Source organism: Anser brachyrhynchus (assembly GCF_964034855.1).
Source record: "Anser brachyrhynchus genome assembly, contig: SCAFFOLD_227, whole genome shotgun sequence".
NCBI classification, from domain to species: Eukaryota; Metazoa; Chordata; class Aves; order Anseriformes; family Anatidae; genus Anser; species Anser brachyrhynchus.
The window spans coordinates 101,462-217,663 of NW_027663574.1; the positions used below are offsets into that span (position 1 = coordinate 101,462).

General features: G+C 49.6%; 1 long non-coding RNA gene across 2 annotated transcripts; it reads right to left on the reverse strand.

Annotated features, from left to right (window-relative positions):
• Positions 1-6,392: 6,392 nt before the first annotated feature.
• Positions 6,393-73,916, reverse strand: LOC308187226. 2 transcript variants are annotated; one of them, XR_013944537.1, is made up of 5 exons: positions 72,022-73,916; positions 58,574-58,667; positions 46,997-47,090; positions 35,421-35,514; positions 6,393-7,025 (listed from the first exon to the last, which is right to left on the reverse strand). It is a non-coding gene; the product is annotated as an uncharacterized lncRNA (long non-coding RNA). The 2 variants fall into 2 exon arrangements; XR_013944538.1 differs by lacking the exon at positions 72,022-73,916 and having other exon boundaries at positions 6,395-7,025; positions 58,574-58,694.
• Between the last annotated feature and the right edge of the window lie 42,286 nt (positions 73,917-116,202).

A 116,202-nucleotide genomic window follows, 5' to 3' on the forward strand; every position in this document is an offset into this window, starting at 1 on the left:
CTGCAGTGAGTCCAGAGACTGCACTGGCACCACTGGGGATGCACTGCAGTGAGTCCAGAGAGTGCACTGGCACCACTGGGGATGCAGTGCAGTGAGTCCAGAGACTGCACTGGCACCACTGGGGATGCAGTGCAGTGAGTCCAGAGACTGCACTGGCACCACTGGGGATGCACTGCAGTGAGTCCAGAGACTGCACTGGCACCACTGGGGCTGCACTGCAGTGAGTCCAGAGAGTGCACTGGCACCACTGGGGATGCAGTGCAGTGAGTCCAGAGAGTGCACTGGCACCACTGGGGATGCAGTCCAGTGAGTCCAGAGAGTGCACTGGCACCACTGGGGATGCACTTCAGTGAGTTCAGAGAGTGCACTTGCACCACTGGGGATGGGTTTCAAGCCAACTGCATTAACCGCTCATGCTTCTTTCTTATGAGACGTTAGTAAACCAATTACATAGCCTTGTCAAGACTAAATCACAGGTAAAAATCCTGTACATCTCATGTGGCCAACCACTCCCAACTAGGATTCCAAGAACCAGGAGGTTCGGTGAAAATAGGGCTAGTTCTATTAGAGGGGTGATTATTAGGGTAAGCCCTAAGCTGTCTTTAATGGAGAAGTATGGGTGGAATGGGATTTTGTCGCAGTCTGATACGATTCCTAGTGGGTTATTTGAGCCTGATTCGTGTAGGAAGGTTAGGTGGACTAGGGTGATTCCTGCAATTAGGAAGGGCAGTAGGAAGTGGATGGCGAAGAATCGGGTTAAGGTTGGATTGTCTACTGAGAATCCTCCTCAGGCTCATTCTACTAGAGTTTGCCCAATGTACGGGATGGCTGAGAATAGGTTGGTGATTACGGTGGCCCCTCAGAATGACATTTGTCCTCATGGTAGGACATACCCTACGAAGGCAGTTGCTATTAGGGTGAGTAGGAGGATTACTCCTGTGTTTCAGGTTTCTTTGTATAGGTAGGAGCCGTAGTAGAGGCCTCGTCCGATGTGTAAGTAGATGCAGATAAAGAAGAGCGAAGCACCGTTGGCGTGGAGGTTGCGGATGAGCCATCCGTACTGGACGTCTCGGCATGTGTGAGCTACTGAGGAGAAGGCGAGTGAAGTGTCTGCGGTGTAGTGTATGGCTAGTAGCAGGCCTGTTAGGATTTGTGTGGCTAAGCAGATGGCTAGAAGGGAGCCGAAGTTTCATCAGGCAGAGATGTTGGAGGGGGCGGGTAGGTCGATTAGGGAGTTGTTGATTATTTTTAGTAGGGGATGGGATTTGCGGATGTTAGGGGCCATTAGTGAGTCTGTGTGTTATTAGGATTATTACCAGGATGGAGAGGGCGAAGGATCCTAGGTAGGCCTTAATTAGCCCTGTGTGTATTGAGGTTGCGGCTTTGCTTGCGGCTACTTGTAGTTCAGCAAGGCCCTCTGGCCCTATTTTTTTGAGTCAGGAGAGGTCGATCAAGTGTAGGGCAATGTTTTGTCCCTTTTCTAGTAGGTTTTTGGAGAAGAATCGGTGTACTAGGGGGTTGAAGTACCCTAATGCAGAGGAGAAGTTTATGAGGGGGTTTGGTTTGGGGTGAGTGAGGGTGTGTGTTATGTTCGATAGTTCTAGGGCTAGGATGATTCCTAGGATTGTTATGAGGATGGCAGCAGTTTTGGTGATAAGGGGTATGGTTATTGGGGGGGTTTTGGTTGGTGTGATGAAAGAGGTAATGATTATTCCTGCTGTAATGCTGCCTAGGGCGAGTCGGGTTAGGGGGGCGGTGATTAGTGGGTTGTTTTCGTTTATTGATACTATTGGGGGGATTCGGGTTTGTCCAGCTTGGACTAGGATGGTTATGCGGATGCTGTAGGTTGCGGTGAATGCTGTGGCTATAAGGGTTAGGAGTAGGGCTCAAGTATTTAGGTATGATGTGTTTAAGCTTTCGATGATGAGGTCTTTTGAGTAGAATCCGGCTAGGAATGGGGTTCCTATCAGCGCCAGGTTTCCGATGGTTAGGCAGGAAGTAGTGACTGGGAGTATTTTCTGTAGGCCTCCTATCTTTCGGATATCTTGTTCTCCGTTTAGGTTGTGGATGATAGACCCTGAGCATAGGAATAGTATGGCTTTAAAGAAGGCATGGGTTGAGATGTGTAGGAAGGCTAGTTGTGGGAGGTTTAGTCCGATAGTGACTATTATTAGTCCTAGTTGGCTGGATGTTGAGAAAGCAATGATTTTTTTGATGTCATTTTGGGTTAGGGCGCATGTGGCAGCGAATAGGGTTGATAGAGCACCTAGGCATAGGCAGGCAGTTAGGGCTGTCTGGTTGGTGGCTAGCAGGGGGTGCATGCGGATGAGCAGGAAGATTCCGGCTACTACTATGGTACTGGAGTGCAGTAGGGCTGATACTGGGGTGGGGCCTTCTATTGCTGCGGGCAGTCATGGGTGGAGTCCAAATTGGGCGGATTTTCCTGCGGCTGCGAGGATTAATCCTATGAGGGGGAGGATTGGGGTTTGGTGGGGGTGTACGGCTTGTTGGATCTCTCAGGTGTTGAATGTTGAAGCTAGTCATGCTATGCTCAGGATCAGTCCGACGTCTCCGATTCGGTTGTAGATTACGGCTCGTAGGGCGGCGGTGTTGGCATCTGCTCGGCCTTGTCATCAGCCGATGAGAAGGAAGGACATGATTCGTACTCCTTCCCAGCCTACGAATAGGAGGAATATGTTGTTTGCGGTTGTTAGGAGGAGTATGGCGACTAGGAATGTCAGTAGGTAGGTGAAAAATTTTGTTACGTATGGCTCTGAGGCCATGTATCATATGGCGAATTGTAGGATTGATCATGTTACAAATAGGGCGATTGGAAGAAATGTTATTGAGTATTGGTCTATTTTTAGGCTCAGGGGGATTTTAAAGTTTATAATGAATTTTCACTCCCAGTGGCAGGTGACAGATTCTACTCCCGAGTAGATGAATGCGGTTGTAGGGGCTAGGCTAATTAGGAATGCGGTTTTAACAGCGCGGGTGGTGGCTTGTGGGGTGTTTTTAAAGTTTTTAAATAGAAATGGCAGGATGATTGGGGTTAGGAGGATTGTCAGCGTGAGTAGTGTGAGGGAGTTGATTAGTAGTGTGGGGTTCACTCCTTTTACTTGGATTTGCACCAAGATGGGTGGTTCCTAAGACCAGTGGATTGCTGTTATCCTTTAAAAGTAAGGGGGCTGAGGTTTTAGGCTCAGATGTAAGAGTTAGCAGCTCTTGTTGGTTAAACCCTCCCCTCGGCAGGTAAGAAGGTTTGAACTTCTATTCTTAGAATCACAGTCTAATGTTTGGTTTAAACTATACTTGCATGAGGGGATTCCGGAGATCAGTTCGGGTTTGCGGATTAGGAGGAATATTGGGATAATGTGGAGTGTTATGAGCAGGTGTTCTCGCGTGGTTGAGTTTTGCATAGATGTGATGTGGGAGGGGATTGAGCCTCGTTGGGTCATTAGTAGTATGAATAAGGTGTAGGAGGCGGTTAGTAGGGTTGCGATTCCTGTTAGGATGATCGTGAAGGCAGATCAGTTGAATAAGGTGATTATAATGGTTAGCTCTGCTATGAGGTTTGTTGTTGGGGGTAAGGCTATGTTTGTTAGATTGGCCAGCAATCATCAGGTAGCTATGAGTGGTAGGAGAGGTTGTAGGCCTCGTGTGAGTAGTAGAATTCGGCTGTGCGTACGTTCATAGTTTGTGTTGGCTAGGCAGAATAGTATGGAGGAAGTTAGTCCATGGGAAATTATTAGGATCATTGCCCCTGAGAATGATCAGTGGGTTTGGATTATTCCTGCGGCGATAACTAGGCCTATGTGGCCCACCTATTACCCGAAGGTACCCCTACACCCCTAATCCCCGCACTAATCCTGATCGAAACAACCAGCCTACTAATCCGCCCCCTAGCCCTCGGAGTCCGCCTTACAGCCAACCTTACAGCAGGACACTTACTCATCCAACTCATCTCTACAGCCTCCATTGCATTAATACCCACCCTTCCTGCAGTATCCATCCTAACAATAATCATCCTACTACTCCTAACCATCCTAGAAGTAGCAGTAGCCATAATCCAGGCCTACGTCTTCGTGCTCCTTCTAAGCCTATACTTACAAGAAAACATCTAATGGCACACCAAGCACACTCATACCACATAGTTGACCCAAGCCCTTGACCAATCTTCGGGGCAGCCGCCGCCCTACTCACAACCTCAGGATTAATCATGTGATTCCACTACAACTCATCCATACTACTAACCCTAGGCCTCATCTCAATACTCCTAGTAATACTCCAATGATGACGAGACATTGTACGAGAAAGCACCTTCCAAGGCCATCACACTCCCACAGTCCAAAAAGGCCTACGATACGGCATAATCCTTTTCATCACATCCGAAGCATTCTTCTTCTTAGGGTTCTTCTGAGCGTTCTTCCACTCGAGCCTGGCCCCAACCCCAGAACTAGGAGGCCAATGACCCCCAACAGGAATTAAACCACTCAACCCGATAGAAGTCCCCCTACTAAACACAGCCATCCTACTAGCCTCAGGCGTTACCGTAACGTGAGCCCATCACAGCATCACAGAAGGAAACCGAAAACACGCCATCCACGCCCTAACCCTAACGATCCTCCTGGGATTCTACTTCACAGCCCTACAAGCAATAGAATACCACGAAGCCCCATTCTCAATCGCCGATAGCGTCTACGGATCTACCTTCTTCGTTGCCACTGGATTCCACGGACTCCACGTAATCATCGGATCCTCCTTCCTGACCGTCTGCCTCTTCCGACTGATCAAGTTCCACTTTACATCAGACCACCACTTCGGATTCGAGGCAGCAGCCTGATACTGACACTTCGTAGACGTCATCTGACTATTCCTCTACATAACCATCTACTGATGAGGATCTTGCTCTTCTAGTATATTAATTACAATTGACTTCCAATCTCTAGAATCTGGTATAAACCCAGAGGAGAGCAATGAACGCACTCATGTTCATATTCGCCCTATCATCAATCCTAAGCGCCGCCCTAACCGCATTAAACTTCTGACTCGCCCAAATAAACCCCGACTCAGAGAAACTCTCACCGTACGAATGTGGATTCGACCCACTTGGATCTGCTCGATTACCATTCTCAGTCCGATTCTTCCTCAGTAGCCATCCTGTTCGTCCTATTCGACCTAGAAATCGCCCTCCTACTCCCCCTGCCATGAGCCGTCCAACTCCAATCCCCCCTAATGACCCTCACCTGAACTGTAGTGATCCTCCTTCTCCTAACACTCGGACTGGCCTACGAGTGAATTCAAGGGGGCCTAGAATGAGCAGAATAACAGAAAGTTAGTCTAACCAAAAAGATAGCTGGTTTCGACCCAGCAGATTACAGCCAACCCTGTAACTTTCTTATGTCGCCCCTACATTTAAGCTTCTACTCAGCCTTCATTTTCAGCGGACTAGGACTAGCCTTCCACCGAACCCACCTAGTATCCGCCCTACTATGCCTTGAAAGCATAATATTATCGATATTCGTAGGCCTATCAATATGATCCATCGAAAACCAAGTCTCCTCATTCACCATGGTACCAATTCTCATGCTAACCTTCTCAGCGTGTGAGGCGGGCACAGGCCTGGCCATCCTAGTAGCCTCCACCCGCACACATGGCTCCGACCATCTACACAACCTAAACCTCCTGCAATGCTAAAAATCATCCTACCCACAATCATACTTCTTCCAACAGCCCTGCTGTCTCCACCAAAATTTCTATGGACTAACACCACCTTATACAGCCTCCTAATCGCTGCCCTAAGCCTACAGTGATTAATCCCAACCTACTACCCCTACAAATTTTTATCCAACTGAACAGGAATTGACCAAATCTCATCCCCCCTCCTAGTACTATCCTGCTGACTACTCCCACTCATAATCATAGCAAGCCAAAACCACCTGCAACAAGAACCCCTACAACGCAAACGAATCTTTATCTCAACCTTAGTCGCAGTCCAGCCATTCATCCTACTAGCCTTTTCCACCACAGAACTAGCACTATTTTACATCTCATTTGAAGCAACCCTCATTCCCACCCTAATCTTAATCACCCGATGGGGGAACCAACCAGAACGCCTAAGCGCTGGCATCTACCTGCTATTCTACACGCCAGTAAGCTCTCTACCCCTGCTAATCACAATCATACACCTATACGTGAAAATTGGCACCCTGCACCTGCCAACCCTACAACTAACCCACCCAACCCTATCCACCTCATGGACAGGAATACTATCAGGTCTAGCACTGCTCATAGCATTCATAGTAAAAGCCCCACTATATGGCCTACACCTCTGACTGCCAAAAGCCCACGTAGAAGCACCCATCGCAGGCTCAATACTCCTCGCCGCCCTACTACTAAAGCTAGGAGGATACGGAATTATACGAGTCACTCTATTTATGGGCCCACTGTCCAACCTCCTGCACTACCCCTTCCTAACCCTGGCCCTATGAGGCGCCCTAATGACTAGCTCAATCTGCCTACGACAGACAGACCTAAAATCACTAATCGCTTATTCATCCGTTAGCCACATAGGCCTAGTTATCGCCGCAGGAATAATCCAAACCCACTGATCATTCTCAGGGGCAATGATCCTAATAATTTCCCATGGACTAACTTCCTCCATACTATTCTGCCTAGCCAACACAAACTATGAACGTACGCACAGCCGAATTCTACTACTCACACGAGGCCTACAACCTCTCCTACCACTCATAGCTACCTGATGATTGCTGGCCAATCTAACAAACATAGCCTTACCCCCAACAACAAACCTCATAGCAGAGCTAACCATTATAATCACCTTATTCAACTGATCTGCCTTCACGATCATCCTAACAGGAATCGCAACCCTACTAACCGCCTCCTACACCTTATTCATACTACTAATGACCCAACGAGGCTCAATCCCCTCCCACATCACATCTATGCAAAACTCAACCACGCGAGAACACCTGCTCATAACACTCCACATTATCCCAATATTCCTCCTAATCCTCAAACCCGAACTGATCTCCGGAATCCCCTCATGCAAGTATAGTTTAAACCAAACATTAGACTGTGATTCTAAGAATAGAAGTTCAAACCTTCTTACCTGCCGAGGGGAGGGTTTAACCAACAAGAGCTGCTAACTCTTACATCTGAGCCTAAAACCTCAGCCCCCTTACTTTTAAAGGATAACAGCAATCCACTGGTCTTAGGAACCACCCATCTTGGTGCAAATCCAAGTAAAAGGAGTGAACCCCACACTACTAATCAACTCCCTCACACTACTCACGCTGACAATCCTCCTAACCCCAATCATCCTGCCATTTCTATTTAAAAACTTTAAAAACACCCCACAAGCCACCACCCGCGCTGTTAAAACCGCATTCCTAATTAGCCTAGCCCCTACAACCGCATTCATCTACTCGGGAGTAGAATCTGTCACCTGCCACTGGGAGTGAAAATTCATTATAAACTTTAAAATCCCCCTGAGCCTAAAAATAGACCAATACTCAATAACATTTCTTCCAATCGCCCTATTTGTAACATGATCAATCCTACAATTCGCCATATGATACATGGCCTCAGAGCCATACGTAACAAAATTTTTCACCTACCTACTGACATTCCTAGTCGCCATACTCCTCCTAACAACCGCAAACAACATATTCCTCCTATTCGTAGGCTGGGAAGGAGTACGAATCATGTCCTTCCTTCTCATCGGCTGATGACAAGGCCGAGCAGATGCCAACACCGCCGCCCTACGAGCCGTAATCTACAACCGAATCGGAGACGTCGGACTGATCCTGAGCATAGCATGACTAGCTTCAACATTCAACACCTGAGAGATCCAACAAGCCGTACACCCCCACCAAACCCCAATCCTCCCCCTCATAGGATTAATCCTCGCAGCCGCAGGAAAATCCGCCCAATTTGGACTCCACCCATGACTGCCCGCAGCAATAGAAGGCCCCACCCCAGTATCAGCCCTACTGCACTCCAGTACCATAGTAGTAGCCGGAATCTTCCTGCTCATCCGCATGCACCCCCTGCTAGCCACCAACCAGACAGCCCTAACTGCCTGCCTATGCCTAGGTGCTCTATCAACCCTATTCGCTGCCACATGCGCCCTAACCCAAAATGACATCAAAAAAATCATTGCTTTCTCAACATCCAGCCAACTAGGACTAATAATAGTCACTATCGGACTAAACCTCCCACAACTAGCCTTCCTACACATCTCAACCCATGCCTTCTTTAAAGCCATACTATTCCTATGCTCAGGGTCTATCATCCACAACCTAAACGGAGAACAAGATATCCGAAAGATAGGAGGCCTACAGAAAATACTCCCAGTCACTACTTCCTGCCTAACCATCGGAAACCTGGCGCTGATAGGAACCCCATTCCTAGCCGGATTCTACTCAAAAGACCTCATCATCGAAAGCTTAAACACATCATACCTAAATACTTGAGCCCTACTCCTAACCCTTATAGCCACAGCATTCACCGCAACCTACAGCATCCGCATAACCATCCTAGTCCAAGCTGGACAAACCCGAATCCCCCCAATAGTATCAATAAACGAAAACAACCCACTAATCACCGCCCCCCTAACCCGACTCGCCCTAGGCAGCATTACAGCAGGAATAATCATTACCTCTTTCATCACACCAACCAAAACCCCCCCAATAACCATACCCCTTATCACCAAAACCGCTGCCATCCTCATAACAATCCTAGGAATCATCCTAGGCCCCTCATGTACAGGGCCACACCCCTCTAACGGCGCAAGCTTACATAGAAACATTATTAACAGACCTAGACAGATACAAAAACCCCTACAAGACCACGTATTAACTAACCCTGTTAACCCGACTCAGGAGCGCCTATAAGAGCGATTAAAATCTGTGAAAGGAACTCGGCAAATTAATAAGGCCCGACTGTTTACCAAAAACATAGCCTTCAGCAAATTAAACAAGTATTGAAGGTGATGCCTGCCCGGTGACTTAGGTTTAACGGCCGCGGTATCCTAACCGTGCAAAGATAGCGCAATCAATTGTCCCATAAATCGAGACTTGTATGAATGGCTAAACGAGGTCTTAACTGTCTCTCACAGATAATCAGTGAAATTGATCTCCCCGTGCAAAAGCGGGGATGTGAACATAAGACGAGAAGACCCTGTGGAACTTAAAAATCAACGACCACCGCGAATCCTCAATCAACCCCACTGGGGCCACTACCATCGCAGAGCCTGGTCGATATTTTTCGGTTGGGGCGACCTTGGAGGAGAACAAATCCTCCAAAAACAAGACCATACCTCTTTACCTAGAGCTACCCCTCAAAGTGCTAACAGTGACCAGACCCAATATAATTGATTAATGGACCAAGCTACCCCAGGGATAACAGCGCAATCCCCCTCAAGAGCCCATATCGACAGGGGGGTTTACGACCTCGATGTTGGATCAGGACATCCTAATGGTGCAGCCGCTATTAAGGGTTCGTTTGTTCAACGATTAACAGTCCTACGTGATCTGAGTTCAGACCGGAGCAATCCAGGTCGGTTTCTATCTATGACACACTCTCCCCAGTACGAAAGGACCGGGAAAGTGGGGCCAATACCACAAGCACGCCCCCCCCCCTCTAAGCAGTGAAACCAACTAAACCGTGAAGAGGGCCTTCCCCCACCACTTTCAATCCTAGAAAAGGACCAGCTAGAGTGGCAGAGCCCGGCAAGTGCAGAAGGCTTAAGCCCTTTCCCCAGAGGTTCAAATCCTCTCCCTAGCTTCACCCATGATTCAAATAACAACACTAAGCTGCCTCGTTATATCCCTCCTATACATCATCCCAATCCTGATTGCCGTAGCCTTCCTAACCCTAGTAGAACGGAAAATCCTAAGCTACATACAATCCCGCAAAGGCCCTAACGTTGTCGGGCCTTTTGGCCTACTTCAACCATTTGCGGACGGACTGAAACTATTTACCAAAGAGCCCATCCGACCCTCTACCTCTTCCCCACTTCTATTCATTCTGATACCAATACTAGCCCTTGTCCTAGCCCTCACCACTTGAGCACCACTACCACTCCCATTTCCCCTAGCAGATCTAAACCTCGGAGTTCTCTTCCTAATAGCCATGTCAAGCCTAGCCGTCTACTCAGTCCTATGATCAGGCTGAGCCTCGAACTCAAAATACGCACTAATCGGAGCCCTACGGGCAGTAGCACAGACCATTTCATACGAAGTGACACTGGCCATAATCCTGCTATCAATAATCATACTAAGCGGAAGCTACACACTCAGCTCCTTTGCCGTCGCACAGGAGCCTCTATACTTCATTTTCTCCTCATGACCCCTAGCATTAATATGATACGTATCCACCCTAGCAGAGACAAACCGAGCTCCTTTTGACCTCACAGAGGGTGAATCTGAGCTAGTCTCAGGGTTTAACGTTGAATACGCCGCAGGACCCTTCGCCTTATTCTTCCTAGCTGAATATGCGAACATTATGCTAATAAATACACTTACAGCCATCATATTCCTAAACCCAAGCGCCCTAGGGCCACCCACAGAACTATTCCCCGTCATCCTAGCCACAAAAGTCCTCCTACTATCTTCTGGTTTCTTATGGGTCCGAGCTTCATACCCACGATTCCGATATGACCAACTAATGCACCTACTATGAAAAAACTTCCTACCCCTCACACTAGCTCTGTGCCTCTGACACATCAGCATACCTATCTGCTATGCAGGCCTACCTCCTTACATAAGGAAATGTGCCTGAACTACAAAGGGTCACTATGATAAAGTGAACATAGAGGTATAACAGCCCTCTCATTTCCTGTTGACCTTAGAAAAGTAGGAATTGAACCCACACAAGAGAAATCAAAATTCTCCATACTTCCCTTATATTATTTTCTAGTAGAGTCAGCTAATCAAGCTATCGGGCCCATACCCCGAAAATGATGGTTTAACCCCCTCCTCTACTAATGAACCCTTACGCGACCCCAATCATAACCTTCAGCCTCATCTTGGGCACCACAATCACAATTTCCAGCAACCACTGAGTTCTGGCCTGGACAGGACTGGAGATCAACACACTAGCCATCATTCCCCTAATTGCCAAATCCCACCACCCACGAGCAGTAGAAGCCGCAACGAAATACTTCCTAACCCAAGCAGCTGCTTCCGCCCTGGTCCTATTCTCTAGCATAACCAATGCCTGAGTCACTGGCCAATGAGACATCACACAAATAAACCACCCAACCTCCTGTCTACTACTGACAGCAGCAATCGCTATTAAACTGGGCCTAGTGCCATTTCACTTCTGATTCCCAGAAGTACTACAAGGATCGCCACTAATAACAGCCCTGCTACTCTCGACCCTCATAAAATTCCCCCCACTAACCCTGCTCCTACTAACATCCAAATCCCTCGACCCAGCTCTACTCACCGCCATGGCCCTAGCCTCAACAGCACTAGGAGGCTGAATAGGACTGAACCAAACACAAACACGCAAAATCCTAGCCTTCTCGTCCATCTCCCACTTAGGCTGAATCGCCATCATCCTAGTTTACAGCCCCAAATTGGCCTTACTTACCTTCTACCTATACACAATCATAACATCAGCCGTATTCCTAGCCCTTAACAAAATCAAAGCCCTTAACCTATCCATGATCACAACCTCATGAACAAAAACCCCAGTGCTAAACGCCACCCTAATACTAGTACTTTTATCCCTAGCAGGCCTCCCCCCATTAACAGGCTTTATACCAAAGTGACTTATCATCCAAGAACTAACTAAACAGGAAATAACACCAGCAGCCATGGCAATTGCCATGCTATCACTGCTCAGCCTCTTCTTCTACCTACGCCTCGCATACCACTCAACAATTACCCTTCCCCCCAACTCCTCTAACCACATAAAACAATGATACACTAGCAAAGCCCCAAGCACACCTACTGCGGTCCTTGCCTCACTATCAATCCTCTTACTTCCCCTGTCCCCAATAATACATGCCATTGTCTAGAAACTTAGGATAACACCCCAAACCGAAGGCCTTCAAAGCCTTAAATAAGAGTTAAACCCTCTTAGTTTCTGCACATTAAGACTTACAGAATATTAACCTGTATCTTCTGAATGCAAGTCAGACGCTTTAATTAAGCTAAAGCCTCCCTAGACAGATGGGCTTCGATCCCACAAAACTCTAGTTAACAGCTAAATGCCTAAACCAATTGGCTTCTGCCTACAAAGACCCTGACGCACCCTAGTGCGCATCGATGAGCTTGCAACTCAACATGAATTTCACTACAGAGCCGATAAGAAGAGGAATTAAACCTCTGTAAAAAGGACTACAGCCTAACGCTTCAACACTCAGCCATCTTACCCGTCACCTTCATCAACCGATGACTATTTTCCACTAACCATAAGGATATTGGCACCCTGTACCTCATCTTCGGGGCATGAGCAGGAATAGTCGGCACCGCACTCAGCCTATTAATCCGCGCAGAACTAGGACAACCAGGAACTCTCCTAGGCGACGACCAAATTTACAATGTAATCGTTACCGCTCACGCCTTTGTAATAAGCTTCTTTATAGTCATACCCATCATGATCGGAGGATTCGGCAACTGATTAGTCCCCCTCATAATCGGTGCCCCCGACATAGCATTCCCGCGAATAAACAACATAAGCTTTTGACTCCTCCCCCCATCATTCCTCCTCCTACTAGCCTCATCCACTGTAGAAGCTGGCGCCGGCACAGGCTGAACTGTCTACCCTCCCCTAGCAGGTGACCTTGCCCACGCCGGAGCTTCAGTAGACCTGGCTATCTTCTCACTCCACTTAGCCGGTATCTCCTCCATCCTTGGGGCCATCAACTTTATCACCACAGCCATCAACATAAAACCCCCCGCACTCTCACAATACCAAACCCCACTATTTGTCTGATCCGTACTAATTACCGCCATCCTACTCCTTCTATCACTCCCCGTACTCGCCGCCGGTATTACAATATTACTAACTGATCGAAACCTAAACACCACATTCTTCAACCCCGCTGGAGGAGGAGACCCAATCCTGTACCAACACCTATTCTGATTCTTCGGACACCCAGAAGTCTATATTCTGATCCTACCGGGGTTCGGAATCATCTCACACGTAGTCACGTACTACTCAGGCAAAAAGGAGCCCTTCGGCTACATGGGAATAGTCTGAGCCATACTATCCATCGGCTTCCTAGGATTCATCGTCTGAGCTCACCACATGTTTACAGTAGGAATAGACGTTGATACCCGAGCCTACTTTACATCAGCCACTATAATCATTGCCATCCCTACCGGAATCAAAGTATTTAGCTGACTAGCCACCCTGCACGGAGGAACAATCAAATGAGACCCCCCCCAATACTATGAGCTCTAGGATTTATCTTCCTATTTACCATCGGAGGATTAACAGGAATCGTTCTTGCAAACTCTTCCCTAGACATCGCCCTGCACGACACGTACTACGTAGTTGCCCACTTCCACTACGTCCTATCCATAGGCGCCGTCTTTGCCATTCTAGCAGGATTTACTCACTGATTCCCACTACTCACTGGGTTTACCCTACACCAAACATGAGCAAACGCCCACTTCGGGGTAATATTTACAGGAGTAAACCTAACGTTCTTCCCCCAGCACTTCCTAGGCCTAGCAGGAATACCCCGACGATACTCGGACTATCCCGACGCCTACACACTATGAAACACCATTTCCTCCATCGGCTCCCTAATCTCAATAGTAGCCGTAATCATACTAATATTCATCATCTGAGAAGCCTTTCCGGCCAAACGAAAAGTCCTACAACCAGAACTAACTACCACAAACGTTGAATGAATCCACGGCTGCCCTCCCCCATACCATACTTTCGAGGAACCGGCCTTCGTCCAAGTACAAGAAAGGAAGGAATCGAACCCTCACATGCTGGTTTCAAGCCAACTGCATTAACCGCTCATGCTTCTTTCTTATGAGATGTTAGTAAACCAATTACATAGCCTTGTCAAGACTAAATCACAGGTAAAAATCCTGTACATCTCATGTGGCCAACCACTCCCAACTAGGATTCCAAGACGCCTCATCACCCATCATAGAAGAACTCGTTGAATTCCACGACCACGCCCTAATCGTTGCCCTAGCTATCTGCAGCCTAGTTCTCTACCTTTTAGCCCACATACTAACAGAAAAACTCTCGTCCAATGCTGTAGACGCCCAAGAAGTAGAGCTGATCTGGACAATCCTACCTGCTATCGTCCTGGTACTCCTCGCCCTCCCATCCCTACAAATCCTCTACATAATGGACAAAATCGATGAACCAGACCTCACCCTAAAAGCCATCGGCCACCAATGATACTGAAGCTACGAATACACAGACTTCAAAGACCTATCCTTCGACTCCTACATAGTGCCCACCCCAGACTTACCCAACGGCCACTTCCGACTGCTAGAAGTTGACCACCGCGTAGTTATCCCAATAGAATCCCCCATCCGCGTAATCATTACTGCAGGAGACGTACTCCACTCCTGAGCAGTCCCAACGCTCGGAGTTAAAACAGACGCAATCCCAGGCCGACTAAACCAAACTTCATTCATTACCACCCGGCCTGGGATTTTTTACGGACAATGCTCAGAAATTTGCGGGGCTAATCACAGCTACATACCTACTGTAGTAGAATCAACCCCACTCCCACATTTCGAGGCCTGATCGTCCCTTCTATCATCATCCTAATCATTAAGAAGCTATGCAACAGCACTAGCCTTTTAAGCTAGCCAAAGAGGGACTTCCCCCTCCTTAATGATATGCCACAGCTTAACCCCGCACCATGATTTTCAATCATAATTATAACCTGATTAACCCTAGCACTCCTCATCCAACCAAAACTACTAGCCTTCACCACAACCAACCCCCCATCAAATAAGACCTCCCTCACTACCAAACCCACACCATGATCCTGACCATGAACCTAAGCTTCTTTGACCAATTTTCCAGCCCCAATCTATTTGGCATCCCCTTAATCCTACTATCCCTACTCTTCCCAGCCCTACTATTCCCGTCCCCAAACAACCGATGAATCAACAACCGCCTTTCTACTATCCAAACATGACTCCTTCACCTAATCACAAAACAACTAATAGTCCCACTCAACAAAAATGGCCACAAATGAGCCATAATATTTACATCCCTAATAATCATACTTCTTACAATCAACCTTCTAGGCCTCCTTCCATATACATTCACCCCAACCACCCAACTATCTATGAACATAGCCCTAGCCTTCCCACTATGGCTCGCCACACTACTAACAGGCATGTTTAACCATGTACGTGCCCCAGGGCCGGCTTAAAGTAGGCTCTATTGTCCCACTTTACTGCTAAATCCGCCTTCCAGAAGTGGTTTCACGCTTCTTTCCGTGTGCCCTATGAATAGGGAATGTAGCCCATTTCTTCCACTCCATAGGCTATACCTTGACCTGTCTTATTAGCGGGGTGCTATTGTGTCCACTGTTGTGCTCTCATTCGAGGTGGGCTGGCGACGGCGGTATGTAGGCTGTGTTGGCAAGGGGTGGTTGGGTTAATCGGGGATTATCGATTGTAGAACAGGCTCCTCTAGGTGGGTTTGGGGCACCGCCAAGTCCTTAGAGTTTTAAGCGTTTGTGCTCGTAGTTCTCTGGCGGATACTTCGGTAAAGTAAGTATCAAGATTTAGGGCCAGGCATAGTGGGGTATCTAATCCCAGTTTGGGCCCTGGCTTTCGTGGGTTTAAATCAGTCGTTAGTTCCTAAGATCATCTTAATGGTGTGTTTAGGTGCATCTTGGGCTTATGACAGCTTAGTTGCATTTTGATCTTAGTTAGCTAGGATAGGCATTTTACCACTCTTTACGCTGTGTCAATAGGACGGTTGATTTGGGTTTCTTGTATGACCGCGGTGGCTGGCACAAGATTTACCAACCCTTGAAGTTAGGCTGTTGTTATAACTAAGTCAAGTTTGCACTCATTGCTTAATGTTAATTACTGCTGAATACCCGTGGGGGCGTGGCTTAGCGAGGCGTCTTGGGCTACTACTTGGGTGTGCCTGATACCCGCTCCTCAAGGCCTGTATGGGGGTAGGTGGTCGAGGGCGTTTACACTGGGGCGCGGATACTTGCATGTATATATTTAGCAAAAACCAACCGTAAGGTTAGGACTAAGTCTTTTGTCCGCAGGCATGTTTTATGCCATCTTGGCAACTTCAGTGCCATGCTTTGTGTTAAGCTATGTGGACGGGGGTGTGGTTAGCTGATAGTTGAGTGGTGAGTGAGAGTGAAGTATATGAAATTATTGCTTGTGTTTACTATTTTTAGTACTGGAGTTTCTCTAAGTCCTAGGACTAGGAGGAAATGGTGTTTCATAGTGTGTAGGCGTCGGGATAGTCCGAGTATCGTCGGGGTATTCCTGCTAGGCCTAGGAAGTGCTGGGGGAAGAACGTTAGGTTTACTCCTGTAAATATTACCCCGAAGTGGGCTTTTGCTCATGTTTGGTGTAGGGTAAACCCAGTGAGTAGTGGGAATCAGTGAGTAAATCCTGCTAGAATGGCAAAGACGGCGCCTATGGATAGGACGTAGTGGAAGTGGGCAACTACGTAGTACGTGTCGTGCAGGGCGATGTCTAGGGAAGAGTTTGCAAGAACGATTCCTGTTAATCCTCCGATGGTAAATAGGAAGATAAATCCTAGAGCTCATAGTATTGGGGGGGTCTCATTTGATTGTTCCTCCGTGCAGGGTGGCTAGTCAGCTAAATACTTTGATTCCGGTAGGGATGGCAATGATTATAGTGGCTGATGTAAAGTAGGCTCGGGTATCAACGTCTATTCCTACTGTAAACATGTGGTGAGCTCAGACGATGAATCCTAGGAAGCCGATGGATAGTATGGCTCAGACTATTCCCATGTAGCCGAAGGGCTCCTTTTTGCCTGAGTAGTACGTGACTACGTGTGAGATGATTCCAAACCCCGGTAGGATCAGAATATAGACTTCTGGGTGTCCGAAGAATCAGAATAGGTGTTGGTACAGGATTGGGTCTCCTCCTCCAGCGGGGTCGAAGAATGTGGTGTTTAGGTTTCGATCAGTTAGTAATATTGTAATACCGGCGGCGAGTACGGGGAGTGATAGAAGGAGTAGGATGGCGGTAATTAGTACGGATCAGACAAATAGTGGGGTTTGGTATTGTGAGAGTGCGGGGGGTTTTATGTTGATGGCTGTGGTGATAAAGTTGATGGCCCCAAGGATGGAGGAGATACCGGCTAAGTGGAGTGAGAAGATAGCCAGGTCTACTGAAGCTCCGGCGTGGGCAAGGTCACCTGCTAGGGGAGGGTAGACAGTTCAGCCTGTGCCGGCGCCAGCTTCTACAGTGGATGAGGCTAGTAGTAGGAGGAATGATGGGGGGAGGAGTCAAAAGCTTATGTTGTTTATTCGCGGGAATGCTATGTCGGGGGCACCGATTATGAGGGGGACTAATCAGTTGCCGAATCCTCCGATCATGATGGGTATGACTATAAAGAAGCTTATTACAAAGGCGTGAGCGGTAACGATTACATTGTAAATTTGGTCGTCGCCTAGGAGAGTTCCTGGTTGTCCTAGTTCTGCGCGGATTAATAGGCTGAGTGCGGTGCCGACTATTCCTGCTCATGCCCCGAAGATGAGGTACAGGGTGCCAATATCCTTATGGTTAGTGGAAAATAGTCATCGGTTGATGAAGGTGACGGGTAAGATGGCTGAGTGTTGAAGCGTTAGGCTGTAGTCCTTTTTACAGAGGTTTAATTCCTCTTCTTATCGGCTCTGTAGTGAAATTCATGTTGAGTTGCAAGCTCATCGATGCGCACTAGGGTGCGTCAGGGTCTTTGTAGGCAGAAGCCAATTGGTTTAGGCATTTAGCTGTTAACTAGAGTTTTGTGGGATCGAAGCCCATCTGTCTAGGGAGGCTTTAGCTTAATTAAAGCGTCTGACTTGCATTCAGAAGATACAGGTTAATATTCTGTAAGTCTTAATGTGCAGAAACTAAGAGGGTTTAACTCTTATTTAAGGCTTTGAAGGCCTTCGGTTTGGGGTGTTATCCTAAGTTTCTAGACAATGGCATGTATTATTGGGGACAGGGGAAGTAAGAGGATTGATAGTGAGGCAAGGACCGCAGTAGGTGTGCTTGGGGCTTTGCTAGTGTATCATTGTTTTATGTGGTTAGAGGAGTTGGGGGGAAGGGTAATTGTTGAGTGGTATGCGAGGCGTAGGTAGAAGAAGAGGCTGAGCAGTGATAGCATGGCAATTGCCATGGCTGCTGGTGTTATTTCCTGTTTAGTTAGTTCTTGGATGATAAGTCACTTTGGTATAAAGCCTGTTAATGGGGGGAGGCCTGCTAGGGATAAAAGTACTAGTATTAGGGTGGCGTTTAGCACTGGGGTTTTTGTTCATGAGGTTGTGATCATGGATAGGTTAAGGGCTTTGATTTTGTTAAGGGCTAGGAATACGGCTGATGTTATGATTGTGTATAGGTAGAAGGTAAGTAAGGCCAATTTGGGGCTGTAAACTAGGATGATGGCGATTCAGCCTAAGTGGGAGATGGACGAGAAGGCTAGGATTTTGCGTGTTTGTGTTTGGTTCAGTCCTATTCAGCCTCCTAGTGCTGTTGAGGCTAGGGCCATGGCGGTGAGTAGAGCTGGGTCGAGGGATTTGGATGTTAGTAGGAGCAGGGTTAGTGGGGGGAATTTTATGAGGGTCGAGAGTAGCAGGGCTGTTATTAGTGGCGATCCTTGTAGAACTTCTGGGAATCAGAAGTGAAATGGCACTAGGCCCAGTTTAATAGCGATTGCTGCTGTCAGTAGTAGACAGGAGGTTGGGTGGTTTATTTGTGTGATGTCTCATTGGCCGGTGACTCAGGCATTGGTTATGCTAGAGAATAGGACCAGGGCGGAAGCAGCTGCTTGGGTTAGGAAGTATTTCGTTGCGGCTTCTACTGCTCGTGGGTGGTGGGATTTGGCAATTAGGGGAATGATGGCTAGTGCGTTGATCTCCAGTCCTGTCCAGGCCAGAACTCAGTGGTTGCTGGAAATTGTGATTGTGGTGCCCAAGATGAGGCTGAAGGTTATGATTGGGGTCGCGTAAGGGTTCATTAGTAGAGGAGGGGGTTAAGCCATCATTTTCGGGGTATGGGCCCGATAGCTTGATTAGCTGACTCTACTAGAAAATAATATAAGGGAAGTATGGAGAATTTTGATTTCTCTTGTGTGGGTTCAATTCCTACTTTTCTAAGGTCAACAGGAAATGAGAGGGCTGTTATACCTCTATGTTCACTTTATCATAGTGACCCTTTGTAGTTCAGGCACATTTCCTTATGTAAGGAGGTAGGCCTGCATAGCAGATAGGTATGCTGATGTGTCAGAGGCACAGAGCTAGTGTGAGGGGTAGGAAGTTTTTTCATAGTAGGTGCATTAGTTGGTCATATCGGAATCGTGGGTATGAAGCTCGGACCCATAAGAAACCAGAAGATAGTAGGAGGACTTTTGTGGCTAGGATGACGGGGAATAGTTCTGTGGGTGGCCCTAGGGCGCTTGGGTTTAGGAATATGATGGCTGTAAGTGTATTTATTAGCATAATGTTCGCATATTCAGCTAGGAAGAATAAGGCGAAGGGTCCTGCGGCGTATTCAACGTTAAACCCTGAGACTAGCTCAGATTCGCCCTCTGTGAGGTCAAAAGGAGCTCGGTTTGTCTCTGCTAGGGTGGATACGTATCATATTATTGCTAGGGGTCATGAGGAGAAAATGAAGTATAGAGGCTCCTGTGCGACGGCAAAGGAGCTGAGTGTGTAGCTTCCGCTTAGTATGATTATTGATAGCAGGATTATGGCCAGTGTCACTTCGTATGAAATGGTCTGTGCTACTGCCCGTAGGGCTCCGATTAGTGCGTATTTTGAGTTCGAGGCTCAGCCTGATCATAGGACTGAGTAGACGGCTAGGCTTGACATGGCTATTAGGAAGAGAACTCCGAGGTTTAGATCTGCTAGGGGAAATGGGAGTGGTAGTGGTGCTCAAGTGGTGAGGGCTAGGACAAGGGCTAGTATTGGTATCAGAATGAATAGAAGTGGGGAAGAGGTAGAGGGTCGGATGGGCTCTTTGGTAAATAGTTTCAGTCCGTCCGCAAATGGTTGAAGTAGGCCAAAAGGCCCGACAACGTTAGGGCCTTTGCGGGATTGTATGTAGCTTAGGATTTTCCGTTCTACTAGGGTTAGGAAGGCTACGGCAATCAGGATTGGGATGATGTATAGGAGGGATATAATGAGGCAGCTTAGTGTTGTTATTTGAATCATGGGTGAAGCTAGGGAGAGGATTTGAACCTCTGGGGAAAGGGCTTAAGCCTTCTGCACTTGCCGGGCTCTGCCACTCTAGCTGGTCCTTTTCTAGGATTGAAAGTGGTGGGGGAAGGCCCTCTTCACGGTTTAGTTGGTTTCACTGCTTAGAGCGGGGGGGGGGCGTGCTTGTGGTATTGGCCCCACTTTCCCGGTCCTTTCGTACTGGGGAGAGTGTGTCATAGATAGAAACCGACCTGGATTGCTCCGGTCTGAACTCAGATCACGTAGGACTGTTAATCGTTGAACAAACGAACCCTTAATAGCGGCTGCACCATTAGGATGTCCTGATCCAACATCGAGGTCGTAAACCCCCCTGTCGATATGGGCTCTTGAGGGGGATTGCGCTGTTATCCCTGGGGTAGCTTGGTCCATTAATCAATTATATTGGGTCTGGTCACTGTTAGCACTTTGAGGGGTAGCTCTAGGTAAAGAGGTATGGTCTTGTTTTTGGAGGATTTGTTCTCCTCCAAGGTCGCCCCAACCGAAAAATATCGACCAGGCTCTGCGATGGTAGTGGCCCCAGTGGGGTTGATTGAGGATTCGCGGTGGTCGTTGATTTTTAAGTTCCACAGGGTCTTCTCGTCTTATGTTCACATCCCCACTTTTGCCCTGGGGATGCACTGCAGTGAGTCCAGAGAGTGCACTGGCACCACTGGGGATGAACTGCAGTGAGTCCAGAGATTGCACTGGCACCACTGGGGATGCAGTGCAGTGAGTCCAGAGACTTCACTGGCACCACTGGGAATGCAGTGCAGTGAGTGCAGAGAGTGCACTGGCACCACTGGGGATGCAGTGCAGTGAGTCCAGAGAGTGCACTGGCACCACTGGCGATGCACTGCAGTGAGTCCAGAGAGTGCACTGGCACCACTGGGGATGCAGTGCAGTGAGTCCAGAGAGTGCACTGGCACCACTGGGGATGCAGTGCAGTGAGTCAAGAGAGTGCACTGGCAACACCGGGGATGCACTGCAGTGAGTCCAGAGAGTGCACTGACATCACTGGGGATGCACTACAGTGAGTCCAGAGATTGTACCATCACCACTGGGGATGCAGTGCAGTGAGTCCAGAGAGTGCACTGGCACCACTGGGGATGCAGTGCAGTGAGTCCAGAGAGTGCACTGGCACCACTGGGGATGCACTTCAGTGAGTCCAGAGAGTGCACTGACACCACTGGGGATGCAGTGCAGTGAGTCCAGAGAGTGCACTGGCACCACTGGGGATGCAGTTCAGTGAGTCCAGAGAGTGCACTGGCACCACTGGGGATGCAGTCCAGTGAGTCCAGTGAGTGCACTGGCACCACTGGGGATGCTGTGCAGTGAGTGCAGAGAGTGCACTGGCACCACCGGGGATTCACTGTAGTGAGTCCAGAGAGTGCACTGGCACCACCTGTGATGCAGTACAGTGAGTCCAGCGAGTGCACTGGCACCACTGGGGATGCAGTGCTGTGACTCCGGAGAGTGCACTGGCACCACTGGGGATGCAGTGCAGTCAGTCCAGTGAGTGCACTGACACCACTGGGGATGCACTTCAGTGAGTCCAGAGAGTGCACTGGCACCACTGGCGATGCACTGCAGTGAGTCCAGAGACTGCACTGGCACCACTGGGGATGCACTGCAGTGAGTCCAGAGAGTGCACTGGCACCACTGGGGATGCAGTGCAGTGAGTCCAGAGACTGCACTGGCACCACTGGGGATGCAGTGCAGTGAGTCCAGAGACTGCACTGGCACCACTGGGAATGCAGTGCAGTGAGTGCAGAGAGTGCACTGGCACCACTGGGGATGCAGTGCAGTGAGTCCAGAGAGTGCACTGGCACCACTGGGGATGCACTGCAGTGAGTCCAGAGAGTGCACTGGCACCACTGGGGATGCAGTGCAGTGAGTCCAGAGAGTGCACTGGCACCACTGGGGATGCAGTGCAGTGAGTCAAGAGTGCAGTGTAGTGACTCTGCGATGGTAGTGGCCCCAGTGGGGTTGATTGAGGATTCGCGGTGGTCGTTGATTTTTAAGTTCCACAGGGTCTTCTCGTCTTATGTTCACATCCCCGCTTTTGCACGGGGAGATCAATTTCACTGATTATCTGTGAGAGACAGTTAAGACCTCGTTTAGCCATTCATACAAGTCTCGATTTATGGGACAATTGATTGCGCTATCTTTGCACGGTTAGGATACCGCGGCCGTTAAACCTAAGTCACCGGGCAGGCATCACCTTCAATACTTGTTTAATTTGCTGAAGGCTATGTTTTTGGTAAACAGTCGGGCCTTATTAATTTGCCGAGTTCCTTTCACAGATTTTAATCGCTCTTATAGGCGCTCCTGAGTCGGGTTAACAGGGTTAGTTAATACGTGGTCTTGTAGGGGTTTTTGTATCTGTCTAGGTCTGTTAATAATGTTTCTATGTAAGCTTGCGCCGTTAGAGGGGTGTGGCCCTGTACATGAGGGGCCTAGGATGATTCCTAGGATTGTTATGAGGATGGCAGCGGTTTTGGTGATAAGGGGTATGGTTATTGGGGGGGTTTTGGTTGGTGTGATGAAAGAGGTAATGATTATTCCTGCTGTAATGCTGCCTAGGGCGAGTCGGGTTAGGGGGGCGGTGATTAGTGGGTTGTTTTCGTTTATTGATACTATTGGGGGGATTCGGGTTTGTCCAGCTTGGACTAGGATGGTTATGCGGATGCTGTAGGTTGCGGTGAATGCTGTGGCTATAAGGGTTAGGAGTAGGGCTCAAGTATTTAGGTATGATGTGTTTAAGCTTTCGATGATGAGGTCTTTTGAGTAGAATCCGGCTAGGAATGGGGTTCCTATCAGCGCCAGGTTTCCGATGGTTAGGCAGGAAGTAGTGACTGGGAGTATTTTCTGTAGGCCTCCTATCTTTCGGATATCTTGTTCTCCGTTTAGGTTGTGGATGATAGACCCTGAGCATAGGAATAGTATGGCTTTAAAGAAGGCATGGGTTGAGATGTGTAGGAAGGCTAGTTGTGGGAGGTTTAGTCCGATAGTGACTATTATTAGTCCTAGTTGGCTGGATGTTGAGAAAGCAATGATTTTTTTGATGTCATTTTGGGTTAGGGCGCATGTGGCAGCGAATAGGGTTGATAGAGCACCTAGGCATAGGCAGGCAGTTAGGGCTGTCTGGTTGGTGGCTAGCAGGGGGTGCATGCGGATGAGCAGGAAGATTCCGGCTACTACTATGGTACTGGAGTGCAGTAGGGCTGATACTGGGGTGGGGCCTTCTATTGCTGCGGGCAGTCATGGGTGGAGTCCAAATTGGGCGGATTTTCCTGCGGCTGCGAGGATTAATCCTATGAGGGGGAGGATTGGGGTTTGGTGGGGGTGTACGGCTTGTTGGATCTCTCAGGTGTTGAATGTTGAAGCTAGTCATGCTATGCTCAGGATCAGTCCGATGTCTCCGATTCGGTTGTAGATTACGGCTCGTAGGGCGGCGGTGTTGGCATCTGCTCGGCCTTGTCATCAGCCGATGAGAAGGAAGGACATGATTCGTACTCCTTCCCAGCCTACGAATAGGAGGAATATGTTGTTTGCGGTTGTTAGGAGGAGTATGGCGACTAGGAATGTCAGTAGGTAGGTGAAAAATTTTGTTACGTATGGCTCTGAGGCCATGTATCATATGGCGAATTGTAGGATTGATCATGTTACAAATAGGGCGATTGGAAGAAATGTTATTGAGTATTGGTCTATTTTTAGGCTCAGGGGGATTTTAAAGTTTATAATGAATTTTCACTCCCAGTGGCAGGTGACAGATTCTACTCCCGAGTAGATGAATGCGGTTGTAGGGGCTAGGCTAATTAGGAATGCGGTTTTAACAGCGCGGGTGGTGGCTTGTGGGGTGTTTTTAAAGTTTTTAAATAGAAATGGCAGGATGATTGGGGTTAGGAGGATTGTCAGCGTGAGTAGTGTGAGGGAGTTGATTAGTAGTGTGGGGTTCACTATTTTTACTTGGATTTGCACCAAGATGGGTGGTTCCTAAGACCAGTGGATTGCTGTTATCCTTTAAAAGTAAGGGGGCTGAGGTTTTAGGCTCAGATGTAAGAGTTAGCAGCTCTTGTTGGTTAAACCCTCCCCTCGGCAGGTAAGAAGGTTTGAACTTCTATTCTTAGAATCACAGTCTAATGTTTGGTTTAAACTATACTTGCATGAGGGGATTCCGGAGATCAGTTCGGGTTTGAGGATTAGGAGGAATATTGGGATAATGTGGAGTGTTATGAGCAGGTGTTCTCGCGTGGTTGAGTTTTGCATAGATGTGATGTGGGAGGGGATTGAGCCTCGTTGGGTCATTAGTAGTATGAATAAGGTGTAGGAGGCGGTTAGTAGGGTTGCGATTCCTGTTAGGATGATCGTGAAGGCAGATCAGTTGAATAAGGTGATTATAATGGTTAGCTCTGCTATGAGGTTTGTTGTTGGGGGTAAGGCTATGTTTGTTAGATTGGCCAGCAATCATCAGGTAGCTATGAGTGGTAGGAGAGGTTGTAGGCCTCGTGTGAGTAGTAGAATTCGGCTGTGCGTACGTTCATAGTTTGTGTTGGCTAGGCAGAATAGTATGGAGGAAGTTAGTCCATGGGAAATTATTAGGATCATTGCCCCTGAGAATGATCAGTGGGTTTGGATTATTCCTGCGGCGATAACTAGGCCTATGTGGCTAACGGATGAATAAGCGATTAGTGATTTTAGGTCTGTCTGTCGTAGGCAGATTGAGCTAGTCATTAGGGCGCCTCATAGGGCCAGGGTTAGGAAGGGGTAGTGCAGGAGGTTGGACAGTGGGCCCATAAATAGAGTGACTCGTATAATTCCGTATCCTCCTAGCTTTAGTAGTAGGGCGGCGAGGAGTATTGAGCCTGCGATGGGTGCTTCTACGTGGGCTTTTGGCAGTCAGAGGTGTAGGCCGTATAGTGGGGCTTTTACTATGAATGCTATGAGCAGTGCTAGACCTGATAGTATTCCTGTCCATGAGGTGGATAGGGTTGGGTGGGTTAGTTGTAGGGTTGGCAGGTGCAGGGTGCCAATTTTCACGTATAGGTGTATGATTGTGATTAGCAGGGGTAGAGAGCTTACTGGCGTGTAGAATAGCAGGTAGATGCCAGCGCTTAGGCGTTCTGGTTGGTTCCCCCATCGGGTGATTAAGATTAGGGTGGGAATGAGGGTTGCTTCAAATGAGATGTAAAATAGTGCTAGTTCTGTGGTGGAAAAGGCTAGTAGGATGAATGGCTGGACTGCGACTAAGGTTGAGATAAAGATTCGTTTGCGTTGTAGGGGTTCTTGTTGCAGGTGGTTTTGGCTTGCTATGATTATGAGTGGGAGTAGTCAGCAGGATAGTACTAGGAGGGGGGATGAGATTTGGTCAATTCCTGTTCAGTTGGATAAAAATTTGTAGGGGTAGTAGGTTGGGATTAATCACTGTAGGCTTAGGGCAGCGATTAGGAGGCTGTATAAGGTGGTGTTAGTCCATAGAAATTTTGGTGGAGACAGCAGGGCTGTTGGAAGAAGTATGATTGTGGGTAGGATGATTTTTAGCATTGCAGGAGGTTTAGGTTGTGTAGATGGTCGGAGCCATGTGTGCGGGTGGAGGCTACTAGGATGGCCAGGCCTGTGCCCGCCTCACACGCTGAGAAGGTTAGCATGAGAATTGGTACCATGGTGAATGAGGAGACTTGGTTTTCGATGGATCATATTGATAGGCCTACGAATATCGATAATATTATGCTTTCAAGGCATAGTAGGGCGGATACTAGGTGGGTTCGGTGGAAGGCTAGTCCTAGTCCGCTGAAAATGAAGGCTGAGTAGAAGCTTAAATGTAGGGGCGACATAAGAAAGTTACAGGGTTGGCTGTAATCTGCTGGGTCGAAACCAGCTATCTTTTTGGTTAGACTAACTTTCTGTTATTCTGCTCATTCTAGGCCCCCTTGAATTCACTCGTAGGCCAGTCCGAGTGTTAGGAGAAGGAGGATCACTACAGTTCAGGTGAGGGTCATTAGGGGGGATTGGAGTTGGACGGCTCATGGCAGGGGGAGTAGGAGGGCGATTTCTAGGTCGAATAGGACGAACAGGATGGCTACTGAGAAAGAATCGGACTGAGAATGGTAATCGAGCAGATCCAAGTGGGTCGAATCCACATTCGTACGGTGAGAGTTTCTCTGAGTCGGGGTTTATTTGGGCGAGTCAGAAGTTTAATGCGGTTAGGGCGGCGCTTAGGATTGATGATAGGGCGAATATGAACATGAGTGCGTTCATTGCTCTCCTCTGGGTTTATACCAGATTCTAGAGATTGGAAGTCAATTGTAATTAATATACTAGAAGAGCAAGATCCTCATCAGTAGATGGTTATGTAGAGGAATAGTCAGATGACGTCTACGAAGTGTCAGTATCAGGCTGCTGCCTCGAATCCGAAGTGGTGGTCTGATGTAAAGTGGAACTTGATCAGTCGGAAGAGGCAGACGGTCAGGAAGGAGGATCCGATGATTACGTGGAGTCCGTGGAATCCAGTGGCAACGAAGAAGGTAGATCCGTAGACGCTATCGGCGATTGAGAATGGGGCTTCGTGGTATTCTATTGCTTGTAGGGCTGTGAAGTAGAATCCCAGGAGGATCGTTAGGGTTAGGGCGTGGATGGCGTGTTTTCGGTTTCCTTCTGTGATGCTGTGATGGGCTCACGTTACGGTAACGCCTGAGGCTAGTAGGATGGCTGTGTTTAGTAGGGGGACTTCTATCGGGTTGAGTGGTTTAATTCCTGTTGGGGGTCGTTGGCCTCCTAGTTCTGGGGTTGGGGCCAGGCTCGAGTGGAAGAACGCTCAGAAGAACCCTAAGAAGAAGAATGCTTCGGATGTGATGAAAAGGATTATGCCGTATCGTAGGCCTTTTTGGACTGTGGGAGTGTGATGGCCTTGGAAGGTGCTTTCTCGTACAATGTCTCGTCATCATTGGAGTATTACTAGGAGTATTGAGATGAGGCCTAGGGTTAGTAGTATGGATGAGTTGTAGTGGAATCACATGATTAATCCTGAGGTTGTGAGTAGGGCGGCGGCTGCCCCGAAGATTGGTCAAGGGCTTGGGTCAACTATGTGGTATGAGTGTGCTTGGTGTGCCATTAGATGTTTTCTTGTAAGTATAGGCTTAGAAGGAGCACGAAGACGTAGGCCTGACCCACGATTCCGATATGACCAACTAATGCACCTACTATGAAAAAACTTCCTACCCCTCACACTAGCTCTGTGCCTCTGACACATCAGCATACCTATCTGCTATGCAGGCCTACCTCCTTACATAAGGAAATGTGCCTGAACTACAAAGGGTCACTATGATAAAGTGAACATAGAGGTATAACAGCCCTCTCATTTCCTGTTGACCTTAGAAAAGTAGGAATTGAACCCACACAAGAGAAATCAAAATTCTCCATACTTCCCTTATATTATTTTCTAGTAGAGTCAGCTAATCAAGCTATCGGGCCCATACCCCAAAAATGATGGTTTAACCCCCTCCTCTACTAATGAACCCTTACGCGACCCCAATCATAACCTTCAGCCTCATCTTGGGCACCACAATCACAATTTCCAGCAACCACTGAGTTCTGGCCTGGACAGGACTGGAGATCAACACACTAGCCATCATTCCCCTAATTGCCAAATCCCACCACCCACGAGCAGTAGAAGCCGCAACGAAATACTTCCTAACCCAAGCAGCTGCTTCCGCCCTGGTCCTATTCTCTAGCATAACCAATGCCTGAGTCACCGGCCAATGAGACATCACACAAATAAACCACCCAACCTCCTGTCTACTACTGACAGCAGCAATCGCTATTAAACTGGGCCTAGTGCCATTTCACTTCTGATTCCCAGAAGTACTACAAGGATCGCCACTAATAACAGCCCTGCTACTCTCGACCCTCATAAAATTCCCCCCACTAACCCTGCTCCTACTAACATCCAAATCCCTCGACCCAGCTCTACTCACCGCCATGGCCCTAGCCTCAACAGCACTAGGAGGCTGAATAGGACTGAACCAAACACAAACACGCAAAATCCTAGCCTTCTCGTCCATCTCCCACTTAGGCTGAATCACCATCATCCTAGTTTACAGCCCCAAATTGGCCTTACTTACCTTCTACCTATACACAATCATAACATCAGCCGTATTCCTAGCCCTTAACAAAATCAAAGCCCTTAACCTATCCATGATCACAACCTCATGAACAAAAACCCCAGTGCTAAACGCCACCCTAATACTAGTACTTTTATCCCTAGCAGGCCTCCCCCCATTAACAGGCTTTATACCAAAGTGACTTATCATCCAAGAACTAACTAAACAGGAAATAACACCAGCAGCCATGGCAATTGCCATGCTATCACTGCTCAGCCTCTTCTTCTACCTACGCCTCGCATACCACTCAACAATTACCCTTCCCCCCAACTCCTCTAACCACATAAAACAATGATACACTAGCAAAGCCCCAAGCACACCTACTGCGGTCCTTGCCTCACTATCAATCCTCTTACTTCCCCTGTCCCCAATAATACATGCCATTGTCTAGAAACTTAGGATAACACCCCAAACCGAAGGCCTTCAAAGCCTTAAATAAGAGTTAAACCCTCTTAGTTTCTGCACATTAAGACTTACAGAATATTAACCTGTATCTTCTGAATGCAAGTCAGACGCTTTAATTAAGCTAAAGCCTCCCTAGACAGATGGGCTTCGATCCCACAAAACTCTAGTTAACAGCTAAATGCCTAAACCAATTGGCTTCTGCCTACAAAGACCCTGACGCACCCTAGTGCGCATCGATGAGCTTGCAACTCAACATGAATTTCACTACAGAGCCGATAAGAAGAGGAATTAAACCTCTGTAAAAAGGACTACAGCCTAACGCTTCAACACTCAGCCATCTTACCCGTCACCTTCATCAACCGATGACTATTTTCCACTAACCATAAGGATATTGGCACCCTGTACCTCATCTTCGGGGCATGAGCAGGAATAGTCGGCACCGCACTCAGCCTATTAATCCGCGCAGAACTAGGACAACCAGGAACTCTCCTAGGCGACGACCAAATTTACAATGTAATCGTTACCGCTCACGCCTTTGTAATAAGCTTCTTTATAGTCATACCCATCATGATCGGAGGATTCGGCAACTGATTAGTCCCCCTCATAATCGGTGCCCCCGACATAGCATTCCCGCGAATAAACAACATAAGCTTTTGACTCCTCCCCCCATCATTCCTCCTCCTACTAGCCTCATCCACTGTAGAAGCTGGCGCCGGCACAGGCTGAACTGTCTACCCTCCCCTAGCAGGTAACCTTGCCCACGCCGGAGCTTCAGTAGACCTGGCTATCTTCTCACTCCACTTAGCCGGTATCTCCTCCATCCTTGGGGCCATCAACTTTATCACCACAGCCATCAACATAAAACCCCCCGCACTCTCACAATACCAAACCCCACTATTTGTCTGATCCGTACTAATTACCGCCATCCTACTCCTTCTATCACTCCCCGTACTCGCCGCCGGTATTACAATATTACTAACTGATCGAAACCTAAACACCACATTCTTCGACCCCGCTGGAGGAGGAGACCCAATCCTGTACCAACACCTATTCTGATTCTTCGGACACCCAGAAGTCTATATTCTGATCCTACCGGGGTTTGGAATCATCTCACACGTAGTCACGTACTACTCAGGCAAAAAGGAGCCCTTCGGCTACATGGGAATAGTCTGAGCCATACTATCCATCGGCTTCCTAGGATTCATCGTCTGAGCTCACCACATGTTTACAGTAGGAATAGACGTTGATACCCGAGCCTACTTTACATCAGCCACTATAATCATTGCCATCCCTACCGGAATCAAAGTATTTAGCTGACTAGCCACCCTGCACGGAGGAACAATCAAATGAGACCCCCCCAATACTATGAGCTCTAGGATTTATCTTCCTATTTACCATCGGAGGATTAACAGGAATCGTTCTTGCAAACTCTTCCCTAGACATCGCCCTGCACGACACGTACTACGTAGTTGCCCACTTCCACTACGTCCTATCCATAGGCGCCGTCTTTGCCATTCTAGCAGGATTTACTCACTGATTCCCACTACTCACTGGGTTTACCCTACACCAAACATGAGCAAAAGCCCACTTCGGGGTAATATTTACAGGAGTAAACCTAACGTTCTTCCCCCAGCACTTCCTAGGCCTAGCAGGAATACCCCGACGATACTCGGACTATCCCGACGCCTACACACTATGAAACACCATTTCCTCCATCGGCTCCCTAATCTCAATAGTAGCCGTAATCATACTAATATTCATCATCTGAGAAGCCTTTCCGGCCAAACGAAAAGTCCTACAACCAGAACTAACTACCACAAACGTTGAATGAATCCACGGCTGCCCTCCCCCATACCATACTTTCGAGGAACCGGCCTTCGTCCAAGTACAAGAAAGGAAGGAATCGAACCCTCACATGCTGGTTTCAAGCCAACTGCATTAACCGCTCATGCTTCTTTCTTATGAGACGTTAGTAAACCAATTACATAGCCTTGTCAAGACTAAATCACAGGTAAAAATCCTGTACATCTCATGTGGCCAACCACTCCCAACTAGGATTCCAAGACGCCTCATCACCCATCATAGAAGAACTCGTTGAATTCCACGACCACGCCCTAATCGTTGCCCTAGCTATCTGCAGCCTAGTTCTCTACCTTTTAGCCCACATACTAACAGAAAAACTCTCGTCCAATGCTGTAGACGCCCAAGAAGTAGAGCTGATCTGGACAATCCTACCTGCTATCGTCCTGGTACTCCTCGCCCTCCCATCCCTACAAATCCTCTACATAATGGACAAAATCGATGAACCAGACCTCACCCTAAAAGCCATCGGCCACCAATGATACTGAAGCTACGAATACACAGACTTCAAAGACCTATCCTTCGACTCCTACATAGTGCCCACCCCAGACTTACCCAACGGCCACTTCCGACTGCTAGAAGTTGACCACCGCGTAGTTATCCCAATAGAATCCCCCATCCGCGTGATCATTACTGCAGGAGACGTACTCCACTCCTGAGCAGTCCCAACGCTCGGAGTTAAAACAGACGCAATCCCAGGCCGACTAAACCAAACTTCATTCATTACCACCCGGCCTGGGATTTTTTACGGACAATGCTCAGAAATTTGCGGGGCTAATCACAGCTACATACCCATTGTAGTAGAATCAACCCCACTCCCACATTTCGAGGCCTGATCGTCCCTTCTATCATCATCCTAATCATTAAGAAGCTATGCAACAGCACTTGCCTTTTAAGCTAGCCAAAGAGGGACTTCCCCCTCCTTAATGATATGCCACAGCTTAACCCCGCACCATGATTTTCAATCATAATTATAACCTGATTAACCCTAGCACTCCTCATCCAACCAAAACTACTAGCCTTCACCACAACCAACCCCCCATCAAATAAGACCTCCCTCACTACCAAACCCACACCATGATCCTGACCATGAACCTAAGCTTCTTTGACCAATTTTCCAGCCCCAATCTATTCGGCATCCCCTTAATCCTACTATCCCTACTCTTCCCAGCCCTACTATTCCCGTCCCCAAACAACCGATGAATCAACAACCGCCTTTCTACTATCCAAACATGACTCCTTCACCTAATCACAAAACAACTAATAGTCCCACTCAACAAAAATGGCCACAAATGAGCCATAATATTTACATCCCTAATAATCATACTTCTTATAATCAACCTTCTAGGCCTCCTTCCATATACATTCACCCCAACCACCCAACTATCTATGAACATAGCCCTAGCCTTCCCACTATGGCTCGCCACACTACTAACAGGCCTACGAAACCAACCATCAGCCTCTTTAGCCCACCTATTACCCGAAGGTACCCCTACACCCCTAATCCCCGCACTAATCCTGATCGAAACAACCAGCCTACTAATCCGCCCCCTAGCCCTCGGAGTCCGCCTTACAGCCAACCTTACAGCAGGACACTTACTCATCCAACTCATCTCTACAGCCTCCATTGCATTAATACCCACCCTTCCTGCAGTATCCATCCTAACAATAATCATCCTACTACTCCTAACCATCCTAGAAGTAGCAGTAGCCATAATCCAGGCCTACGTCTTCGTGCTCCTTCTAAGCCTATACTTACAAGAAAACATCTAATGGCACACCAAGCACACTCATACCACATAGTTGACCCAAGCCCTTGACCAATCTTCGGGGCAGCCGCCGCCCTACTCACAACCTCAGGATTAATCATGTGATTCCACTACAACTCATCCATATTACTAACCCTAGGCCTCATCTCAATACTCCTAGTAATACTCCAATGATGACGAGACATTGTACGAGAAAGCACCTTCCAAGGCCATCACACTCCCACAGTCCAAAAAGGCCTACGATACGGCATAATCCTTTTCATCACATCCGAAGCATTCTTCTTCTTAGGGTTCTTCTGAGCGTTCTTCCACTCGAGCCTGGCCCCAACCCCAGAACTAGGAGGCCAATGACCCCCAACAGGAATTAAACCACTCAACCCGATAGAAGTCCCCCTACTAAACACAGCCATCCTACTAGCCTCAGGCGTTACCGTAACGTGAGCCCATCACAGCATCACAGAAGGAAACCGAAAACACGCCATCCACGCCCTAACCCTAACGATCCTCCTGGGATTCTACTTCACAGCCCTACAAGCAATAGAATACCACGAAGCCCCATTCTCAATCGCCGATAGCGTCTACGGATCTACCTTCTTCGTTGCCACTGGATTCCACGGACTCCACGTAATCATCGGATCCTCCTTCCTGACCGTCTGCCTCTTCCGACTGATCAAGTTCCACTTTACATCAGACCACCACTTCGGATTCGAGGCAGCAGCCTGATACTGACACTTCGTAGACGTCATCTGACTATTCCTCTACATAACCATCTACTGATGAGGATCTTGCTCTTCTAGTATATTAATTACAATTGACTTCCAATCTCTAGAATCTGGTATAAACCCAGAGGAGAGCAATGAACGCACTCATGTTCATATTCGCCCTATCATCAATCCTAAGCGCCGCCCTAACCGCATTAAACTTCTGACTCGCCCAAATAAACCCCGACTCAGAGAAACTCTCACCGTACGAATGTGGATTCGACCCACTTGGATCTGCTCGATTACCATTCTCAGTCCGATTCTTCCTCAGTAGCCATCCTGTTCGTCCTATTCGACCTAGAAATCGCCCTCCTACTCCCCCTGCCATGAGCCGTCCAACTCCAATCCCCCCTAATGACCCTCACCTGAACTGTAGTGATCCTCCTTCTCCTAACACTCGGACTGGCCTACGAGTGAATTCAAGGGGGCCTAGAATGAGCAGAATAACAGAAAGTTAGTCTAACCAAAAAGATAGCTGGTTTCGACCCAGCAGATTACAGCCAACCCTGTAACTTTCTTATGTCGCCCCTACATTTAAGCTTCTACTCAGCCTTCATTTTCAGCGGACTAGGACTAGCCTTCCACCGAACCCACCTAGTATCCGCCCTACTATGCCTTGAAAGCATAATATTATCGATATTCGTAGGCCTATCAATATGATCCATCGAAAACCAAGTCTCCTCATTCACCATGGTACCAATTCTCATGCTAACCTTCTCAGCGTGTGAGGCGGGCACAGGCCTGGCCATCCTAGTAGCCTCCACCCGCACACATGGCTCCGACCATCTACACAACCTAAACCTCCTGCAATGCTAAAAATCATCCTACCCACAATCATACTTCTTCCAACAGCCCTGCTGTCTCCACCAAAATTTCTATGGACTAACACCACCTTATACAGCCTCCTAATCGCTGCCCTAAGCCTACAGTGATTAATCCCAACCTACTACCCCTACAAATTTTTATCCAACTGAACAGGAATTGACCAAATCTCATCCCCCCTCCTAGTACTATCCTGCTGACTACTCCCACTCATAATCATAGCAAGCCAAAACCACCTGCAACAAGAACCCCTACAACGCAAACGAATCTTTATCTCAACCTTAGTCGCAGTCCAGCCATTCATCCTACTAGCCTTTTCCACCACAGAACTAGCACTATTTTACATCTCATTTGAAGCAACCCTCATTCCCACCCTAATCTTAATCACCCGATGGGGGAACCAACCAGAACGCCTAAGCGCTGGCATCTACCTGCTATTCTACACGCCAGTAAGCTCTCTACCCCTGCTAATCACAATCATACACCTATACGTGAAAATTGGCACCCTGCACCTGCCAACCCTACAACTAACCCACCCAACCCTATCCACCTCATGGACAGGAATACTATCAGGTCTAGCACTGCTCATAGCATTCATAGTAAAAGCCCCACTATACGGCCTACACCTCTGACTGCCAAAAGCCCACGTAGAAGCACCCATCGCAGGCTCAATACTCCTCGCCGCCCTACTACTAAAGCTAGGAGGATACGGAATTATACGAGTCACTCTATTTATGGGCCCACTGTCCAACCTCCTGCACTACCCCTTCCTAACCCTGGCCCTATGAGGCGCCCTAATGACTAGCTCAATCTGCCTACGACAGACAGACCTAAAATCACTAATCGCTTATTCATCCGTTAGCCACATAGGCCTAGTTATCGCCGCAGGAATAATCCAAACCCACTGATCATTCTCAGGGGCAATGATCCTAATAATTTCCCATGGACTAACTTCCTCCATACTATTCTGCCTAGCCAACACAAACTATGAACGTACGCACAGCCGAATTCTACTACTCACACGAGGCCTACAACCTCTCCTACCACTCATAGCTACCTGATGATTGCTGGCCAATCTAACAAACATAGCCTTACCCCCAACAACAAACCTCATAGCAGAGCTAACCATTATAATCACCTTATTCAACTGATCTGCCTTCACGATCATCCTAACAGGAATCGCAACCCTACTAACCGCCTCCTACACCTTATTCATACTACTAATGACCCCACGAGGCTCAATCCCCTCCCACATCACATCTATGCAAAACTCAACCACGCGAGAACACCTGCTCATAACACTCCACATTATCCCAATATTCCTCCTAATCCTCAAACCCGAACTGATCTCCGGAATCCCCTCATGCAAGTATAGTTTAAACCAAACATTAGACTGTGATTCTAAGAATAGAAGTTCAAACCTTCTTACCTGCCGAGGGGAGGGTTTAACCAACAAGAGCTGCTAACTCTTACATCTGAGCCTAAAACCTCAGCCCCCTTACTTTTAAAGGATAACAGCAATCCACTGGTCTTAGGAACCACCCATCTTGGTGCAAATCCAAGTAAAAATAGTGAACCCCACACTACTAATCAACTCCCTCACACTACTCACGCTGACAATCCTCCTAACCCCAATCATCCTGCCATTTCTATTTAAAAACTTTAAAAACACCCCACAAGCCACCACCCGCGCTGTTAAAACCGCATTCCTAATTAGCCTAGCCCCTACAACCGCATTCATCTACTCGGGAGTAGAATCTGTCACCTGCCACTGGGAGTGAAAATTCATTATAAACTTTAAAATCCCCCTGAGCCTAAAAATAGACCAATACTCAATAACATTTCTTCCAATCGCCCTATTTGTAACATGATCAATCCTACAATTCGCCATATGATACATGGCCTCAGAGCCATACGTAACAAAATTTTTCACCTACCTACTGACATTCCTAGTCGCCATACTCCTCCTAACAACCGCAAACAACATATTCCTCCTATTCGTAGGCTGGGAAGGAGTACGAATCATGTCCTTCCTTCTCATCGGCTGATGACAAGGCCGAGCAGATGCCAACACCGCCGCCCTACGAGCCGTAATCTACAACCGAATCGGAGACATCGGACTGATCCTGAGCATAGCATGACTAGCTTCAACATTCAACACCTGAGAGATCCAACAAGCCGTACACCCCCACCAAACCCCAATCCTCCCCCTCATAGGATTAATCCTCGCAGCCGCAGGAAAATCCGCCCAATTTGGACTCCACCCATGACTGCCCGCAGCAATAGAAGGCCCCACCCCAGTATCAGCCCTACTGCACTCCAGTACCATAGTAGTAGCCGGAATCTTCCTGCTCATCCGCATGCACCCCCTGCTAGCCACCAACCAGACAGCCCTAACTGCCTGCCTATGCCTAGGTGCTCTATCAACCCTATTCGCTGCCACATGCGCCCTAACCCAAAATGACATCAAAAAAATCATTGCTTTCTCAACATCCAGCCAACTAGGACTAATAATAGTCACTATCGGACTAAACCTCCCACAACTAGCCTTCCTACACATCTCAACCCATGCCTTCTTTAAAGCCATACTATTCCTATGCTCAGGGTCTATCATCCACAACCTAAACGGAGAACAAGATATCCGAAAGATAGGAGGCCTACAGAAAATACTCCCAGTCACTACTTCCTGCCTAACCATCGGAAACCTGGCGCTGATAGGAACCCCATTCCTAGCCGGATTCTACTCAAAAGACCTCATCATCGAAAGCTTAAACACATCATACCTAAATACTTGAGCCCTACTCCTAACCCTTATAGCCACAGCATTCACCGCAACCTACAGCATCCGCATAACCATCCTAGTCCAAGCTGGACAAACCCGAATCCCCCCAATAGTATCAATAAACGAAAACAACCCACTAATCACCGCCCCCCTAACCCGACTCGCCCTAGGCAGCATTACAGCAGGAATAATCATTACCTCTTTCATCACACCAACCAAAACCCCCCCAATAACCATACCCCTTATCACCAAAACCGCTGCCATCCTCATAACAATCCTAGGAATCATCCTAGGCCCCTCATGTACAGGGCCACACCCCTCTAACGGCGCAAGCTTACATAGAAACATTATTAACAGACCTAGACAGATACAAAAACCCCTACAAGACCACGTATTAACTAACCCTGTTAACCCGACTCAGGAGCGCCTATAAGAGCGATTAAAATCTGTGAAAGGAACTCGGCAAATTAATAAGGCCCGACTGTTTACCAAAAACATAGCCTTCAGCAAATTAAACAAGTATTGAAGGTGATGCCTGCCCGGTGACTTAGGTTTAACGGCCGCGGTATCCTAACCGTGCAAAGATAGCGCAATCAATTGTCCCATAAATCGAGACTTGTATGAATGGCTAAACGAGGTCTTAACTGTCTCTCACAGATAATCAGTGAAATTGATCTCCCCGTGCAAAAGCGGGGATGTGAACATAAGACGAGAAGACCCTGTGGAACTTAAAAATCAACGACCACCGCGAATCCTCAATCAACCCCACTGGGGCCACTACCATCGCAGAGCCTGGTCGATATTTTTCGGTTGGGGCGACCTTGGAGGAGAACAAATCCTCCAAAAACAAGACCATACCTCTTTACCTAGAGCTACCCCTCAAAGTGCTAACAGTGACCAGACCCAATATAATTGATTAATGGACCAAGCTACCCCAGGGATAACAGCGCAATCCCCCTCAAGAGCCCATATCGACAGGGGGGTTTACGACCTCGATGTTGGATCAGGACATCCTAATGGTGCAGCCGCTATTAAGGGTTCGTTTGTTCAACGATTAACAGTCCTACGTGATCTGAGTTCAGACCGGAGCAATCCAGGTCGGTTTCTATCTATGACACACTCTCCCCAGTACGAAAGGACCGGGAAAGTGGGGCCAATACCACAAGCACGCCCCCCCCCGCTCTAAGCAGTGAAACCAACTAAACCGTGAAGAGGGCCTTCCCCCACCACTTTCAATCCTAGAAAAGGACCAGCTAGAGTGGCAGAGCCCGGCAAGTGCAGAAGGCTTAAGCCCTTTCCCCAGAGGTTCAAATCCTCTCCCTAGCTTCACCCATGATTCAAATAACAACACTAAGCTGCCTCGTTATATCCCTCCTATACATCATCCCAATCCTGATTGCCGTAGCCTTCCTAACCCTAGTAGAACGGAAAATCCTAAGCTACATACAATCCCGCAAAGGCCCTAACGTTGTCGGACCTTTTGGCCTACTTCAACCATTTGCGGACGGACTGAAACTATTTACCAAAGAGCCCATCCGACCCTCTACCTCTTCCCCACTTCTATTCATTCTGATACCAATACTAGCCCTTGTCCTAGCCCTCACCACTTGAGCACCACTACCACTCCCATTTCCCCTAGCAGATCTAAACCTCGGAGTTCTCTTCCTAATAGCCATGTCAAGCCTAGCCGTCTACTCAGTCCTATGATCAGGCTGAGCCTCGAACTCAAAATACGCACTAATCGGAGCCCTACGGGCAGTAGCACAGACCATTTCATACGAAGTGACACTGGCCATAATCCTGCTATCAATAATCATACTAAGCGGAAGCTACACACTCAGCTCCTTTGCCATCGCACAGGAGCCTCTATACTTCATTTTCTCCTCATGACCCCTAGCAATAATATGATACGTATCCACCCTAGCAGAGACAAACCGAGCTCCTTTTGACCTCACAGAGGGTGAATCTGAGCTAGTCTCAGGGTTTAACGTTGAATACGCCGCAGGACCCTTCGCCTTATTCTTCCTAGCTGAATATGCGAACATTATGCTAATAAATACACTTACAGCCATCATATTCCTAAACCCAAGCGCCCTAGGGCCACCCACAGAACTATTCCCCGTCATCCTAGCCACAAAAGTCCTCCTACTATCTTCTGGTTTCTTATGGGTCCGAGCTTCATACCCACGATTCCGATATGACCAACTAATGCACCTACTATGAAAAAACTTCCTACCCCTCACACTAGCTCTGTGCCTCTGACACATCAGCATACCTATCTGCTATGCAGGCCTACCTCCTTACATAAGGAAATGTGCCTGAACTACAAAGGGTCACTATGATAAAGTGAACATAGAGGTATAACAGCCCTCTCATTTCCTGTTGACCTTAGAAAAGTAGGAATTGAACCCACACAAGAGAAATCAAAATTCTCCATACTTCCCTTATATTATTTTCTAGTAGAGTCAGCTAATCAAGCTATCGGGCCCATACCCCAAAAATGATGGTTTAACCCCCTCCTCTACTAATGAACCCTTACGCGACCCCAATCATAACCTTCAGCCTCATCTTGGGCACCACAATCACAATTTCCAGCAACCACTGAGTTCTGGCCTGGACAGGACTGGAGATCAACGCACTAGCCATCATTCCCCTAATTGCCAAATCCCACCACCCACGAGCAGTAGAAGCCGCAAGGAAATACTTCCTAACCCAAGCAGCTGCTTCCGCCCTGGTCCTATTCTCTAGCATAACCAATGCCTGAGTCACCGGCCAATGAGACATCACACAAATAAACCACCCAACCTCCTGTCTACTACTGACAGCAGCAATCGCTATTAAACTGGGCCTAGTGCCATTTCACTTCTGATTCCCAGAAGTACTACAAGGATCGCCACTAATAACAGCCCTGCTACTCTCGACCCTCATAAAATTCCCCCCACTAACCCTGCTCCTACTAACATCCAAATCCCTCGACCCAGCTCTACTCACCGCCATGGCCCTAGCCTCAACAGCACTAGGAGGCTGAATAGGACTGAACCAAACACAAACACGCAAAATCCTAGCCTTCTCGTCCATCTCCCACTTAGGCTGAATCGCCATCATCCTAGTTTACAGCCCCAAATTGGCCTTACTTACCTTCTACCTATACACAATCATAACATCAGCCGTATTCCTAGCCCTTAACAAAATCAAAGCCCTTAACCTATCCATGATCACAACCTCATGAACAAAAACCCCAGTGCTAAACGCCACCCTAATACTAGTACTTTTATCCCTAGCAGGCCTCCCCCCATTAACAGGCTTTATACCAAAGTGACTTATCATCCAAGAACTAACTAAACAGGAAATAACACCAGCAGCCATGGCAATTGCCATGCTATCACTGCTCAGCCTCTTCTTCTACCTACGCCTCGCATACCACTCAACAATTACCCTTCCCCCCAACTCCTCTAACCACATAAAACAATGATACACTAGCAAAGCCCCAAGCACACCTACTGCGGTCCTTGCCTCACTATCAATCCTCTTACTTCCCCTGTCCCCAATAATACATGCCATTGTCTAGAAACTTAGGATAACACCCCAAACCGAAGGCCTTCAAAGCCTTAAATAAGAGTTAAACCCTCTTAGTTTCTGCACATTAAGACTTACAGAATATTAACCTGTATCTTCTGAATGCAAGTCAGACGCTTTAATTAAGCTAAAGCCTCCCTAGACAGATGGGCTTCGATCCCACAAAACTCTAGTTAACAGCTAAATGCCTAAACCAATTGGCTTCTGCCTACAAAGACCCTGACGCACCCTAGTGCGCATCGATGAGCTTGCAACTCAACATGAATTTCACTACAGAGCCGATAAGAAGAGGAATTAAACCTCTGTAAAAAGGACTACAGCCTAACGCTTCAACACTCAGCCATCTTACCCGTCACCTTCATCAACCGATGACTATTTTCCACTAACCATAAGGATATTGGCACCCTGTACCTCATCTTCGGGGCATGAGCAGGAATAGTCGGCACCGCACTCAGCCTATTAATCCGCGCAGAACTAGGACAACCAGGAACTCTCCTAGGCGACAACCAAATTTACAATGTAATCGTTACCGCTCACGCCTTTGTAATAAGCTTCTTTATAGTCATACCCATCATGATCGGAGGATTCGGCAACTGATTAGTCCCCCTCATAATCGGTGCCCCCGACATAGCATTCCCGCGAATAAACAACATAAGCTTTTGACTCCTCCCCCCATCATTCCTCCTCCTACTAGCCTCATCCACTGTAGAAGCTGGCGCCGGCACAGGCTGAACTGTCTACCCTCCCCTAGCAGGTAACCTTGCCCACGCCGGAGCTTCAGTAGACCTGGCTATCTTCTCACTCCACTTAGCCGGTATCTCCTCCATCCTTGGGGCCATCAACTTTATCACCACAGCCATCAACATAAAACCCCCCGCACTCTCACAATACCAAACCCCACTATTTGTCTGATCCGTACTAATTACCGCCATCCTACTCCTTCTATCACTCCCCGTACTCGCCGCCGGTATTACAATATTACTAACTGATCGAAACCTAAACACCACATTCTTCGACCCCGCTGGAGGAGGAGACCCAATCCTGTACCAACACCTATTCTGATTCTTCGGACACCCAGAAGTCTATATTCTGATCCTACCGGGGTTTGGAATCATCTCACACGTAGTCACGTACTACTCAGGCAAAAAGGAGCCCTTCGGCTACATGGGAATAGTCTGAGCCATACTATCCATCGGCTTCCTAGGATTCATCGTCTGAGCTCACCACATGTTTACAGTAGGAATAGACGTTGATACCCGAGCCTACTTTACATCAGCCACTATAATCATTGCCATCCCTACCGGAATCAAAGTATTTAGCTGACTAGCCACCCTGCACGGAGGAACAATCAAATGAGACCCCCCCAATACTATGAGCTCTAGGATTTATCTTCCTATTTACCATCGGAGGATTAACAGGAATCGTTCTTGCAAACTCTTCCCTAGACATCGCCCTGCACGACACGTACTACGTAGTTGCCCACTTCCACTACGTCCTATCCATAGGCGCCGTCTTTGCCATTCTAGCAGGATTTACTCACTGATTCCCACTACTCACTGGGTTTACCCTACACCAAACATGAGCAAAAGCCCACTTCGGGGTAATATTTACAGGAGTAAACCTAACGTTCTTCCCCCAGCACTTCCTAGGCCTAGCAGGAATACCCCGACGATACTCGGACTATCCCGACGCCTACACACTATGAAACACCATTTCCTCCATCGGCTCCCTAATCTCAATAGTAGCCGTAATCATACTAATATTCATCATCTGAGAAGCCTTTCCGGCCAAACGAAAAGTCCTACAACCAGAACTAACTACCACAAACGTTGAATGAATCCACGGCTGCCCTCCCCCATACCATACTTTCGAGGAACCGGCCTTCGTCCAAGTACAAGAAAGGAAGGAATCGAACCCTCACATGCTGGTTTCAAGCCAACTGCATTAACCGCTCATGCTTCTTTCTTATGAGACGTTAGTAAACCAATTACATAGCCTTGTCAAGACTAAATCACAGGTAAAAATCCTGTACATCTCATGTGGCCAACCACTCCCAACTAGGATTCCAAGACGCCTCATCACCCATCATAGAAGAACTCGTTGAATTCCACGACCACGCCCTAATCGTTGCCCTAGCTATCTGCAGCCTAGTTCTCTACCTTTTAGCCCACATACTAACAGAAAAACTCTCGTCCAATGCTGTAGACGCCCAAGAAGTAGAGCTGATCTGGACAATCCTACCTGCTATCGTCCTGGTACTCCTCGCCCTCCCATCCCTACAAATCCTCTACATAATGGACAAAATCGATGAACCAGACCTCACCCTAAAAGCCATCGGCCACCAATGATACTGAAGCTACGAATACACAGACTTCAAAGACCTATCATTCGACTCCTACATAGTGCCCACCCCAGACTTACCCAACGGCCACTTCCGACTGCTAGAAGTTGACCACCGCGTAGTTATCCCAATAGAATCCCCCATCCGCGTGATCATTACTGCAGGAGACGTACTCCACTCCTGAGCAGTCCCAACGCTCGGAGTTAAAACAGACGCAATCCCAGGCCGACTAAACCAAACTTCATTCATTACCACCCGGCCTGGGATTTTTTACGGACAATGCTCAGAAATTTGCGGGGCTAATCACAGCTACATACCCATTGTAGTAGAATCAACCCCACTCCCACATTTCGAGGCCTGATCGTCCCTTCTATCATCATCCTAATCATTAAGAAGCTATGCAACAGCACTTGCCTTTTAAGCTAGCCAAAGAGGGACTTCCCCCTCCTTAATGATATGCCACAGCTTAACCCCGCACCATGATTTTCAATCATAATTATAACCTGATTAACCCTAGCACTCCTCATCCAACCAAAACTACTAGCCTTCACCACAACCAACCCCCCATCAAATAAGACCTCCCTCACTACCAAACCCACACCATGATCCTGACCATGAACCTAAGCTTCTTTGACCAATTTTCCAGCCCCAATCTATTCGGCATCCCCTTAATCCTACTATCCCTACTCTTCCCAGCCCTACTATTCCCGTCCCCAAACAACCGATGAATCAACAACCGCCTTTCTACTATCCAAACATGACTCCTTCACCTAATCACAAAACAACTAATAGTCCCACTCAACAAAAATGGCCACAAATGAGCCATAATATTTACATCCCTAATAATCATACTTCTTATAATCAACCTTCTAGGCCTCCTTCCATATACATTCACCCCAACCACCCAACTATCTATGAACATAGCCCTAGCCTTCCCACTATGGCTCGCCACACTACTAACAGGCCTACGAAACCAACCATCAGCCTCTTTAGCCCACCTATTACCCGAAGGTACCCCTACACCCCTAATCCCCGCACTAATCCTGATCGAAACAACCAGCCTACTAATCCGCCCCCTAGCCCTCGGAGTCCGCCTTACAGCCAACCTTACAGCAGGACACTTACTCATCCAACTCATCTCTACAGCCTCCATTGCATTAATACCCACCCTTCCTGCAGTATCCATCCTAACAATAATCATCCTACTACTCCTAACCATCCTAGAAGTAGCAGTAGCCATAATCCAGGCCTACGTCTTCGTGCTCCTTCTAAGCCTATACTTACAAGAAAACATCTAATGGCACACCAAGCACACTCATACCACATAGTTGACCCAAGCCCTTGACCAATCTTCGGGGCAGCCGCCGCCCTACTCACAACCTCAGGATTAATCATGTGATTCCACTACAACTCATCCATACTACTAACCCTAGGCCTCATCTCAATACTCCTAGTAATACTCCAATGATGACGAGACATTGTACGAGAAAGCACCTTCCAAGGCCATCACACTCCCACAGTCCAAAAAGGCCTACGATACGGCATAATCCTTTTCATCACATCCGAAGCATTCTTCTTCTTAGGGTTCTTCTGAGCGTTCTTCCACTCGAGCCTGGCCCCAACCCCAGAACTAGGAGGCCAATGACCCCCAACAGGAATTAAACCACTCAACCCGATAGAAGTCCCCCTACTAAACACAGCCATCCTACTAGCCTCAGGCGTTACCGTAACGTGAGCCCATCACAGCATCACAGAAGGAAACCGAAAACACGCCATCCACGCCCTAACCCTAACGATCCTCCTGGGATTCTACTTCACAGCCCTACAAGCAATAGAATACCACGAAGCCCCATTCTCAATCGCCGATAGCGTCTACGGATCTACCTTCTTCGTTGCCACTGGATTCCACGGACTCCACGTAATCATCGGATCCTCCTTCCTGACCGTCTGCCTCTTCCGACTGATCAAGTTCCACTTTACATCAGACCACCACTTCGGATTCGAGGCAGCAGCCTGATACTGACACTTCGTAGACGTCATCTGACTATTCCTCTACATAACCATCTACTGATGAGGATCTTGCTCTTCTAGTATATTAATTACAATTGACTTCCAATCTCTAGAATCTGGTATAAACCCAGAGGAGAGCAATGAACGCACTCATGTTCATATTCGCCCTATCATCAATCCTAAGCGCCGCCCTAACCGCATTAAACTTCTGACTCGCCCAAATAAACCCCGACTCAGAGAAACTCTCACCGTACGAATGTGGATTCGACCCACTTGGATCTGCTCGATTACCATTCTCAGTCCGATTCTTCCTCAGTAGCCATCCTGTTCGTCCTATTCGACCTAGAAATCGCCCTCCTACTCCCCCTGCCATGAGCCGTCCAACTCCAATCCCCCCTAATGACCCTCACCTGAACTGTAGTGATCCTCCTTCTCCTAACACTCGGACTGGCCTACGAGTGAATTCAAGGGGGCCTAGAATGAGCAGAATAACAGAAAGTTAGTCTAACCAAAAAGATAGCTGGTTTCGACCCAGCAGATTACAGCCAACCCTGTAACTTTCTTATGTCGCCCCTACATTTAAGCTTCTACTCAGCCTTCATTTTCAGCGGACTAGGACTAGCCTTCCACCGAACCCACCTAGTATCCGCCCTACTATGCCTTGAAAGCATAATATTATCGATATTCGTAGGCCTATCAATATGATCCATCGAAAACCAAGTCTCCTCATTCACCATGGTACCAATTCTCATGCTAACCTTCTCAGCGTGTGAGGCGGGCACAGGCCTGGCCATCCTAGTAGCCTCCACCCGCACACATGGCTCCGACCATCTACACAACCTAAACCTCCTGCAATGCTAAAAATCATCCTACCCACAATCATACTTCTTCCAACAGCCCTGCTGTCTCCACCAAAATTTCTATGGACTAACACCACCTTATACAGCCTCCTAATCGCTGCCCTAAGCCTACAGTGATTAATCCCAACCTACTACCCCTACAAATTTTTATCCAACTGAACAGGAATTGACCAAATCTCATCCCCCCTCCTAGTACTATCCTGCTGACTACTCCCACTCATAATCATAGCAAGCCAAAACCACCTGCAACAAGAACCCCTACAACGCAAACGAATCTTTATCTCAACCTTAGTCGCAGTCCAGCCATTCATCCTACTAGCCTTTTCCACCACAGAACTAGCACTATTTTACATCTCATTTGAAGCAACCCTCATTCCCACCCTAATCTTAATCACCCGATGGGGGAACCAACCAGAACGCCTAAGCGCTGGCATCTACCTGCTATTCTACACGCCAGTAAGCTCTCTACCCCTGCTAATCACAATCATACACCTATACGTGAAAATTGGCACCCTGCACCTGCCAACCCTACAACTAACCCACCCAACCCTATCCACCTCATGGACAGGAATACTATCAGGTCTAGCACTGCTCATAGCATTCATAGTAAAAGCCCCACTATACGGCCTACACCTCTGACTGCCAAAAGCCCACGTAGAAGCACCCATCGCAGGCTCAATACTCCTCGCCGCCCTACTACTAAAGCTAGGAGGATACGGAATTATACGAGTCACTCTATTTATGGGCCCACTGTCCAACCTCCTGCACTACCCCTTCCTAACCCTGGCCCTATGAGGCGCCCTAATGACTAGCTCAATCTGCCTACGACAGACAGACCTAAAATCACTAATCGCTTATTCATCCGTTAGCCACATAGGCCTAGTTATCGCCGCAGGAATAATCCAAACCCACTGATCATTCTCAGGGGCAATGATCCTAATAATTTCCCATGGACTAACTTCCTCCATACTATTCTGCCTAGCCAACACAAACTATGAACGTACGCACAGCCGAATTCTACTACTCACACGAGGCCTACAACCTCTCCTACCACTCATAGCTACCTGATGATTGCTGGCCAATCTAACAAACATAGCCTTACCCCCAACAACAAACCTCATAGCAGAGCTAACCATTATAATCACCTTATTCAACTGATCTGCCTTCACGATCATCCTAACAGGAATCGCAACCCTACTAACCGCCTCCTACACCTTATTCATACTACTAATGACCCCACGAGGCTCAATCCCCTCCCACATCACATCTATGCAAAACTCAACCACGCGAGAACACCTGCTCATAACACTCCACATTATCCCAATATTCCTCCTAATCCTCAAACCCGAACTGATCTCCGGAATCCCCTCATGCAAGTATAGTTTAAACCAAACATTAGACTGTGATTCTAAGAATAGAAGTTCAAACCTTCTTACCTGCCGAGGGGAGGGTTTAACCAACAAGAGCTGCTAACTCTTACATCTGAGCCTAAAACCTCAGCCCCCTTACTTTTAAAGGATAACAGCAATCCACTGGTCTTAGGAACCACCCATCTTGGTGCAAATCCAAGTAAAAATAGTGAACCCCACACTACTAATCAACTCCCTCACACTACTCACGCTGACAATCCTCCTAACCCCAATCATCCTGCCATTTCTATTTAAAAACTTTAAAAACACCCCACAAGCCACCACCCGCGCTGTTAAAACCGCATTCCTAATTAGCCTAGCCCCTACAACCGCATTCATCTACTCGGGAGTAGAATCTGTCACCTGCCACTGGGAGTGAAAATTCATTATAAACTTTAAAATCCCCCTGAGCCTAAAAATAGACCAATACTCAATAACATTTCTTCCAATCGCCCTATTTGTAACATGATCAATCCTACAATTCGCCATATGATACATGGCCTCAGAGCCATATGTAACAAAATTTTTCACCTACCTACTGACATTCCTAGTCGCCATACTCCTCCTAACAACCGCAAACAACATATTCCTCCTATTCGTAGGCTGGGAAGGAGTACGAATCATGTCCTTCCTTCTCATCGGCTGATGACAAGGCCGAGCAGATGCCAACACCGCCGCCCTACGAGCCGTAATCTACAACCGAATCGGAGACATCGGACTGATCCTGAGCATAGCATGACTAGCTTCAACATTCAACACCTGAGAGATCCAACAAGCCGTACACCCCCACCAAACCCCAATCCTCCCCCTCATAGGATTAATCCTCGCAGCCGCAGGAAAATCCGCCCAATTTGGACTCCACCCATGACTGCCCGCAGCAATAGAAGGCCCCACCCCAGTATCAGCCCTACTGCACTCCAGTACCATAGTAGTAGCCGGAATCTTCCTGCTCATCCGCATGCACCCCCTGCTAGCCACCAACCAGACAGCCCTAACTGCCTGCCTATGCCTAGGTGCTCTATCAACCCTATTCGCTGCCACATGCGCCCTAACCCAAAATGACATCAAAAAAATCATTGCTTTCTCAACATCCAGCCAACTAGGACTAATAATAGTCACTATCGGACTAAACCTCCCACAACTAGCCTTCCTACACATCTCAACCCATGCCTTCTTTAAAGCCATACTATTCCTATGCTCAGGGTCTATCATCCACAACCTAAACGGAGAACAAGATATCCGAAAGATAGGAGGCCTACAGAAAATACTCCCAGTCACTACTTCCTGCCTAACCATCGGAAACCTGGCGCTGATAGGAACCCCATTCCTAGCCGGATTCTACTCAAAAGACCTCATCATCGAAAGCTTAAACACATCATACCTAAATACTTGAGCCCTACTCCTAACCCTTATAGCCACAGCATTCACCGCAACCTACAGCATCCGCATAACCATCCTAGTCCAAGCTGGACAAACCCGAATCCCCCCAATAGTATCAATAAACGAAAACAACCCACTAATCACCGCCCCCCTAACCCGACTCGCCCTAGGCAGCATTACAGCAGGAATAATCATTACCTCTTTCATCACACCAACCAAAACCCCCCCAATAACCATACCCCTTATCACCAAAACCGCTGCCATCCTCATAACAATCCTAGGAATCATCCTAGGCCCCTCATGTACAGGGCCACACCCCTCTAACGGCGCAAGCTTACATAGAAACATTATTAACAGACCTAGACAGATACAAAAACCCCTACAAGACCACGTATTAACTAACCCTGTTAACCCGACTCAGGAGCGCCTATAAGAGCGATTAAAATCTGTGAAAGGAACTCGGCAAATTAATAAGGCCCGACTGTTTACCAAAAACATAGCCTTCAGCAAATTAAACAAGTATTGAAGGTGATGCCTGCCCGGTGACTTAGGTTTAACGGCCGCGGTATCCTAACCGTGCAAAGATAGCGCAATCAATTGTCCCATAAATCGAGACTTGTATGAATGGCTAAACGAGGTCTTAACTGTCTCTCACAGATAATCAGTGAAATTGATCTCCCCGTGCAAAAGCGGGGATGTGAACATAAGACGAGAAGACCCTGTGGAACTTAAAAATCAACGACCACCGCGAATCCTCAATCAACCCCACTGGGGCCACTACCATCGCAGAGCCTGGTCGATATTTTTCGGTTGGGGCGACCTTGGAGGAGAACAAATCCTCCAAAAACAAGACCATACCTCTTTACCTAGAGCTACCCCTCAAAGTGCTAACAGTGACCAGACCCAATATAATTGATTAATGGACCAAGCTACCCCAGGGATAACAGCGCAATCCCCCTCAAGAGCCCATATCGACAGGGGGGTTTACGACCTCGATGTTGGATCAGGACATCCTAATGGTGCAGCCGCTATTAAGGGTTCGTTTGTTCAACGATTAACAGTCCTACGTGATCTGAGTTCAGACCGGAGCAATCCAGGTCGGTTTCTATCTATGACACACTCTCCCCAGTACGAAAGGACCGGGAAAGTGGGGCCAATACCACAAGCACGCCCCCCCCCGCTCTAAGCAGTGAAACCAACTAAACCGTGAAGAGGGCCTTCCCCCACCACTTTCAATCCTAGAAAAGGACCAGCTAGAGTGGCAGAGCCCGGCAAGTGCAGAAGGCTTAAGCCCTTTCCCCAGAGGTTCAAATCCTCTCCCTAGCTTCACCCATGATTCAAATAACAACACTAAGCTGCCTCGTTATATCCCTCCTATACATCATCCCAATCCTGATTGCCGTAGCCTTCCTAACCCTAGTAGAACGGAAAATCCTAAGCTACATACAATCCCGCAAAGGCCCTAACGTTGTCGGACCTTTTGGCCTACTTCAACCATTTGCGGACGGACTGAAACTATTTACCAAAGAGCCCATCCGACCCTCTACCTCTTCCCCACTTCTATTCATTCTGATACCAATACTAGCCCTTGTCCTAGCCCTCACCACTTGAGCACCACTACCACTCCCATTTCCCCTAGCAGATCTAAACCTCGGAGTTCTCTTCCTAATAGCCATGTCAAGCCTAGCCGTCTACTCAGTCCTATGATCAGGCTGAGCCTCGAACTCAAAATACGCACTAATCGGAGCCCTACGGGCAGTAGCACAGACCATTTCATACGAAGTGACACTGGCCATAATCCTGCTATCAATAATCATACTAAGCGGAAGCTACACACTCAGCTCCTTTGCCATCGCACAGGAGCCTCTATACTTCATTTTCTCCTCATGACCCCTAGCAATAATATGATACGTATCCACCCTAGCAGAGACAAACCGAGCTCCTTTTGACCTCACAGAGGGTGAATCTGAGCTAGTCTCAGGGTTTAACGTTGAATACGCCGCAGGACCCTTCGCCTTATTCTTCCTAGCTGAATATGCGAACATTATGCTAATAAATACACTTACAGCCATCATATTCCTAAACCCAAGCGCCCTAGGGCCACCCACAGAACTATTCCCCGTCATCCTAGCCACAAAAGTCCTCCTACTATCTTCTGGTTTCTTATGGGTCCGAGCTTCATACCCACGATTCCGATATGACCAACTAATGCACCTACTATGAAAAAACTTCCTACCCCTCACACTAGCTCTGTGCCTCTGACACATCAGCATACCTATCTGCTATGCAGGCCTACCTCCTTACATAAGGAAATGTGCCTGAACTACAAAGGGTCACTATGATAAAGTGAACATAGAGGTATAACAGCCCTCTCATTTCCTGTTGACCTTAGAAAAGTAGGAATTGAACCCACACAAGAGAAATCAAAATTCTCCATACTTCCCTTATATTATTTTCTAGTAGAGTCAGCTAATCAAGCTATCGGGCCCATACCCCAAAAATGATGGTTTAACCCCCTCCTCTACTAATGAACCCTTACGCGACCCCAATCATAACCTTCAGCCTCATCTTGGGCACCACAATCACAATTTCCAGCAACCACTGAGTTCTGGCCTGGACAGGACTGGAGATCAACGCACTAGCCATCATTCCCCTAATTGCCAAATCCCACCACCCACGAGCAGTAGAAGCCGCAACGAAATACTTCCTAACCCAAGCAGCTGCTTCCGCCCTGGTCCTATTCTCTAGCATAACCAATGCCTGAGTCACCGGCCAATGAGACATCACACAAATAAACCACCCAACCTCCTGTCTACTACTGACAGCAGCAATCGCTATTAAACTGGGCCTAGTGCCATTTCACTTCTGATTCCCAGAAGTACTACAAGGATCGCCACTAATAACAGCCCTGCTACTCTCGACCCTCATAAAATTCCCCCCACTAACCCTGCTCCTACTAACATCCAAATCCCTCGACCCAGCTCTACTCACCGCCATGGCCCTAGCCTCAACAGCACTAGGAGGCTGAATAGGACTGAACCAAACACAAACACGCAAAATCCTAGCCTTCTCGTCCATCTCCCACTTAGGCTGAATCGCCATCATCCTAGTTTACAGCCCCAAATTGGCCTTACTTACCTTCTACCTATACACAATCATAACATCAGCCGTATTCCTAGCCCTTAACAAAATCAAAGCCCTTAACCTATCCATGATCACAACCTCATGAACAAAAACCCCAGTGCTAAACGCCACCCTAATACTAGTACTTTTATCCCTAGCAGGCCTCCCCCCATTAACAGGCTTTATACCAAAGTGACTTATCATCCAAGAACTAACTAAACAGGAAATAACACCAGCAGCCATGGCAATTGCCATGCTATCACTGCTCAGCCTCTTCTTCTACCTACGCCTCGCATACCACTCAACAATTACCCTTCCCCCCAACTCCTCTAACCACATAAAACAATGATACACTAGCAAAGCCCCAAGCACACCTACTGCGGTCCTTGCCTCACTATCAATCCTCTTACTTCCCCTGTCCCCAATAATACATGCCATTGTCTAGAAACTTAGGATAACACCCCAAACCGAAGGCCTTCAAAGCCTTAAATAAGAGTTAAACCCTCTTAGTTTCTGCACATTAAGACTTACAGAATATTAACCTGTATCTTCTGAATGCAAGTCAGACGCTTTAATTAAGCTAAAGCCTCCCTAGACAGATGGGCTTCGATCCCACAAAACTCTAGTTAACAGCTAAATGCCTAAACCAATTGGCTTCTGCCTACAAAGACCCTGACGCACCCTAGTGCGCATCGATGAGCTTGCAACTCAACATGAATTTCACTACAGAGCCGATAAGAAGAGGAATTAAACCTCTGTAAAAAGGACTACAGCCTAACGCTTCAACACTCAGCCATCTTACCCGTCACCTTCATCAACCGATGACTATTTTCCACTAACCATAAGGATATTGGCACCCTGTACCTCATCTTCGGGGCATGAGCAGGAATAGTCGGCACCGCACTCAGCCTATTAATCCGCGCAGAACTAGGACAACCAGGAACTCTCCTAGGCGACGACCAAATTTACAATGTAATCGTTACCGCTCACGCCTTTGTAATAAGCTTCTTTATAGTCATACCCATCATGATCGGAGGATTCGGCAACTGATTAGTCCCCCTCATAATCGGTGCCCCCGACATAGCATTCCCGCGAATAAACAACATAAGCTTTTGACTCCTCCCCCCATCATTCCTCCTCCTACTAGCCTCATCCACTGTAGAAGCTGGCGCCGGCACAGGCTGAACTGTCTACCCTCCCCTAGCAGGTAACCTTGCCCACGCCGGAGCTTCAGTAGACCTGGCTATCTTCTCACTCCACTTAGCCGGTATCTCCTCCATCCTTGGGGCCATCAACTTTATCACCACAGCCATCAACATAAAACCCCCCGCACTCTCACAATACCAAACCCCACTATTTGTCTGATCCGTACTAATTACCGCCATCCTACTCCTTCTATCACTCCCCGTACTCGCCGCCGGTATTACAATATTACTAACTGATCGAAACCTAAACACCACATTCTTCGACCCCGCTGGAGGAGGAGACCCAATCCTGTACCAACACCTATTCTGATTCTTCGGACACCCAGAAGTCTATATTCTGATCCTACCGGGGTTTGGAATCATCTCACACGTAGTCACGTACTACTCAGGCAAAAAGGAGCCCTTCGGCTACATGGGAATAGTCTGAGCCATACTATCCATCGGCTTCCTAGGATTCATCGTCTGAGCTCACCACATGTTTACAGTAGGAATAGACGTTGATACCCGAGCCTACTTTACATCAGCCACTATAATCATTGCCATCCCTACCGGAATCAAAGTATTTAGCTGACTAGCCACCCTGCACGGAGGAACAATCAAATGAGACCCCCCCCAATACTATGAGCTCTAGGATTTATCTTCCTATTTACCATCGGAGGATTAACAGGAATCGTTCTTGCAAACTCTTCCCTAGACATCGCCCTGCACGACACGTACTACGTAGTTGCCCACTTCCACTACGTCCTATCCATAGGCGCCGTCTTTGCCATTCTAGCAGGATTTACTCACTGATTCCCACTACTCACTGGGTTTACCCTACACCAAACATGAGCAAAAGCCCACTTCGGGGTAATATTTACAGGAGTAAACCTAACGTTCTTCCCCCAGCACTTCCTAGGCCTAGCAGGAATACCCCGACGATACTCGGACTATCCCGACGCCTACACACTATGAAACACCATTTCCTCCATCGGCTCCCTAATCTCAATAGTAGCCGTAATCATACTAATATTCATCATCTGAGAAGCCTTTCCGGCCAAACGAAAAGTCCTACAACCAGAACTAACTACCACAAACGTTGAATGAATCCACGGCTGCCCTCCCCCATACCATACTTTCGAGGAACCGGCCTTCGTCCAAGTACAAGAAAGGAAGGAATCGAACCCTCACATGCTGGTTTCAAGCCAACTGCATTAACCGCTCATGCTTCTTTCTTATGAGACGTTAGTAAACCAATTACATAGCCTTGTCAAGACTAAATCACAGGTAAAAATCCTGTACATCTCATGTGGCCAACCACTCCCAACTAGGATTCCAAGACGCCTCATCACCCATCATAGAAGAACTCGTTGAATTCCACGACCACGCCCTAATCGTTGCCCTAGCTATCTGCAGCCTAGTTCTCTACCTTTTAGCCCACATACTAACAGAAAAACTCTCGTCCAATGCTGTAGACGCCCAAGAAGTAGAGCTGATCTGGACAATCCTACCTGCTATCGTCCTGGTACTCCTCGCCCTCCCATCCCTACAAATCCTCTACATAATGGACAAAATCGATGAACCAGACCTCACCCTAAAAGCCATCGGCCACCAATGATACTGAAGCTACGAATACACAGACTTCAAAGACCTATCCTTCGACTCCTACATAGTGCCCACCCCAGACTTACCCAACGGCCACTTCCGACTGCTAGAAGTTGACCACCGCGTAGTTATCCCAATAGAATCCCCCATCCGCGTGATCATTACTGCAGGAGACGTACTCCACTCCTGAGCAGTCCCAACGCTCGGAGTTAAAACAGACGCAATCCCAGGCCGACTAAACCAAACTTCATTCATTACCACCCGGCCTGGGATTTTTTACGGACAATGCTCAGAAATTTGCGGGGCTAATCACAGCTACATACCCATTGTAGTAGAATCAACCCCACTCCCACATTTCGAGGCCTGATCGTCCCTTCTATCATCATCCTAATCATTAAGAAGCTATGCAACAGCACTTGCCTTTTAAGCTAGCCAAAGAGGGACTTCCCCCTCCTTAATGATATGCCACAGCTTAACCCCGCACCATGATTTTCAATCATAATTATAACCTGATTAACCCTAGCACTCCTCATCCAACCAAAACTACTAGCCTTCACCACAACCAACCCCCCATCAAATAAGACCTCCCTCACTACCAAACCCACACCATGATCCTGACCATGAACCTAAGCTTCTTTGACCAATTTTCCAGCCCCAATCTATTCGGCATCCCCTTAATCCTACTATCCCTACTCTTCCCAGCCCTACTATTCCCGTCCCCAAACAACCGATGAATCAACAACCGCCTTTCTACTATCCAAACATGACTCCTTCACCTAATCACAAAACAACTAATAGTCCCACTCAACAAAAATGGCCACAAATGAGCCATAATATTTACATCCCTAATAATCATACTTCTTACAATCAACCTTCTAGGCCTCCTTCCATATACATTCACCCCAACCACCCAACTATCTATGAACATAGCCCTAGCCTTCCCACTATGGCTCGCCACACTACTAACAGGCCTACGAAACCAACCATCAGCCTCTTTAGCCCACCTATTACCCGAAGGTACCCCTACACCCCTAATCCCCGCACTAATCCTGATCGAAACAACCAGCCTACTAATCCGCCCCCTAGCCCTCGGAGTCCGCCTTACAGCCAACCTTACAGCAGGACACTTACTCATCCAACTCATCTCTACAGCCTCCATTGCATTAATACCCACCCTTCCTGCAGTATCCATCCTAACAATAATCATCCTACTACTCCTAACCATCCTAGAAGTAGCAGTAGCCATAATCCAGGCCTACGTCTTCGTGCTCCTTCTAAGCCTATACTTACAAGAAAACATCTAATGGCACACCAAGCACACTCATACCACATAGTTGACCCAAGCCCTTGACCAATCTTCGGGGCAGCCGCCGCCCTACTCACAACCTCAGGATTAATCATGTGATTCCACTACAACTCATCCATACTACTAACCCTAGGCCTCATCTCAATACTCCTAGTAATACTCCAATGATGACGAGACATTGTACGAGAAAGCACCTTCCAAGGCCATCACACTCCCACAGTCCAAAAAGGCCTACGATACGGCATAATCCTTTTCATCACATCCGAAGCATTCTTCTTCTTAGGGTTCTTCTGAGCGTTCTTCCACTCGAGCCTGGCCCCAACCCCAGAACTAGGAGGCCAATGACCCCCAACAGGAATTAAACCACTCAACCCGATAGAAGTCCCCCTACTAAACACAGCCATCCTACTAGCCTCAGGCATTACCGTAACGTGAGCCCATCACAGCATCACAGAAGGAAACCGAAAACACGCCATCCACGCCCTAACCCTAACGATCCTCCTGGGATTCTACTTCACAGCCCTACAAGCAATAGAATACCACGAAGCCCCATTCTCAATCGCCGATAGCGTCTACGGATCTACCTTCTTCGTTGCCACTGGATTCCACGGACTCCACGTAATCATCGGATCCTCCTTCCTGACCGTCTGCCTCTTCCGACTGATCAAGTTCCACTTTACATCAGACCACCACTTCGGATTCGAGGCAGCAGCCTGATACTGACACTTCGTAGACGTCATCTGACTATTCCTCTACATAACCATCTACTGATGAGGATCTTGCTCTTCTAGTATATTAATTACAATTGACTTCCAATCTCTAGAATCTGGTATAAACCCAGAGGAGAGCAATGAACGCACTCATGTTCATATTCGCCCTATCATCAATCCTAAGCGCCGCCCTAACCGCATTAAACTTCTGACTCGCCCAAATAAACCCCGACTCAGAGAAACTCTCACCGTACGAATGTGGATTCGACCCACTTGGATCTGCTCGATTACCATTCTCAGTCCGATTCTTCCTCAGTAGCCATCCTGTTCGTCCTATTCGACCTAGAAATCGCCCTCCTACTCCCCCTGCCATGAGCCGTCCAACTCCAATCCCCCCTAATGACCCTCACCTGAACTGTAGTGATCCTCCTTCTCCTAACACTCGGACTGGCCTACGAGTGAATTCAAGGGGGCCTAGAATGAGCAGAATAACAGAAAGTTAGTCTAACCAAAAAGATAGCTGGTTTCGACCCAGCAGATTACAGCCAACCCTGTAACTTTCTTATGTCGCCCCTACATTTAAGCTTCTACTCAGCCTTCATTTTCAGCGGACTAGGACTAGCCTTCCACCGAACCCACCTAGTATCCGCCCTACTATGCCTTGAAAGCATAATATTATCGATATTCGTAGGCCTATCAATATGATCCATCGAAAACCAAGTCTCCTCATTCACCATGGTACCAATTCTCATGCTAACCTTCTCAGCGTGTGAGGCGGGCACAGGCCTGGCCATCCTAGTAGCCTCCACCCGCACACATGGCTCCGACCATCTACACAACCTAAACCTCCTGCAATGCTAAAAATCATCCTACCCACAATCATACTTCTTCCAACAGCCCTGCTGTCTCCACCAAAATTTCTATGGACTAACACCACCTTATACAGCCTCCTAATCGCTGCCCTAAGCCTACAGTGATTAATCCCAACCTACTACCCCTACAAATTTTTATCCAACTGAACAGGAATTGACCAAATCTCATCCCCCCTCCTAGTACTATCCTGCTGACTACTCCCACTCATAATCATAGCAAGCCAAAACCACCTGCAACAAGAACCCCTACAACGCAAACGAATCTTTATCTCAACCTTAGTCGCAGTCCAGCCATTCATCCTACTAGCCTTTTCCACCACAGAACTAGCACTATTTTACATCTCATTTGAAGCAACCCTCATTCCCACCCTAATCTTAATCACCCGATGGGGGAACCAACCAGAACGCCTAAGCGCTGGCATCTACCTGCTATTCTACACGCCAGTAAGCTCTCTACCCCTGCTAATCACAATCATACACCTATACGTGAAAATTGGCACCCTGCACCTGCCAACCCTACAACTAACCCACCCAACCCTATCCACCTCATGGACAGGAATACTATCAGGTCTAGCACTGCTCATAGCATTCATAGTAAAAGCCCCACTATACGGCCTACACCTCTGACTGCCAAAAGCCCACGTAGAAGCACCCATCGCAGGCTCAATACTCCTCGCCGCCCTACTACTAAAGCTAGGAGGATACGGAATTATACGAGTCACTCTATTTATGGGCCCACTGTCCAACCTCCTGCACTACCCCTTCCTAACCCTGGCCCTATGAGGCGCCCTAATGACTAGCTCAATCTGCCTACGACAGACAGACCTAAAATCACTAATCGCTTATTCATCCGTTAGCCACATAGGCCTAGTTATCGCCGCAGGAATAATCCAAACCCACTGATCATTCTCAGGGGCAATGATCCTAATAATTTCCCATGGACTAACTTCCTCCATACTATTCTGCCTAGCCAACACAAACTATGAACGTACGCACAGCCGAATTCTACTACTCACACGAGGCCTACAACCTCTCCTACCACTCATAGCTACCTGATGATTGCTGGCCAATCTAACAAACATAGCCTTACCCCCAACAACAAACCTCATAGCAGAGCTAACCATTATAATCACCTTATTCAACTGATCTGCCTTCACGATCATCCTAACAGGAATCGCAACCCTACTAACCGCCTCCTACACCTTATTCATACTACTAATGACCCCACGAGGCTCAATCCCCTCCCACATCACATCTATGCAAAACTCAACCACGCGAGAACACCTGCTCATAACACTCCACATTATCCCAATATTCCTCCTAATCCTCAAACCCGAACTGATCTCCGGAATCCCCCTCATGCAAGTATAGTTTAAACCAAACATTAGACTGTGATTCTAAGAATAGAAGTTCAAACCTTCTTACCTGCCGAGGGGAGGGTTTAACCAACAAGAGCTGCTAACTCTTACATCTGAGCCTAAAACCTCAGCCCCCTTACTTTTAAAGGATAACAGCAATCCACTGGTCTTAGGAACCACCCATCTTGGTGCAAATCCAAGTAAAAATAGTGAACCCCACACTACTAATCAACTCCCTCACACTACTCACGCTGACAATCCTCCTAACCCCAATCATCCTGCCATTTCTATTTAAAAACTTTAAAAACACCCCACAAGCCACCACCCGCGCTGTTAAAACCGCATTCCTAATTAGCCTAGCCCCTACAACCGCATTCATCTACTCGGGAGTAGAATCTGTCACCTGCCACTGGGAGTGAAAATTCATTATAAACTTTAAAATCCCCCTGAGCCTAAAAATAGACCAATACTCAATAACATTTCTTCCAATCGCCCTATTTGTAACATGATCAATCCTACAATTCGCCATATGATACATGGCCTCAGAGCCATACGTAACAAAATTTTTCACCTACCTACTGACATTCCTAGTCGCCATACTCCTCCTAACAACCGCAAACAACATATTCCTCCTATTCGTAGGCTGGGAAGGAGTACGAATCATGTCCTTCCTTCTCATCGGCTGATGACAAGGCCGAGCAGATGCCAACACCGCCGCCCTACGAGCCGTAATCTACAACCGAATCGGAGACGTCGGACTGATCCTGAGCATAGCATGACTAGCTTCAACATTCAACACCTGAGAGATCCAACAAGCCGTACACCCCCACCAAACCCCAATCCTCCCCCTCATAGGATTAATCCTCGCAGCCGCAGGAAAATCCGCCCAATTTGGACTCCACCCATGACTGCCCCGCAGCAATAGAAGGCCCCACCCCAGTATCAGCCCTACTGCACTCCAGTACCATAGTAGTAGCCGGAATCTTCCTGCTCATCCGCATGCACCCCCTGCTAGCCACCAACCAGACAGCCCTAACTGCCTGTATGCCTAGGTGCTCTATCAACCCTATTCGCTGCCACATGCGCCCTAACCCAAAATGACATCAAAAAAATCATTGCTTTCTCAACATCCAGCCAACTAGGACTAATAATAGTCACTATCGGACTAAACCTCCCACAACTAGCCTTCCTACACATCTCAACCCATGCCTTCTTTAAAGCCATACTATTCCTATGCTCAGGGTCTATCATCCACAACCTAAACGGAGAACAAGATATCCGAAAGATAGGAGGCCTACAGAAAATACTCCCAGTCACTACTTCCTGCCTAACCATCGGAAACCTGGCGCTGATAGGAACCCCATTCCTAGCCGGATTCTACTCAAAAGACCTCATCATCGAAAGCTTAAACACATCATACCTAAATACTTGAGCCCTACTCCTAACCCTTATAGCCACAGCATTCACCGCAACCTACAGCATCCGCATAACCATCCTAGTCCAAGCTGGACAAACCCGAATCCCCCCAATAGTATCAATAAACGAAAACAACCCACTAATCACCGCCCCCCTAACCCGACTCGCCCTAGGCAGCATTACAGCAGGAATAATCATTACCTCTTTCATCACACCAACCAAAACCCCCCCAATAACCATACCCCTTATCACCAAAACTGCTGCCATCCTCATAACAATCCTAGGAATCATCCTAGCCCTAGAACTATCGAACATAACACACACCCTCACTCACCCCAAACCAAACCCCCTCATAAACTTCTCCTCTGCATTAGGGTACTTCAACCCCCTAGTACACCGATTCTTCTCCAAAAACCTACTAGAAAAGGGACAAAACATTGCCCTACACTTGATCGACCTCTCCTGACTCAAAAAAATAGGGCCAGAGGGCCTTGCTGAACTACAAGTAGCCGCAAGCAAAGCCGCAACCTCAATACACACAGGGCTAATTAAGGCCTACCTAGGATCCTTCGCCCTCTCCATCCTGGTAATAATCCTAATAACACACAGACTCACTAATGGCCCCTAACATCCGCAAATCCCATCCCCTACTAAAAATAATCAACAACTCCCTAATCAACCTACCCGCCCCCTCCAACATCTCTGCCTGATGAAACTTCGGCTCCCTTCTAGCCATCTGCTTAGCCACACAAATCCTAACAGGCCTGCTACTAGCCATACACTACACCGCAGACACTTCACTCGCCTTCTCCTCAGTAGCTCACACATGCCGAGACGTCCAGTACGGATGGCTCATCCGCAACCTCCACGCCAACGGTGCTTCGCTCTTCTTTATCTGCATCTACTTACACATCGGACGAGGCCTCTACTACGGCTCCTACCTATACAAAGAAACCTGAAACACAGGAGTAATCCTCCTACTCACCCTAATAGCAACTGCCTTCGTAGGGTATGTCCTACCATGAGGACAAATGTCATTCTGAGGGGCCACCGTAATCACCAACCTATTCTCAGCCATCCCGTACATTGGGCAAACTCTAGTAGAATGAGCCTGAGGAGGATTCTCAGTAGACAATCCAACCTTAACCCGATTCTTCGCCATCCACTTCCTACTGCCCTTCCTAATTGCAGGAATCACCCTAGTCCACCTAACCTTCCTACACGAATCAGGCTCAAATAACCCACTAGGAATCGTATCAGACTGCGACAAAATCCCATTCCACCCATACTTCTCCATTAAAGACAGCTTAGGGCTTACCCTAATAATCACCCCTCTAATAGAACTAGCCCTATTTTCACCGAACCTCCTGGTTCTTGGAATCCTAGTTGGGAGTGGTTGGCCACATGAGATGTACAGGATTTTTACCTGTGATTTAGTCTTGACAAGGCTATGTAATTGGTTTACTAACGTCTCATAAGAAAGAAGCATGAGCGGTTAATGCAGTTGGCTTGAAACCCATCCCCAGTGGTGCAAGTGCACTCTCTGAACTCACTGAAGTGCATCCCCAGTGGTGCCAGTGCACTCTCTGGACTCACTGGACTGCATCCCCAGTGGTGCCAGTGCACTCTCTGGACTCACTGCACTGCATCCCCAGTGGTGCCAGTGCACTCTCTGGACTCACTGTAGTGCAGCCCCAGTGGTGCCAGTGCAGTCTCTGGACTCACTGCAGTGCATCCCCAGTGGTGCCAGTGCAGTCTCTGGACTCACTGCACTGCATCCCCAGTGGTGCCAGTGCAGTCTCTGGACTCACTGCACTGCATCCCCAGTGGTGCCAGTGCACTCTCTGGACTCACTGCAGTGCATCCCCAGTGGTGCCAGTGCACTCTCTGGACTCACTGCAGTGCATCGCCAGTGGTGCCAGTGCACTCTCTGGACTCACTGAAGTGCATCCCCAGTGGTGTCAGTGCACTCACTGGACTGACTGCACTGCATCCCCAGTGGTGCCAGTGCGCTCTCCGGAGTCACAGCACTGCATCCCCAGTGGTGCCAGTGCACTCGCTGGACTCACTGTACTGCATCACAGGTGGTGCCAGTGCACTCTCTGGACTCACTACAGTGAATCCCCGGTGGTGCCAGTGCACTCTCTGCACTCACTGCACAGCATCCCCAGTGGTGCCAGTGCACTCACTGGACTCACTGGACTGCATCCCCAGTGGTGCCAGTGCACTCTCTGGACTCACTGAACTGCATCCCCAGTGGTGCCAGTGCACTCTCTGGACTCACTGCACTGCATCCCCAGTGGTGTCAGTGCACTCTCTGGACTCACTGAAGTGCATCCCCAGTGGTGCCAGTGCACTCTCTGGACTCACTGCACTGCATCCCCAGTGGTGCCAGTGCACTCTCTGCACTCACTGCACTGCATTCCCAGTGGTGCCAGTGAAGTCTCTGGACTCACTGCACTGCATCCCCAGTGGTGCCAGTGCAATCTCTGGACTCACTGCAGTTCATCCCCAGTGGTGCCAGTGCACTCTCTGGACTCACTGCAGTGCATCCCCAGGGCAAAAGCGGGGATGTGAACATAAGACGAGAAGACCCTGTGGAACTTAAAAATCAACGACCACCGCGAATCCTCAATCAACCCCACTGGGGCCACTACCATCGCAGAGCCTGGTCGATATTTTTCGGTTGGGGCGACCTTGGAGGAGAACAAATCCTCCAAAAACAAGACCATACCTCTTTACCTAGAGCTACCCCTCAAAGTGCTAACAGTGACCAGACCCAATATAATTGATTAATGGACCAAGCTACCCCAGGGATAACAGCGCAATCCCCCTCAAGAGCCCATATCGACAGGGGGGTTTACGACCTCGATGTTGGATCAGGACATCCTAATGGTGCAGCCGCTATTAAGGGTTCGTTTGTTCAACGATTAACAGTCCTACGTGATCTGAGTTCAGACCGGAGCAATCCAGGTCGGTTTCTATCTATGACACACTCTCCCCAGTACGAAAGGACCGGGAAAGTGGGGCCAATACCACAAGCACGCCCCCCCCCCTCTAAGCAGTGAAACCAACTAAACCGTGAAGAGGGCCTTCCCCCACCACTTTCAATCCTAGAAAAGGACCAGCTAGAGTGGCAGAGCCCGGCAAGTGCAGAAGGCTTAAGCCCTTTCCCCAGAGGTTCAAATCCTCTCCCTAGCTTCACCCATGATTCAAATAACAACACTAAGCTGCCTCATTATATCCCTCCTATACATCATCCCAATCCTGATTGCCGTAGCCTTCCTAACCCTAGTAGAACGGAAAATCCTAAGCTACATACAATCCCGCAAAGGCCCTAACGTTGTCGGGCCTTTTGGCCTACTTCAACCATTTGCGGACGGACTGAAACTATTTACCAAAGAGCCCATCCGACCCTCTACCTCTTCCCCACTTCTATTCATTCTGATACCAATACTAGCCCTTGTCCTAGCCCTCACCACTTGAGCACCACTACCACTCCCATTTCCCCTAGCAGATCTAAACCTCGGAGTTCTCTTCCTAATAGCCATGTCAAGCCTAGCCGTCTACTCAGTCCTATGATCAGGCTGAGCCTCGAACTCAAAATACGCACTAATCGGAGCCCTACGGGCAGTAGCACAGACCATTTCATACGAAGTGACACTGGCCATAATCCTGCTATCAATAATCATACTAAGCGGAAGCTACACACTCAGCTCCTTTGCCGTCGCACAGGAGCCTCTATACTTCATTTTCTCCTCATGACCCCTAGCAATAATATGATACGTATCCACCCTAGCAGAGACAAACCGAGCTCCTTTTGACCTCACAGAGGGTGAATCTGAGCTAGTCTCAGGGTTTAACGTTGAATACGCCGCAGGACCCTTCGCCTTATTCTTCCTAGCTGAATATGCGAACATTATGCTAATAAATACACTTACAGCCATCATATTCCTAAACCCAAGCGCCCTAGGGCCACCCACAGAACTATTCCCCGTCATCCTAGCCACAAAAGTCCTCCTACTATCTTCTGGTTTCTTATGGGTCCGAGCTTCATACCCACGATTCCGATATGACCAACTAATGCACCTACTATGAAAAAACTTCCTACCCCTCACACTAGCTCTGTGCCTCTGACACATCAGCATACCTATCTGCTATGCAGGCCTACCTCCTTACATAAGGAAATGTGCCTGAACTACAAAGGGTCACTATGATAAAGTGAACATAGAGGTATAACAGCCCTCTCATTTCCTGTTGACCTTAGAAAAGTAGGAATTGAACCCACACAAGAGAAATCAAAATTCTCCATACTTCCCTTATATTATTTTCTAGTAGAGTCAGCTAATCAAGCTATCGGGCCCATACCCCGAAAATGATGGTTTAACCCCCTCCTCTACTAATGAACCCTTACGCGACCCCAATCATAACCTTCAGCCTCATCTTGGGCACCACAATCACAATTTCCAGCAACCACTGAGTTCTGGCCTGGACAGGACTGGAGATCAACACACTAGCCATCATTCCCCTAATTGCCAAATCCCACCACCCACGAGCAGTAGAAGCCGCAACGAAATACTTCCTAACCCAAGCAGCTGCTTCCGCCCTGGTCCTATTCTCTAGCATAACCAATGCCTGAGTCACTGGCCAATGAGACATCACACAAATAAACCACCCAACCTCCTGTCTACTACTGACAGCAGCAATCGCTATTAAACTGGGCCTAGTGCCATTTCACTTCTGATTCCCAGAAGTACTACAAGGATCGCCACTAATAACAGCCCTGCTACTCTCGACCCTCATAAAATTCCCCCCACTAACCCTGCTCCTACTAACATCCAAATCCCTCGACCCAGCTCTACTCACCGCCATGGCCCTAGCCTCAACAGCACTAGGAGGCTGAATAGGACTGAACCAAACACAAACACGCAAAATCCTAGCCTTCTCGTCCATCTCCCACTTAGGCTGAATCGCCATCATCCTAGTTTACAGCCCCAAATTGGCCTTACTTACCTTCTACCTATACACAATCATAACATCAGCCGTATTCCTAGCCCTTAACAAAATCAAAGCCCTTAACCTATCCATGATCACAACCTCATGAACAAAAACCCCAGTGCTAAACGCCACCCTAATACTAGTACTTTTATCCCTAGCAGGCCTCCCCCCATTAACAGGCTTTATACCAAAGTGACTTATCATCCAAGAACTAACTAAACAGGAAATAACACCAGCAGCCATGGCAATTGCCATGCTATCACTGCTCAGCCTCTTCTTCTACCTACGCCTCGCATACCACTCAACAATTACCCTTCCCCCCAACTCCTCTAACCACATAAAACAATGATACACTAGCAAAGCCCCAAGCACACCTACTGCGGTCCTTGCCTCACTATCAACCCTCTTACTTCCCCTGTCCCCAATAATACATGCCATTGTCTAGAAACTTAGGATAACACCCCAAACCGAAGGCCTTCAAAGCCTTAAATAAGAGTTAAACCCTCTTAGTTTCTGCACATTAAGACTTACAGAATATTAACCTGTATCTTCTGAATGCAAGTCAGACGCTTTAATTAAGCTAAAGCCTCCCTAGACAGATGGGCTTCGATCCCACAAAACTCTAGTTAACAGCTAAATGCCTAAACCAATTGGCTTCTGCCTACAAAGACCCTGACGCACCCTAGTGCGCATCGATGAGCTTGCAACTCAACATGAATTTCACTACAGAGCCGATAAGAAGAGGAATTAAACCTCTGTAAAAAGGACTACAGCCTAACGCTTCAACACTCAGCCATCTTACCCGTCACCTTCATCAACCGATGACTATTTTCCACTAACCATAAGGATATTGGCACCCTGTACCTCATCTTCGGGGCATGAGCAGGAATAGTCGGCACCGCACTCAGCCTATTAATCCGCGCAGAACTAGGACAACCAGGAACTCTCCTAGGCGACGACCAAATTTACAATGTAATCGTTACCGCTCACGCCTTTGTAATAAGCTTCTTTATAGTCATACCCATCATGATCAGAGGATTCGGCAACTGATTAGTCCCCCTCATAATCGGTGCCCCCGACATAGCATTCCCGCGAATAAACAACATAAGCTTTTGACTCCTCCCCCCATCATTCCTCCTACTACTAGCCTCATCCACTGTAGAAGCTGGCGCCGGCACAGGCTGAACTGTCTACCCTCCCCTAGCAGGTGACCTTGCCCACGCCGGAGCTTCAGTAGACCTGGCTATCTTCTCACTCCACTTAGCCGGTATCTCCTCCATCCTTGGGGCCATCAACTTTATCACCACAGCCATCAACATAAAACCCCCCGCACTCTCACAATACCAAACCCCACTATTTGTCTGATCCGTACTAATTACCGCCATCCTACTCCTTCTATCACTCCCCGTACTCGCCGCTGGTATTACAATATTACTAACTGATCGAAACCTAAACACCACATTCTTCGACCCCGCTGGAGGAGGAGACCCAATCCTGTACCAACACCTATTCTGATTCTTCGGACACCCAGAAGTCTATATTCTGATCCTACCGGGGTTCGGAATCATCTCACACGTAGTCACGTACTACTCAGGCAAAAAGGAGCCCTTCGGCTACATGGGAATAGTCTGAGCCATACTATCCATCGGCTTCCTAGGATTCATCGTCTGAGCTCACCACATGTTTACAGTAGGAATAGACGTTGATACCCGAGCCTACTTTACATCAGCCACTATAATCATTGCCATCCCTACCGGAATCAAAGTATTTAGCTGACTAGCCACCCTGCACGGAGGAACAATCAAATGAGACCCCCCCAATACTATGAGCTCTAGGATTTATCTTCCTATTTACCATCGGAGGATTAACAGGAATCGTTCTTGCAAACTCTTCCCTAGACATCGCCCTGCACGACACGTACTACGTAGTTGCCCACTTCCACTACGTCCTATCCATAGGCGCCGTCTTTGCCATTCTAGCAGGATTTACTCACTGATTCCCACTACTCACTGGGTTTACCCTACACCAAACATGAGCAAAAGCCCACTTCGGGGTAATATTTACAGGAGTAAACCTAACGTTCTTCCCCCAGCACTTCCTAGGCCTAGCAGGAATACCCCGACGATACTCGGACTATCCCGACGCCTACACACTATGAAACACCATTTCCTCCATCGGCTCCCTAATCTCAATAGTAGCCGTAATCATACTAATATTCATCATCTGAGAAACCTTTTCGGCCAAACGAAAAGTCCTACAACCAGAACTAACTACCACAAACGTTGAATGAATCCACGGCTGCCCTCCCCCATACCATACTTTCGAGGAACCGGCCTTCGTCCAAGTACAAGAAAGGAAGGAATCGAACCCTCACATGCTGGTTTCAAGCCAACTGCATTAACCGCTCATGCTTCTTTCTTATGAGACGTTAGTAAACCAATTACATAGCCTTGTCAAGACTAAATCACAGGTAAAAATCCTGTACATCTCATGTGGCCAACCACTCCCAACTAGGATTCCAAGACGCCTCATCACCCATCATAGAAGAACTCGTTGAATTCCACGACCACGCCCTAATCGTTGCCCTAGCTATCTGCAGCCTAGTTCTCTACCTTTTAGCCCACATACTAACAGAAAAACTCTCGTCCAATGCTGTAGACGCCCAAGAAGTAGAGCTGATCTGGACAATCCTACCTGCTATCGTCCTGGTACTCCTCGCCCTCCCATCCCTACAAATCCTCTACATAATGGACGAAATCGACGAACCAGACCTCACCCTAAAAGCCATCGGCCACCAATGATACTGAAGCTACGAATACACAGACTTCAAAGACCTATCATTCGACTCCTACATAGTGCCCACCCCAGACTTACCCAACGGCCACTTCCGACTGCTAGAAGTTGACCACCGCGTAGTTATCCCAATAGAATCCCCCATCCGCGTGATCATTACTGCAGGAGACGTACTCCACTCCTGAGCAGTCCCAACGCTCGGAGTTAAAACAGACGCAATCCCAGGCCGACTAAACCAAACTTCATTCATTACCACCCGGCCTGGGATTTTTTACGGACAATGCTCAGAAATTTGCGGGGCTAATCACAGCTACATACCCATTGTAGTAGAATCAACCCCACTCCCACATTTCGAGGCCTGATCGTCCCTTCTATCATCATCCTAATCATTAAGAAGCTATGCAACAGCACTAGCCTTTTAAGCTAGCCAAAGAGGGACTTCCCCCTCCTTAATGATATGCCACAGCTTAACCCCGCACCATGATTTTCAATCATAATTATAACCTGATTAACCCTAGCACTCCTCATCCAACCAAAACTACTAGCCTTCACCACAACCAACCCCCCATCAAATAAGACCTCCCTCACTACCAAACCCACACCATGATCCTGACCATGAACCTAAGCTTCTTTGACCAATTTTCCAGCCCCAATCTATTCGGCATCCCCTTAATCCTACTATCCCTACTCTTCCCAGCCCTACTATTCCCGTCCCCAAACAACCGATGAATCAACAACCGCCTTTCTACTATCCAAACATGACTCCTTCACCTAATCACAAAACAACTAATAGTCCCACTCAACAAAAATGGCCACAAATGAGCCATAATATTTACATCCCTAATAATCATACTTCTTACAATCAACCTTCTAGGCCTCCTTCCATATACATTCACCCCAACCACCCAACTATCTATGAACATAGCCCTAGCCTTCCCACTATGGCTCGCCACACTACTAACAGGCCTACGAAACCAACCATCAGCCTCTTTAGCCCACCTATTACCCGAAGGTACCCCTACACCCCTAATCCCCGCACTAATCCTGATCGAAACAACCAGCCTACTAATCCGCCCCCTAGCCCTCGGAGTCCGCCTTACAGCCAACCTTACAGCAGGACACTTACTCATCCAACTCATCTCTACAGCCTCCATTGCATTAATACCCACCCTTCCTGCAGTATCCATCCTAACAATAATCATCCTACTACTCCTAACCATCCTAGAAGTAGCAGTAGCCATAATCCAGGCCTACGTCTTCGTGCTCCTTCTAAGCCTATACTTACAAGAAAACATCTAATGGCACACCAAGCACACTCATACCACATAGTTGACCCAAGCCCTTGACCAATCTTCGGGGCAGCCGCCGCCCTACTCACAACCTCAGGATTAATCATGTGATTCCACTACAACTCATCCATACTACTAACCCTAGGCCTCATCTCAATACTCCTAGTAATACTCCAATGATGACGAGACATTGTACAAGAAAGCACCTTCCAAGGCCATCACACTCCCACAGTCCAAAAAGGCCTACGATACGGCATAATCCTTTTCATCACATCCGAAGCATTCTTCTTCTTAGGGTTCTTCTGAGCGTTCTTCCACTCGAGCCTGGCCCCAACCCCAGAACTAGGAGGCCAATGACCCCCAACAGGAATTAAACCACTCAACCCGATAGAAGTCCCCCTACTAAACACAGCCATCCTACTAGCCTCAGGCGTTACCGTAACGTGAGCCCATCACAGCATCACAGAAGGAAACCGAAAACACGCCATCCACGCCCTAACCCTAACGATCCTCCTGGGATTCTACTTCACAGCCCTACAAGCAATAGAATACCACGAAGCCCCATTCTCAATCGCCGATAGCGTCTACGGATCTACCTTCTTCGTTGCCACTGGATTCCACGGACTCCACGTAATCATCGGATCCTCCTTCCTGACCGTCTGCCTCTTCCGACTGATCAAGTTCCACTTTACATCAGACCACCACTTCGGATTCGAGGCAGCAGCCTGATACTGACACTTCGTAGACGTCATCTGACTATTCCTCTACATAACCATCTACTGATGAGGATCTTGCTCTTCTAGTATATTAATTACAATTGACTTCCAATCTCTAGAATCTGGTATAAACCCAGAGGAGAGCAATGAACGCACTCATGTTCATATTCGCCCTATCATCAATCCTAAGCGCCGCCCTAACCGCATTAAACTTCTGACTCGCCCAAATAAACCCCGACTCAGAGAAACTCTCACCGTACGAATGTGGATTCGACCCACTTGGATCTGCTCGATTACCATTCTCAGTCCGATTCTTCCTCAGTAGCCATCCTGTTCGTCCTATTCGACCTAGAAATCGCCCTCCTACTCCCCCTGCCATGAGCCGTCCAACTCCAATCCCTCCTAATGACCCTCACCTGAACTGTAGTGATCCTCCTTCTCCTAACACTCGGACTGGCCTACGAGTGAATTCAAGGGGGCCTAGAATGAGCAGAATAACAGAAAGTTAGTCTAACCAAAAAGATAGCTGGTTTCGACCCAGCAGATTACAGCCAACCCTGTAACTTTTTTATGTCGCCCCTACATTTAAGCTTCTACTCAGCCTTCATTTTCAGCGGACTAGGACTAGCCTTCCACCGAACCCACCTAGTATCCGCCCTACTACGCCTTGAAAGCATAATATTATCGATATTCGTAGGCCTATCAATATGATCCATCGAAAACCAAGTCTCCTCATTCACCATGGTACCAATTCTCATGCTAACCTTCTCAGCGTGTGAGGCGGGCACAGGCCTGGCCATCCTAGTAGCCTCCACCCGCACACATGGCTCCGACCATCTACACAACCTAAACCTCCTGCAATGCTAAAAATCATCCTACCCACAATCATACTTCTTCCAACAGCCCTGCTGTCTCCACCAAAATTTCTATGGACTAACACCACCTTATACAGCCTCCTAATCGCTGCCCTAAGCCTACAGCGATTAATCCCAACCTACTACCCCTACAAATTTTTATCCAACTGAACAGGAATTGACCAAATCTCATCCCCCCTCCTAGTACTATCCTGCTGACTACTCCCACTCATAATCATAGCAAGCCAAAACCACCTGCAACAAGAACCCCTACAACGCAAACGAATCTTTATCTCAACCTTAGTCGCAGTCCAGCCATTCATCCTACTAGCCTTTTCCACCACAGAACTAGCACTATTTTACATCTCATTTGAAGCAACCCTCATTCCCACCCTAATCTTAATCACCCGATGGGGGAACCAACCAGAACGCCTAAGCGCTGGCATCTACCTGCTATTCTACACGCTAGTAAGCTCTCTACCCCTGCTAATCACAATCATACACCTATACGTGAAAATTGGCACCCTGCACCTGCCAACCCTACAACTAACCCACCCAACCCTATCCACCTCATGGACAGGAATACTATCAGGTCTAGCACTGCTCATAGCATTCATAGTAAAAGCCCCACTATACGGCCTACACCTCTGACTGCCAAAAGCCCACGTAGAAGCACCCATCGCAGGCTCAATACTCCTCGCCGCCCTACTACTAAAGCTAGGAGGATACGGAATTATACGAGTCACTCTATTTATGGGCCCACTGTCCAACCTCCTGCACTACCCCTTCCTAACCCTGGCCCTATGAGGCGCCCTAATGACTAGCTCAATCTGCCTACGACAGACAGACCTAAAATCACTAATCGCTTATTCATCCGTTAGCCACATAGGCCTAGTTATCGCCGCAGGAATAATCCAAACCCACTGATCATTCTCAGGGGCAATGATCCTAATAATTTCCCATGGACTAACTTCCTCCATACTATTCTGCCTAGCCAACACAAACTATGAACGTACGCACAGCCGAATTCTACTACTCACACGAGGCCTACAACCTCTCCTACCACTCATAGCTACCTGATGATTGCTGGCCAATCTAACAAACATAGCCTTACCCCCAACAACAAACCTCATAGCAGAGCTAACCATTATAATCACCTTATTCAACTGATCTGCCTTCACGATCATCCTAACAGGAATCGCAACCCTACTAACCGCCTCCTACACCTTATTCATACTACTAATGACCCAACAAGGCTCAATCCCCTCCCACATCACATCTATGCAAAACTCAACCACGCGAGAACACCTGCTCATAACACTCCACATTATCCCAATATTCCTCCTAATCCTCAAACCCGAACTGATCTCCGGAATCCCCTCATGCAAGTATAGTTTAAACCAAACATTAGACTGTGATTCTAAGAATAGAAGTTCAAACCTTCTTACCTGCCGAGGGGAGGGTTTAACCGACAAGAGCTGCTAACTCTTACATCTGAGCCTAAAACCTCAGCCCCCTTACTTTTAAAGGATAACAGCAATCCACTGGTCTTAGGAACCACCCATCTTGGTGCAAATCCAAGTAAAAGGAGTGAACCCCACACTACTAATCAACTCCCTCACACTACTCACGCTGACAATCCTCCTAACCCCAATCATCCTGCCATTTCTATTTAAAAACTTTAAAAACACCCCACAAGCCACCACCCGCGCTGTTAAAACCGCATTCCTAATTAGCCTAGCCCCTACAACCGCATTCATCTACTCGGGAGTAGAATCTGTCACCTGCCACTGGGAGTGAAAATTCATTATAAACTTTAAAATCCCCCTGAGCCTAAAAATAGACCAATACTCAATAACATTTCTTCCAATCGCCCTATTTGTAACATGATCAATCCTACAATTCGCCATATGATACATGGCCTCAGAGCCATACGTAACAAAATTTTTCACCTACCTACTGACATTCCTAGTCGCCATACTCCTCCTAACAACCGCAAACAACATATTCCTCCTATTCGTAGGCTGGGAAGGAGTACGAATCATGTCCTTCCTTCTCATCGGCTGATGACAAGGCCGAGCAGATGCCAACACCGCCGCCCTACGAGCCGTAATCTACAACCGAATCGGAGACATCGGACTGATCCTGAGCATAGCATGACTAGCTTCAACATTCAACACCTGAGAGATCCAACAAGCCGTACACCCCCACCAAACCCCAATCCTCCCCCTCATAGGATTAATCCTCGCAGCCGCAGGAAAATCCGCCCAATTTGGACTCCACCCATGACTGCCCGCAGCAATAGAAGGCCCCACCCCAGTATCAGCCCTACTGCACTCCAGTACCATAGTAGTAGCCGGAATCTTCCTGCTCATCCGCATGCACCCCCTGCTAGCCACCAACCAGACAGCCCTAACTGCCTGCCTATGCCTAGGTGCTCTATCAACCCTATTCGCTGCCACATGCGCCCTAACCCAAAATGACATCAAAAAAATCATTGCTTTCTCAACATCCAGCCAACTAGGACTAATAATAGTCACTATCGGACTAAACCTCCCACAACTAGCCTTCCTACACATCTCAACCCATGCCTTCTTTAAAGCCATACTATTCCTATGCTCAGGGTCTATCATCCACAACCTAAACGGAGAACAAGATATCCGAAAGATAGGAGGCCTACAGAAAATACTCCCAGTCACTACTTCCTGCCTAACCATCGGAAACCTGGCGCTGATAGGAACCCCATTCCTAGCCGGATTCTACTCAAAAGACCTCATCATCGAAAGCTTAAACACATCATACCTAAATACTTGAGCCCTACTCCTAACCCTTATAGCCACAGCATTCACCGCAACCTACAGCATCCGCATAACCATCCTAGTCCAAGCTGGACAAACCCGAATCCCCCCAATAGTATCAATAAACGAAAACAACCCACTAATCACCGCCCCCCTAACCCGACTCGCCCTAGGCAGCATTACAGCAGGAATAATCATTACCTCTTTCATCACACCAACCAAAACCCCCCCAATAACCATACCCCTTATCACCAAAACCGCTGCCATCCTCATAACAATCCTAGGAATCATCCTAGCCCTAGAACTATCGAACATAACACACACCCTCACTCACCCCAAACCAAACCCCCTCATAAACTTCTCCTCTGCATTAGGGTACTTCAACCCCCTAGTACACCGATTCTTCTCCAAAAACCTACTAGAAAAGGGACAAAACATTGCCCTACACTTGATCGACCTCTCCTGACTCAAAAAAATAGGGCCAGAGGGCCTTGCTGAACTACAAGTAGCCGCAAGCAAAGCCGCAACCTCAATACACACAGGGCTAATTAAGGCCTACCTAGGATCCTTCGCCCTCTCCATCCTGGTAATAATCCTAATAACACACAGACTCACTAATGGCCCCTAACATCCGCAAATCCCATCCCCTACTAAAAATAATCAACAACTCCCTAATCGACCTACCCGCCCCCTCCAACATCTCTGCCTGATGAAACTTCGGCTCCCTTCTAGCCATCTGCTTAGCCACACAAATCCTAACAGGCCTGCTACTAGCCATACACTACACCGCAGACACTTCACTCGCCTTCTCCTCAGTAGCTCACACATGCCGAGACGTCCAGTACGGATGGCTCATCCGCAACCTCCACGCCAACGGTGCTTCGCTCTTCTTTATCTGCATCTACTTACACATCGGACGAGGCCTCTACTACGGCTCCTACCTATACAAAGAAACCTGAAACACAGGAGTAATCCTCCTACTCACCCTAATAGCAACTGCCTTCGTAGGGTATGTCCTACCATGAGGACAAATGTCATTCTGAGGGGCCACCGTAATCACCAACCTATTCTCAGCCATCCCGTACATTGGGCAAACTCTAGTAGAATGAGCCTGAGGAGGATTCTCAGTAGACAATCCAACCTTAACCCGATTCTTCGCCATCCACTTCCTACTGCCCTTCCTAATTGCAGGAATCACCCTAGTCCACCTAACCTTCCTACACGAATCAGGCTCAAATAACCCACTAGGAATCGTATCAGACTGCGACAAAATCCCATTCCACCCATACTTCTCCATTAAAGACAGCTTAGGGCTTACCCTAATAATCACCCCTCTAATAGCACTAGCCCTATTTTCACCGAACCTCCTGGTTCTTGGAATCCTAGTTGGGAGTGGTTGGCCACATGAGATGTACAGGATTTTTACCTGTGATTTAGTCTTGACAAGGCTATGTAATTGGTTTACTAACGTCTCATAAGAAAGAAGCATGAGCGGTTAATGCAGTTGGCTTGAAACCCATCCCCAGTGGTGCAAGTGCACTCTCTGCACTCACTGCACTGCATCCCCATTGGTGCCATTGCACTCTCTGCACTCACTGCACTGCATCCCCAGTGGTGCCAGTGCACTCACTGGACTGACTACACTACATCCCCAGTGGTGCCAGTGCGCTCTCCGGAGTCACAGCACTGCATCCCCAGTGGTGCCAGAGCACTCACTGGACACACTGTACTGCATCACAGGTGGTGCCAGTGCACTCTCTGCACTCACTGCACAGCATCCCCAGTGGTGCCAGTGCATTCACTGGACTCACTGGACTGCATCACCAGTGGTGCCAGTGCACTCTCTGGACTCACTGCAGTGCATCCCCAGTGGTGCCAGTGCACTCTCTGGACTCACTGCAGTGCATCCCCAGTGGTGCCAGTGCAGTCTCTGGACTCACTGCACTGCATCCCCAGTGGTGCCAGAGCACTCTCTGGACTCACTGCACCGCATCCCCAGTGGTGTCAGTGCAATCTCTGGACTCACTGTACTGCATCCCCAGTGGTGCCAGTGCACTCTCAAGACTCACTGCAGTGCATCCCCAGTGGTGCCAGTGCACTCTCTGGACTCCCTGCAGTGCATACCCAGTGGCGCCAGTGCACTCTCTGGACTCACTGCACTGCATCCCCAGTGGTGCCAGTGCACTCTCTGGACTCACTGCACTGCATCCCCAGTGGTGCCAGAGCACTCTCTGGACTCACTGCACCGCATCCCCAGTGGTGTCAGTGCAATCTCTGGACTCACTGGACTGCATCACCAGTGGTGCCAGTGCACTCTCTGGACTCACTGAAGTGCATCCCCAGTGGTGCCAGTGCACTCTCTGGACTCACTGCAGTGCATCCCCAGTGGTGCCAGTGCACTCTCTGGACTCACTGCAGTGCATCCCCAGTGGTGCCAGTGCAATCTCTGGACTCACTGTAGTGCATCCCCAGTGGTGCCAGTGCAATCTCTGGACTCACTGCAGTGCATCCCCAGTGGTGCCAGTGCACTCTCTGGACTCACTGTACTGCATCCCCAGTGGTGCCAGTGCACTCTCAAGACTCACTGCAGTGCATCCCCAGTGGTGCCAGTGCACTCTCTGGACTCCCTGCAGTGCATACCCAGTGGCGCCAGTGCACTCTCTGGACTCACTGCACTGCATCCCCAGTGGCGCCAGTGCACTCTCTGGACTCACTGCACTGCATCCCCAGTGGTGCCAGTGCACTCACTGGACTCACTGTACTGCATCACCAGTGGTGCCAGTGCACTCTCTGGACTCACTGCACTGCATCCCCAGTGGTTCCAGTGCATTCACTGGACTCACTGTACTGCATCTCCAGTGGTGCCAGTGCACTCTCTGGACTCACTGCACTGCATCCCCAGTGGTGCCAGTGCACTCTCTGGACTCACTGCACTGCATCCCCAGTGGTGCCAGTGCACTCTCTGCACTCACTTCTCTGCATTCCCAGTGGTGCCAGTGAAGTCTCTGGACTCACTGCACTGCATCCACAGTGGTGCCAGTGCAATCTCTGGACTCACTGCAGTGCATCCCCAGTGGTGCCAGTGCACTCTCTGGACTCACTGCACTGCATCCCCAGTGGTGCCAGTGCACTCTCTGGACTCACTGCAGTGCATCCCCAGTGGTGCCAGTGCACTCTCTGGACTCACTGCACTGCATCCCCAGTGGTGCAAGTGCACTCTCTCGAGTCACTGCACTACATACCCAGTGGTGCCAGTGCACTCACTGGACTCACTGTACTGCATCATCTGTGGTGCCAGTGCACTCTCTGGACTCACTGCACTGCATCCCCAGTGGTGCCAGTGCACTCTGTGGACTCACTGCACTGCATCCCCAGTGGTGACAGTGCACTCTCTGGACTCACTGCAGTGCATCCCCAGTGGTGACAGTGCACTCTCTGGACTCACTGCACTGCATGCCCAGTGGTGCCAGTGCACTCTCTGGACTCACTGCACTGCATCCCCAGTGGTGCCAGTGCAGTCTCTGGAGTAACTGCACTGCTTCCCCAGTGGTGCCAGTGCACTCTCTGGACTCACTGCACCGCATCCCCAGTGGTGCCAGTGCACTCTCTGGACTCACTACACTGCATCCCCAGTGGTGCCAGTGCACTCTCTGGAGTCACAGCACTGCATCCCCAGTGGTGCCAGTGCACTCTCTGGACTCACTGAAGTGCATCCCCAGTGGTGCCAGTGCACTCTCTGGACTCACTGAAGTTCATTCTCGGTGGTGCCAGTGCACTCTCTGGACTCACTGCAGTGCATCCCCAGTGGTGCCAGTGCACTCTCTGGACTCACTGCACTGCATCCCCAGTGGTGCCAGTGCACTCTCTGCACTCACTTCTCTGCATTCCCAGTGGTGCCAGTGAAGTCTCTGGACTCACTGCACTGCATCCACAGTGGTGCCAGTGCAATCTCTGGACTCACTGCAGTGCATCCCCAGTGGTGCCAGTGCACTCTCTGGACTCACTGCACTGCATCCCCAGTGGTGCCAGTGCACTCTCTGGACTCACTGCAGTGCATCCCCAGTGGTGCCAGTGCACTCTCTGGACTCACTGCACTGCATCCCCAGTGGTGCAAGTGCACTCTCTCGAGTCACTGCACTACATACCCAGTGGTGCCAGTGCACTCACTGGACTCACTGTACTGCATCATCTGTGGTGCCAGTGCACTCTCTGGACTCACTGCACTGCATCCCCAGTGGTGCCAGTGCACTCTCTGGACTCACTGCACTGTATCCCCAGTGGTGCCAGTGCACTCACTGGATTCACTGCAGTGCATCCCCAGTGGTGCCAGTGCACTCTCTGGACTCACTGCACTGCATCCCCAGTGGTGCCAGTGCACTCTGTGGACTCACTGCACTGCATCCCCAGTGGTGACAGTGCACTCTCTGGACTCACTGCAGTGCATCCCCAGTGGTGACAGTGCACTCTCTGGACTCACTGCAGTGCATGCCCAGTGGTGCCAGTGCACTCTCTGGACTCACTGCACTGCATCCCCAGTGGTGCCAGTGCAGTCTCTGGAGTAACTGCACTGCTTCCCCAGTGGTGCCAGTGCACTCTCTGGACTCACTGCACCGCATCCCCAGTGGTGCCAGTGCACTCTCTGGACTCACTACACTGCATCCCCAGTGGTGCCAGTGCACTCTCTGGAGTCACAGCACTGCATCCCCAGTGGTGCCAGTGCACTCTCTGGACTCACTGAAGTGCATCCCCAGTGGTGCCAGTGCACTCTCTGGACTCACTGAAGTTCATTTTCAGTGGTGCCAGTGCACTCTCTGGACTCACTGCAGTGCATCCCCAGTGGTGCCAGTACACTCACTGGACTCACTGCACTGCATCCCCAGTGGTGCCAGTGCACTCTCTGGACTCACTAAACTGCATCACCAGTGGTGCCTCTGCACTCTCTGGACTCACTGCACTGCTTCCCCAGTGGTGCCAGTGCACTCACTAGACTCACTGCAGTGCATCCCCACTGGTGCCAGTGCACTCTCTGGGCTCACTGCAGTGCATCCCCAGTGGTGCCAGTGCACTCTCTGGACTCACTGCACTGCATCCCCAGTGGTGCCAGTGCACTCTCTGGACTCACTGAATTGCATTCTCAGTGGTGCCAGTGCACTCTCTGGACTCACTGCACTGCATCCCCAGTGGTGCCAGTGCACTCTCTGGACTCACTGAACTGCATCCCCAGTGGTGCCAGTGCACTCTCTGGACTCACTGCACTGCATCCCCAGTGCTGCCAGCGCACTCTCTGGACTCACTGCACTGCATCCCTAGTGGTGCCACTGCACTCTCTGGACTCACTGCACTGCTTCCCCAGTGGTGCCAGTGCACTCTCTGGACTCACTGCACTGCATCCCCAGTGGTGCCAGTACACTCACTGGACTCACTGCAGTGCATCCCCACTGGTGCCAGTGCACTCTCTGGACTCACTGCACTGCATCCCCAGTGCTGCCAGTGCACTCTCTGGACTCACTGCACTGCATCCCCAGTGGTTCCAGCGCACTCTCTGGACTCACTGCACTGCATCCCCAGTGGTGCTAGTGCACTCTCTGGACTCACTGCAGTGCATCCCCAGTGGTGCCAGTGCACTCTCTGGACTCACTGAAGTGCATTCTCAGTGGTGCCAGTGCACTCTCTGGACTCACTTCAGTGCATCCCCAGTGGTGCCAGTACACTCTCTGGACTCACTGCAGTGCATCCCCAGTGGTGCCAGTGCACTCTCTGGACTCACTGTACTGCATCCCCAGTGGTGCCAGTGCACTCTCAGGACTCACTGCACTGCATCCCCAGTGGTGCCAGTGCACTCTCTGGACTCACTGCACTGCATCCCCAGTAGTGACAGTTCACTCTCTGGACTCACTGCTGTGCATCCCCAGTGGTGCCAGTGCACTCTCTGGACTCACTGCACTGCATCCCCAGTGGTGCCAGTGCACTCTCTGGACTCACTGCACTGCATCCCCAGTGGTGCCAGTGCACTCACTGGATTCACTGCACTGCATCCCCAGTAGTGCCAGTGCACTCTCTGGACTCACTGCACTGCATCCCCAGTGGTGCCAGTGCACTCTGTGGACTCACTGTACTGCATCCCCAGTGGTGACAGTGCACTCTCTGGACTCACTGCAGTGCATCCCCAGTGGTGCCAGTGCACTCTCTGGAGTCACTGCACTGCATCCCCAGTGGTGCCAGTGCACTCTCTGGACTCACTGCACTGCATCCCCAGTGGTGCCAGTGCAGTCTCTGGAGTAACTGCAGTGCATCCCCACTGGTGCCAAAGCACTCTCTGGACTCACTGCAGTGCATCCCCAGTGGTGCCACTGCACTCTCTGGACTCACTGCAGTGCATCCCCAGTGGTGCCAGTGCACTCTCTGGACTCATTGAAGTGCATTCTCAGTGGTGCCAGTGCACTCTCTGGACTCACTGCACTGCATCCCCAGTGGTGCCAGTGCGCTCTCTGGAGTCACAGCACTGCATCCCCAGTGGTGCCAGTGCAATCTCTCGACTCACTGCACTGCATCCCCAGTGGTGCCAGTGCACTCTCTGGACTCACTGCACTGCATCCCCGGTGGTGCCAGTGCACTCTCTGGAGTAACTGCACTGCATCCCCCTTGTGCCAAAGCACTCTCTGGACTCCCAGCACCGCATCCCCAGTGGTGCCAGTGCACTCTCTGGACTCACTGCACTGCATCCCCAGTGGTGCCAGTGCACTCTCTGGACTCACTGCAGTGCATCCCCAGTGGTGCCAGTGCACTCTCTGGACTCACTGCACTGCATCCCCAGTGGTGCCAGTGCACTCTCTGGACTCACTGCAGTGCATCCCCAGTGGTGCCACTGCACTCTCTGGACTCACTGCAGTGCATCCCCAGTGGTGCCAGTGCACTCTCTGGACTCACTGCAGTGCATCCCCAGTGGTGCCAGTACACTCACTGGACTCACTGCACTGCATCCCCAGTGGTGCCAGTGCACTCTCTGGACTCACTAAACTGCATCACCAGTGGTGCCACTGCACTCTCTGGACTCACTGCACTGCTTCCCCAGTGGTGCCAGTGCACTCACTGGACTGACTGCAGTGCATCCCCAGTGGTGCCAGTGCACTCTCTGGACTCACTGCACTGCATCCCCAGTGGTGCTAGTGCACTGTGTGGACTCACTGTACTGCATCCCCAGTGGTGCCAGTGCACTCTCTGGACTCACTGAAGTGCATTCTCAGTGGTGCCAGTGCACTCTCTGGACTCACTGCACTGCATCCCCAGTATTGCCAGTGCACTCTCTGGACTCACTGCAGTGCATCCCCAGTGGTGCCAGTGCACTCTCTGGACTCACTGCACTGCTTCCCCAGTGGTGCCAGTGCACTCTTTCGAGTCACTGCAGTGCATCCCCATTGGTGCCACTGCACTCTCTGGACTCACTGCACTGCATCCCCAGTGGTGCCAGTGCACTCTCTGGACTCACTGCAGTGCATCACCAGTGGTGCCAGTGCGCTCTCTGGAGTCACAGCACTGCATCCCCAGTGGTGCCAGTGCAATCTCTGGACTCACTGCACTGCATCCCCAGTGGTGCCAGTGCGCTCTCTGGACTCACTGCAGTGCATTCTCAGTGGTGCCAGTGCACTCTCTGGACTCACTGCACTGCATCCCCAGTGGTGCCAGTGCACTCTCTGGACTCACTGCACTGCATCCCCAGTGGTGCCAGTGCAATCTCTGGACTCACTGCAGTGCATCCCCAGTGGTGCCAGTGCACTCTCTGGACTCACTGCAGTGCATCCACAGTGGTGCCACTGCACTCTCTGGATTCACTGCACTGCATACCCAGTGGTGCCAGTGCACTCTCTGAACTTACTGCACTGCATCCCCAGTGGTGCCAGTGCACTCACTGGACTCACTGCAGTGCATCCCCAGTGGTGCCAGTGCACTCTCTGGACTCACTGCACTGCATCCCCAGTGGTGCCAGTGCACTCTCTGGACTCACTGCACTGCACCCCCAGTGGTTCCAGCGCACTCTCTGGACTCACTGCACTGCATCCCCAGTAGTGCTAGTGCACTCTGTGGACTCACTGCAGTGCATCCCCAGTGGTGCCAGTGCACTCTCTGGACTCACTGCAGTGCATCCCCAGTGGTGCCAGTGCACTCTCTGGACTCACTTCAGTGCATCCCCAGTGGTGCCAGTGCACTCTCTGGACTCACTGCAGTGCATCCCCAGTGGTGCCAGTGCACTCTCTGGACTCACTGCAGTGCATCCCCAGTGGAGCCAGTGCACTCTCTGGACTCACTGCAGTGCATCCGCAGTGGTGCCAGTGCACTCTCTGGACTCACTGCACTGCATCCCCAGTGGTGCCAGTGCACTCTCTGGACTCACTGCACTGCATCCCCAGTGGTGCTAGTGCACTGTGTGGACTCACTGTACTGCATCCCCAGTGGTGCCAGTGCAATCTCTGGACTCACTGCAGTGCATCCCCAGTGGTGCCAGTGCACCCTCTGGACTCACTGAAGTGCATTCTCAGTGGTGCCAGTGCACTCTCTAGACTCACTGCACTGCATCCCCAGTATTGCCAGTGCACTCTCTGGACTCACTGCAGTGCATCCCCAGTGGTGCCAGTGCACTCTCTGGACTCACTGCACTGCTTCCCCAGTGGTGCCAGTGCACTCTTTCGAGTCACTGCAGTGCATCCCCAGTGGTGCCAGTGCACTCTCTGGACTCACTGCAGTGCATCCCCAGTGGTGCCAGTGCACTCTCTGGACTCACTGCAGTGCATCTCCAGTGGTGCCAGTGCGCTCTCTGGAGTCACAGCACTGCATCCCCAGTGGTGCCAGTGCAATCTCTGGACTCACTGCACTGCATCCCCAGTGGTGCCAGTGCACTCACTGGATTCACTGCACTGCATCCCCAGTGGTGCCAGTGCACTCTCTGGACTCACTGCACTGCATCCCCAGTGGTGCCAGTGCACTCTGTGGACTCACTGTACTGCATCCCCAGTGGTGACAGTGCACTCTCTGGACTCACTGCAGTACATCCCCAGTGGTGCCAGTGCACTCTCTGGACTCACTGCAGTGCATCCCCACTGGTGCCAGTGCACTCTCTGGAGTCACTGCACTGCATCCCCAGTGGTGCCAGTGCAGTCTCTGGAGTAACTGCAGTGCATCCCCACTGGTGCCAAAGCACTCTCTGGACTCACTGCACTGCATCCCCAGTGGTGCCACTGCACTCTCTGGACTCACTGCAGTGCATCCCCAGTGGTGCCAGTGCACTCTCTGGACTCACTGCACTGCATCCCCAGTGGTGCCAGTGCACTCTCTGGACTCACTGCACTGCATCCCCAGTGGTGCCAGTACACTCACTGGACTCACTGCACTGCATCCCCAGTGGTGCCAGTGCACTCTCTGGACTCACTAAACTGCATCCCCAGTGGTGCCACTGCACTCTCTGGACTCACTGCACTGCTTCCCCAGTGGTGCCAGTGCACTCTCTGGACTCACTGCAGTGCATCCCCACTGGTGCCAGTGCACTCTCTGGGCTCACTGAAGTGCATCCCCAGTGGTGCCAGTGCACTCTCTGGACTCACTGCACTGCATCCCCAGTGGTGCCAGTGCGCTCTCTGGAGTCACAGCACTGCATCCCCAGTGGTGCCAGTGCAATCTCTGGACTCACTGCACTGCATCCCCAGTGGTGCCAGTGCACTCTCTGGACTCACTGCACTGCATCCCCGGTGGTGCCAGTGCAGTCTCTGGAGTAACTGCACTGCATCCCCACTGGTGCCAAAGCACTCTCTGGACTCCCAGCACCGCATCCCAAGTGGTGCCAGTGCACTCTCTGGACTCACTGCCCTGCATCCCCAGTGGTGCCAGTGCACTCTCTGGACTCACTGCACTGCATCCCCAGTGGTGCCAGTGCACTCTCTGGACTCACTGCACTGCATCCCCAGTGGTGCCAGTGCACTCTCTGGACTCACTGCAGTGCATCCCCTGTGGTGCCACTGCACTCTCTGGACTCACTGCAGTGCATCCCCAGTGGTGCCAGTGCACTCTCTGGACTCACTAAACTGCATCCCCAGTGGTGCCAGTACACTCACTGGACTCACTGCACTGCATCCCCAGTGGTGCCAGTGCACTCTCTGGACTCACTAAACTGCATCACCAGTGGTGCCACTGCACTCTCTGGACTCACTGCACTGCTTCCCCAGTGGTGAAGTGCACTCACTGGACTGACTGCAGTGCATCCCCACTGGTGCCAGTGCACTCTCTGGACTCACTGCAGTGCATCCCCAGTGGTGCCAGTGCACTCTCTGGACTCACTGCACTGCATCCCCAGTGGTGCCTGTGCGCTCTCTGGAGTCACAGCACTGCATTCTCAGTGGTGCCAGTGCACTCTCTGGACTCACTGCACTGCATCCCCAGTGGTGCCAGTGCACTCTCTGGACTCACTGAACTGCTTCCCTAGTGGTGCCAGTGCACTCTCTGGACTCACTGCACTGCATCCCCAGTGCTGCCAGTGCACTCTCTGGACTCACTGCAGTGCATCCCCATTGGTGCCACTGCACTCTCTGGACTCACTGCACTGCATCCCCAGTGGTGCCAGTGCACTCTCTGGACTCACTGCTGTGCATCACCAGTGGTGCCAGTGCGCTCTCTGGAGTCACAGCACTGCATCCCCAGTGGTGCCAGTGCAATCTCTGGACTCACTGCACTGCATCCCCAGTGGTGCCAGTGCGCTCTCTGGACTCACTGCAGTGCATTCTCAGTGGTGCCAGTGCACTCTCTGGACTCACTGCACTGCATCCCCAGTGGTGCCAGTGCACTCTCTGGACTCACTGAACTGCATCCCCAGTGGTGCCAGTGCAATCTCTGGACTCACTGCAGTGCATCCCCAGTGGTGCCAGTGCACTCTCTGGACTCACTGCAGTGCATCCACAGTGGTGCCACTGCACTCTCTGGATTCACTGCACTGCATACCCAGTGGTGCCAGTGCACTCTCTGAACTTACTGCACTGCATCCCCAGTGGTGCCAGTGCACTCACTGGACTCACTGCAGTGCATCCCCAGTGGTGCCAGTGCACTCTCTGGACTCACTGCACTGCATCCCCAGTGGTGCCAGTGCACTCTCTGGACTCACTGCACTGCACCCCCAGTGGTTCCAGCGCACTCTCTGGACTCACTGCACTGCATCCCCAGTAGTGCTAGTGCACTCTGTGGACTCACTGCAGTGCATCCCCAGTGGTGCCAGTGCACTCTCTGGACTCACTGCAGTGCATCCCCAGTGGTGCCAGTGCACTCTCTGGACTCACTTCAGTGCATCCCCAGTGGTGCCAGTACACTCTCTGGACTCACTGCAGTGCATCCCCAGTGGTGCCAGTGCACTCTCTGGACTCACTGCAGTGCATCCCCAGTGGAGCCAGTGCACTCTCTGGACTCACTGCAGTGCATCCGCAGTGGTGCCAGTGCACTCTCTGGACTCACTGCACTGCATCCCCAGTGGTGCCAGTGCACTCTCTGGACTCACTGCACTGCATCCCCAGTGGTGCTAGTGCACTGTGTGGACTCACTGTACTGCATCCCCAGTGGTGCCAGTGCAATCTCTGGACTCACTGCAGTGCATCCCCAGTGGTGCCAGTGCACCCTCTGGACTCACTGAAGTGCATTCTCAGTGGTGCCAGTGCACTCTCTAGACTCACTGCACTGCATCCCCAGTATTGCCAGTGCACTCTCTGGACTCACTGCAGTGCATCCCCAGTGGTGCCAGTGCACTCTCTGGACTCACTGCACTGCTTCCCCAGTGGTGCCAGTGCACTCTTTCGAGTCACTGCAGTGCATCCCCAGTGGTGCCAGTGCACTCTCTGGACTCACTGCAGTGCATCCCCAGTGGTGCCAGTGCACTCTCTGGACTCACTGCAGTGCATCTCCAGTGGTGCCAGTGCGCTCTCTGGAGTCACAGCACTGCATCCCCAGTGGTGCCAGTGCAATCTCTGGACTCACTGCACTGCATCCCCAGTGGTGCCAGTGCACTCACTGGATTCACTGCACTGCATCCCCAGTGGTGCCAGTGCACTCTCTGGACTCACTGCACTGCATCCCCAGTGGTGCCAGTGCACTCTGTGGACTCACTGTACTGCATCCCCAGTGGTGACAGTGCACTCTCTGGACTCACTGCAGTACATCCCCAGTGGTGCCAGTGCACTCTCTGGACTCACTGCAGTGCATCCCCACTGGTGCCAGTGCACTCTCTGGAGTCACTGCACTGCATCCCCAGTGGTGCCAGTGCAGTCTCTGGAGTAACTGCAGTGCATCCCCACTGGTGCCAAAGCACTCTCTGGACTCACTGCACTGCATCCCCAGTGGTGCCACTGCACTCTCTGGACTCACTGCAGTGCATCCCCAGTGGTTCCAGTGCACTCTCTGGACTCACTGCACTGCATCCCCAGTGGTGCCAGTGCACTCTCTGGACTCACTGCACTGCATCCCCAGTGGTGCCAGTACACTCACTGGACTCACTGCACTGCATCCCCAGTGGTGCCAGTGCACTCTCTGGACTCACTAAACTGCATCCCCAGTGGTGCCACTGCACTCTCTGGACTCACTGCACTGCTTCCCCAGTGGTGCCAGTGCACTCTCTGGACTCACTGCAGTGCATCCCCACTGGTGCCAGTGCACTCTCTGGGCTCACTGAAGTGCATCCCCAGTGGTGCCAGTGCACTCTCTGGACTCACTGCACTGCATCCCCAGTGGTGCCAGTGCGCTCTCTGGAGTCACAGCACTGCATCCCCAGTGGTGCCAGTGCAATCTCTGGACTCACTGCACTGCATCCCCAGTGGTGCCAGTGCACTCTCTGGACTCACTGCACTGCATCCCCGGTGGTGCCAGTGCAGTCTCTGGAGTAACTGCACTGCATCCCCACTGGTGCCAAAGCACTCTCTGGACTCCCAGCACCGCATCCCAAGTGGTGCCAGTGCACTCTCTGGACTCACTGCCCTGCATCCCCAGTGGTGCCAGTGCACTCTCTGGACTCACTGCACTGCATCCCCAGTGGTGCCAGTGCACTCTCTGGACTCACTGCACTGCATCCCCAGTGGTGCCAGTGCACTCTCTGGACTCACTGCAGTGCATCCCCTGTGGTGCCACTGCACTCTCTGGACTCACTGCAGTGCATCCCCAGTGGTGCCAGTGCACTCTCTGGACTCACTAAACTGCATCCCCAGTGGTGCCAGTACACTCACTGGACTCACTGCACTGCATCCCCAGTGGTGCCAGTGCACTCTCTGGACTCACTAAACTGCATCACCAGTGGTGCCACTGCACTCTCTGGACTCACTGCACTGCTTCCCCAGTGGTGAAGTGCACTCACTGGACTGACTGCAGTGCATCCCCACTGGTGCCAGTGCACTCTCTGGACTCACTGCAGTGCATCCCCAGTGGTGCCAGTGCACTCTCTGGACTCACTGCACTGCATCCCAAGTGGTGCCTGTGCGCTCTCTGGAGTCACAGCACTGCATTCTCAGTGGTGCCAGTGCACTCTCTGGACTCACTGCACTGCATCCCCAGTGGTGCCAGTGCACTCTCTGGACTCACTGAACTGCTTCCCTAGTGGTGCCAGTGCACTCTCTGGACTCACTGCACTGCATCCCCAGTGCTGCCAGTGCACTCTCTGGACTCACTGCACTGCATCCCCAGTGGTGCCACTGCACTCTCTGGACTCACTGCACTGCTTCCCCAGTGGTGCCAGTGCACTCTCTGGACTTACTGCACTGCATCCCCAGTGGTGCCACTGCACTCACTGGACTCACTGCAGTGCATCCCCAGTGGTGCCAGTGCACTCTCTGGAGTCACTGCACTGCATCCCCAGTGGTGCCAGTGCACTCTCTGGACTCACTGCACTGCATCCCCAGTGGTTCCAGCGCACTCTCTGGACTCACTGCACTGCATCCCCAGTAGTGCTAGTGCACTCTGTGGACTCACTGCAGTGCATCCCCAGTGGTGCCAGTGCACTCTCTGGACTCACTGAAGTGCATTCTCAGTGGTGCCAGTGCACTCTCTGGACTCACTGCACTGCATCCGCAGTGGTGCCATTGCACTCTCTGGACTCACTGCACTGCATCCCCAGTGGTGCCAGTGCACTCTCTGGACTCACTGCACTGCATCCCCAGTGGTGCCAGTGCACTGTGTGGACTCACTGTACTGCATCCCCAGTGGTGCCAGTGCAATCTCTGGACTCACTGCAGTGCAACCCCAGTGGTGCCAGTGCACTCTCTGGACTCACTGAAGTGCATTCTCAGTGGTGCCAGTGCACTCTCTGGACTCACTGCACTGCATCCCCAGTATTGCCAGTGCACCCTCTGGACTCACTGCAGTGCATCCCCAGTGGTGCCAGTGCACTCTCTGGACTCACTGCACTGCTTCCCCAGTGGTGCCAGTGCACTCTTTCGAGTCACTGCAGTGCATCCCCAGTGGTGCCAGTGCACTCTCTGGACTCACTGCAGTGCATCCCCAGTGGTGCCAGTGCACTCTCTGGACTCACTGCACTGCATCCCCAGTGGTGCCAGTGCGCTCTCTGGAGTAACAGCACTGCATCCCCGGTGGTGCCAGTGCAATCTCTGGACTCACTGCACTGCATCCCCAGTGGTGCCAGTGCGCTCTCTGGACACACTGCAGTGCATTCTCAGTGGTGCCAGTGCACTCTCTGGACTCACTGCACTGCATCCCCAGTGGTGCCAGTGCACTCTCTGGACTCACTGAACTGCATCCCCAGTGGTGCCAGTGCAATCTCTGGACTCACTGCAGTGCATCCCCAGTGGTGCCAGTGCACTCTCTGGACTCACTGAAGTGCATTATCAGTGGTGCCAGTGCACTCTCTGGACTCACTGCAGTGCATCCCCAGTAGTGACAGTGCACTCTCTGGACTCACTGCAGTGCATCCCCAGTGGAGCCAGTGCACTCTCTGGACTCACTGCGCTGCATCCCCAGTGGTGCCAGTGCACTCTCTGGACTCACCGCACTGCATCGCCAGTGCACTCTCTGGACTCACTGCAGGGCATCCCCGGTGGAGCCAGTGTACTCTCAGGACTCACTGCACTGCATCCCCAGTGCTGCCAGTGCACTCTCTTGAGTCACTGCACTGCATCCCCTGTGGTGCAAGAGCACTCTCTGGACTCACAGCAGTGCATCACCAGTGGTACCAGTGCACTCTCTGGACTCACTGCACTGCATCCCCAGTGGTGCCAGTGCACTCTCTGGACTCACTGCACTGCATCCCCAGTGGTGCTAGTGCACTGTGTGGACTCACTGTACTGCATCCCCAGTGGTGCCAGTGCAATCTCTGGACTCACTGCAGTGCATCCCCAGTGGTGCCAGTGCACTCTGTGGACTCACTGTACTGCATCCCCAGTGGTGACAGTGCACTCTCTGGACTCACTGCAGTGCACCCCCAGTGGTGCCAGTGCACTCTCTGGACTCACTGCAGTGCATCCCCAGTGGTGCCAGTGCACTCTCTGCACTCACTGCACTGCATCCCCATTGGTGCCAGTGCAGTCTCTGGAGTAACTGCAGTGCATCCCCACTGGTGCCAAAGCACTCTCTGGACTCACTGCAGTGCATCCCCAGTGGTGCCACTGCACTCTCTGGACTCACTGCAGTGCATCCCCAGTGGTGTCAGTGCACTCTCTGGACTCATTGAAGTGCATTCTCAGTGGTGCCAGTGCACTCTCTGGACTCACTGCAGTGCATCCCCAGTGGTGCCAGTACACTCAATGGACTCACTGCACTGCATCCCCAGTGGTGCCAGTGCACTCTCTGGACTCACTGCACTGCATCCCCACTGGTGCCTGTGCGCTCTCTGGAGTCACAGCACTGCATTCTCAGTGGTGCCAGTGCACTCTCTGGACTCACTGCACTGCATCCCCAGTGGTGCCAGTGCACTCTCTGGACTCACTGAACTGCATCCCCAGTGGTGCCAGTGCACTCTCTGGACTCACTGCACTGCATCCCCAGTGCTGCCAGTGCACTCTCTGGACTCACTGCACTGCATCCCCAGTGGTGCCACTGCACTCTCTGGACTCACTGCACTGCTTCCCCAGTGGTGCCAGTGCACTCTCTGAACTTACTGCACTGCATCCCCAGTGGTGCCAGTGCACTCACTGGACTCACTGCAGTGCATCCCCAGTGGTGCCAGTGCACTCTCTGGAGTCACTGCACTGCATCCCCAGTGGTGCCAGTGCACTCTCTGGACTCACTGCACTGCATCCCCAGTGGTTCCAGCGCACTCTCTGGACTCACTGCACTGCATCTCCAGTAGTGCTAGTGCACTCTGTGGACTCACTGCAGTGCATCCCCAGTGGTGCCAGTGCACTCTCTGGACTCACTGAAGTGCATTCTCAGTGGTGCCAGTGCACTCTCTGGACTCACTTCAGTGCATCCCCAGTGGTGCCAGTACACTCTCTGGACTCACTGCAGTGCATCCCCAGTGGTGCCAGTGCACTCTCTGGACTCACTGCAGTGCATCCCCAGTGGTGCCAGTGCACTCTCTGGACTCACTGCAGTGCATCCGCAGTGGTGCCATTGCACTCTATGGACTCACTGCACTGCATCCCCAGTGGTGCCAGTGCACTCTCTGGACTCACTGCACTGCATCCCCAGTGCTGCCAGTGCACTCTCTTGAGTCACTGCACTGCATCCCCTGTGGTGCAAGAGCACTCTCTGGACTCACAGCAGTGCATCACCAGTGGTGCCAGTGCACTCTCTGGACTCACTGCACTGCATCCCCAGTGGTGCCAGTGCACTCTCTGGACTCACTGCACTGCATCCCCAGTGGTGCTAGTGCACTGTGTGGACTCACTGTACTGCATCCCCAGTGGTGCCAGTGCAATCTCTGGACTCACTGCAGTGCATCCCCAGTGGTGCCAGTGCACTCTCTGGACTCACTGAAGTGCATTCTCAGTGGTGCCAGTGCACTCTCTGGACTCACTAAACTGCATCCCCAGTATTGCCACTGCACTCTCTGGACTCACTGCAGTGCATCCCCAGTGGTGCCAGTGCACTCTCTGGACTCACTGCACTGCATCTCCAGTAGTGCTAGTGCACTCTGTGGACTCACTGCAGTGCATCCCCAGTGGTGCCAGTGCACTCTCTGGACTCACTGAAGTGCATTCCCAGTGGTGCCAGTGCACTCTCTGGACTCACTTCAGTGCATCCCCAGTGGTGCCAGTACACTCTCTGGACTCACTGCAGTGCATCCCCAGTGGTGCCAGTGCACTCTCTGGACTCACTGCAGTGCGTCCCCAGTGGAGCCAGTGCACTCTCTGGACTCACTGCAGTGCATCCGCAGTGGTGCCATTGCACTCTCTGGACTCACTGCACTGCATCCCCAGTGGTGCCAGTGCACTCTCTGGACTGACTGCACTGCATCCCCAGTGCTGCCAGTGCACTCTCTTGAGTCACTGCACTGCATCCCCTGTGGTGCAAGAGAACTCTCTGGACTCACAGCAGTGCATCACCAGTGGTGCCAGTGCGCTCTCTGGACTCACTGCACTGCATCCCCAGTGGTGCCAGTGCACTCTCTGGACTCACTGCACTGCATCCCCAGTGGTGCCAGTGCACTGTGTGGACTCACTGTACTGCATCCCCAGTGGTGCCAGTGCACTCTCTGGACTCACTGAAGTGCATTCTCAGTGGTGCCAGTGCACTCTCTGGACTCACTGCACTGCATCCCCAGTATTGCCAGTGCACTCTCTGGACTCACTGCACTGCATCCCCAGTGGTGCCAGTGCACTCTCTGGACTCACTGCACTGCTTCCCCAGTGGTGCCAGTGCACTCTTTCGAGTCACTGCAGTGCATCCCCATTGGTGCCAGTGCACTCTCTGGACTCACTGCAGTGCATCACCAGTGGTGCCAGTGCACTCTCTGGACTCACTGCAGTGCATCCCCAGTGGTGCCAGTGCGCTCTCTGGAGTCACAGCACTGCATCCCCAGTGGTGCCAGTGCAATCTCTGGACTCACTGCACTGCATCCCCAGTGGTGCCAGTGCGCTCTCTGGACTCACTGCAGTGCATTCTCAGTGGTGCCAGTGCACTCTCTGGACTCACTGCACTGCATCCCCAGTGGTGCCAGTGCACTCTCTGGACTCACTGAACTGCATCCCCAGTGGTGCCAGTGCAATCTCCGGACTCACTGCAGTGCATCCCCAGTGGTGCCAGTGCACTCTCTGGACTCACTGCACTGCATCCACAGTGGTGCCACTGCACTCTCTGGACTCACTGCACTGCTTCCCCAGTGGTGCCAGTGCACTCTCTGAACTTACTGCACTGCATCCCCAGTGGTGCCAGTGCACTCACTGGACTCACTGCAGTGCATCCCCAGTGGTGCCAGTGCACTCTCTGGAGTCCCTGCACTGCATCCCCAGTGGTGCCAGTGCACTCTCTGTACTCACTGCACTGCACCCCCAGTGGTTCCAGCGCACTCTCTGGACTCACTGCACTGCATCCGCAGTAGTGCTATTGCACTCTGTGGACTCACTGCAGTGCATCCCCAGTGGTGCCAGTGCACTCTCTGGACTCACTGAAGTGCATTCCCAGTGGTGCCAGTGCACTCTCTGGACTCACTTCAGTGCATCCCCAGTGGTGCCAGTACACTCTCTGGACTCACTGCAGTGCATCCCCAGTGGTGCCAGTGCACTCTCTGGACTCACTGCAGTGCATCCCCAGTGGAGCCAGTGCACTCTCTGGACTCACTGCAGTGCATCCGCAGTGGTGCCATTGCACTCTCTGGACTCACTGCAGTGCATCCCCAGTGGTGCCAGTGCACTCTCTGGACTCACTGCAGTGCATCCCCAGTAGTGCCAGTGCACTCTCTTGAGACACTGCACTGCATCCGCTGTGGTGCAAGAGCACTCTCTGGACTCACAGCAGTGCATCACCAGTGGTGCCAGTGCACTCTCTGGACTCACTGCACTGCATCCCCAGTGGTGCCAGTGCACTCTCTGGACTCACTGCACTGCATCCCCAGTGTTGCTAGTGCACTGTGTGGACTCACTGCACTGCATCCCCAGTGGTGCCAGTGCAATCTCTGGACTCACTGCAGTGCATCCCCAGTGGTGCCAGTGCACTCTCTGGACTCACTGCAGTGCATTCTCAGTGGTGCCAGTGCACTCTCTGGACTCACTGCACTGCATCCCCAGTATTGCCAGTGCACTCTCTGGACGCACTGCAGTGCATCCCCAGTGGTGCCAGTGCACTCTCTGGACTCACTGCACTGCATCCCCAGTAGTGCTAGTGCACTCTCTGGACTCACTGCAGTGCATCCCCAGTGGTGCCAGTGCACTCTCTGGACTCATTGAAGTGCATTCCCAGCGGTGCCAGTGCACTCTCTGGACTCACTTCAGTGCATCCCCAGTGGTGCCAGTACACTCTCTGGACTCACTGCAGTGCATCCCCAGTGGTGCCAAAGCACTCTCTGGACTCACTGCAGTGCATCCCCAGTGGAGCCAGTGCACTCTCTGGACTCACTGCAGTGCATCCGCAGTGGTGCCATTGCACTCTCTGGACTCACTGCACTGCATCCCCAGTGGTGCCAGTGCACTCTCTGGACTCACTGCACTGCATCCCCAGTGCTGCCAGTGCACTCTCTTGAGTCACTGCACTGCATCCCCTGTGGTGCAAGAGCACTCTCTGGACTCACAGCAGTGCATCACCAGTGGTGCCAGTGCGCTCTCTGGACTCACTGCACTGCATCCCCAGTGGTGCCAGTGCACTCTCTGGACTCACTGCACTGCATCCACAGTGGTGCTAGTGCACTCTCTGGACTCACTGTACTGCATCCCCAGTGGTGCCAGTGCAATCTCTGGACTCACTGCAGTGCATCCCCAGTGGTGCCAGTGCACTCTCTGGACTCACTGAAGTGCATTCTCAGTGGTGCCAGTGCACTCTCTGGTCTCACTGCACTGCTTCCCCAGTGGTGCCAGTGCACTCTCTGAACTTACTGCACTGCATCCCCAGTGGTGCCAGTGCACTCACTGGACTCACTGCAGTGCATCCCCAGTGGTGCCAGTGCACTCTCTGGACTCACTGCACTGCATCCCCAGTGGTGCCAGTGCACTCTCTGTACTCACTGCACTGCACCCCCAGTGGTTCCAGCGCACTCTCTGGACTCACTGCACTGCATCCGCAGTAGTGCTATTGCACTCTGTGGACTCACTGCAGTGCATCCCCAGTGGTGCCAGTGCACTCTCTGGACTCACTGAAGTGCATTCCCAGTGGTGCCAGTGTACTCTCTGGACTCACTTCAGTGCATCCCCAGTGGTGCCAGTACACTCTCTGGACTCACTGCAGTGCATCCCCAGTGGTGCCAGTGCACTCTCTGGACTCACTGCAGTGCATCCCCAGTGGAGCCAGTGCACTCTCTGGACTCACTGCAGTGCATCCGCAGTGGTGCCATTGCACTCTCTGGACTCACTGCACTGCATCCCCAGTGGTGCCAGTGCACTCTCTGGACTCACTGCAGTGCATCCCCAGTAGTGCCAGTGCACTCTCTTGAGACACTGCACTGCATCCGCTGTGGTGCAAGAGCACTCTCTGGACTCACAGCAGTGCATCACCAGTGGTGCCAGTGCACTCTCTGGACTCACTGCACTGCATCCCCAGTGGTGCCAGTGCACTCTCTGGACTCACTGCACTGCCTCCCCAGTGGTGCCACTGCACTCTCTGGACTCACTGTACTGCATCCCCAGTGGTGCCAGTGCAATCTCTGGACTCACTGCAGTGCATCCCCAGTGGTGCCAGTGCACTCTCTGGACTCACTGAAGTGCATTCTCAGTGGTGCCAGTGCACTCTCTGGACTCACTGCACTGCATCCCCAGTGGTGCCAGTGCACTCTCTGGACGCACTGCAGTGCATCCCCAGTGGTGCCAGTGCACTCTCTGGACTCACTGCACTGCATCCCCAGTGGTGCCAGTACACTCTATGGACTCACTGCTCTGCATCCCCAGTGGTGCCAGTGAACTCTCTGGACTCACTGCACTGCATCCCCACTGGTGCCTGTGCGCTCTCTGGAGTCACAGCACTGCATTCTCAGTGGTGCCAGTGCACTCTCTGGACTCACTGCACTGCATCCCCAGTGGTGCCAGTGCACTCTCTGGACTCACTGAACTGCATCCCCAGTGGTGCCAGTGCACTCTCTGGACTCACTGCACTGCATCCCCAGTGCTGCCAGTGCACTCTCTGGACTCACTGCACTGCATCCCCAGTGGTGCCACTGCACTCTCTGGACTCACTGCAGTGCATCCCCAGTGGTGCCAGTGCACCTGTGGCATATCATTAAGGAGGGGGAAGTCCCTCTTTGGCTAGCTTAAAAGGCAAGTGCTGTTGCATAGCTTCTTAATGATTAGGATGATGATAGAAGGGACGATCAGGCCTCGAAATGTGGGAGTGGGGTTGATTCTACTACAATGGGTATGTAGCTGTGATTAGCCCCGCAAATTTCTGAGCATTGTCCGTAAAAAATCCCAGGCCGGGTGGTAATGAATGAAGTTTGGTTTAGTCGGCCTGGGATTGCGTCTGTTTTAACTCCGAGCGTTGGGACTGCTCAGGAGTGGAGTACGTCTCCTGCAGTAATGATCACGCGGATGGGGGATTCTATTGGGATAACTACGCGGTGGTCAACTTCTAGCAGTCGGAAGTGGCCGTTGGGTAAGTCTGGGGTGGGCACTATGTAGGAGTCGAAGGATAGGTCTTTGAAGTCTGTGTATTCGTAGCTTCAGTATCATTGGTGGCCGATGGCTTTTAGGGTGAGGTCTGGTTCATCGATTTTGTCCATTATGTAGAGGATTTGTAGGGATGGGAGGGCGAGGAGTACCAGGACGATAGCAGGTAGGATTGTCCAGATCAGCTCTACTTCTTGGGCGTCTACAGCATTGGACGAGAGTTTTTCTGTTAGTATGTGGGCTAAAAGGTAGAGAACTAGGCTGCAGATAGCTAGGGCAACGATTAGGGCGTGGTCGTGGAATTCAACGAGTTCTTCTATGATGGGTGATGAGGCGTCTTGGAATCCTAGTTGGGAGTGGTTGGCCACATGAGATGTACAGGATTTTTACCTGTGATTTAGTCTTGACAAGGCTATGTAATTGGTTTACTAACGTCTCATAAGAAAGAAGCATGAGCGGTTAATGCAGTTGGCTTGAAACCAGCATGTGAGGGTTCGATTCCTTCCTTTCTTGTACTTGGACGAAGGCCGGTTCCTCGAAAGTATGGTATGGGGGAGGGCAGCCGTGGATTCATTCAACGTTTGTGGTAGTTAGTTCTGGTTGTAGGACTTTTCGTTTGGCCGGAAAGGCTTCTCAGATGATGAATATTAGTATGATTACGGCTACTATTGAGATTAGGGAGCCGATGGAGGAAATGGTGTTTCATAGTGTGTAGGCGTCGGGATAGTCCGAGTATCGTCGGGGTATTCCTGCTAGGCCTAGGAAGTGCTGGGGGAAGAACGTTAGGTTTACTCCTGTAAATATTACCCCGAAGTGGGCTTTTGCTCATGTTTGGTGTAGGGTAAACCCAGTGAGTAGTGGGAATCAGTGAGTAAATCCTGCTAGAATGGCAAAGACGGCGCCTATGGATAGGACGTAGTGGAAGTGGGCAACTACGTAGTACGTGTCGTGCAGGGCGATGTCTAGGGAAGAGTTTGCAAGAACGATTCCTGTTAATCCTCCGATGGTAAATAGGAAGATAAATCCTAGAGCTCATAGTATTGGGGGGGTCTCATTTGATTGTTCCTCCGTGCAGGGTGGCTAGTCAGCTAAATACTTTGATTCCGGTAGGGATGGCAATGATTATAGTGGCTGATGTAAAGTAGGCTCGGGTATCAACGTCTATTCCTACTGTAAACATGTGGTGAGCTCAGACGATGAATCCTAGGAAGCCGATGGATAGTATGGCTCAGACTATTCCCATGTAGCCGAAGGGCTCCTTTTTGCCTGAGTAGTACGTGACTACGTGTGAGATGATTCCGAACCCCGGTAGGATCAGAATATAGACTTCTGGGTGTCCGAAGAATCAGAATAGGTGTTGGTACAGGATTGGGTCTCCTCCTCCAGCGGGGTCGAAGAATGTGGTGTTTAGGTTTCGATCAGTTAGTAATATTGTAATACCGGCGGCGAGTACGGGGAGTGATAGAAGGAGTAGGATGGCGGTAATTAGTACGGATCAGACAAATAGTGGGGTTTGGTATTGTGAGAGTGCGGGGGGTTTTATGTTGATGGCTGTGGTGATAAAGTTGATGGCCCCAAGGATGGAGGAGATACCGGCTAAGTGGAGTGAGAAGATAGCCAGGTCTACTGAAGCTCCGGCGTGGGCAAGGTTACCTGCTAGGGGAGGGTAGACAGTTCAGCCTGTGCCGGCGCCAGCTTCTACAGTGGATGAGGCTAGTAGGAGGAGGAATGATGGGGGGAGGAGTCAAAAGCTTATGTTGTTTATTCGCGGGAATGCTATGTCGGGGGCACCGATTATGAGGGGGACTAATCAGTTGCCGAATCCTCCGATCATGATGGGTATGACTATAAAGAAGCTTATTACAAAGGCGTGAGCGGTAACGATTACATTGTAAATTTGGTCGTCGCCTAGGAGAGTTCCTGGTTGTCCTAGTTCTGCGCGGATTAATAGGCTGAGTGCGGTGCCGACTATTCCTGCTCATGCCCCGAAGATGAGGTACAGGGTGCCAATATCCTTATGGTTAGTGGAAAATAGTCATCGGTTGATGAAGGTGACGGGTAAGATGGCTGAGTGTTGAAGCGTTAGGCTGTAGTCCTTTTTACAGAGGTTTAATTCCTCTTCTTATCGGCTCTGTAGTGAAATTCATGTTGAGTTGCAAGCTCATCGATGCGCACTAGGGTGCGTCAGGGTCTTTGTAGGCAGAAGCCAATTGGTTTAGGCATTTAGCTGTTAACTAGAGTTTTGTGGGATCGAAGCCCATCTGTCTAGGGAGGCTTTAGCTTAATTAAAGCGTCTGACTTGCATTCAGAAGATACAGGTTAATATTCTGTAAGTCTTAATGTGCAGAAACTAAGAGGGTTTAACTCTTATTTAAGGCTTTGAAGGCCTTCGGTTTGGGGTGTTATCCTAAGTTTCTAGACAATGGCATGTATTATTGGGGACAGGGGAAGTAAGAGGATTGATAGTGAGGCAAGGACCGCAGTAGGTGTGCTTGGGGCTTTGCTAGTGTATCATTGTTTTATGTGGTTAGAGGAGTTGGGGGGAAGGGTAATTGTTGAGTGGTATGCGAGGCGTAGGTAGAAGAAGAGGCTGAGCAGTGATAGCATGGCAATTGCCATGGCTGCTGGTGTTATTTCCTGTTTAGTTAGTTCTTGGATGATAAGTCACTTTGGTATAAAGCCTGTTAATGGGGGGAGGCCTGCTAGGGATAAAAGTACTAGTATTAGGGTGGCGTTTAGCACTGGGGTTTTTGTTCATGAGGTTGTGATCATGGATAGGTTAAGGGCTTTGATTTTGTTAAGGGCTAGGAATACGGCTGATGTTATGATTGTGTATAGGTAGAAGGTAAGTAAGGCCAATTTGGGGCTGTAAACTAGGATGATGGTGATTCAGCCTAAGTGGGAGATGGACGAGAAGGCTAGGATTTTGCGTGTTTGTGTTTGGTTCAGTCCTATTCAGCCTCCTAGTGCTGTTGAGGCTAGGGCCATGGCGGTGAGTAGAGCTGGGTCGAGGGATTTGGATGTTAGTAGGAGCAGGGTTAGTGGGGGGAATTTTATGAGGGTCGAGAGTAGCAGGGCTGTTATTAGTGGCGATCCTTGTAGTACTTCTGGGAATCAGAAGTGAAATGGCACTAGGCCCAGTTTAATAGCGATTGCTGCTGTCAGTAGTAGACAGGAGGTTGGGTGGTTTATTTGTGTGATGTCTCATTGGCCGGTGACTCAGGCATTGGTTATGCTAGAGAATAGGACCAGGGCGGAAGCAGCTGCTTGGGTTAGGAAGTATTTCGTTGCGGCTTCTACTGCTCGTGGGTGGTGGGATTTGGCAATTAGGGGAATGATGGCTAGTGTGTTGATCTCCAGTCCTGTCCAGGCCAGAACTCAGTGGTTGCTGGAAATTGTGATTGTGGTGCCCAAGATGAGGCTGAAGGTTATGATTGGGGTCGCGTAAGGGTTCATTAGTAGAGGAGGGGGTTAAACCATCATTTTCGGGGTATGGGCCCGATAGCTTGATTAGCTGACTCTACTAGAAAATAATATAAGGGAAGTATGGAGAATTTTGATTTCTCTTGTGTGGGTTCAATTCCTACTTTTCTAAGGTCAACAGGAAATGAGAGGGCTGTTATACCTCTATGTTCACTTTATCATAGTGACCCTTTGTAGTTCAGGCACATTTCCTTATGTAAGGAGGTAGGCCTGCATAGCAGATAGGTATGCTGATGTGTCAGAGGCACAGAGCTAGTGTGAGGGGTAGGAAGTTTTTTCATAGTAGGTGCATTAGTTGGTCATATCGGAATCGTGGGTATGAAGCTCGGACCCATAAGAAACCAGAAGATAGTAGGAGGACTTTTGTGGCTAGGATGACGGGGAATAGTTCTGTGGGTGGCCCTAGGGCGCTTGGGTTTAGGAATATGATGGCTGTAAGTGTATTTATTAGCATAATGTTCGCATATTCAGCTAGGAAGAATAAGGCGAAGGGTCCTGCGGCGTATTCAACGTTAAACCCTGAGACTAGCTCAGATTCACCCTCTGTGAGGTCAAAAGGAGCTCGGTTTGTCTCTGCTAGGGTGGATACGTATCATATTATTGCTAGGGGTCATGAGGAGAAAATGAAGTATAGAGGCTCCTGTGCGATGGCAAAGGAGCTGAGTGTGTAGCTTCCGCTTAGTATGATTATTGATAGCAGGATTATGGCCAGTGTCACTTCGTATGAAATGGTCTGTGCTACTGCCCGTAGGGCTCCGATTAGTGCGTATTTTGAGTTCGAGGCTCAGCCTGATCATAGGACTGAGTAGACGGCTAGGCTTGACATGGCTATTAGGAAGAGAACTCCGAGGTTTAGATCTGCTAGGGGAAATGGGAGTGGTAGTGGTGCTCAAGTGGTGAGGGCTAGGACAAGGGCTAGTATTGGTATCAGAATGAATAGAAGTGGGGAAGAGGTAGAGGGTCGGATGGGCTCTTTGGTAAATAGTTTCAGTCCGTCCGCAAATGGTTGAAGTAGGCCAAAAGGCCCGACAACGTTAGGGCCTTTGCGGGATTGTATGTAGCTTAGGATTTTCCGTTCTACTAGGGTTAGGAAGGCTACGGCAATCAGGATTGGGATGATGTATAGGAGGGATATAACGAGGCAGCTTAGTGTTGTTATTTGAATCATGGGTGAAGCTAGGGAGAGGATTTGAACCTCTGGGGAAAGGGCTTAAGCCTTCTGCACTTGCCGGGCTCTGCCACTCTAGCTGGTCCTTTTCTAGGATTGAAAGTGGTGGGGGAAGGCCCTCTTCACGGTTTAGTTGGTTTCACTGCTTGGAGGGGGGGGGCGTGCTTGTGGTATTGGCCCCACTTTCCCGGTCCTTTCGTACTGGGGAGAGTGTGTCATAGATAGAAACCGACCTGGATTGCTCCGGTCTGAACTCAGATCACGTAGGACTGTTAATCGTTGAACAAACGAACCCTTAATAGCGGCTGCACCATTAGGATGTCCTGATCCAACATCGAGGTCGTAAACCCCCCTGTCGATATGGGCTCTTGAGGGGGATTGCGCTGTTATCCCTGGGGTAGCTTGGTCCATTAATCAATTATATTGGGTCTGGTCACTGTTAGCACTTTGAGGGGTAGCTCTAGGTAAAGAGGTATGGTCTTGTTTTTGGAGGATTTGTTCTCCTCCAAGGTCGCCCCAACCGAAAAATATCGACCAGGCTCTGCGATGGTAGTGGCCCCAGTGGGGTTGATTGAGGATTCGCGGTGGTCGTTGATTTTTAAGTTCCACAGGGTCTTCTCGTCTTATGTTCACATCCCCGCTTTTGCACGGGGAGATCAATTTCACTGATTATCTGTGAGAGACAGTTAAGACCTCGTTTAGCCATTCATACAAGTCTCGATTTATGGGACAATTGATTGCGCTATCTTTGCACGGTTAGGATACCGCGGCCGTTAAACCTAAGTCACCGGGCAGGCATCACCTTCAATACTTGTTTAATTTGCTGAAGGCTATGTTTTTGGTAAACAGTCGGGCCTTATTAATTTGCCGAGTTCCTTTCACAGATTTTAATCGCTCTTATAGGCGCTCCTGAGTCGGGTTAACAGGGTTAGTTAATACGTGGTCTTGTAGGGGTTTTTGTATCTGTCTAGGTCTGTTAATAATGTTTCTATGTAAGCTTGCGCCGTTAGAGGGGTGTGGCCCTGTACATGAGGGGCCTAGGATGATTCCTAGGATTGTTATGAGGATGGCAGCGGTTTTGGTGATAAGGGGTATGGTTATTGGGGGGGTTTTGGTTGGTGTGATGAAAGAGGTAATGATTATTCCTGCTGTAATGCTGCCTAGGGCGAGTCGGGTTAGGGGGGCGGTGATTAGTGGGTTGTTTTCGTTTATTGATACTATTGGGGGGATTCGGGTTTGTCCAGCTTGGACTAGGATGGTTATGCGGATGCTGTAGGTTGCGGTGAATGCTGTGGCTATAAGGGTTAGGAGTAGGGCTCAAGTATTTAGGTATGATGTGTTTAAGCTTTCGATGATGAGGTCTTTTGAGTAGAATCCGGCTAGGAATGGGGTTCCTATCAGCGCCAGGTTTCCGATGGTTAGGCAGGAAGTAGTGACTGGGAGTATTTTCTGTAGGCCTCCTATCTTTCGGATATCTTGTTCTCCGTTTAGGTTGTGGATGATAGACCCTGAGCATAGGAATAGTATGGCTTTAAAGAAGGCATGGGTTGAGATGTGTAGGAAGGCTAGTTGTGGGAGGTTTAGTCCGATAGTGACTATTATTAGTCCTAGTTGGCTGGATGTTGAGAAAGCAATGATTTTTTTGATGTCATTTTGGGTTAGGGCGCATGTGGCAGCGAATAGGGTTGATAGAGCACCTAGGCATAGGCAGGCAGTTAGGGCTGTCTGGTTGGTGGCTAGCAGGGGGTGCATGCGGATGAGCAGGAAGATTCCGGCTACTACTATGGTACTGGAGTGCAGTAGGGCTGATACTGGGGTGGGGCCTTCTATTGCTGCGGGCAGTCATGGGTGGAGTCCAAATTGGGCGGATTTTCCTGCGGCTGCGAGGATTAATCCTATGAGGGGGAGGATTGGGGTTTGGTGGGGGTGTACGGCTTGTTGGATCTCTCAGGTGTTGAATGTTGAAGCTAGTCATGCTATGCTCAGGATCAGTCCGATGTCTCCGATTCGGTTGTAGATTACGGCTCGTAGGGCGGCGGTGTTGGCATCTGCTCGGCCTTGTCATCAGCCGATGAGAAGGAAGGACATGATTCGTACTCCTTCCCAGCCTACGAATAGGAGGAATATGTTGTTTGCGGTTGTTAGGAGGAGTATGGCGACTAGGAATGTCAGTAGGTAGGTGAAAAATTTTGTTACGTATGGCTCTGAGGCCATGTATCATATGGCGAATTGTAGGATTGATCATGTTACAAATAGGGCGATTGGAAGAAATGTTATTGAGTATTGGTCTATTTTTAGGCTCAGGGGGATTTTAAAGTTTATAATGAATTTTCACTCCCAGTGGCAGGTGACAGATTCTACTCCCGAGTAGATGAATGCGGTTGTAGGGGCTAGGCTAATTAGGAATGCGGTTTTAACAGCGCGGGTGGTGGCTTGTGGGGTGTTTTTAAAGTTTTTAAATAGAAATGGCAGGATGATTGGGGTTAGGAGGATTGTCAGCGTGAGTAGTGTGAGGGAGTTGATTAGTAGTGTGGGGTTCACTATTTTTACTTGGATTTGCACCAAGATGGGTGGTTCCTAAGACCAGTGGATTGCTGTTATCCTTTAAAAGTAAGGGGGCTGAGGTTTTAGGCTCAGATGTAAGAGTTAGCAGCTCTTGTTGGTTAAACCCTCCCCTCGGCAGGTAAGAAGGTTTGAACTTCTATTCTTAGAATCACAGTCTAATGTTTGGTTTAAACTATACTTGCATGAGGGGATTCCGGAGATCAGTTCGGGTTTGAGGATTAGGAGGAATATTGGGATAATGTGGAGTGTTATGAGCAGGTGTTCTCGCGTGGTTGAGTTTTGCATAGATGTGATGTGGGAGGGGATTGAGCCTCGTTGGGTCATTAGTAGTATGAATAAGGTGTAGGAGGCGGTTAGTAGGGTTGCGATTCCTGTTAGGATGATCGTGAAGGCAGATCAGTTGAATAAGGTGATTATAATGGTTAGCTCTGCTATGAGGTTTGTTGTTGGGGGTAAGGCTATGTTTGTTAGATTGGCCAGCAATCATCAGGTAGCTATGAGTGGTAGGAGAGGTTGTAGGCCTCGTGTGAGTAGTAGAATTCGGCTGTGCGTACGTTCATAGTTTGTGTTGGCTAGGCAGAATAGTATGGAGGAAGTTAGTCCATGGGAAATTATTAGGATCATTGCCCCTGAGAATGATCAGTGGGTTTGGATTATTCCTGCGGCGATAACTAGGCCTATGTGGCTAACGGATGAATAAGCGATTAGTGATTTTAGGTCTGTCTGTCGTAGGCAGATTGAGCTAGTCATTAGGGCGCCTCATAGGGCCAGGGTTAGGAAGGGGTAGTGCAGGAGGTTGGACAGTGGGCCCATAAATAGAGTGACTCGTATAATTCCGTATCCTCCTAGCTTTAGTAGTAGGGCGGCGAGGAGTATTGAGCCTGCGATGGGTGCTTCTACGTGGGCTTTTGGCAGTCAGAGGTGTAGGCCGTATAGTGGGGCTTTTACTATGAATGCTATGAGCAGTGCTAGACCTGATAGTATTCCTGTCCATGAGGTGGATAGGGTTGGGTGGGTTAGTTGTAGGGTTGGCAGGTGCAGGGTGCCAATTTTCACGTATAGGTGTATGATTGTGATTAGCAGGGGTAGAGAGCTTACTGGCGTGTAGAATAGCAGGTAGATGCCAGCGCTTAGGCGTTCTGGTTGGTTCCCCCATCGGGTGATTAAGATTAGGGTGGGAATGAGGGTTGCTTCAAATGAGATGTAAAATAGTGCTAGTTCTGTGGTGGAAAAGGCTAGTAGGATGAATGGCTGGACTGCGACTAAGGTTGAGATAAAGATTCATTTGCGTTGTAGGGGTTCTTGTTGCAGGTGGTTTTGGCTTGCTATGATTATGAGTGGGAGTAGTCAGCAGGATAGTACTAGGAGGGGGGATGAGATTTGGTCAATTCCTGCTCAGTTGGATAAAAATTTGTAGGGGTAGTAGGTTGGGATTAATCACTGTAGGCTTAGGGCAGCGATTAGGAGGCTGTATAAGGTGGTGTTAGTCCATAGAAATTTTGGTGGAGACAGCAGGGCTGTTGGAAGAAGTATGATTGTGGGTAGGATGATTTTTAGCATTGCAGGAGGTTTAGGTTGTGTAGATGGTCGGAGCCATGTGTGCGGGTGGAGGCTACTAGGATGGCCAGGCCTGTGCCCGCCTCACACGCTGAGAAGGTTAGCATGAGAATTGGTACCATGGTGAATGAGGAGACTTGGTTTTCGATGGATCATATTGATAGGCCTACGAATATCGATAATATTATGCTTTCAAGGCATAGTAGGGCGGATACTAGGTGGGTTCGGTGGAAGGCTAGTCCTAGTCCGCTGAAAATGAAGGCTGAGTAGAAGCTTAAATGTAGGGGCGACATAAGAAAGTTACAGGGTTGGCTGTAATCTGCTGGGTCGAAACCAGCTATCTTTTTGGTTAGACTAACTTTCTGTTATTCTGCTCATTCTAGGCCCCCTTGAATTCACTCGTAGGCCAGTCCGAGTGTTAGGAGAAGGAGGATCACTACAGTTCAGGTGAGGGTCATTAGGGGGGATTGGAGTTGGACGGCTCATGGCAGGGGGAGTAGGAGGGCGATTTCTAGGTCGAATAGGACGAACAGGATGGCTACTGAGAAAGAATCGGACTGAGAATGGTAATCGAGCAGATCCAAGTGGGTCGAATCCACATTCGTACGGTGAGAGTTTCTCTGAGTCGGGGTTTATTTGGGCGAGTCAGAAGTTTAATGCGGTTAGGGCGGCGCTTAGGATTGATGATAGGGCGAATATGAACATGAGTGCGTTCATTGCTCTCCTCTGGGTTTATACCAGATTCTAGAGATTGGAAGTCAATTGTAATTAATATACTAGAAGAGCAAGATCCTCATCAGTAGATGGTTATGTAGAGGAATAGTCAGATGACGTCTACGAAGTGTCAGTATCAGGCTGCTGCCTCGAATCCGAAGTGGTGGTCTGATGTAAAGTGGAACTTGATCAGTCGGAAGAGGCAGACGGTCAGGAAGGAGGATCCGATGATTACGTGGAGTCCGTGGAATCCAGTGGCAACGAAGAAGGTAGATCCGTAGACGCTATCGGCGATTGAGAATGGGGCTTCGTGGTATTCTATTGCTTGTAGGGCTGTGAAGTAGAATCCCAGGAGGATCGTTAGGGTTAGGGCGTGGATGGCGTGTTTTCGGTTTCCTTCTGTGATGCTGTGATGGGCTCACGTTACGGTAACGCCTGAGGCTAGTAGGATGGCTGTGTTTAGTAGGGGGACTTCTATCGGGTTGAGTGGTTTAATTCCTGTTGGGGGTCGTTGGCCTCCTAGTTCTGGGGTTGGGGCCAGGCTCGAGTGGAAGAACGCTCAGAAGAACCCTAAGAAGAAGAATGCTTCGGATGTGATGAAAAGGATTATGCCGTATCGTAGGCCTTTTTGGACTGTGGGAGTGTGATGGCCTTGGAAGGTGCTTTCTCGTACAATGTCTCGTCATCATTGGAGTATTACTAGGAGTATTGAGATGAGGCCTAGGGTTAGTAGTATGGATGAGTTGTAGTGGAATCACATGATTAATCCTGAGGTTGTGAGTAGGGCGGCGGCTGCCCCGAAGATTGGTCAAGGGCTTGGGTCAACTATGTGGTATGAGTGTGCTTGGTGTGCCATTAGATGTTTTCTTGTAAGTATAGGCTTAGAAGGAGCACGAAGACGTAGGCCTGGATTATGGCTACTGCTACTTCTAGGATGGTTAGGAGTAGTAGGATGATTATTGTTAGGATGGATACTGCAGGAAGGGTGGGTATTAATGCAATGGAGGCTGTAGAGATGAGTTGGATGAGTAAGTGTCCTGCTGTAAGGTTGGCTGTAAGGCGGACTCCGAGGGCTAGGGGGCGGATTAGTAGGCTGGTTGTTTCGATCAGGATTAGTGCGGGGATTAGGGGTGTAGGGGTACCTTCGGGTAATAGGTGGGCTAAAGAGGCTGATGGTTGGTTTCGTAGGCCTGTTAGTAGTGTGGCGAGCCATAGTGGGAAGGCTAGGGCTATGTTCATAGATAGTTGGGTGGTTGGGGTGAATGTATATGGAAGGAGGCCTAGAAGGTTGATTGTAAGAAGTATGATTATTAGGGATGTAAATATTATGGCTCATTTGTGGCCATTTTTGTTGAGTGGGACTATTAGTTGTTTTGTGATTAGGTGAAGGAGTCATGTTTGGATAGTAGAAAGGCGGTTGTTGATTCATCGGTTGTTTGGGGACGGGAATAGTAGGGCTGGGAAGAGTAGGGATAGTAGGATTAAGGGGATGCCGAATAGATTGGGGCTGGAAAATTGGTCAAAGAAGCTTAGGTTCATGGTCAGGATCATGGTGTGGGTTTGGTAGTGAGGGAGGTCTTATTTGATGGGGGGTTGGTTGTGGTGAAGGCTAGTAGTTTTGGTTGGATGAGGAGTGCTAGGGTTAATCAGGTTATAATTATGATTGAAAATCATGGTGCGGGGTTAAGCTGTGGCATATCATTAAGGAGGGGGAAGTCCCTCTTTGGCTAGCTTAAAAGGCTAGTGCTGTTGCATAGCTTCTTAATGATTAGGATGATGATAGAAGGGACGATCAGGCCTCGAAATGTGGGAGTGGGGTTGATTCTACTACAATGGGTATGTAGCTGTGATTAGCCCCGCAAATTTCTGAGCATTGTCCGTAAAAAATCCCAGGCCGGGTGGTAATGAATGAAGTTTGGTTTAGTCGGCCTGGGATTGCGTCTGTTTTAACTCCGAGCGTTGGGACTGCTCAGGAGTGGAGTACGTCTCCTGCAGTAATGATCACGCGGATGGGGGATTCTATTGGGATAACTACGCGGTGGTCAACTTCTAGCAGTCGGAAGTGGCTGTTGGGTAAGTCTGGGGTGGGCACTATGTAGGAGTCGAATGATAGGTCTTTGAAGTCTGTGTATTCGTAGCTTCAGTATCATTGGTGGCCGATGGCTTTTAGGGTGAGGTCTGGTTCATCGATTTTGTCCATTATGTAGAGGATTTGTAGGGATGGGAGGGCGAGGAGTACCAGGACGATAGCAGGTAGGATTGTCCAGATCAGCTCTACTTCTTGGGCGTCTACAGCATTGGACGAGAGTTTTTCTGTTAGTATGTGGGCTAAAAGGTAGAGAACTAGGCTGCAGATAGCTAGGGCAACGATTAGGGCGTGGTCGTGGAATTCAACGAGTTCTTCTATGATGGGTGATGAGGCGTCTTGGAATCCTAGTTGGGAGTGGTTGGCCACATGAGATGTACAGGATTTTTACCTGTGATTTAGTCTTGACAAGGCTATGTAATTGGTTTACTAACGTCTCATAAGAAAGAAGCATGAGCGGTTAATGCAGTTGGCTTGAAACCAGCATGTGAGGGTTCGATTCCTTCCTTTCTTGTACTTGGACGAAGGCCGGTTCCTCGAAAGTATGGTATGGGGGAGGGCAGCCGTGGATTCATTCAACGTTTGTGGTAGTTAGTTCTGGTTGTAGGACTTTTCGTTTGGCCGGAAAGGCTTCTCAGATGATGAATATTAGTATGATTACGGCTACTATTGAGATTAGGGAGCCGATGGAGGAAATGGTGTTTCATAGTGTGTAGGCGTCGGGATAGTCCGAGTATCGTCGGGGTATTCCTGCTAGGCCTAGGAAGTGCTGGGGGAAGAACGTTAGGTTTACTCCTGTAAATATTACCCCGAAGTGGGCTTTTGCTCATGTTTGGTGTAGGGTAAACCCAGTGAGTAGTGGGAATCAGTGAGTAAATCCTGCTAGAATGGCAAAGACGGCGCCTATGGATAGGACGTAGTGGAAGTGGGCAACTACGTAGTACGTGTCGTGCAGGGCGATGTCTAGGGAAGAGTTTGCAAGAACGATTCCTGTTAATCCTCCGATGGTAAATAGGAAGATAAATCCTAGAGCTCATAGTATTGGGGGGGTCTCATTTGATTGTTCCTCCGTGCAGGGTGGCTAGTCAGCTAAATACTTTGATTCCGGTAGGGATGGCAATGATTATAGTGGCTGATGTAAAGTAGGCTCGGGTATCAACGTCTATTCCTACTGTAAACATGTGGTGAGCTCAGACGATGAATCCTAGGAAGCCGATGGATAGTATGGCTCAGACTATTCCCATGTAGCCGAAGGGCTCCTTTTTGCCTGAGTAGTACGTGACTACGTGTGAGATGATTCCGAACCCCGGTAGGATCAGAATATAGACTTCTGGGTGTCCGAAGAATCAGAATAGGTGTTGGTACAGGATTGGGTCTCCTCCTCCAGCGGGGTCGAAGAATGTGGTGTTTAGGTTTCGATCAGTTAGTAATATTGTAATACCGGCGGCGAGTACGGGGAGTGATAGAAGGAGTAGGATGGCGGTAATTAGTACGGATCAGACAAATAGTGGGGTTTGGTATTGTGAGAGTGCGGGGGGTTTTATGTTGATGGCTGTGGTGATAAAGTTGATGGCCCCAAGGATGGAGGAGATACCGGCTAAGTGGAGTGAGAAGATAGCCAGGTCTACTGAAGCTCCGGCGTGGGCAAGGTTACCTGCTAGGGGAGGGTAGACAGTTCAGCCTGTGCCGGCGCCAGCTTCTACAGTGGATGAGGCTAGTAGGAGGAGGAATGATGGGGGGAGGAGTCAAAAGCTTATGTTGTTTATTCGCGGGAATGCTATGTCGGGGGCACCGATTATGAGGGGGACTAATCAGTTGCCGAATCCTCCGATCATGATGGGTATGACTATAAAGAAGCTTATTACAAAGGCGTGAGCGATAACGATTACATTGTAAATTTGGTCGTCGCCTAGGAGAGTTCCTGGTTGTCCTAGTTCTGCGCGGATTAATAGGCTGAGTGCGGTGCCGACTATTCCTGCTCATGCCCCGAAGATGAGGTACAGGGTGCCAATATCCTTATGGTTAGTGGAAAATAGTCATCGGTTGATGAAGGTGACGGGTAAGATGGCTGAGTGTTGAAGCGTTAGGCTGTAGTCCTTTTTACAGAGGTTTAATTCCTCTTCTTATCGGCTCTGTAGTGAAATTCATGTTGAGTTGCAAGCTCATCGATGCGCACTAGGGTGCGTCAGGGTCTTTGTAGGCAGAAGCCAATTGGTTTAGGCATTTAGCTGTTAACTAGAGTTTTGTGGGATCGAAGCCCATCTGTCTAGGGAGGCTTTAGCTTAATTAAAGCGTCTGACTTGCATTCAGAAGATACAGGTTAATATTCTGTAAGTCTTAATGTGCAGAAACTAAGAGGGTTTAACTCTTATTTAAGGCTTTGAAGGCCTTCGGTTTGGGGTGTTATCCTAAGTTTCTAGACAATGGCATGTATTATTGGGGACAGGGGAAGTAAGAGGATTGATAGTGAGGCAAGGACCGCAGTAGGTGTGCTTGGGGCTTTGCTAGTGTATCATTGTTTTATGTGGTTAGAGGAGTTGGGGGGAAGGGTAATTGTTGAGTGGTATGCGAGGCGTAGGTAGAAGAAGAGGCTGAGCAGTGATAGCATGGCAATTGCCATGGCTGCTGGTGTTATTTCCTGTTTAGTTAGTTCTTGGATGATAAGTCACTTTGGTATAAAGCCTGTTAATGGGGGGAGGCCTGCTAGGGATAAAAGTACTAGTATTAGGGTGGCGTTTAGCACTGGGGTTTTTGTTCATGAGGTTGTGATCATGGATAGGTTAAGGGCTTTGATTTTGTTAAGGGCTAGGAATACGGCTGATGTTATGATTGTGTATAGGTAGAAGGTAAGTAAGGCCAATTTGGGGCTGTAAACTAGGATGATGGCGATTCAGCCTAAGTGGGAGATGGACGAGAAGGCTAGGATTTTGCGTGTTTGTGTTTGGTTCAGTCCTATTCAGCCTCCTAGTGCTGTTGAGGCTAGGGCCATGGCGGTGAGTAGAGCTGGGTCGAGGGATTTGGATGTTAGTAGGAGCAGGGTTAGTGGGGGGAATTTTATGAGGGTCGAGAGTAGCAGGGCTGTTATTAGTGGCGATCCTTGTAGTACTTCTGGGAATCAGAAGTGAAATGGCACTAGGCCCAGTTTAATAGCGATTGCTGCTGTCAGTAGTAGACAGGAGGTTGGGTGGTTTATTTGTGTGATGTCTCATTGGCCGGTGACTCAGGCATTGGTTATGCTAGAGAATAGGACCAGGGCGGAAGCAGCTGCTTGGGTTAGGAAGTATTTCGTTGCGGCTTCTACTGCTCGTGGGTGGTGGGATTTGGCAATTAGGGGAATGATGGCTAGTGCGTTGATCTCCAGTCCTGTCCAGGCCAGAACTCAGTGGTTGCTGGAAATTGTGATTGTGGTGCCCAAGATGAGGCTGAAGGTTATGATTGGGGTCGCGTAAGGGTTCATTAGTAGAGGAGGGGGTTAAACCATCATTTTCGGGGTATGGGCCCGATAGCTTGATTAGCTGACTCTACTAGAAAATAATATAAGGGAAGTATGGAGAATTTTGATTTCTCTTGTGTGGGTTCAATTCCTACTTTTCTAAGGTCAACAGGAAATGAGAGGGCTGTTATACCTCTATGTTCACTTTATCATAGTGACCCTTTGTAGTTCAGGCACATTTCCTTATGTAAGGAGGTAGGCCTGCATAGCAGATAGGTATGCTGATGTGTCAGAGGCACAGAGCTAGTGTGAGGGGTAGGAAGTTTTTTCATAGTAGGTGCATTAGTTGGTCATATCGGAATCGTGGGTATGAAGCTCGGACCCATAAGAAACCAGAAGATAGTAGGAGGACTTTTGTGGCTAGGATGACGGGGAATAGTTCTGTGGGTGGCCCTAGGGCGCTTGGGTTTAGGAATATGATGGCTGTAAGTGTATTTATTAGCATAATGTTCGCATATTCAGCTAGGAAGAATAAGGCGAAGGGTCCTGCGGCGTATTCAACGTTAAACCCTGAGACTAGCTCAGATTCGCCCTCTGTGAGGTCAAAAGGAGCTCGGTTTGTCTCTGCTAGGGTGGATACGTATCATATTATTGCTAGGGGTCATGAGGAGAAAATGAAGTATAGAGGCTCCTGTGCGACGGCAAAGGAGCTGAGTGTGTAGCTTCCGCTTAGTATGATTATTGATAGCAGGATTATGGCCAGTGTCACTTCGTATGAAATGGTCTGTGCTACTGCCCGTAGGGCTCCGATTAGTGCGTATTTTGAGTTCGAGGCTCAGCCTGATCATAGGACTGAGTAGACGGCTAGGCTTGACATGGCTATTAGGAAGAGAACTCCGAGGTTTAGATCTGCTAGGGGAAATGGGAGTGGTAGTGGTGCTCAAGTGGTGAGGGCTAGGACAAGGGCTAGTATTGGTATCAGAATGAACAGAAGTGGGGAAGAGGTAGAGGGTCGGATGGGCTCTTTGGTAAATAGTTTCAGTCCGTCCGCAAATGGTTGAAGTAGGCCAAAAGGCCCGACAACGTTAGGGCCTTTGCGGGATTGTATGTAGCTTAGGATTTTCCGTTCTACTAGGGTTAGGAAGGCTACGGCAATCAGGATTGGGATGATGTATAGGAGGGATATAACGAGGCAGCTTAGTGTTGTTATTTGAATCATGGTTGAAGCTAGGGAGAGGATTTGAACCTCTGGGAAAAGGGCTTAAGCCTTCTGCACTTGCCGGGCTCTGCCACTCTAGCTGGTCCTTTTCTAGGATTGAAAGTGGTGGGGGAAGGCCCTCTTCACGGTTTAGTTGGTTTCACTGCTTAGAGCGGGGGGGGGGGCGTGCTTGTGGTATTGGCCCCACTTTCCCGGTCCTTTCGTACTGGGGAGAGTGTGTCATAGATAGAAACCGACCTGGATTGCTCCGGTCTGAACTCAGATCACGTAGGACTGTTAATCGTTGAACAAACGAACCCTTAATAGCGGCTGCACCATTAGGATGTCCTGATCCAACATCGAGGTCGTAAACCCCCCTGTCGATATGGGCTCTTGAGGGGGATTGCGCTGTTATCCCTGGGGTAGCTTGGTCCATTAATCAATTATATTGGGTCTGGTCACTGTTAGCACTTTGAGGGGTAGCTCTAGGTAAAGAGGTATGGTCTTGTTTTTGGAGGATTTGTTCTCCTCCAAGGTCGCCCCAACCGAAAAATATCGACCAGGCTCTGCGATGGTAGTGGCCCCAGTGGGGTTGATTGAGGATTCGCGGTGGTCGTTGATTTTTAAGTTCCACAGGGTCTTCTCGTCTTATGTTCACATCCCCGCTTTTGCACGGGGAGATCAATTTCACTGATTATCTGTGAGAGACAGTTAAGACCTCGTTTAGCCATTCATACAAGTCTCGATTTATGGGACAATTGATTGCGCTATCTTTGCACGGTTAGGATACCGCGGCCGTTAAACCTAAGTCACCGGGCAGGCATCACCTTCAATACTTGTTTAATTTGCTGAAGGCTATGTTTTTGGTAAACAGTCGGGCCTTATTAATTTGCCGAGTTCCTTTCACAGATTTTAATCGCTCTTATAGGCGCTCCTGAGTCGGGTTAACAGGGTTAGTTAATACGTGGTCTTGTAGGGGTTTTTGTATCTGTCTAGGTCTGTTAATAATGTTTCTATGTAAGCTTGCGCCGTTAGAGGGGTGTGGCCCTGTACATGAGGGGCCTAGGATGATTCCTAGGATTGTTATGAGGATGGCAGCGGTTTTGGTGATAAGGGGTATGGTTATTGGGGGGGTTTTGGTTGGTGTGATGAAAGAGGTAATGATTATTCCTGCTGTAATGCTGCCTAGGGCGAGTCGGGTTAGGGGGGCGGTGATTAGTGGGTTGTTTTCGTTTATTGATACTATTGGGGGGATTCGGGTTTGTCCAGCTTGGACTAGGATGGTTATGCGGATGCTGTAGGTTGCGGTGAATGCTGTGGCTATAAGGGTTAGGAGTAGGGCTCAAGTATTTAGGTATGATGTGTTTAAGCTTTCGATGATGAGGTCTTTTGAGTAGAATCCGGCTAGGAATGGGGTTCCTATCAGCGCCAGGTTTCCGATGGTTAGGCAGGAAGTAGTGACTGGGAGTATTTTCTGTAGGCCTCCTATCTTTCGGATATCTTGTTCTCCGTTTAGGTTGTGGATGATAGACCCTGAGCATAGGAATAGTATGGCTTTAAAGAAGGCATGGGTTGAGATGTGTAGGAAGGCTAGTTGTGGGAGGTTTAGTCCGATAGTGACTATTATTAGTCCTAGTTGGCTGGATGTTGAGAAAGCAATGATTTTTTTGATGTCATTTTGGGTTAGGGCGCATGTGGCAGCGAATAGGGTTGATAGAGCACCTAGGCATAGGCAGGCAGTTAGGGCTGTCTGGTTGGTGGCTAGCAGGGGGTGCATGCGGATGAGCAGGAAGATTCCGGCTACTACTATGGTACTGGAGTGCAGTAGGGCTGATACTGGGGTGGGGCCTTCTATTGCTGCGGGCAGTCATGGGTGGAGTCCAAATTGGGCGGATTTTCCTGCGGCTGCGAGGATTAATCCTATGAGGGGGAGGATTGGGGTTTGGTGGGGGTGTACGGCTTGTTGGATCTCTCAGGTGTTGAATGTTGAAGCTAGTCATGCTATGCTCAGGATCAGTCCGATGTCTCCGATTCGGTTGTAGATTACGGCTCGTAGGGCGGCGGTGTTGGCATCTGCTCGGCCTTGTCATCAGCCGATGAGAAGGAAGGACATGATTCGTACTCCTTCCCAGCCTACGAATAGGAGGAATATGTTGTTTGCGGTTGTTAGGAGGAGTATGGCGACTAGGAATGTCAGTAGGTAGGTGAAAAATTTTGTTACGTATGGCTCTGAGGCCATGTATCATATGGCGAATTGTAGGATTGATCATGTTACAAATAGGGCGATTGGAAGAAATGTTATTGAGTATTGGTCTATTTTTAGGCTCAGGGGGATTTTAAAGTTTATAATGAATTTTCACTCCCAGTGGCAGGTGACAGATTCTACTCCCGAGTAGATGAATGCGGTTGTAGGGGCTAGGCTAATTAGGAATGCGGTTTTAACAGCGCGGGTGGTGGCTTGTGGGGTGTTTTTAAAGTTTTTAAATAGAAATGGCAGGATGATTGGGGTTAGGAGGATTGTCAGCGTGAGTAGTGTGAGGGAGTTGATTAGTAGTGTGGGGTTCACTCCTTTTACTTGGATTTGCACCAAGATGGGTGGTTCCTAAGACCAGTGGATTGCTGTTATCCTTTAAAAGTAAGGGGGCTGAGGTTTTAGGCTCAGATGTAAGAGTTAGCAGCTCTTGTTGGTTAAACCCTCCCCTCGGCAGGTAAGAAGGTTTGAACTTCTATTCTTAGAATCACAGTCTAATGTTTGGTTTAAACTATACTTGCATGAGGGGATTCCGGAGATCAGTTCGGGTTTGAGGATTAGGAGGAATATTGGGATAATGTGGAGTGTTATGAGCAGGTGTTCTCGCGTGGTTGAGTTTTGCATAGATGTGATGTGGGAGGGGATTGAGCCTCGTTGGGTCATTAGTAGTATGAATAAGGTGTAGGAGGCGGTTAGTAGGGTTGCGATTCCTGTTAGGATGATCGTGAAGGCAGATCAGTTGAATAAGGTGATTATAATGGTTAGCTCTGCTATGAGGTTTGTTGTTGGGGGTAAGGCTATGTTTGTTAGATTGGCCAGCAATCATCAGGTAGCTATGAGTGGTAGGAGAGGTTGTAGGCCTCGTGTGAGTAGTAGAATTCGGCTGTGCGTACGTTCATAGTTTGTGTTGGCTAGGCAGAATAGTATGGAGGAAGTTAGTCCATGGGAAATTATTAGGATCATTGCCCCTGAGAATGATCAGTGGGTTTGGATTATTCCTGCGGCGATAACTAGGCCTATGTGGCTAACGGATGAATAAGCGATTAGTGATTTTAGGTCTGTCTGTCGTAGGCAGATTGAGCTAGTCATTAGGGCGCCTCATAGGGCCAGGGTTAGGAAGGGGTAGTGCAGGAGGTTGGACAGTGGGCCCATAAATAGAGTGACTCGTATAATTCCGTATCCTCCTAGCTTTAGTAGTAGGGCGGCGAGGAGTATTGAGCCTGCGATGGGTGCTTCTACGTGGGCTTTTGGCAGTCAGAGGTGTAGGCCGTATAGTGGGGCTTTTACTATGAATGCTATGAGCAGTGCTAGACCTGATAGTATTCCTGTCCATGAGGTGGATAGGGTTGGGTGGGTTAGTTGTAGGGTTGGCAGGTGCAGGGTGCCAATTTTCACGTATAGGTGTATGATTGTGATTAGCAGGGGTAGAGAGCTTACTGGCGTGTAGAATAGCAGGTAGATGCCAGCGCTTAGGCGTTCTGGTTGGTTCCCCCATCGGGTGATTAAGATTAGGGTGGGAATGAGGGTTGCTTCAAATGAGATGTAAAATAGTGCTAGTTCTGTGGTGGAAAAGGCTAGTAGGATGAATGGCTGGACTGCGACTAAGGTTGAGATAAAGATTCGTTTGCGTTGTAGGGGTTCTTGTTGCAGGTGGTTTTGGCTTGCTATGATTATGAGTGGGAGTAGTCAGCAGGATAGTACTAGGAGGGGGGATGAGATTTGGTCAATTCCTGCTCAGTTGGATAAAAATTTGTAGGGGTAGTAGGTTGGGATTAATCACTGTAGGCTTAGGGCAGCGATTAGGAGGCTGTATAAGGTGGTGTTAGTCCATAGAAATTTTGGTGGAGACAGCAGGGCTGTTGGAAGAAGTATGATTGTGGGTAGGATGATTTTTAGCATTGCAGGAGGTTTAGGTTGTGTAGATGGTCGGAGCCATGTGTGCGGGTGGAGGCTACTAGGATGGCCAGGCCTGTGCCCGCCTCACACGCTGAGAAGGTTAGCATGAGAATTGGTACCATGGTGAATGAGGAGACTTGGTTTTCGATGGATCATATTGATAGGCCTACGAATATCGATAATATTATGCTTTCAAGGCATAGTAGGGCGGATACTAGGTGGGTTCGGTGGAAGGCTAGTCCTAGTCCGCTGAAAATGAAGGCTGAGTAGAAGCTTAAATGTAGGGGCGACATAAGAAAGTTACAGGGTTGGCTGTAATCTGCTGGGTCGAAACCAGCTATCTTTTTGGTTAGACTAACTTTCTGTTATTCTGCTCATTCTAGGCCCCCTTGAATTCACTCGTAGGCCAGTCCGAGTGTTAGGAGAAGGAGGATCACTACAGTTCAGGTGAGGGTCATTAGGGGGGATTGGAGTTGGACGGCTCATGGCAGGGGGAGTAGGAGGGCGATTTCTAGGTCGAATAGGACGAACAGGATGGCTACTGAGGAAGAATCGGACTGAGAATGGTAATC